This window comes from Enoplosus armatus, chromosome 10 (genome assembly GCF_043641665.1).
Source record: "Enoplosus armatus isolate fEnoArm2 chromosome 10, fEnoArm2.hap1, whole genome shotgun sequence".
Taxonomy (NCBI): domain Eukaryota; kingdom Metazoa; phylum Chordata; class Actinopteri; order Centrarchiformes; family Enoplosidae; genus Enoplosus; species Enoplosus armatus.
Window position 1 is genome coordinate 15049701 of NC_092189.1, and position 144179 is coordinate 15193879.

The window sequence follows — 144179 nt, forward strand, 5'->3', positions numbered from 1 at the left end:
CACTAATCTTGGGGACAGATATCGTAAAGCCTGGGCAAATAAAACCAAACATTTGTGCATGTCTAGACAGGCAAGGGGTGAATAAGGAAATATGATTTTTGTAAGTTGGGTAAAGAGTGGGCTGATGACAAAACAAGATACCTGCTTGTTGCAGGAGGATCTGACGTGCTGCTTGAGCCTCTCTTAATGTTATGGAACAAATACTTCTGTTCTTTTTGTCATAAATGAAATGACAGAAAATGCTGGGAGAACCTACACGTCTCACTGCAGTTTGTACTGTGGCATTTTTTATTAGGCTTAGACAAGTGTCAACTTTCTGAAACAGGCATAAGATCTCCACGTTCTCTGCTACATCAATGCACATTGATGAAAGGAAACACTCCCACCATGAATCCTGTTATGTTGCCTACAAAAATAAAATCACGGCCTGCTCTACTGTGACAAAGGAGAGGAGCTGGGAGATCTTTGACTGTAAGCGTCGCTCACTCACCATTTGGGACCGGACGGTTTAATACGAGTCGAGGGGACGGATGAGGTGTGACTTTTAGGCTTCATCTTTACAGGTTTTATCAAGGTAAGGACCCGACATACTTCAAGCTTTCAAACTCAAATACACTTCTGAACACCAACATGCTGAAGAGAATAACTTTCATTATTAGTAAACAAAGATGTCAGTCAGATGTTGATATACATTGAAAACAAGCTAAATGTCACTGTCATACAGTTATTTAGATTTATTTTAGATTCATTTTTAGAGAAAATGGGCTCAAATATTATGTTTACATGATGAAGAGGCTTTTGTGAAGGTGGATATTTCAGTCTAAACTGTCTGCTGTCCCACATTGTCATCAGAAAACTTTTAAGCATCTGTAAAGTGTGCAGAAGACGGAAATGTTACACCTGATGGATATCCAATGTAGAACCAAGCTGTCATTTACACAATGATGAAGTTTTTATCTTGTTGCAGTGATCTAAGTGATCTTGTTTTATGCAACAGTAGTATTAGTCTATGCAACAGATAGTTTACCTTATAAACTTACAGGGCAGCACATTGTTACAGGCTGGTCTTTTGGAGATTAAAGCCTAATCTGCTGAAATATTTCGTTTTTAATGAAATGTTGGCAAGTTTTCCCGTTTAAACTGTCAAACAAACCTATATTATGAACCGCGACGTGGATTAGTCTGCCATTTACATTTTACACTTTTATCCTGCAGCCAGCTGATTGTAGCAAATGACATCTCGTGCATTTGATAAAGTCACAGGGAACACTTGAGATCATACAAGAAGAAAATGCGCAGGCTGCATGTGAATGGGATGACGCATAGCTCCGCAAAGACAACTGAATGAGAGCAACAGCAAGATGGTGAGCGCCATGCGGCACAGCCTCCCGCTGTAAGTCCTCACCGCGGCGGCAGCGCGGCTCACAGTACACAGACTTGCATGTGCGGACGGGAGCTCGTCTTCGTCTCGGCGGCGACACCGAAGTCAAACAAACAAATGTCCACGGTGCGACGGGGGCGCGCGCTCCCTCACGTTGTGTACCCTGTTGATTCTGCATGAAGAGCGTTCAGAGGAGCTCAGCTCGTCAGCGGGAAACAGCCTCAGACAAGAAGCCCTGCGCTGCACTGCATGGCATTTCTCCCGGGTGTTGTGTGTACATAGGACGGTTCACAGTGTTCTGACCTCTATTTTTCTTTTCTTTTCAACGCTGATTGAAGACCTCTGAGGGGGAAAAAACCTGCGCTCCATTTCGCAGCTTTTTGCTCCTCTCCTTTGTCACAGTAGAGCAGGTCGTGATTTTTTTTTTTGTATGCAACATAACGGGATTCATGGTGGGAGCGTTTCCTTTCATCAATGTGCATTGATGTAGCAGAAAACGTGGAGGAGATAAGGTAGGTTACAGCGTGGTTTTAAAGGCTGAGACAGGCACACTGTGGCTGATTCTTGCTGTTTATTGAAATCGTGGCGTGTGTGTGTGTGTGTGTGTGTGTGTGTTCAGAGAGCATCAATAGTTGGATGCTTTCATTGATGTCCAATTGATAAACACCTTGCCTCCAGAGTAGCTCCCACGGTCCATTGTCTCCTCATATGGCCCGAACGCTGCTCTGGTGTTATGAAAGGAACCTCCTGATGAATCTCTCTCTCTCTCCACAGAACCCTTATCTCAGCACCTGGAACCTTTGCTAAGGATTGCACTGAGGACGGCCAGCAATTAAAAGGACTGCGATTCTTGTCTAAATCGGGAATTACACATCCAAACTGGGATCTATGAGCGGAAAAGTGGCGAAGCCTAAAGAAGACAAGGATGCTTCCAAGGGTAAGAGGCGAGCCTTGCACAGACTGCTTTAACCCTAAAATCACAGTTTTCTTTTAACGCGACATGGCACCCATTCATCCCCTATACATGGCGCTCGAATCACCCTTTCAGGCTGAAACCAGTATCAGCCACAGGATGGTGAGCCGTTCCCAGCACGGTGCATGTGGATGTTGCTGTTTGAGATGGAAGCAGTTGCTACTGTAGGCCTGTACGCTGCACGATGTGTTGGTTTGAGATCACATGCTTCACTTGCATTGACTTGGTGATCGTCAAAGACAGAGAGACAGACAGGCAAAGCGAGCAGACAGTGTCACAGATTGTGAATACAGATGTTTTTCTTTTACATTAAAAGTAAACATCATGCCGTTGAAATGGTGACAGTGATATCCTTTTGTGTCACTGGCATCCTGTTGAAACGTCCCTTTGTGTTTCTCGCTCGCACCTTATCCGCATACTGATTCGCACATTCTCATCACATCTGGTCGACCATGACGCGCGCAGCCTTTTCGGTGTCGTAGCCTGATCTTATGATCTTATGACCCATGGCTTCAAAATCTGGTTACCTCTCAGTAAATAGGAAGTAAACTGACTACACAGGGTTGCCAGAGAAACCTGGCGGGACGAATCATTGCAACCGCTCCATCTACACCGGAGGATGTGCACGACACTTTACGCGCCGGCACACACGTTACTGCACCTTTGTCCTGGTGCTGGTTTTTCTATTAAACAATTAGAAAAAAATAATAAACTAATCATGTGCTGGTTAACAATGACGCAGTTTTATTGCGTCAGTAAATCTGTTTCCAGGCGTATGCAACGATTTTCACCCTCAAACATCAGACTGGAGTCCATTGTCTTTTTAGCCTTTATTGGAATCAGGATTCATGGCTTTCCATTGCCAACACGGTTCACCTGAGTGTAGTATAATATAACAGCAGCCTGTGTTGACACTGTGGCAGCTTGCCCATTGCATCCTGTTTATTTACAGTAAAGCAATTCAAGGATCTCCTTGTTGTCAGGTTCCAGCTCTGTTTAAGGTGCTCACAGCAAATTAATACACCTAATTGGCTTATTTTGGCAGCACTGCTACAAGTGATGATGTGGCCTGTTGATGCTACTATAAGCACTATATGATGGCACTATAGAGACACTAAGTAGAGCCTGTGGGCAGGAGCGTTTCTTCAGTTGGTCCATGCCATTTATTATCATCCAGAACTACTAGCAGCTTAGAGGCCCATTATTAATAGACGATGAACTACTGAGATTAGAATATTTACCTTATCGTGGGCTACTACACTGCAGACTGCACTCACACTCACTCACAGTAGGAATATATATGATCACAAATTATCATCTTCCACTAACTACTGTCATTCATTTGTTAATGAATTATGACAAAAACACACATACATAGCTAAAAAATATTATTTTGCTATATATATCAGTGTTTGTCATGTTTGTTTTAGTCACTTTTTACCAACTTAATTTGGAATATATAACAATTTGTGTGTGATTAATGTTTTTTATTCGTGGTGTCTGAGAAATAAACCTAACAAAATGAACTTGTGAAGCTCAGACAAAACAGCACACCAGCTATAAGACAGAGATAGCCTGGCATGTGTTGCCGACAATACAGTGAGCAAAATATGCTCAAAAGAATTGATTTCAAGATTGACCTCCGCAGCAACTTTCCCTCTCATCTCCTGTTGGAAATCAATGGCATGTGTGAATGGCTGACTCATTTAAGCCCTAGGGCAGCGGCATCTCCAAAACTCTCACATGAAATAAATACATCTTCACCTCAACCAAGAATGCTCAACAAAGTGTGGTCTAGTTTTATAGATGCATAGCCGCTGGGGCGGCTCTACTGCCTTCCCAGTTTAGGGAAAACAAACAAAACTGCAGTTCACTATCTGCATCACTGAGAGGGTCAGTTGGTGCCAGCTGCCCTCCATCAGAGACTTGAATGGCACAAGAGCAGAAACTGCACGGGGGAAAATCAGCGCTGACCCTGCCAACGTTGGCAATTTTCAGGGAAACAGTGCATTAAAGCCGGAACCACCTGCCATCTCCACAGCTTTTTTTCTGCAAGCTGTTGGCCCACTGAAGCTTCTGACTGCCCTGCTTTTACAGGAGAGAAGTGATTCCTCTTATCTCATTTTGAAAATACTTTTATGGAGTCTCGAACTGGAGTGTCTCAGCTATGTCTGCTAAAATGACACATGAATGTATGTAATCATTATTATATTAGTTGTGTGTCTTCTTGTTAATTAGGCGTTCAGTTACCTCATATCATATCAAGTTCTCTTAACATGTACACCCAACTAAAGCAGATTACTGATTCAAGATAATCCATAACTACAGCATATCATGGAAAATGAATGACAAGCTTAAAAACCCCAAAATGTTCTTTATTGTTCGTTAGAAAAGGTTGATGGGGACAAGCAGAATATAAATTGGATAGAGGGGAAGAAAACTCAAGTGATATTGATTTAATATATTTTCTCTATGGTGGTCCCAGCAGTAATCATATCAGAAACTGACATGCCATTAAAACTGTGCAACTCAAGACAAAATCACAGCGACAGGGTTTTTCTTTTGCTTGGCGAGTATGAGTTTCATGACAGTAATCTGTTTTCTCCTCTGTGGCTCAGTCAGAAAGGACACAGTTCATCCTGTAGCAGTACATGTGAGAACAGAAAGTATGCAAAGACACACAAGAGACAGAGAGAGAGAGACATGGTGGGGTAGGAGGAGGCGGTGTGTGGCGTGGAGCTCCAATATCAACACCAGTGAATCAGGTTGTGTTAGTTTCCCCCTGTCCTTGTGAAGCTAAGTTGTGCAGACAAAGTGTCAAAGCATGACGTACGCACTCTCTCAGCTTTACGACTTTCCAGAGCCTGAAAACTCAGCTACATGAACTCTTGTTTGGGCCCATTAACAGTGCTGTATTGATGCACTGTGCATCAATTATGCAGACATTTCCACCCTAACTGTTTGTCATGACATTAATACAATCTAATCTAATAGTCTCCATCACATTTTACATTATCAGTTTACAGAAGCCAACGTGGATAGTTTCATGATCACTTTCCCCGTGTGTTTTTCTTGCAGATAGTTCATAAATGCCACAATTATGTGAGCAAAGAACTCTGACTGCACTTCTGTCACTCTCCTCGCACTTCATCTCAGCGCAGTGTATTGATAGACTCCCCTCTCGGGTGAGAGTGTCAGCCAGTGGATTCATGTCCGCCTCCGATTGCAGGTCCGCGCGGAGCAGAAGGCATAAGTCTTGCATATTTGCAGGCAGATTAATTCGGCGCGCTGCCAGCCACAGAGCTGAATCAATAGATGCCCAGAGATGAGTTTGGAGCTGCTTCATTAATCACAATGCAGGCAGCTCTGTCCTCCACAACACTGCTCCTGCTCTAATCTCATCGGCTAAAATCCACACGCTGTCTACGGTGTCATTAAAACCTTTCGATCTAATGGCTGGATCTCACAGAAGCCCCTTTGATTAGCATGCGGTCAAGGGAGGATTAGGCCATTGTTTCATTATTATGACATCATTTCATATGTAGTCAATATCTGCACTGTCAGCTAACTGAATGTGTGAAAGATATCTGCAGTGGTAGAAAGAGGACATGCACAAATACATATATTTTGCAGGAATTTAAGCAGAAGTAAAGTTACTCGTATGAAAAGGTGTCTGTATAATATTAAAATCTCTATTTTTAGCTGTGAGCAGCAGTCAACGTATGCATCTCACACTGCATATTTGACAGGTTACAGCGTCACACACTACAGTTTGTAGTGCAGTCACATTGGTGTGTGTGAGTTCAACTGGTAGTGCAAGAGATTTTCATGTGGGGGTCCTCATGTTATAATCCCAGGGTTTGGATTCCAAATAAATCTTGAACCCAGCAAGCTTCACAGGATTTTCTGCTATTTCACAGGGTCAGCTTAAAAATATTATTTCTCTCTAAAATACTATTACAAAAATTCAGTTCAGGCTTTTTTCATTTATATCCTTCTTAGTGCACTTCATAATCTAAACAGTGAACATTTTGGACTACCACATGTCACAATGACTGACTTACCAAACACAGTAAATCATGAGCACAAATTACCATGTGGCATGGTGTAGATTTAAATCCATAAAAATCTTAAGTAACAACATGCAATTCAGAAAAATACTTAAAAATTAAAGTAGATGAAAGTTACAGTACTCAATTACAGTTCAAGTATCTATATTCTCAGTGATACATTCAACACAACAAAAACAGTTTGCCACATGTAAACACTGGGGTTTGTGAGGACACGTTCTTCTGGAAGTATTTGTGGTGTCAGGGTGGTGGAGTTGTTCGCTGTCAGATGCTTTCCCGGTACTGACGCAGATCCGGCCACACTGCCTGGAGGAAACTGGCTCGCTTCGCATCAGAGATCTGCCACTCTCCATCGCTGACTTGCACGCTGATCGCTGTTTGGGAATGTTGAGAGCCCCTCTCTTTCAATTCCTCCGTCAGCCTAGGTTTCTGAGTGACACGGGGTGCCCTGTGACGGCTGCTGCACTGGCTTCTGGTTCCCGGTCTGTCGTGTTCTCTGGGGGATTTTTGTACAATTTGTTTCTTTGAGAAGAAAATTGTGTTCTTTTTTTAAGCATGCCAACCACATCGCTGGAGTTGGTTGTGCCAAAGTTTAAAGGGGTTAATTATTGATCAGTTAGTGGTGAAATATATCTGCCAACATGTCCAGGCATCCTAGTAATTTCTCTTGACTCTGAAATGTTATCACGCACGTCTTACGTCATCACTGCCAGAAGTGTTCTGTCCCTAAAATCTCTAAATACCTGACTGCTCTGGTGCATTAGTCAGCTTCCTGCTGGTAATCCACAGAGCTGCATGTCTTCTGGGGTGAATGGCTTTATGAGCTGTCCCCATGTAGTGCCTACATGCCTGCCTGCCTCTGGTTGTAATTTGCCAGGCCACAGAACCAGTGAAAACATGTCACTGGTGTTACTGGTTCCCTGCATAGCTTGTTTCTCTTCCTCAGTGAGGTTCTCTGCCATCTTTTTTCTTACTCGTCTTTTCTTGATGTGGTAATACTCCTCTAAGTCGGTCATGTCATTTGGCTTCCTCACTAAATATTGTCACTCAGAGGGATTGAAGGGTTTTAATCCTCGTTAACAAAATGGCCATGAATGTTAAAACATCTGGCTCTCTGCTGAATCTCGCTGCTGTGTCCGCAAACATTGGAACACGCAGACACGGCAGCAGACGTGGCTGTGTGTTAATGTAATCTCACAAAGCAGCCATCTAAAAATGTTAGTGTAGCTGTGAGGGACAAGAAAGAGTATTTTGATTTTCACGTTTAATGAAATTATCGTATGCAAAATATGTTTTCTTTCAATAATAAATTGCATAGATTTTGTGTTAAGAGCAGCCAAATTATCTTCTCTCTATCGCCTGCTTCAGATGTATCTGTGGCCCACTGATGTTGAACATTGCACATGATAATAATTTAATTTCTACGACTGAATTCTTTAATCAAAATAGTGGCACAGATCTGAACTCTGACAAATAGGTGTTGGATTATCTGACCTGTGGATTTTGGATTACTGCACTTTTACTTTCAGAAATGCACTCCATGCTACAGTAGTTAATCCCATCTAAAGATAATCCCCTGTAATTGTGGTTATGTGTGTCAAACTGCCTTGATAACAATAAGTGATGTCTCTCCACAGGGCCAGAACACTGAAATATGGCACACAATTTTTCACTGTATATTCAAAACTACAGTACGTCACATAAGGCTTTACACTGACATCAGTTATATGGGACATACTAACCCTTTCCTATTAATTCCAATAGAAGCAGAGTTGTTAGCAGTCTTCATCTGCTGCAGGGACGAGGAAGCGGAGGACATGACAGTTTTGCCAATGGCTTATTATCTGCTAAATTGGACAAAGATGACATCAGTAGAAAATGGTCCTAAAGTGTGTCTTTATCTGGTCTGCTTTCCTCTGCTGCTCTAAAGAGAGAGGACACTGTAATGACTTTGTCTAGTTTTACACTCATGTTATAGAAGAAATGGCAGAATCAGTTTGTCCCCATATAATACCTTTGCCAGCCGTGTGACAATCCAAGTGCTAATGGGCTCACCGCAGATCAAATGCTGTTAGCCCATCTGAGATGAAGGAAAGAGCTCATCTGCTCAGCTGAGCATGTAGCCGCACTGACTCATTTGCCTGTAAGCCTTCACACACCACCCTGATCCCGCTTTCAGATCGCGTACAGTATGTGCCACATGCACTTCTACAGGAGCTGAATGCCACAGATGTCTTCTTCACTTATCTCCAAACACAATAAGGCACCACGGAAGGTCTGAAACACTTCAAGTGGTTATTTTTGTAAAGGCACGAGTTGTTGTACTGTAGATGCAAGAAATTTCATCATGTTTGCCTCAGGCTAGAATAATATTTTTTTGCAAAACATATTGCAAAAACCCTAATTTATACTTCAGGTAAGTTTTTCATGCACTCCAATGGTATAAATACAACTACAACAGACCATGTGTGGCACTGCGGAGAGCTGTTGGAGGTTTGACGGCACAAAGAGGTCACAGAAGCAATTACAGTATTCCAAGGTCACTGTATAAAAGACTTGCAGTCGTCATCCAAGACAACCTGCACAGAGCCTGGTGGGACTGAAGAACCCTATTGTAGAATCATTGTGAGTTAAAGACTGAAGAGAGGGGCGTTTTCTGCTTAGAGCATCACCGGTGAAATACTTCTGAGCCAAGTCAAGGTCTCAAAATCGTGTAGTGTACAAAGGTTTTATGGCCTGCTGGATTCTTTATTTTAAATCATGCCCGGGATTAATAATTGCTCTGGACATGGACTAATTAAAGTTGGTGAAAATTATAAAGGGGATTAATGCGAGGTACGAAAGGGAGGTGATAAGGCTGGACCAGTGGTAATAAACAGGAGCTACAGGCTGGAGCTGAGCAGGCGTGGGAGACAGAGGCTATCTGGCCAGCAGGCCTCTGTAGTGCTGATGGTAAGGGCAAATGATTGCCTCTGCTTTGAGCAGAATGCAGATTAGTGATTGGCAGTTTCTTGACTTTGAGCAAGGCTGAAGTCTGTGTAGCGATGATTCACCAGGAAGACATCAGAACAGCAAACCACCATCTCCTCTGCACACATGCAGAGAATAGTTAACAGGATTACCCGCTTCTTGCTCTTCCCCAATCCTGCAGCTCATTTCACAAGCAAGTTACAAACAGGGCCTCACATCAGCTTGCATCAGTGTTCCACCTCAGCAGCTCTCACTGCTTATGAGAAGAAACATCAGTGTGGAAAGCAGAAGGGAGGTCCTGAGCTGACCTGATGGACTGGTAGATAGAAGAAGATAAAGGCTGGTAATGGCTTCATGAAGCCTGATCCATTGTTTGTTGTAAACTATGGTGCTCTGGGTACGCCAAATGTCAAAAACGGCCAACTGGGCTTCTTAAAAACCTTGGAAACCGTTTCTTAAAACACAGCATTGAGTGTAAGTTAAGTGTGTGGCAGCACCAACAAAATAGCAGCCAGCAGTTTCAGTTAATGATATCCACACTGACAGTGAGGAGGGGGAAGAGCAGGTTCAGGTTTAAAGATATAGTTGTTCTGCATTTATTTTAATGACATTGTGTTGGTGCACCATGTCGCAGATAAAAAGATAAACTGTCCAAATCCTGTCTCCATGGATATTATACAAAACACAATGGGACACTGTGCAAGACATTACAGGAAAGCGTTAAAGAAAAGCTGTTACGCAAGCTAGATTTTCTTAAAGCAGAGCTACTCAGCTGTCAGACACATCTTATATAAAGAATGGCTTGGACTCATGATCAGACACCTGCATTTTGACAATTGGAGACACCTAATTTTTCATTGCACCCCCACCTGTGAACATTCATATGCAACTATGGCATACGGTAACTACAAATTACAAATCAGGTTCGGCGGGTCATAGTTTTTAGTATTTTGAGCAGGACCACAATCCTTTTCCGACCGAAAAAACAACTGAAAAACTAAAATTAAGTTTTACATAAAACGTGGTTGTTAATGCCTCATAGTAGCATATGAAAGTCATTCGTATAAGAGAAAAGGTTAAGCGTTGCTATGTAACCAGCTGGTGAGTTGGGTGGACAAGAGGATGGAGTTGCAGTATGGTAGGTGTTGGAAGCGTGAAGAAGACAAAGCAATTTCTGCCATTGCTCATTAACTAAGGTCTTGACAGACCCCCCCTACCTTCATCAAGCTGCGTGCGCTCTGGAGGTTAATACTATTGACCATATTGATCGCTGGGTCACGCACTCGAAATAGCCGTTTCATTAGAATGAAGATACGGACACAGTCTCTAGAGTGAAGGCTGAGGATGCAGGAAACAGAGTGTGTTTGTTCGAACTTCCAGGTGTCTTGACTGACGGGTGGGAGAGGTCAACACAAACTATAAGATGGACATAATCACTAACAGCTGAAAGACCATTCTGAATATTACGCTGCACCTAATTTAAAGTCATATATACGCACTGTATAGATTCACAGCTTTTGGCCACGTTTAATGTCTGGAATGACCGAAGCACTTAAGTATTTGGCTTCTCTTGAGCTGGAATATGAAAGATGATATATAGCAGAAAGCCATTAGGACCATTCCTTTGAGGAAAGCTCATTCATTCAGCATTGATGAGGACGGAGAATGGAAGGGTAATACATTCGGAACAAAATATTTAACAGGGAGAAGAAGATAAAAGAAATTCAGATAAAATGGCGGCCGGTTAAAATCACAGTATATGAAACCCTGAAGTAGTAGGCTAAATGTCAACCTCTCAAATGAAATGTGGGTGTGTGCCTTTTATACGCATCGGTGTGTTAATTTCAGTAATATTTTAGTACTCACTGTGTGACAATGATGAAGCAAGTGTTAAATGTGAGTGGGCCTTCTGTTTCGAGGATGTGAGAAAGAATGGGGAAGAAAGACATTGTTAAGATGACTGCTAAATATAGCAACCGATCCTTCACTGGTCCCTGAAGCCAATTTTACACAGTCTGGAGCAGTGAACATCATGGCTGCGCCTGCCTCCTTCTCATCAGGGAGACATCATTTACATAATAAGACGCTGCCACGGCAACAAAGCCCCAGTAAGCACGGGAGTCGTCAGCCATGGGGGGTGGATACCGAGGTGCCTTCCTAACATGTGCTCATGATGCGCTGGCGGCCGCAGAGTTGTGAACGCTGTCACACATGCACACACAAACACACGCTCTGAGCCCGAGAGAGAGAGTCCGCATGGAGAGACACACTTGATTAGAAAATAAAGGGTGGGAAGGCAACGGTAAATGGGCGGTCCTCAGGGGTGGTGTTGGCTGAGGGTTTGGAGGTGTGTGTTTGTGTGTGTGGCACTGGAAACATGAACAAAGACATTACACTGAGTTTATCTGTGGCTTGGTGTTTTGGTGCATGAACATGCTGGTGTGTTTGTGATAGCTGATGAGTATGAGGTGTATGACGGCACTCAGTCGCTCGTATTAAAATGTTTTTATTATATATTATTATATTATTATTAAATATAATTAAATATCGACTGCTATTCAATGGGTTCGACGTGATTTAGGCTACTGTATATACAATACATATATAATATGTGTGTTGAGAAAGCAATAGCAATAGTGATAGTGACGGCATTGTGAAAGCAAAAGGAAGAGTTTAGTCAAAACGAGCTCAGAGCTCTGCATTCTGATCTACTGATGCGGCTGTCAGCGTGAAATTAGTATTTCTGCCAACCAAGACCGAAACCTTAATATTCATCCTTTATGTTTGAGGTTGATACAAAGCAATGACATGTTCATCTACTTGCAACCGAATAGCATTGATACAGTTCTAGATATAGTGTTTCCATTTGATGCCATGTCTTGTTTAGCCAGTTTTCTTTGTGATTAAAAAACAGAAACTGGGCCTTCACATTATGAAAGTCTTTTGGATGGATCTTTTCCAATGAATGTTCTGCAATCTTTTTAGCTCTGTAGCAGGGTAAGCTAACATACTGTAGCTCATGTGGGCACAAACGACTGCTATGACTCTGGTTTGACTGAGACTGCAATGGATTTATACTGACAAAGGTGTTATGGGTAACCGTGAGTTACACCTCTCAAATCTCAACAACGTTGATTGGTTGATCCATATCCTGTCAGGAGGTGGGTTCAAAACGGAGAAGAGAAAACATGTTAACATTATACAAAAATGCGTATGAATATAAAATCCACAGTGATGCAAAACAACATGCCTGGAGAAGCACGTTTCAGCCTTCGACACAGAGTCGGAACAGTTAACATCCTTGTGTTAGCTCTGTTATCTGTTAGCATAAGTATTTGTTGTCACACATCTGATACAAACTATGGAATTAAAAATATTAGCCTCTCAGAATCACATTTTTACTCGCTGTTTGCAATCAATATTTGATATTGTAGGAATGGTTGAAAACACACACTGGTGCTGTAGTTCCACAGACCTTAATTTAACCTCGCAGTCGGTAGACCTCTGGCTAGACTGCAGTGTGATTCAGTTTCCTACCTGACAAACTTTTCTTTTCGTTTTGTCAGATGTCATCAGAGATTCTCTGTGGTGAATGATCACATCATTTTCAATGTAATTAGAAGAGACAAGTCTCTGCCTACACTGCAGTACAGAGAGAGAGAGAGAAAGATAACGAGATGGAGAGAGAAGCAAAGGGACAAAGAGAGGGAGTGAGAGGGAGAGAGATGGCAGCCAGTGATCTAACAGTAATCCATAACAGCAGAACTGGCTACCATAAAGAAGATGAACAGTGCTGTAGGCGAGATGAAAAGGTTACACGCAATAATGACAAAACGCTTCAGCTTTGCTTAAAGGTTACAGTGGAAAATTTAGACAGGGACAATGTTAAATTGCTTTGATTCCTTCACTTACTGTGCTTCCTTGACTAATACCTTCTATAATAATCCTAGCAGTTTCAGTTTGATTCTAGTCCACTCTTCAGCAAGTCGTCATTTCAGAAGAGTAGACAAGCTTCAGTACACCAGGTCTAAATAAAGAACTGTTTAATATTCAATAGTTGCGAGTTGCCAATATGTGCATTTCTGACCTTTACGCCATGTCCCTGTGTTTGGTGTGCTGGACATTGAAGTGGTTCTCCCCCTGCGTCACACAACAGACACATCCTTTACATTTACATCTCTTTTTTTGAACATTTGTTGTACTATTCACAGCAACCTTCAGAACATGTCTCACAGTGAAGGGAATATACTGCAACCCCCAACCGGCAGAGTCTGAGATGGCTCTTGTTTTCACATGATGGCATGTGCATAGATGTCTGTGTATGTGTGTTCATGTGTTTTTGTCAGGTCTGCCAGTGTATTCTTAGGATTTTGCAGGGCTCTCTTTGTATTTGGCTGTACTCTGTAGATCAGAATGGAAAGGCATCTGGTGTTTGTTTATAGCCCAGATTAGATTTTTTTCCTCTCGTGTTTGTGTTGTGATAGTCGTCAGCGTGCTGCACTGTGCATATATGGATCTATATACATCTTGTAGGTATGATTGTGAGTGTGTATGTGTGTGGTACAAAAAGAAAAATTAGTCCCTAGTTTTTTGATATTATTGTACATTTAATATCTTGTTTAAGTTTGGACAAAATAAGAAACCTTGTACTCTGGGAAATTGTCTTTTTCCCTATTTTCTGACATTTTTCAGACTGATTCATGAATTAATTCGAAAAGAATTGTTAGATTTGTGTCTTTGCAAAAGACTGAGCCATTGTAGAAACAACTCGTCCTCACAACACGTGTTCCTCCGCAGGTGCCCACTTTCTTCTCCCCGGCTCCTTCTTACTTTCCCGTCCCATCTGTCAGAGTTGAACCTGCACTGACCAAAGAGAGTATCAATCTACAAAATGATATGGCGTAATCTTACCTACATCCGGTTTCATGCACTTAGAATGTAACACATCCACACTGGAGCATGAATAATTAAGCAAATGTGAATCTGTAGACACTCACATGCACTCACAAATTTCCACATAATTATAGTACATGCCTTCATGCTCATGTCACCAGCGGAAACATGCACATCCTCGTGAAAGCTAGACATTTGATATTTCCGTAAGATTCTTGATACCAAGTGTCGAGTTGAGCAATAATATCAATATCAGTCCAGTGGACATCATTACGGCTATACATCCATACTGCTGCAACACTTTTTTAAGGGAGGATTTTGCGTATTGTGATAGTTAGCGTGTCTGCTAAGAAACTGTATTTGGACCCCGTGGGCATTTTTGGTAGGATGAACAGAATGTGTTGTTAACACTGTGTGGAGGCAGTCCTCACACTTGCACTAAAATCAGTCATCACACCCATTAAAAAAAGCACTTGCATGGCTCCTTAGCTGTGAGACACAGGAAAGTGAAAAAGAATGAAAGAAATCATATTTTTGTCTGTTGGGTCGTTGAACTTTATTCATTGTGTATTTTCTTTGAACCATCTGCGGTTTGAGACCTTTCCATAACAAGCTCACGGTGCACAATTCCATCCTCCACCCATCCCCCGACAATCCCTCTCCGGTGCAGATGAAAATGGTTGTAATGCATCAACAAAGCAGATGCTTTGGTAGTAGAGAGTTGTTCACCCAAACAAAACATGGATTTTTACATTCATTCCTTCATTCATTCATGGATTCTGAGGGATGCTCATGTTCGGAGTAGGACTCAGTGCAGTGACCAGATCTGGAGATTCAGGAATTGTTAAGGCGTGATGCTTACATCATGCTTCTCTACAAATGTGCGGTCTCCATCAGCTAAACGCGTTGGGGGATTGTGCATGGTTCGCATGTGTGTGTGCAGGGTTCGTGTGTGTGTTTGTGTGGGTGGGTGGTTGCTCAATGTTCCACGCTGCAAAGCTCTGAGGGACAGATGGCGGCTCAGTCTCATTGCAAGTTTCTCTACCGGTCTCTTGTCTTTGGCTCTGGGTCTCTATCCTGTCTTGGCTGTGGCATCACAGTCGTACCCACCCACCCATGCAGTTGACACACACACACACACACACACACACACACACACACACGGACGTATTTGAGTTCCTTTTACCCTGCAGGCTAACCAAGCTGCCTACTCTGTGATAACCACTAACCCTGCTGCTGCAAGTGACCTGACCCACGCTGGAATCCAAACCAACACGTTAATCGCTGCGACAGGCTACTGGCTCAGCAGGTTTTTTCATTGAACTTAATGACACCACATTACTTTAAAAGCATATGGAAGCCTATGGAATTTACATTAACATGAATTTCATTTTAAAACCTCCACATTATGAGTTGCTCTTCACTACTATACATGGATTTTCTGAATTATTATACCAGTGCCAATCTTAGATCATGGGGTTTCAAAGTCAATGTGCCTACATTTTTCTTTTTTACATTTTGGCAAACTGGCACCATTAAAAGTATGCCGAACCTAAAGACATGTGCATCATGTCTGCGTGTTCAGATTTGACTTTGAGTTACGACTCCATGAAGGAATGTTATTTTTGATGGAAATTGCGGCAGACGGTACACGAGGAGTTTTAAAATACTTTAATTGTCTCCATGAGTTGTGTGTCACAGCCACTACTGCTGCTTATACCTGCTGACTGTGTTTATGAATGAGCCAAATCAGCAGGGTTAACGTCAATAACTAATTTAATCTCTTGCGTCTGTCCCTTTCACCTGATGCAGTATATTTGCCTCATGTCTCTTCCTTTGCGTTTCAGCTCTCGTGCACTTCACAGTTTGAAAACCTCTGTCTTAGATGTTTATGTCTTGGCTCCTATTGCATTAATTTCACTATAATTCTATGAGTAATAAATGCCCAAATATTATTTTCTCACGTGCAGCTGAACTGTGGCCTTTGTAAATGTTTTGAAATCTTGATTAGTGTCTTTATGCAGCATCATTACTTTATGAGTTTGCTGTTCTCAAACAAATTAACTCCAGTAAACTGCACGTTAGAAGGCAGTCCCAGTCCCTGATAGCGTAATTAGCCACTACCTTAATAATTAGGCACTAATTACCAGCAGATTGCAAGCGCAAATTGAATGAAAAACGCAGTGCGTATTTGTCCTGCGTAAATCTGGTGATCTGCATCCTAGTGATCTGCAATTTACCACGTAGAGACAGTGGAATGGTTAGAAAAGGTCAATGTATCCCCACCTCGTGGTAGATTTGATTTGCTGCTCCAGCTCTGCTCATCCTGCTCTAAATAAAACTGAAAACCTTGGCGGGCTGGGTATATATTTGCATGTGTGTGCAGGTGTGTAAGGGTGCAGAAGTGTTTTTATTCAATCATCTCTCTGTTTGCTCTCCTTTGTAGCAGATTTTTGAGACAGATAAAAAAGCTGGGAGTGCACAGGAGGCACAACGCTTTTCCCTGTTTGCTCCTAACAGTCTGAGCATGAGCGCTCACACAAAAGTCAGCGGAGGATATGGGTTGTCATTGCAGGTGCATACATCTTCTGACTCCCTCAGATTTACACATAAGGGTTGTCTGTGAGTACACGTAGTCAGTATAGACGAATGCCATAGTATTGCTCATGAACATCACGTTATTACAGTATAAACAGTTGCATCACTAGTTGGCTTGTTGACACCACATCCAGGAGAATACCAACAATATAGTAAAAGCCACAATCACGGTGCCCTCCCCTTTTAAATGTGGAATCCAAATCTAGCCCAGACATAATTACACTGCTGGTGATGTTATGTTTCTCACCCGCTTTTCCAAACTATTTTGAGCTGAACTTATTAAAGCTGTGCTGCCACTAATTAAGTTGTTTGTCTTTGCAAAGCGATCCCCGCCTGCCCACTGCTGCTCACTAATGAGTAGTTGTGTCACGGCACCCTGCCTGCTGATTGAAGGGGAGATGAAAGCAGAAAAATGGAAGAAAAATGACCCAATGGTGGCAGATTTTCTAACAGGCAGTACTGAGGCTGTCGTACACGTCGCTGAATCTTGCCAGTTTGGGCTTGTTAACAGGCAGTTGTGTGGGTGCTCTGAAGGTTCCTGTGGAGGTTATAGACGATGCAGGTTTCTTTCAATCGAGAAGCACTGATGTTTAAGGAGAATTTGAGCTATGCTGTTGCGCATTGGAAGTTTATTCATTGGAGTTATACAGTTAGAAGAAAGAAAAAGTATGCTGTTATATATATATATATATAATAATGTGATACTCAAGATCTTTTTTTACTGCAGAACACTCATGCCCTTGAAGCTTGAATCGTGCCTTTAAAAACTTAAGTTTACTTCTTTAAGAACAGATTGAATTCATGTCTGTTCGAATTCCCATGGCAGCAAGTTTTCAGTGTGGAAACATAATAATCAAAACATAATAAAATGTTCATAAAACCTCTCATAACACTCCTGCAGCATAATCCACTTCTTCACTGTCCATCTGTATGCTCCGTATGTTGCAAAGAATCCTAGTTTTGCCAAAAAATAGCGAAATACTGGTGTGGCTTGAGGAGGCCAATAAAGAGACACAAAAGCAGTGCATTTACTCACATTTTGGCAAAACAATGACCGGAACAGACTGAGCACACAGATGGACAAGGAATTAAGTTGCAGAAGTGGTTTTAGGATTTTCTATGGACACTTTTCTGCCCTAAATCTTGTCATCTTTGTAATCTAATCAACTGAATTCAAGCTGACCACACCTGCCGCTGTTTATGATGGATCAAACTACATAAAGCCATGTTTATGGATTCAACTCATCTGTAAAGTCTACCAGGAGCCAGTGTTTGATACTCAGATCTATCAAGGTTTTGGGTGAAGAAAGCACCTACAGACTACATTCTGCGGGGTCAGAACTTCCTGAACAAAACAGTCATCAAATGTGATAGGAGTACTTTGCACATGCCCAGTTACCTGCCATTTTTGTAGCATATAACTTTTGCTTGTTTCCCACAGATGGGGATGTTAATAATGGCATGGAGTGGAAGGAAGTTTGGCATAGTCAGCTAATAGGTACTTTATCCCTGCTGACCACATGTGTTGAGTCGGACTATAATAGCAGTGGAGAGTGAAGTCCTCCTTTTTATTTTGAAGGATCCGTGTTTGCACCCTTACTTCAGACTGTGTAAAAACAAACCCTCAGAGGCAGGGGTCGTGTGAGCTAGTATAGACCTAATGGCTTTCCCATCTGCTGTGTCTGGGTAATCTTGAGGGGCCCCATGCTCCTTCATGTCATCTAATACACAACATGGAGGGAGAGAGAGAGAGCAGTCAGGTAATTTTAGTTTAGCTCTGAAGACATTACTGGGAACAAAGTGTGAGTGTGCGTATGTCTGATCAAGTCCATGATTATAGAATGTAAAAACTGTGTGTGTGTGTGTCTCTGTATGTACTGTGTGCAGATATTTGTGAATATATAAATGAACATTTACATGCAGATGAATTTATGTGTTGTAGCATGAATGTTGTAGCGTGAATTAATTCACAGCATGTGGTAACGCGCAGAATAATCTACACATGCTCGTTCTCATTCAAGGCACAGCATCGCCCTGCAGATTACTACAAGTGAAAAGTAACTCCCATCCAAACAGGACAATAGGATTTAAAATAATCATCATCTCAGTGATTTCTGAGATTCCATATTCTAAAGGGATAAAGCTAAAGCCAGGTAGTGTTTATTCCACAAGATAAAATGCAGAAATGTTCACATGTGAGCAGCACCCTCTCACTGTACACAGCTGTATGGCAGAGGCCCATGCATGTGGTCTTGCAAGGTTACTTCATGTGACTGTTCTGGCTGGAGGGTTTCTCTCAGCCTCTCTCTCTCTCTCTCTCTCTCTCTCTCTCTCTCTCTCTCTCTCTCTCTGTCTCTACCACTTTGAAGCGTGCTGTGCTGTAGGATGCTGTCTGAGCCAGCAGCAGTCTGAATGCTGATGAATGTCTGCACAGATAACCTGCGACTGATCTCACTGTCTGTCTCCCCTCAAATTTAACCCTTGTGTAGCCAGGCGCAAGTTTAAAAAAAGGGAATGCATCCTGATTTGCAGCATTAGCAGAGTCATTGATGGTCACACGTATTTACATAGCAAAGATCTTTGGAGCTGTGGAGAACTACAACAAGTGAGTTGTGCAAATGAGTAGCTGCAGTTGGGGGTTAATGCCTTATCATACAAATGTATTCCAATGATAGTCTATTCACAGAGAAATGTATGTTACCATGTCAAGATTTTTCTATTAATGTAAGTAACAAGCCCACTTCTCTAACCCTCAGAAAACTCACCTTTCCTTTCTCCTCACACCACTTACTTCTTTTTCATCACTCCAAACTACTTCCAGCAGCACATTAGTACTCCATTTTTAGAAAGGGATTTTATCTTTCTGCCTGTCTACTTTCCATTCTATCACTTCCACTTCATCTTACTCTCTTAACACGCCTCACAACTCCTCCTCTTCCTCCCTCAGCGACACTTAGATTTCATGTTGTCAAATTTTATGTCACTCTGCTGGCCAACGAGCTTGTAATATCCAGGGCCAGACGTTTTACAGCGGAGTGTCTGGGCTGTTTGCATTAGGGGCTGGTTGTATGAGTGCAGGGTGAGCAGTAGTAACTGCAGAGGGCTGCAGTAAAAGGAAACTGCAGTAAAAGTTCAACATCGAAATAATGCATGACGAGAAAACACAAAAAGCTATGTGCTTTTTGTTTAACCAATAATATAAAAACTTTCTGTCATTCTATGTAAATACTGGATATCTGCTCCCTGCCTGTGGACTCTGCAGCACAGATAAATTGGGCTATCATTCATCAGAGACCTGTGTCTGTTGCCTGTAATCCCCCCTACACACACACACACACACACACACACACACACACACACACACACATCCCTCCATCACCCCCTCTATAGTCTTCTGGGATTGTCTCATCTTCACGCTTCACTGACTTGTTCTGGTGTTTTGCATTCTGCTTGATCTGCACACATTCATCAGGTAGTCACATGCTTCCCCGTGACATCACTCCAATCATGACTGTTGCCCAAAACCGGAAATGTTTTTCTAATTATGCTCTGCGTGTGCACGTGCAACACAATGCCTCTTAACAGGCAATCAGTGCATGTGGAGCAACAGTGACAGCAGCAACACGAGGGTGTAGATCCCAGGGTGCACTGGGAGTGCTTGAGGAAATGTAAGCAGCTTAAGCAGTCCATGATGTTGTCATCTCTTCTCAGCTGAGCTCCCAAAATAACGGGCCTCTGGGTACAGACTGGCAGCGCTGAGCAGGGGACAGTCAACAGACGGACCCAGAACAACCCGGCCCAGATTAGACCAGATCAGACTAGCCCAGTTACTCAGTCTAGTTAAGATCAAACTGGTCAATTTCACCTTGCAAAGTAGAAGTTATTCCAGAGGACTGTTCTTTTGCATGACAATTCTCATCCTTTCTACCCAGAAATCTGCACCGCTCAGCCCATTTGATAAAGGCCTGATTAGAGCAGGCAGTTTCCGATGAAGCCTTGCCTTTTGGCAAATCACAGGCTCACATGTTGGGCAATTGACTCTAATGAGCATGCACTCTGCCTGAGCCCAGTGTGGCTGGTGGTGGTCGTCATGCTGGTGGCAGGGGAGGTAGGATTAACGTGTCTTTCTCTCACACACACAAACACACCGACTAGGCCCCATTAAGTGGCTAAGTGTGTCGGAGAAGGAGGGCCTTACACTTCCACCGAGACAGCAGACAGAGAAAAGTGTTTAAGTCTCCTCTCTGCCCCCCTTTCTCCCATCTAGGTCATAATGTAGGCTATAGGCTAGCCCATGTATATTCTAAGTATGGTAACACACAGCATGCGTCTGTAAATGGGGGTCCGGCATGAAGTGGCCGACTCTCTCTGTGTCACCAGCATATGTGATGTAGAGTATTTGAGTGTTTGTGCATGATGTCCATGTATGTTGTGTTATTTTTTCAGCATCTTTGTCGCATCTGATGCAGCACTGTAGGAGTATGTGGATGAGCTCATTCTCACCTGTAAATTTGTTGTTGAATTATTCATGAGTGAGAGCTAAACTGGATGCAGCTGACAATAAGCTATTTCTAGAAAGTCACATTTGAATATTTCAAAGAAAAAAATCCCTCTCAAATGTATTTCCATGTTTTTTGTGTGTCTTTTGTTCTTCATTTGACAAATTTAAAACATATTGCAGCATGTGAACAGGAAGGCAAGACATTTCAAGGGTCCTTGGTGTTGAGAGCTGACCTGCACATGTCTCTCTCATCTGTGCAGTAGACAGTGAAAAATACATGCTGAATGTGCGATCATGGATTCAGATGAGGACTGGAGGCCTGGTAAAAAAGTAAAATGAAATAAATAAATAAAATGAAAAATCACAATGAATTAAAAAAAAAAAGCAGTGTAACCTCTATTCCCCCCTGTTAGAGGTTCAATTCACAGCATAGTAGTTTCTAGTTCGGCCAGGCACCCTATCAAACGCAACTGGCAGTGAGGGATCAAATGTGTGTCCATATGTTTCAGAGGAGACACTTGGCAGTCTACACCTTGCCTGGGACTACAGTGGGACAAGGACTGCAGTCCAGGGGGATTTAGTTATTTCAGATTGGGACAATACGGGAAAAACAAGGGAAGGAAAATATATACAAGATAAAGAAAATACTGTTCACTGCATAAAGCTGTGATTTTCCTATTTTGAACATCAGCAACACATACAGTATGTCTTTTCTTGTCTATATACATTAACACTTTCCCAAGGTCAGAAGCCTAATTGCAGCCATCTCATCAGCTCACAGTCCCTCTGGCCTGTTGTAAAACTCTCTCTTGGTGCCACCAGTCCACCATCCATTTTAGTTGTCAAACCCAAGGTTGTGGCCAGTGGTTGTGCTGCAGAACCACATTTATTTAAGGCATTGATTGGTCGCTAAGCTGTCATCATGCTCTCAGCCTTGCAGTGCCATGTTCACAGTTTTGCTCCTTCAGGGTACCGTTACACCTGTTTATGGCACAGGTCAGGGGGCAGGGCACCGAGGAGGCTGGAAGGCATGCTGAGGATAAGGAGAATGATGATGGATGGAGTGATTTGGTGTTGATTGCTCCTGTAGTATCTGCCTTATCTTGTGGTTATGGTGCTTTTCTTCCAGGGTGACCCCTGAGGTGCCGGGGTGTGACAGGTGGAGGCATGACGAAGTGGGTTCTACGACTTGTCAGAAAAGGAAAAAGGCCATCAGGGTTACATAGCCTCACTGTGCTATATTTAGACCTCCTTTAATGCCAAAGGTCACTTGTTTATAAGAAATATGACCCTTTTAAATCGTTTTGAATAATAGGCTCTTCAAATCGGAATCTGGTCTTGGTGGATTAGATAGACCGATGATACTTTTAGATGATTATATATATATATTCAGTGTAATCTGCTTTTCCCATTAGACAGCAATCTCAGTCTATTTGTCTGTCTCCCTCAGCGCAATAACTTCACACTATAGGTCTCCTCGTCTTTGTTTCTGTCTATATCTGTGTGCCCCTTCCCTCTCAGAGTGGTGCTATCCTGAAAGACACCTCCCATCATCTCTAGCTGCTTTACCCACAATCCCCTGTGGATCGTGAAACTGCAGGCCAGCAGCAGCAAAGGTCATGGAAAAGCACTGCTGCTCCCTTTGTTGATTAGTTTTTCTAACCCACGTTATTAAACCTTGCTGTTAAGCTTACCCTGCTATGTGGTACATGTTATATCATAGAGTAACACAATCCACTTTACCTCCATTTTCCCTTCTCTCACTTCCAGGTTTTTCCAATGAAAGCCTCGTGATTGACATTGCAAACTTGACAGAATGAGAAGCACACAAAAAGCTCACTGCGTAGAATGGCTACTTGACCCTAATGGCTTTTTGACATACCCTGGTTATCAGAGTTACACTGGAAAAGTTCAGTTAAGGGAATAGCGCTGGACCTGAGGTGCTTTATGTGCTGAACTATGATCCCCCTGGGTTTTATGGCCTCAAGACATAATGGAGTGCTGGTGGTTAGGTCATATGAAGGACAAGGGCTAATCCAGTCGGCATTAGATTTAAACTTGATAGACTGTGGAGAAAGCACCAGATGTAAGTCTGTGAGCATAATGTGTACAGTTGTAAGCTCCTCCATATATGTCGCCAGTGGTAGCCTGTTCATGTTTGCTGGCTGTGGTCTACTGCTCTGACATTAATAAGGGCTGTGATGTAAAGCCTCTATATACTGTAGGGAACAGCAGAAAAACAACAACCTCCAACCAAAACAATTTAATGGATCCATGGATTGCTGGCAGACACCTGTGATGTGAAAGTGGCACACCTGGCCTTTTCTCTCACCTTTCTAATTTAATTTAAATCATTTACTTCTAGAATAAAAAACAACAACTGCAATGTCATTTGCAATGCTGGTGAGCTGTGACCAAAACGTTGATTGCAAAACCATTATGATGTAAGTATGTGATTAGTGATGAGGACTTCCTTTCTGTAAAAACTCAGAAATCCACAAAAGACAAATTTTAGCTTTGAGGTTCCAAATGTTTCATCTTATTTCATTAGTAAAAATATATTAAAGAAGCACTGCACCGATTTTACACATGAAGTTCAGTTTACTCGTTACGAGGAGTAATACTCTGCTTGTGAAAACAGTCGTATAATTTCTTTCTGTGGCTCTGGAGCCAAAGTTTGAAAAAAACAACCCTGATGACATCATCATCTCAGCTTGGGTGTTTTTGGAGCTCGACTCATACTAGGGTTTAAAAGTCATTATTTATAAATATCTTTCTCTTGTGAGTCTCCTTACTTTATGGAAATTAGGGCTGTAACTAATGATTATTTTCATTATCTATGTATCAATTAAATGTTTGGTCTATGAAACATCAGAAATGTTGAAAAATGCTCATAATATCCTAGAACACAAGATGACATCATCAAATGGCTTGTTTTGTCGGAGCAACATTATTAATAGATCATAAAAATAGTTGCTGATTCATATTCTTTAGATCGACTAATTGTTGCAGCTCTAGAGGAAATACAATATCGCTGGAGTTTAGAAAATGTTGCAACTGGCAATGTTTTCAAAATACAACTAAAACATGTTCATGTTCAAAAACTGTATTTGTACTTTAATTTCTCATAATATAGAAAACCTCTTGGTTGTATGTCATTGATTTTGTATACTGGACCTTCCCAGCTACAGTCCTATAGCATAAAAATAAATATTTCATTTTGTAAGTCCATTTTATGAGACCATGAAGGTTGTTCTCGAGGCCTATATAAAAAAAGAGGCATAGCCTGAACATGATGGACCTGGAGGTCATATTGACTTCCACTGATCTGCATATTGTGTTATGGATGAGGTCATATTCTGACTGTGAATCAATCAAAAACTGCTGATACTGATCACCACATGTGACGTGAACCATGCTGCATGATTTCAAATGCTGCACTGTAATATTATGAAGCACTAAAGATATTGGGTTTATTCTTAGTATCTCTTCATCTCCACTGAAAAGGACATCTGGCGCTGTAGCAATACAACCATAATAACATGAGGAAATGGATGCTGTATCAAGAATCTCTCTCTCAGAGCCATTTTCACTGGTCTGGTGCAGCGGTGTGGCAGAGTGTGCCGCTTGGTTTTGTGTTAAAACAAAAGGGCAGGGCTGTTAGTACAAACTGAGCTATGAAACTGACGAGCAAGCTCATCATCTCCACCAAATGGCTGCCCAGATACATTAGATCAGTGCCATCAGTTTATAATAAAGTACATTGCTTTCAGAATGGGCTGCAATTCTCAGTGTATATTAAAAAGCGAGGAAGCAGGAGGACTTTTTGGTTCTAGCAGGGTCACAGGAACGCAGGGGATGGGACCCAAATGCAGCCGTCTGAGTCAGAGCTGATGCAGTTCAGCGATTTTATTAACACAAAGAGCTACAAAGGCTTACGGGAAGGTGAGGCAGGCAAAGGTCCAAACCAGTGAAGGCAGTCCAAACAGGCAAAGAGCAAGACATGAAGCGCACGGCAACTTGGTGTAATGACCAAACGTAACAGCGCAACGTGACAAATGAAAGGTGATTAGGGAATGAGGTTTAGGTGGGGAGATGGGTGGGGAAGCTCAGGTGACTGCAGGGCTTATGAGAAATGGGAACAGGTATGTGGATGGGTGGGGCAGTCAGGTGATGAGAAAAGGAGGGAAAGTCTAAGGACATCTGGTGGAGCAAGAGGAAGGCAGGTCTGTGGAGTTGAAGGGAAGAACATGGCCTGGGAAAAGTGAGCAGGGGCTGAAGACTGGGGCCTGACAGATTGTGACATGCATGACCTGTATTTTTAAGAAAAGCATTAATACAATTTCTGCTCTAAATCTATCAAAAACAACATAAAGCACAAATGCACTTTGCAGTGATTGAGTCAAAGACAGCCTTGCTTGCTGCACATATATGATCCATCAAATATTTAACATATTATAGTGTAGTTGACAAGGATTTCTACTGCAGCGGAGCAGTACACAAACACGTCTTTTATTTCAGGAGTGTGTGCTGAAGTGACGTCTGCGATTTGTTTTGCTCTGAACAACAAAAATTCAGGTAAGCAGGATGGACAGGAACATGCACACTTTTCTCATGTTGACAGCATATGAATCCTGACATGCATACTAATTCACCACCGCTTGCTTTGAATGATGGGTGCCTGCGTTGAGAGAATTAACTCTGACACTAATCGGCAGGTGAAGCCCACTCAACAATGTAGGCATCAGGGCAGATAACTATGATGTAGCAATTAATGCTTAATTGTTACAATTGTTCCTCATTAAACAGGTATCGACCACACTAATAGCCCACATCCCATGGGAGAAACTGCCTCATTTGATACGTTTCTGTAACATTGCAGTGTTTCTACTCCAGCCATTCTGTCTGGTTTCTCCTTTCAGGCCGTGGATGTTGTCATGGTAATTATCTGCCACATTGTGAAGCAGTTTAGTGTTTTGTGGCCTTGGCTCCTGCTCATCAGTGTTGGCTGTTCAAATGCACACAAACACCCAAACAGCTGTGGGACCATTAATTAGGTAAGAACACAGTAATCTCTCTGTGCAGGTGGAAGAGAGTGCAAGTACTGGTGACGTATTTGATTCGCTTCAGCCATTCGTTCATCCATCAGCTATCAGCTAATGAAAGAAATCAATGAAGTCATATAAAAAATGAAACTGGAGCTAAACCTGAGACGGAGCACTTCGGTCTGGTTCATCAGCTGCTCTCCTGGCCTCGCAGTGTAGACTGTTCTGGAATAGTGCAGCATGGTAACGAGCGGTTTTCAGTTACAGAACCATTTTCACACGGGGATCATCAACAACTGGCCCTTTCCTTCACCTCACACTCTCCCTCCCTGTAGCTGCCGTTCACTCTCACATGATATCAATAAATGTGTTGGCGGCTCTTGTCTCATTCCAGGTGTTAAGGATTAAGTTTGTGTTGTGTTAAAGATAGTTGCTGGGACAACCTGAACCCCCACCAATGTAGTTTTATTCTGCCGTGCCTCCATTATACTGCCAGCTTTTCTCCAGTGGTCTGGGCTCTGGTTTAAGCAATTTTATTTCTCATCTTGAGCCAGAACTAAAGTGGTATTCACTTGACAGTTGCAGAGCTGACTGCAAGTCCGAAAGTCTGTCGAGAGCAAATCAGTCCTTCACTGGGTTTAGATTGAATTGGTGCGTTTTGGCAATCTTAAATCAATTTTAAAAGAGGGCTGTTTAATAACACAGACTTCAGCCAATTAATCAGGCAATACTGCCAAAGAATGGCTGCACACTTTTTGGAAACCAAGTGCACCGTCATTCTTTCATTGAAACATAAATATGCATGTTTTAGCCTTAGCACATAGCTGCCATAGCTACGCCGTAGGTAATGTGCGCCTCCTCAAAAATGTAAATACACGTTGGGGCTACAGCGCAAGAACTGTGACGAATCAGCTTGAGCTTCTGTTTTGTCCTTTCTTATGCCAGTAGAGGTTGTTGACTATGAAGGCACCATTAAAGAAGCAGCTTTTCAGTAACACACATCTAGCGAAGCCATTTCCACTGCAAAACCTTGTGCTTACCATGATCAAAGCTCTCCATCACAGTGAATGAAAGAACGTGAACACGGTAGTCGTCTTCAGTAATAAGACGAAGCAAAACAGAGTTTATGCGCATAGACAAACGTCACTTTATATCACGAAGTACGAAGAACTGTAAACGCACTTACTGTCGGCGGAGATATAATTAACACACAATACAGCGTGATTGTGTGTGTTGCAGTGGCTGAAATCAGATGCTGAATCAAATCCTACACCATACGTTTCTACGGCGGGAGTCCTGTTAACCTCTTTTGTCATTATAAATCAAGCTTCATATATCTAATTGATGGGTAGTCATCCAGACTACTATTAGTACCTGAAGCCTGAACTGTAATACGGCACTGTATAAACTGTTCTTTTGACACATCATGCAGACTGAAAAGTAATGTTATTTTCAGACACTCTTTGACTCGCCTGTTGTTAGAAATGTCTGGATGCCAGTAATCCCTGGAGAAATGTTGTCAATAAATCTACCAGCACCCTGGATAGTCACCTGTTGTTTGTGCAAGTGCTCGTAAATACCAGGAAGGGTGTAGATTTCCATTTACCACTTGTGTGTGTGCTGTCGAATGTCAGCGTATGGCGAGCGTGGGTGGTTTGATAACGCTGAGTAAAGCAGCTGTCTTAAGCAGTTCCTGTGTAATTGTAATCCCTCTGATCAGGCTCTCTGTAAACACCAGATAGTAAACCTAGCCTGGAGCTCGACTCAGCGTTGGACACACACGTGCGCACTGTTTCTCTTCTTTTCCCCCTTCCTCTCTATTTTACATACACTTAGTTGCATGCCAGCACAAAGACACCCGGACTGCTAGATGCGTGCACACTAGGGCTGTTGCTTTTTATTTGAAATCCAAACATTTGTTCGAACATGGGGGGAAAAAGATAATATTCGAACTGTAATAACATCAAATTCAAAATTTACAGTCTATAAGCGCAATGGATCGTTTAAAGTACTTTGCTTAGTGATCCTGCACAGGGCGCTCTAAAAATCTGCTTATTGCATGCCCCATTGACCCATCAGTGAACTTAGCTAGTAATGTTATATCGTTCGCGATGAAAATGGAGGACACTAGCGACCAAAGCCATCCTGAGTGGACAATCATGACACCAAAGCATCTGAGAAGCAGCGTGTGGAAGTACTTTGGGTTTTACACTGTAGACGGCAAAGTAACTAGCAAAGATAAGGCTGTTTGTCGACTTTGTACAAAGCAGCTGTTTTACTTTACAATGACAACAAATCTGAGGCAGCGGTGGCAACGTCACGCGTACAACTTCGTCTGACTACCTACTATTCGGCACGCTCACCTTCAGCAGGGCCCTTGTGAAAAGTGGGGTACAAATTAAATGTAGTATTATTAATTAATTAAGTTAATGGAGCTGTTAGAAAAAGTTAACATTTGATTGAGTGTAATATAAACAAATATTTGTTTGGGGGGGCATTTCATCAATTTCATCAATCACTTCATCGTGTCATTTCAAATTAGTTGGAACTTGATTTTTGGACAACGTGACAGCCTTAGTGCGCACGCACACACACACACACACACACACACACACACACACACACACACACACACACACACAGCCTCCTGGTCCTTTGTGGAGCTCTTATATGTGAACTGTGGCCACTTACAGCACTTGTGTTTTTGATTGGTCACCATCTGCAGGGCTTAACACGATGACTCCTCATCCATCCCAAACTCGCGCAGATGGTGCCCCTCGCCCTATTTATGCTTATGACCGAGCACGATTCTCGTAAAAGCCTCACTCGGGATCAAAGTGAGAGGGAGGGAGAACTACTCCATGTATCATTTCTAAATCGTTCAAGTGCAGTGGCCACGTAAGACAGATGGAGTGAACTTCCATCTGTCTTGTGCTGCAGGTGTTAGTTTTTATCACAGGGATGCCAGAAGCTTCTGCTGAGATACCCTCCCTCCCTTTCTCTTCTCTCTCTCTCACTCACTCTCTCGGTGTGTAGCACTGAGTGGCGGGAGGAAATGTTAGCTAAACTTGCTTTGCCTGTGTAAGGCATTTATAAAAGATACACAGCTACATGTCTGGATGGCCCGACTGCATAATTCATGTCTTGGTGTAGAGCTAAATCCTAAACTCCCTCCTCTCTCTGCTGTACTCCTCAACTGTGTAATGGGTTCCGTGTAGTCATAAAACGCTGGTAGCACCAACTAATGCCCACCCCACCCCCTCCTCCACACACACACACACAAACACACACACACACACACACAAACACACACACACACACACACACACACACACAGACATGCAAGCAACCTGATACAGAACCAGAACTGCGCTCAACACAGAATTTCAGCTCTTTGTTGCCATACTTTATTCATCACACTGTCCTTCAGTCCAAACATTTGTTTGCTTTTAAGGTTTTAAGTGAAACATTCTGCTTATAACACACTGTATTCAATATATTAGAGGGACATTGCATTTTATATTTTGAGCATGCTCTAATCCCATTCAGTTTTTATATATTTCTTTTCAAATTACACTTCCTTATTTTTTCTTTTCCCTGGTTGTATTTGTAGTTGTTGTACAGTCATGCCTGCTTGGAAGCAGCTGGTGACACAATCTTTAGGTATATCCTCAAAAATGTTTATTGAGGGCTACAGAATGCGCTATTTTCTCTGTTCCCTTTAAGAGGATTGTTTAATTTATTCGCATGCTTATTTATACCCATAATTCTGGGGGACACATAATCAATTAACATCTTGAGCTAATATCTCAAGCCAGAAACAAGTAAAGAAGTGAGATTTGTGCCCTGAAGTTGGTGGTGTGCAGGCTTACGTCTGCAATCTGTTTGGACAGAGTTTGCTGTAGTGAATTAGTGTTAAGATGGGGAGAGTGCCACTTGGGATAAAACCAGTGCAGTCTACATGTCTCACGGGGGGTTCATGGGGAAAGGCAGGTTAAACACACACACACACACACACACACACACACACACACACACACACACACACACACACACACATTGTGGTTTTTATAACATAAAATCATTGAGTTTTAAATGGAATGACCTCTTTGAAGATTTGGTATTATTCTGCTTTTATTGTAAAGACACGTGAGCAAACAGCAGCAGAGAGTAAAGGCGATACCACAGCATTACTAATCGTGTGCATACAGTGAAGCAACATCAAACATTGGTCTGGTGGGTTGGCTTGTTATCCTGTAGTTTTTTGATCGGTTTTATTTAATCTCTCCTTCTTCCGTATCACAAATGACATCAGTGACATGCAATAATGATTTCAAGCTACAGATCACAGCATTGTACAACCTGTATTTGTGTACACTGTATATGTGAATATACATGTGCACACACACATACTGTACATGCACTGTCTCCAGATGCCCTGAGGCCCCTTGGGCAGATGGACTCCCCAGACAAGCCCGCCTACACACATTGCAGTATGCACTATGATATGTGTTATACAAGCACATTAGACACACTGCAAGATGACCAGAGACCACGACCTCACCATAAAACAGCAGGGCATATTGTAGTCATTGCTGTCGTGCTGTGACGTGGGTGTTACGTGCTGCAGCTCTGGTTTGATTTCCTCAAAGTGACAGAGCTCAAAGTTATTTTCACGGCAGACTCAGTCTTCAGAGGTTGCATAGTATTTGGAGGGGATGACAAAATGAGACAGTCATCTTTTTTATGGACATCTTCTATCGGGCACTGAAGGATTCCTGCGTACAAAACTCAAAAAAGTCATTTGAGTTTGATAGAAACCACCACAAAGATAAAAATCTGACTACCTGACGTTTCAATACAGAACAGTAGTTTGTCTGAATCTGTGTGTAACTCTATAGATCTACCACAAACACCTCTGTGGGGATCCTGCTACAGTAGTACGAGTTGTAGCAAACAAACAGAAAAGAGTGAGATTTTTTTGTGTAGCTGTGCAGCTCCATGGTGGCTGACATGGCGACTATATGGCATTAGTATCACTGATGACAGCCACCAGCACCACCCTTCATTGTCCCCGTGAACCCGCTTCCTTCTGGTTTACCATTTGAGTATGTAGGTAGGTGTGTGTGTGTGTGTGTGTGTGTGTTTAGGAGAGTGTGTCGAGCACATGATAGGTTAACAGCTGGGATGACTTGGCAGATGTAGTAGGAAATGTTCAGGCTAGGGAACAGCTGCGAGTGAACAGGATCCGTCTGGTGACCACAAGACTTGGAAAAAATGTTTCAATTCATATTCTAAATAGTGGGCTACAATGACGATGATGCATCCACTGTACTTTGGTTTGTTCTATGAGACAGGAAGGGAATTCTATCAAACATTTAACCTGTGTTAGCTGCATAACTCGCTGCAGATAGGGTCATTCTATAAATCTTCAAAAACAAATATCACTAATCTCAATCTATTTCTAGTTTAGCCAAACTCTCCAAAGTACAGCATGGATCTATTTATACAGCTTTCTGGGTCAGATTAACCGCATTTCTGGGTTGTTTTCAAGTCTTTATTTGAAATCAGCCAATTTTCCATGTTATAGTGAATGTCATTTTAAATACAGAAAATATATGAAGGATTAGTATCTTCATTTATAAAACAGTTATGTGAAAGACCTGTATGGTTAGTGAAATTTAGATAGAACTAGTGAAAACCATTAAATGACTGCACATGTTAAGTTACTGCACATGCAAGGAGCACATGAGGATGGGATAAGAAAAGGTTTGTCTGATTGGTTAGCGCTCCTGTCTCTTAAGTTTAGAAGAACCACCATTGCCGACAATGACTATTGCTCTGGAATAACCTTATTTGTTCCAGTTCAGCTGGCCTCAGAGCCGAGACTGGAACACAGAACTTGGTCCTCTCATTTTGTTTTTGCTTTTTTTAAGGTTTCTTGCCGTGGTTCCCATCACAAAGCGTAACAAATGCCTGGATGTTTTCCCAACTTGACACGAGCAAAACAACTAAGGGATGTGTGTGAGTGTGTATGTGTGTGTGGATTTTGTCCCTCTTAAAATGCATCATCAGGAAACTGAGCCATCAAACACTAATCCCATATTTTTGATGATTCAGATAGCGTTGGCATTAGCTGTTCCTAAATCTCCTCTCTCAGAATGCCTGGATTTGAATCCTTTATGTAATCCTGCATCAAGGCCGAGCTAGTTGGGTCAATTGGAATTGACAGTGTGTTCATCACTTGTTAATATAGCAGAAGGGTTAGTCATAATACCACCGTAATCCTTTTCTCTGATAGTGTATTTTTTATTGTATTCACTTAAGCAGTAATGTAAGGAGCTATTGTTCAATCCTGTCACTCTTGTTCTCATTTTATGTGGGCCAGTCCTCTTTGTTCATGTCTTCTCCTCTGACTACCTGACTTTGTTTAACCTCTACATCAGTGAGACACAGACAGGAAGATGTTTACTTGTATAGACAAAGTAATTGATATGATGAGGACAAAGGCTAATTAATACTTTCACAAAGCAGCATGTAAAACTCACATATAAAAGTTGTGGGCTGCATGTAACTCTCCATTTCCAAAACCAACCCTACTTTCTATTCGCTGTGAGCTGATTTCATCGTAAACAAACTCCCTTTCAAAAACTGCAAATGAGTAACATGGGCGACATCATTTTAACACTACGTGCTAATCCAAGAGGACTTATGGAGCTCTGTTTACTGTAACTAGTAGCAACACAGCCTCAACTAAATAATGAAAACAAATGAACTATTTAACATTTTAATTGGGTAGTGTTCTACCGCTTGCCAAGCTTCATAAAGTCAGTATCTATTAAATGCTATAGAGTTTATCAAGAGTTTTATTGGTGGTTATTAGTGGTTCATCAAGGGTTTTATTGTTCATTGGAATTTATGTTCATCTGGCAGCAAAGATAAATTACAATCTTCAAGCCAATAAGCCATGAAATTATACAAATTTTGGAGAAGGTCTTTATGCAAGCGCACACAAACAGAAACCAATCCACACAAAGACTCACAACTAATGTGATAAGTTCTTAATAAGTACTACAAGTTTAAAGTTTCCATAAGGAACTTGCAGAAGAATTATAACCTAATTAATAATTTAAGTGTATAGGAACCACAATTATGATGATTAAAGAGCTCAATACTCAAAATCAACATTAAAGCTACAGTAGGCAAAATTATTGAATTATAATTTTGGTTGAAATAACAAATTTTGACCATTGCATGCCACTAACAATATCTGTGTGTGTGTCTGTGAGCACCCGCCCCTTTGTATTTAGACTTTAAAAAAACTGGACCAGGTCTAAATGTGATCTGCGTGGCAACATGGCTGTTTTTATTGTCCACTTCAACTTCAAATCCATCCGTGTCTCATTTCCCTCCTTCCTGCTGTTTCTCTATAAAATATTGATTTGTAATTAATGACAGATTTTAAGACTCTGCAGCGCTTGCGTTCTCTGCAAACATTCAGTAAAATCTCTGCTGTGCCGAGACTCTCACTAACGGCGTTTTTAAGGTCACCCTCCTTTTTTCTGCTCCGCCTCATACTGCTGTTCTTTAAAACAGTACACATGCCGTCACTCCTCTTTCCTTCTCCACCCCCTCTCCCTCTGCTACCTTTCCTCCTCTAAACAAACAGGAAAGGCTGTAAATGTGCATTATTAAACTGCGAGTGAATGTGGTTTCGATGCCCATCTGGGATCTGATCTGGTTGGCAGAGGGCAGAGGAAGACGCTGCCCTCCATATCTGCTCTGCCAGGGACTGAGTTCTTGGCAGAGACGCTTGGATCAAGAAGGTTTTTTTTGGTAAAGTAATTAATAAAGAGGCTTGTCACAACTTGTGAAGGCTTAGTGGTGATATGATCATTTGGTGCTCGCAACCATTATGTAACTTCTAAGATCTGGAAGCAGAAGATGCCGAGAAAGAGAGAAGGATGCTGTTGTACGTTTTAAAAAAGTAAAAGGTAGATCGTTCAAGTTTTTATTGTCTGACAGAGCTGAGCTGTTTTATCGAGCACTGAGCCAGGACCTGTCGACCCCACATTAACTTATAGCGATGGATGGAAGTGGAATGGGCCGATGCACTTAGTCAGCCGTGCATTGAGACATCAGTAAGTGCACTGAGGGTTGTGACGGAACAGAGGGTTGGGGACGGTCACTGCAGCGCCTGCTAAACAGCCAGCAGAAAGCGAGTGTACCGTTCCTTATATAATGCTGTTTATTCTGACGCAACAAAGTACACATTAAACGTAGCATTCAGCGGGTTCAAATAATTGATTTGACAGCATTTGATGTCAAATATTGAAAATTAAATAAATATATTGCCAACAGATTGGTTTCTGATCACATCTCCGTGTTTTGATTGACAATTTATGTCTGATATGTTGCAGACAGTTACGCTGGGCTCCATGGTCCAGCAGCTCGGACTCTCTCGCCTGTCTTGCTCTGAGCTGCAGGTCTCACACTGAGATTGCCTCCTGTTATGCAACTCGCCAGACGACAGCGTTCTGTTGGCACAGGACATTTTCTGGGTTCTGTTTTTTTTGTGTTGCATTTATGACCACTCCCACCACTGGGCCAATGAAGGACACATTTGTGACTTTTGCAAACTTTTAAGTGGTTTATACATTACTGCAGTTCCAGGAAACTGGAAAGGTCTTTCATAGGTCGCATAATGTAAGCCTGTTTATTTGTATGCCATGTGGTTAAGTGTGCTTTCATAAGGTTTGATTCAATAAATAGATCAACATCTTTCTAGTCTACTGCTGTATCCCTGTAGGGATTCATAGTGTATATGTCAGCATTTAATTTAAGTTTATATAGCTGTGTTGATGGCATATGCTTTTTTTCCAGTATGAGGCAACAAATGTGCTGCTTGGAGCCAAGGACTCAGTCACTCTGCCGCTACTGACTGTGATCAAAGCAAATGTTTGGCTTTCCCTCTTGTCGGGTTGCGGTAACGTCTTCATAATTTTTATACATTTACAGAAAATGAAACATCAATTTTATTGTTCACAGGCTGCTAATTACAGAATTTCTGTCTTTAAAAGTCTAAAAACAAGATTAATATTATTGTTAATTGATAACCACTAAATATTTGCAAATTCAAGGTTGCAATCAATGTTTGATACCAGTTGTCACAACAAAAACGTAATAGGTAATATTCAACGTAATGTACTTGGTAATATATAAGCATACTGTGTCTACTGAGTATTTTTTATACACGGTATGTACACACATGTGGGTGGGTCATGTTGCTTGTTTTAAACTGTTGACTGAACCCACACTGTGAAGCACACCTGTGAAGTAAGCGCTGGTGCATTTAGTTCACTAGTTCATGATCACTCTGTGGAGGAGGTGGTCGACACTGTGCTAATCGTCTTATACATAAAAGAAGACAGATGTTTCCTATTAAAATCCTTGACTGGAGATGAACCGAACCTCATAAAACACATTGTCAGCTAATAACGTCCTTGTGACCTTATTGTGTGACGTTTGACGGCAGGCACAGTGTCAAAGTGAACAGAGCACATACGAATCATATGTGACTTTGGAGCGGATTTGACACATGATATATCATAAGCTACTTGGTGTCACTTACTGCTGAGGATATGTTGATCCTATTACACTTGAACCTCCTCCCACAATGTTTCAGTCTTCCTGATCTCAAAGGCCTAATGATCGGCAGGCAGAGGTATATGCTTTACAATCCCATTTGCTCTTGTCAGCTGTTAATTGCCGTGAAAGGAATCCTTAGCATTAATCCGCTTTAGCAGGAGTATGTGTTTGATCCCTGTCTGTTGACACGATATCCATGAAACATTTGAATCCATGATAGGATGGAGCCTGCGTGCGTGACAATATTGTATGAGGTCATTTGTGTCTCTGTGTGTGTGCACATGGTCCTTTGCTCTCTAGCAAGAGTCGTTGTCCTTTATGAGCAGGACATACAGTGCAGTACATAGTCTCACACAATTTCTGTATACTTTTTAAAGAAGAGCAAGACAAAACATTTAATTCTCCTGCATGCATGAACAAAAAAATAACCAAGGTGTGTCTCAGAGAACCTGACTTAAGTTTATAATGTGCCAGAAATGAGTTGTGCTTGTTACTGTTTTTATGTTCATGAGTTTCTTTGTGTCTGCATATGTGTGTGTGCTGTACTGCATCGGCTGTCGCTCTGCCGTCCAAAGCAGCATATTGTAGTAATACAAAAAAAATGTGTGCGTATTACAGAGAGACAGGGAGAGTGAGTAAGTTTGGACCCAAATAGTCTCTTTATATTGATTTTCTCAACTTGGCATATTTTCAAGGCAACTGATGCATTTCATGAATTTAAATCTCCATTACAAAACGATTGGGTGCCAGAAATAGTTTTCAGGGTGAAGAGATGAAACAAGAATATTTTTTATATATTTGTGTTCAGTCATTAGTCTCTACAATGGGACAAAGGAGGTATAAAACCCAGAACAAAACCCAAGTCAAAAGTGCAGTTTCTTTTTACTTGATTTTAAATCACAACGGGGAGGTGCACAATGTTAAAGATGAAACTTTGACTATCCAAAAGGGCTACATCTAGAATGCTATTTCTGTATAGCACCACCATTGCTTGTGTTGTTTCTCAAAATGGAAAAAAGGCTTCATGGCAGATTTTGATATGGTGCTCTACTCTCCAACCGGTTTGGATCCCTCAGTAAGATAAATCTGAGGGGCTGTAAGATTATATAAAAAAAAAAGAATAGATCTGTTTTTTCAATTATTATATCTGACTTTTCTCCTATATTTGCTGGTTGAAATCACCTCACTTTGTTCTGTTCTAGTACAGTGAGAGGACGTAGCCGAGATGTTAACTGGCCATAGTCATTAGATATTATAACACTATTTTGAGTGCTTAATGTGTGCCCATGCGGTGTTTTTGACAGCTGAGAGTGGCCCTTTAGTCTTACTTCCTGAAAACATGGATTAAACTGGAAGCCAATTAAGAGATGTTTTCCTTTGGCGTTTAAAGTATTATCAGCTCACTCTAAAATACTTTTTTTAAATCAGTGTGACGTTCCACATTTCTACCCACCCACCAGCACCACACACAAACATGCCCATATACACATGGCATGCGACATGTCTGACTCATCAAGTGGGAGTCGCATGAGTGTGTGCATGGACTACTAACCCTGAGGCTAAGGAAGCTGTCAGAATGAGGTAAAATGGGCTCTCTGCAGGGCCCCTCTTTGATGCCGGATCATACTGTATGAGTTTGTCACTGGGCCTCCACCAACAGTTTCATCACATTCATCTCTGCAGACATGCAGTATTGGCAGGCAGTAGTATTACATTTGCTCTCCCCCACCTGCTCATCCCCCTCTTCGGCAGGCACACCACACAGACACACTTACTCACAAACACCACACCAACCAACCAATCCTCTGATGATGGGGCTTAAACTGTACTGTATGTGACAGCCTGTCAAAGTAGAAGTGGCTCTACTCAATATGGCTCTGTGCTTCATGCCCATAATTTCCTCTCATCATACAGCCTGCAGGTGCCTCAAAGGTCAGCTCCATGCATCTGGATATAACCCAGGGTCTGAAAAACACGTCAAATCTGACCATAGACTCAGGTTTAGTCCTCATTTAAGTTAGTTACACTTCTTTTGCAATCATGTCTTAGTTCACTTGTGTATGTGGTTCACAGTGTCATGATGCACATTGGGTGGGAGTTGAGAGGAAGAGGAAACCACTCCGCACTGCTTTTTTTCTAGATGAATGAATAGATAAAGATGGCAAAGTACCCTCTGAGGCAGATTCATAGCTTCTTTACATACTGCGTATTGGCGTAAATGAATTGCTTTTGTGCAGAGAGCATGGCCAGATCCATGACCGTATTTTATTGCATTTGAGTAATTGCCAGCATTAATGGAGATTGTTTCCCTTTGCTCTTTTATGCATCATGCCTTGTTTATACTAATGGAATTAGACTCCGACATAAGTTTTAATATATTACCAATGGAGCATCCACAAATTTGAAAACATGGATATTTTATATTTTGCTAAACTTTAATGGCACTATGTTATATAGTGTCATACAGCTAAACATTCATTATAAACAATAATAAAAATGTAGGTGTACTAAAGCCTTAACTAAAATGTCGTCATGGATACAGTGAGACCTAAAATCAAGGCTGCTGATTTCTTCTTTGTAGTTTCATATTCATTTTAGTTGTCATCACTCTAGCGATTAATGTGTTGATAACAAAAGGCTACAATATTTGTCCCAAGCTATCATGTCACACTACAGAGCCTCTGTATATAACAAGAAGGCAAAGGAACAAAGAACAAGAGGGAGACAGAGAGAGACAGAGAGAGAGAGAGAGAGAGAGAGAGAGAGAGACAAACAATGAGCTCAGAGGGATGAAAGAGCATGAATAAAAACGCAAGCTCATTCTGCGTTTCAAAGAAAACCTCAAGTTCAACTCGACTCCCTTTTTTTCCCTGCTGCCTGCAAGGTGACTTACAACCAAAATAAAACTATTCTTTCTTGAGATGGAGCCACATTGAACTGAAGGCATCCCAGAAGACAATGTGCTAGATTCTGCTCCTTGTAAAACCACATTGAGGCCAGGCTATTTTTGAAACACACACCTCAGGCTACAGACCTGTTTCTGTGCTTAATTCTGATTCTAATTTAGTGAGTATGCTATTCGTCAAGTCATGATGAATGTGTTCCACCTTCTGGATGGATATAAGCCATGGCTTGAGTAAATTGCGCAGATTGCACCTCACCTATGGAAGTGTAGTGCATTTCTCTGGACCTGACAGCGCTTCAGTTGATTACACATGTCCTTGAACCCCATTTGAACATGAGGCAGGTGGCATTTATGAGCTTGGGTGTCACTGATGATGCTTTGTCACATTAAGCCTGCTCTTCCGTCCTATAGACGCATCCACGCTTGAACATAAGCACAGCACAGGTAGTACATCTACCAGACTGTTGCCATAAAACCTGAACATGCCCTGTCATTCATAAGGGGCCTTAAATAGATGAGCAACTAACCGAAGCAAGATGCATCCCACCCCCCTCCTTCTATTTGGACCCATTTCTCCTTACTATGAGATTTATTTCTGTCAGAGGGGCAAGGACATCTATTGCAGTCTGCTGAAGGTCCAGCGTGGCAACACTGGTGCCTGTAGATCACTGACTATCATGGACCTGGATGACAGCTCACTCTTGAGTGGCTGGTCCCCGGCTGTGTCATTCATCATGCATCCTTCAATCCCAATATACGCTCTTCATCAAGCCTGAGGCAAGGATGAAGGAGACAGGCTGTAAAAGATTGGAGCCCACCCCCACCTCTGTTAGTCCTCTTAGCCCTGCTGCCACTCACTTTTATTACTTTAGATGAGCCAGCAGTTAGCGGGCTCATTAATAAACACCGGCTGGAATTAGACATTTGTTGAAGTTCTCGAGAGTCTATTCTCCACATTTTCAACCTCAGCTCAATCTAAATTAGGAATACTTAAACATGCGTAGACAAAACAACTGCAGAGTGCATTAATGTTCATTCTTTGTTTAGTTTGGGAAGAGAAGAATATATCAGTAAGTGTAAAGGGACAGTTTGTAACTTATAACTTTTTTACGACTCATTACTGTTGTTTTCTATCTCTCTCTCAGTTTAAATGTATTATAAGAGGGCAGATTATCTCAGTTTAGCTCAATTTCTACTGCATCAAGTACAGTAGCAGCACCTCTGGGCCTCAGGAGCAGAGAATGGGGTCATATTCCTGGAAGGAAACTTAGACCTCCTCTCTGTCATTCCAAAGCACCATTAAAATTTCAGTAGTGCTGTGGTTTTCTTGGCGAGGGGCTGCGATGGATAGTATCTGTGGGGTTTTTGGGACCTTCTGCTGGTGCCGAGGTGTTAGTGTAGCAGTGTATCCTGGAGCCTGAAGGAGGCACAGAGATACTGATGAGTCCAGCAGGAGAAACGGCATGTGGTGATTCATTGTACTGGGTGTGGAACTCTGATAACCTTCTGCCTGTTGGTGTGTGTGTGTGTGTTTTATGGGATTGACACAGTAGGGACGCTTGTGTCAGGCAATGGCTGGCCTACTGGATAGTGGACCTGCTCTTGTTGGCAAATGAGCATTCATTGTGGGATCTGTCTTCAGGACTTGTGGCCCAGTTTATGGGCCCTGCTAAAGGGGTGTTTTTGAAAGATATATGCAGCTCAGAAACGTAGGTCTCCCATTCAAGGCCTATCAGTTTTATCAGCTGATCAATCAGTCTCATCTGCAGTTCTCTATAGTAAGTTCGTTTTTTTTTGGTGGACAGTTTTGGAGGAATTTGTCAGTCAGTTTCAGTTTGAAAATCACATGTAGAGACCAGTTCAGGGAGTCCAATTTGTCAATTTGTGGTGTGGTGGAGTTTATTTTGTTCCTGTGTAAGAGACAACTCTCATCTTTATCAATGGCCACCTTTCTTAAGTTGATTTATCCACGGCTCTGCCAGACTAGTGTGAAATTACTCCTGTATGCATATTGAATACTTACAATTAAACGCTTTAAATCCTAAAGTTAGTACAAATGGGGTCACTCCCCTTCTTCAACCAATTTATTTCTGTTTTTGTTTTTTTTTGGCATGCTGCACTCCCCTGTTGATTGTGCCACTTTACTTATTGAGACCAATTTGGCATACTGGGAACAGTTCACTGAAATTAAAGACACTTAATGTTTATGTGTGTAAAATGGTTTTATGAATGAAAGTAAACCTATAGCCAATTATCAGCAGTGAATTGTTTTGGCTCTTAATTCCTAGTTGGCTGAGTGTGTCGGGTTTATGAATACAGAACAGAAATTTACTGTAGTTTGCTGCTGGTAACATTACACCCACACAGGTCTGAGCAGTATAGTCAAATAGTTTCGGGATTCATTCATAAAACTACGTTTACATACAGCACATAAACCTTAATTTTACATTCTCATTAGGCGTTGGATGGAAGTTGTTTTCAATCACTGTGCCCTTAAATTCTAATTAGCATTTTTCACCACACAGTTTTTTCTGTACATTTGTTCAGTATCTTCAGATTCTGCCTGTCTTTTTAAGGACTATTTAAAACAATATTATTGGACCCATATGCCTCTAATACATGTGGTCTTGTTTTTATAATTTCTTATGTGTTTTTGTTTGTGTCTGAGACACAAAGGGAAAAGAAATAGGTCTTTGTGCGCTTCTTGATCTTATTTTTGTGAAGAAGACACTCTGTGTGAAAACACAGTACATGGAAGTCAGTGTGTCTAGTTTTATTTAGTAGTTTAGTGTATTCTTACTGGGTACTGTAATATATTCATGTTTCAGCTTTCTGAGTAAAGCTGACTGAGGTTTACATGCAGTACGAGATTGAGATAGTATTACAGTACGAGAGGAGAGGATATCAGGTCATCAAGAACAACTTACTGTGTGAAAATGGGTCATGAGTTACATGGGTACATTTTTAACACTATTTGTGGTGCCATTTTTCTGTTGAGTTTAGTTAAACTGGAAATTGAAAATAATTATGTTAGTCACACATGTCATAAATGCAGGAGGGATTAAGCATTGTGCTGGTTCGATAGTGGCTACAGATTAATAGCCTTCTCTATAGTCATTTTCATTAAGTAGTAAATGTGTCAGTGAGAGGCATGGCACTCAAATCCATTAGGAAAAGAAGATACAATTTATTTGGGCTGATTTGCTTGTAGCTAATCCATCAACACAGAAAAAATAGGTCAATGATCGAAGCCAAGCAGGGACTGTGCCCAGAAGAGGACAGATGCAATAGACCCAATACATGCAGACAGAAACACAGGCCTTAGAAACACAGGGCTTTTCACAGGATCCCAGTCCAGAATTCCTATAGACACATATGCAGAGTGATGCTATAGAAGCTCTCCTTAACGTCACTTACAGCAAGCATGACTTCATGAAAGCAAATCTGGCCTCTCCAGTGTGACCTGGGGGGCTCTGTGCATGCCTTTGCATCTGCTTGCCTACTCATATAGTAAGTGAGGTGGATATGTGGTGAACAGGGGGGCCATAATCACCCACCAGTGATGCTGACTTGGTATATACAGTAGTAGACTGCACGCTTGCCTTGCAATCCCACAGCCCCCTACTCCTCCGACAGCCCTACAATCACCTCATTCAAGTACAGCAGTGCATGGTGTCATCTGTGCCTGCAAAAAGCCTGCCATAACAATGATGTTGAACATTGAACTGCTGTTCCTTTTACCTTCTCTTTGTGTTATTTTACCACCTTTCCTTTTCAGTGACCAAGGATATATTTAACAGAACCCCCACTGTTGTTAGTTGTCTTTAATTTGAGTTGTTTTGTGAGCTTGATGTTCTTGATCTAAGCCTGTCTATTTCTTTCTTATTCTCTTCTGTCCCGCTCTCTTCCTTCCCTATTTTCACTAGAGTACTATTATTTAAAGATATTGCTGTTGCTAATGTGCGATGTCTTTTTATTTGCCTGTCGTTGTTGTTGTTTTCTTTTGTTTCTGTGTATTGTGAGCCTTCTAACCCCAGTTCATTCTGTTATGGCACCACCGCAGTCCAGGATGACGCTGCCCCAGGTACCCAGGAGTACATTATGTTACGGCAGGACTCCATCCATTCTGCGGATATAAGGAGTAAAGGGTCCCCCTTTCGTGCTAAGTGTCACGAAATCTTCTGCTGCCCGCTGAAGCAAGCCGTCCACAAAGAGAGCACAGAGCCAGAAGGTTTGTTCGCACCCCCTCCTTGTTTTGATTTGCTGATGCTCCTCGTATCCCCTGCCCACTCCCGTCTTGTTTTCCCCTCTCTCTCATATTCTGTGTGAACTGATAGTTCTCCGCCCCTCCAAACTAAGTTCTCTTTCATTCCTGTCCCATTTTTAGAGAGCATCTGGTGTGTTTCTGCCCCTTTCTAGCATGTGTGTGTCTGTGCACAAACGTGTGTGTGCGTGCACGCAAGTGTGAGTGCTTGTGTGTGTGTGTGTGTGTGTGTGTGTGTGTTTGAGTGTAGCATAAGACTGAATGCTGAGGGCATGTTTGCCTATAGAGAACCTGTAGGAGGGCATCTCTCCCTGGGCCCCTCTGCTCCTGTCCACTGTGGTGTGTTTGTATGAGTGTGTACGTGTGTCTGCCTGCACACCCCTTAAGTTGGACTGAGGAGCATAGCATCTGTAGCTCCTGCCTACCCCTCCCTTCCCCAAACCATTAACTCGGTCATTGCCACCCTGAGGCACATGCACAGACCAAAACAAAGTGCAAAAAGAAAAGGGGTTATAGATGGAAGCAGCTGCTGCCCTAATGAGTTCAATGACGAGGCAATTTCGGTGTGTGCTTCCACTTCAACTGGCCTCACAGAGAAAATAAGGTGAAACTCTTCCCGTCCTGAAGACTATGTGAGATTCAAATGTTTCATATTCATGACTAAGTAGTGATCGACTCAGCTACAGAGCCCCCACTTACCCACCCCCACCCTCCCTTCTTGTTCCCTGTGCTTCCTATGCCTGTGGCTCTATGATCTTGGTGGCTGCAGCCTACCCTGTCAAACCTTCCTTCCTTTCTTCCTTCCCTCCCTCCCTCCCTCCCTTCCTAACCTTACCCCCCTCCCTTCTGCAACCCTGTCCACCTTTTCGCCCTGCCTCTATCCCCGTTTCCTTCTATAGTGCTTGCAGCAGCATGAGGGTATGACTGCGCACTGTATCTGTTATCAGCCTTTGTACAGTTAGGACATGCAGTGTAAGTAAAAAATTTAAAATCCTTTTGTGCTCCAAGCATGCTACCATACCCTGCACTGTCTGGCACTCAGGTTCTTTGACTGCCTCATTTATCATCTATCCCTCAATAGAGTGCTACGATTGTAGAAATTGCTTTCTTTTGCAGACTTCCTGATAGGTAAGATATGAATTAACTCACTATTTGATTGATATGTTTTCTGCAGTGTGTTGCTCTGTCTTCTGTTATATCTAAAAGGAGGGCCATGTTTGGTGCAGTATCCCTACACTTAAGTATCAGTTAACCTGTTGATGGGTGTCTGTGTAACCGCTGAAGGACTCAAGCACATGCACTTATCCTTGTGAGAAAGAGAGAGATGAAGAAGTGGAATACTAGCGGAGGTCTGGCTAGAAAAGTACAGATGTATTATTCAGTTTGGCTGCAGCTCCAGTTGGACGTGACTGAATTTACAAAGGAAGGAGGGGAGACTACAGCTGTTACGTAAGCTGTTCATGAGGACGTCATTAATGTTGATGCATGATGCGGATGGAAACTATGTTTAACCATCTGTGGAGCAGGCTGTACAGACACACAGTAACACGCAACCTACAATACAGAGCTGTGTGCTGATATTCTTACCAAAAAAGGTATAAATAACACGTAAACACCAAAAGTAGATGTTGATATATTATATGAACCTACCTTTGTTGGAAAGAATGGTATTTGTTTTGAAAAGAAAAACAAGGAGCTTGTATGTTTTGAGAGATCTGAGCAGGAAAGACAGCCTTGTCATATTGTTACCATGGCAACAACATTCCAACGGCTTTGTGTTGCACTTATTAATTATTTTCATGGATTCAATATTGTAGACATACTTAGCTACATGTTAGAGTTTGTAAGTCACAGTGGATTGCAGCTTCACTGTTTAGTCAGGGACTCTGGGTGGTCGTCTCTTTTCCCCAACATGGTTAGATTATATTAATGACCGTTAATGACAGCTATTATACTGTAAGTAGTAAAAGCAGATGAAAAAGGCAGTGTCTAAGATCTTTTTGATGTTTGTTCAGTTGAGATGCTGGAGTGTGTCTGCTGGATGTGAGTTGCTGACAGTGGCAAGTGCTCTGAAAGGTACAAACATTAAGGTAAGCTCTAACGAGGCTTTGACTGAGTCAGTCATCTGCAGTATCATTTCCTCCGAGTCTCATTCTTCTGATGCATATCCCAGCGCTACGTGGAGGTGGCTGATACAGAGACCAAGATATCTACTTCACAAGCCACTGGAGACATGCTTGACAGAGCAACACGTCAGCGGCACATGGGCTTGGACTGTAGCTCCCCAGAGGAGGAGTTCAAATCATATCAGTTCATCTCTGTAGAGCTGCAGGTAGCATAAGAACACAGACAGAGAGCACTGGACTCGCTTCCTCCATCCTCAGGCCTATATGTGCCGCCTGCTGTCAATCAGACAGTTTGCTGTCTAGCTTACTCTCTTCAGATCAATCTGTGTCACCACCTCTCGATTCCTCTTCATTCCCAAACCATTCTCTTCTGTGTCCTCTGCTTCTGTTTCTCTGTTTGGCTCTGTTCTGTTTCTCCACAGCAAAAAATGAAAGATGGTGCCCGGGGGGACCGATCTGTGTAAATATCCCATCCATAATTCAGACGACTGCAACACTTTGTGTTTATCGTTCCAGGCTATGCAATACACACACAGACAGGCAGATATCCATATAGAGATGTAAACACAGAAGTATAAGGCATGCGAAGAATGTGTATGTTTTCATTTGTGTGAGATAAACTCAAGGAAGGAGTGCTTTTCTGGTTGAATTATGCAGTGGTGTGCATTTGTATTCCCAAATTTGAATACTCACAGTTAATTAGAAATATTTTCACTTCCTCCGCACTGAACTGAGAGGCTGTCCTGGCCGTGACTGACACAAGAGGAATTTTGCCTCACGTCGGCGGGGTTTGGATTAGAAGAAGTTTTAAAATGCTAAACGACTTAGGAATATGACGGCATCACAGAAAAAAAAATCCACAGACTGTTTCCTCTTGAACTGCATAAATGCTCATATTAACAAAATGATCAGAAGTTACGTACCCCCTTCAGCTTCTCTCTCTCTGTCTCTCAGCAGTATAAGAATCACACCAATGGTTCACATACTGTATATTTCACATTACTGCTGACCTTTTGGTGAAGCATACAATTAACTGTTAGGTTGACTTCCACCCCTCTAGGCAGCCTTTGGTTTCTGTTCATTTTACTATAGCTTGCAGATATTTTAATCTTGATTGAGACTGGTAATCCATCATAATGAACACTGAGCTATTATTACTTTATGATGTTTATGTTTTTGTATGTTAATGCAGTTATGAGCAGGGGCTGTTTTGGAAACCCTGCGGCAGGTGCAGTGGTCCAGCTAACAAAGTCTAAGCAGGCAAATATAAAGCTTTGTTTAAAAAGCTACATCAACTTGAGGTAATCACAGCCACCAGTGAACCTATTACAGTGTTAACGCACTGTGAGCTCTGGGTTGCCCTATCTAAAGCAATGTAATGAAATCAGTAATGTGATACGTCTCTTACAGACAGAATGAGGTCCAGCACCTGTGTTGCTCAACATTCAGGCCACTATCTAATCTGTTTCAACCTTATTGACAAAATAACTCATCTGCTGCCCACGCAGCCAAGAAAACATAAGCAGAAGTTCAAGAGGAATGAATAGAAGTCCTGTCCATTTCCCACACCCAATGCAAAATGCATGGCAGTGATTCACCACAAAGTTGACACAGCGCAATTACATTGCAGGGGGCCAGCGTCGCTCCTTGTAACAGAGTATCTCATTGCAGTGTCTCACAGAGTCCTGAACACTACTGCAATGTTGACAAGAGACAAACATGCAGCCTAAGGATGCACTCCTGCTCCAATAAACTCTGTTTGTCTAAGACAATACATAAATAGACTATGCATGAATAAATAATGTGTATGATAATGTGATTTAGTGCCTGGAGAGAGTAGGCCGGCAGGAGAGTGTCAATGTCACATCAGCACTGTAAGTTCTGCTGTGCTTACCTGACCTCTCTGGTTGCCTGGAAGATAAATGAGAATTATGCATCATATCAAAGTTTCAGCACGTGCCTCCACTCTTAATTCAGGTGGACAGTGAGCTTTAATTCCCTTTAAACAGCTGATAAGAAGAAGAGCAAGAATTAAAGCCACAGTGAGACAATGCCTATGTCAAATAATCCCACATGTAAGAAGGAGTAGTGCTTTATTAGCCTAGTTAACATTGCAAATTAAACTTAAACCTTTCTAAAGCAGAACTTGACTGTTACAAAAAGGGAAATAGAAGAGGGTAGAGTGCATCTTCCCTTAGCGTGATATAATCACCACCATCGCATGTATTTTCATCTGTAAGAGCAAAATAGTTGACATCTACCTGCACAAGTAAACATGCTCTTCTAACATCATACATACTGTACAAACACAAGCACACAATTTTTTCACACCTATTGCCTCAGATTTAGGCAGAAATGCTGACACAGTATAAATTTCTGGCTTCTCTGGGGCTCAAACTAAAGGCATAAACAAACAGCAGGAGTGGGTGTGTGTGACAACATTAACGAGAAACTACTCTGGGGACAGAGAAGTGAAGCAGAGTAAAGTTGCCAGGCCTATTACAATCATCGTCTATTTAATTAGCACTTCTCTCTTATTCGCCTCCACATCCCGGGTCCTCTCCTCATGGCAGACTCAGCAACAGCCACACAGAATGAAAGAAAGGAGCAAACGGCCGGGACTATTCTGTCCAGACATACAGCGAGGTTTCTTATGAATGAATTTGCACTGTGCCAGCCACTGCATGTCATTTTAACATATTTGAAAACCAATCAGGAACATGAACAGTGCTCCTGATAAATGTAGTACATGTGGCTTTTTTTAAACTTCTTTTTAAACTTTTGCATCATTAGCATGTAGCTTGTTAACTGCTTGTCGTTGTTCATCCCTGAAAATTGCAACAGAGACTGAAAGAAAGCAGAATGTTGAATCAGACTTTACTATATGTAGTATTTTTATATTGCATGCTTTGAGGCTAACTAAATAAATTCCATTTGTCTTATATAAATGGACAGTGAAAGAATTATTAGTTACTGCATACCAGGGGAGATAAAAAGATGCAGGTACAGTACAGTAGTAATATGCTGTTTCATATTCATCATAGCCAAAGGCAGCATGTGTATTTATCCTCCATGTCCACATCATCAGCTTTACTCTGGATACAGATAGTCCCCATCACTCCCACCGCCTGAGTCAGACCTTCACACAGCTTGACACCAAAATCCCAGCTTATGTCACTAATGGATATGCCGTATTATTGTTTTATTCAGTAGAAGTCCTGTTTAACTACAGGCCGTCTCTAAATCTGAGCTAAACGGGAACAATCAGTAGAGTAGTCAGGTTATAGTAACTGTGACACAAGCAGCGTGTAAGTTCTCCCCAGAGTAAACAAGCGTTGAGCTATTTAATTGGGGCAATGAGGCAAACTGCTGAGTCGGTACCACATTAATGGGAGGCTAGCAAAGTGGCTCCTGACAGCTGCCAGGATAGAGATTACAGATACACACAAATTAGTGTAACTTATTGGGGGGAAGAAGAAGTTCAGTCGATGTGATGTATTAACAGTGAACAAATACTGAACCTTCTTTTTAAGTAGCATAATATGTTGTATCTTAGCTTTTTATACTCTATATAACTCACCCTATAACTACAGCATCCTCCCTTCACTCAGCAGAGACGGCAGCGACACAGACCCTCATGCTCTTTCTCCAAGTGCTTGTCTAAATAATCCTCATACTTTGATGAATGAACAGACCGGACCTTTGCTTGTCCAATTTAATGTCACACTATCAATCATTTCTTTGACTGCTCCCAAATAGTAGGTCATGATCCCAAAGTGTTCATGAGTGTGTGGTCAACTTTGCCAAAAAAGGTGTAGTGAATAACACTTTTTTTTTGTTCTCCTGTATTGCATGTGGAGCTTATTGGAGGACCATCCTGTAAAGCTCCTATGTGTAGATTTTTTTATGTCATTATGGCATCTGTGAAATTTTTCAAATACTGCATACAGTATAGGAGCTTCACCAACAGAAATGTAGATCCAGAACATAGACCAGTTGGAAACCACTGCTCTATGTAAAGCTTAATGTTTCTAGTTTTTATTGATATTCACTGAAAAAGACAAAAATACGATTAAACTCACAGAATTCATGATGAAACAAGATACTGTCGTGGACAATACAGTTATTGTACCTTATAAAAAGTGGATATATGAAAATGAGATTTGACATTTGTGGTTTTACACGCATACATTTATTTCTACACGACAACTAGAGTCGGACAATATGAGAATATATACTTTTAGACATTAGAAATGTACCAACTGGGAGAGATTTTGCTGTTTCTACCGTGGTTTGTTTTATGGCAAAACAAAGCGAAGAACGAGCTCTACTCACACCAGAACTGCACCACATTAGCGGGGGCCGAGAGAACAACAGACCAGTTTGGCTCTGACACATGCACGGAGTTGGAGGGTCATCTTCAGTGCTGGCGGGGTTATGTAAAGACCGTGCATGCTTCATCTCAGGGGGCACCAAATAATGTGCCAGCCAGCCAAGGCTGACGTTGGCTAGGATTCACAGAGACACCCAATTTCTCCCATCATGTCGCCTGCCAGCCGCAGAGAAGGCTTGACTCTTCTAGGGAGCCTCATGAAACCCAGATAAAGGACCAGAAAAGTAGTGCTGTCCTCCACATACAGAGGATATACTGTGTAGTGATATTGCCAGATGTCGGAGAAAAGTTGGTTAGCTTACATTCAAGAACCTTAAGTCAAGAACGGGAGCAGAATTATAACGCCAGTCGTGTTAAATGCTGTGCCAGCCAGTGTTTTTGTCTTCTTCCCCCGTCTCACTTTCTTGGTTGTATTTTTGTGCACTGCACTAGAGGCAGATTGTTTGTTTACTTCCTTTTCAGTGGTGGTTAAACGTCTGGAAAGTGTCCAGGGTATTCCTCTGTTGCCTTAGCCAATTTAATGCCGACTCAGTGATCTGTGTGCGGTGCAATGTCCTCCCCAACGTTGGAACAGCAGCTACTGTAAAACAAAACAAACAGCTAAAGCGTCCAAGTTACATATTTAATCATTATGATTATACATTATAATGGCTGTTTACATTGGTATTCTGCGCTTACAGAGACTAATGTTTCACCTCACCTTAACTCTTTACCCCGCCACAGCTTTGCACATCTGAGTGACAGTACAAGTGTATTATATTGTAACATGACTTAGGGTTTGCACAAGTATCATCACATGGATCCACCGCAGTTATTTTATTTAAATGAATAAGTGAAAACTGTCAGAAAAGATATATATCAAACAAAACAAGGAAAAGCTGATACTTACTTGAGCATGATAATACACTTCTCAAACATTATATCATATTCTCTCCATCGATCGTTAGTGGCCCAGTGTGATCCCTCAAGGTCATTGTAAATGTATGTGCCAGGACAATAGATGGGTTAGACATAAATTATGCATACTGTCAATGAAATGGAAATTATTCAACTGCCAAAGAGGGCTCACTCTTGCTTCCCAAGTTGGCAGTCCTCTCCCCTTCATCACCTCCCTCCAGCATGCGTTACTGTTCACAGTGCGCCTCCATTACCCTCTGCGAGTGTTTGTCAAATGAGCCCTGATGTAAGTAACTCAATTGGCCTGTATGACGTGCCTTTTACCTCCAACAAGCTCCAGCAGAGTGTAGCGCTCCTGTGTCGTACAGCGCTGTTCCTCCTCCTCATCAAAACAACACACACTCTCAGTGAGGTGTCTTGCATCAGTATGCCGTGAACATGATGCCCGTGAGTCATTATCCTAGACCCAAATCTAATTTTACAGCACGCATACGAGCGACCAAGCGGGACAAGTCGGCGCACTGGACTGAATAAACAACATAGAGGTGTTGTATGTGTGTGGCTGTGCTGAACCTCGGCTGTCAGGTCCCGGTGAGACACTTCAGGATGCATGCTCACATATTAACACAGATGCACACAACTGCAGCAATGGACCACTACTCAACCAACCATGCATTGTCCAACCTAGGAAACCCCACAGACCCCTCAGCCAAATGTCCTCCCAAAAGCTTGCCTCATTGACCTGTCAGAGTCCTTTTTTTCTCTGAAAACAACATCATATAGCAACTAGCAACTTCATTTTAACAACACATCTATGCTCTTTGTATTGTGTGTGTGTGGTGTGTGTGGTGTGTGTGCGTGCGTATGTTCTCCGGGACCTACGGCCTTATGGCAGCCATTAGTGTTGGCTCGCTAATCCACTGGCTGGAGAGATAATTAGATATCGCACATCTCATCAGGCTCTGCCAGCATACATTGACAGCTGTCTCTCTTTTCCCCTCTCTCTCTCATTCTCTCAAACACACACACACACAGACACACACACGCACACACACGCGCACACACACACACACACACACACACACACACACACACACACACACACACACACACAGCCCCAAGTGTGGAACGAAAATACCTGAAGAATCTACAGTGCATCACACAGAGACATTTAATTTTCATGCTGTTCGTCTGACGCCTTACATATTTATTCAGTACTTTCTCATCACTCCACACACCCACACACACACACACAGAAGGAAAGAAAGACAAAAATGAAAGACAGAGTGCTAAAACCAAAAGAGGCAACTGCATGTTACTTGCGTGTTGTGATAAAATGAGTGCCTCTTCAATGTGATGATGAATATACTAAGAATGGCTCTTGGCTCTGGTCTGTTGGTGTGTCATAGGCCTCAGATGCATGTTCAGTATGATGTAATGGGCAGCAATCAGGCAGACAGGGAGGCAGTCCTTCAGCAGTAATGATGATCACACATAAACCATCATCACAGCAGGCCAGTGTCACGCAGCCTCGCATCTCTAATCTGTGCTCCTGACTGCCAAAGCATCGGTTAATGTGTCCTAATCTCCTCATGTTATCTCCTCAATTGCAAACACACACAATGACCCTGGATGATGGTGCGTATCACAGGTCATGCCTAGACATTCAAGAATGGTTACTTTCCTACAGCCTGTGGTACAAATCTGATCCAGCAGCACTGAGACAAACTTGTTCTGACTTGTTGAATATGAGTGCATGTTTGTGGCAGCTACTTTTGTAAAGTGACAGGGCTTCAGACACAAAATACCACAGCAGCTGTGCCGCTTGGGGAACTGAGCCTTAGTAATATGATATGGGCTCCAGTTATTTGCACTGATCCTTCAATCGGTAGCAGAGGGCTCTGTGCAATCATTCAATCATGTTAAAGCATAACCTCTGACTTGCTGCATGCCACAGGGGCCAGTCTGGCTGTAGGGCCTGACAGGAGGAGGAGCCCGGAGGGAATAAGGGACATTGCGTTCTTATTCCCCCATTGGCCATTCAAAGAACACACTAAACCTCCGTCAGATAAGGAGTCCCACTCTTTCACCTCTGCATTCTACAGAGGTAAATTCATGCAATCGTTTTTCTCTACCATCTTTAAAATCACTGCAAAATGTGTCTGTTTTTGTGCCATGCTGAAGGTCTTAATATTTAAGGTGCCCATAATGATTATTGAAAATTGCCACTAAGCATACAACATATAAATATTGTATATCTCCATATATTGTCCACCTGTTGTGTTCTGACAGAAGATTAAGGCAGAAACTATGAGTGCATGAAAAGGTACTGAGCAGAAGGATCGACAGAGGAGAGGTGGATGCTGCAGGAGTAACCTAACCCTATGGATGTATCAAAAGCTAGACTGGCACCAGAGGGGGTCTGCTTTTTCTCCACTGCAGACAAGACACACATCCACACACATCTATACTTGTGAGGACCCTCATTGACATAATGCATTCCATAGCCTATAACGTTAACCATCACAACTAAATGCATAACCCCAACCCTACCCCCACCCCTCTCAATGAAGAAATGTCCTCACTAAGATAGTTTAAAACTCACAAAGATAACAATACAAGCCCACACACACACAACCTTTCTTCTGTTCAGCCCATAAACAGGTGGGACTCGTGAGTCAGGCAATAAATTGTTACAGAGATAAAGGTAGATCAAAATTCCCCAGATCCCTTCTCTCACCAGGGTTGCACAACTCTCTCTCACACACACACACACACACACACACACACACACACACACACACACACACACACACACACACACACACACACACACACACACACACACACACACACTCATCCTTTTTGATGGGTTCATAAAGACAGCAGGATTGAAGAATGCATGAATATTGCACACGGTTCATTCCTATTTAACTGTTCGCAGCCCAAATCAGAGAGGAGAAGAAATGTAAGAGGCTGCAATGCTTCAGAGAATAATCAGATTTCAGATTTGAGGAATCAGCTGGCCACAGTGGGAGGTGGATACTTAAAACATAACAGTCTGGCATCGTTGCTCTTGCTGTGGACAACATTTGTAGCTCTAGTTTTTCATTTTGATCTACATTGGCCATGTTTATACACCTGGTTTGATTTGCAACAACATACTGTAGCTCACGAATGCAATACTGCTCAGCGGCTGACATGATATGTTCTCAATTGCATGACCATACAATGATAACATAACTAACAAAAAGGCAAAATGTTCACTTAATTGGCTTCACTGCAGTGTTTTGTGGCAAAACTGATTATGCTGAAGTCCTTAATAGGTATTAATGAGTGCACATGAAATCATGTTTGCCTCCTCTGACAGTTTTTTTTTTTTTGGTTCATGCTCATTTACACATAGAAAGGGTATGAATTTAAGGGTGTATACTGACTCAAAGGGATGGTATGACAATAATTTAGTAGTCTTAGCTTGACATTAGCACCAACGTTTAGATGTTTTGCTCTACTGTCTTTGAATATGTGTTAATATCTGTGAAGCCTTTCAAAGTTAGAGTAAGGAGCTGCAATTTCACGACAAGGGTTAGGGTTAGAGAAAAAAAGAGTTAAGTTTATTTAGTAGTTTTATTTTAGTTAAAAAGTCACTACAAACACTGTTACCAGATACAGTACCGTGGACACCAGGTGCCCGTATAGTTACCAAGCATTTGGCTGGAGGCCTGTGTTCATTTCTTAGCATGATGTAATGTAGGAAAAGGGATTAGATAACATTGTGTTATGACCACAGGCTTCATTATGATTTTAGTCCAATGCTTTTCTGCAATAGTGTTGTATTTCATATTATATGATATATATATATACACTGTATATATAATATTATATAATACAGATCACAGAGAGCTTGCTGCTTTACTGCTGTGTTTTGGCCTACTTTTTCATACCTCTGTAGGGTTCAGTCAGCTCTGCACAGCTCCTCCCACCTGTTATGGTCCAAACGCTGGTCCACTACCATCCATTGTCATTATGTTTCCATTGATTTTTCTGTGTGCTGACTTCACTAACAAGCACAGCGACTGAAAGTGAAAAGCGGGATCCGCTGTGTTGGGTAGGGAACATGACCTATTTACCCACCCACTCCAATAAGTTGAGTCATGTCTCCTGTCGTGTCATTCCCAGCTTAGTCGATCTGTTCCAACTAACACGTTTGGGGCTTTTAAGTATACTGAAATAATCCATGCCAATTTGAACCATGCAATCACACTGGTATGTTTACACACATTCTGATCTTTTTGTAAATATGCACAATCATTTTCACCTCAAATGTACTGCAAGAGATGTAGAACCCATGTACAACCATTCATCGCTTACATTCTCCTCCATGCAGCTTCCCCTTGCTCTCAGATCTGCAGTCAGGCGTCATGAGACATCACTGCGTCATACTCCCCCACCAGGGGAATGAAACCCCCAACACCTACACCTTCCTCCAGGAAATGCATCAGTGGCAAGGGAAATCCAGAGTGTGTGTGTGGCCGGACTAAAATGAGCTTCATTAATGTTCACACCCAGTTCGCTGCACTGCACATTTGACCTCGTTGCATAATATTCACAGTTATTCTTGAGGCCAGACAAGGGATGTGATGGGGTTATTCTGAGGACAGAGACCTGGTTAATGGCCAAGATTAGAGTCTATTACAAATACTTGGATGAAAGAGACGACAAACACCTTGACAGAAGTCAGTGTCTCTTCTCACCAAGTGAGCATAAGAGAGGAGAAATGTTTTAATCTTTTTTTAAATTTCTAAATCAAGACACAACTCTGGCTGTAGTTTTAGTTTCAAGAATAGCATAGTTTGCGCTTTCATCATCCTCGTTAGGACGTGTCCATCACCTAAGACGACAATGTGTCCTAAATTAGCAACTCTTAAAAAAGAAGCAAGCGTGACCTTGCGCTCTCGTGCCTGTCTCAGAGCTTTCCTTTGTGTCTCCATCAGTGAGTAGACAGTTTAAGCCAGCTGGTGTCTGAGATGATGCCTTTAATCTCCCTCCATTCCCTTCCTTGATGTGTCATGCTGGAAGGGATATGTAGGACAACATCACTTCGCTTACTGTATTCTGGGACTAAGACTGCTCTTGCTAGACGGGGTATAATTAGCATGGAGTTATTAATACAAACTTTCACAAAGTCTGAGCTTCTCTATTTTGGCTGCAGCACACTTCCTTGATTTCTCTTTGATACCAGATGTCCCTCTTCACTGTGACGAGAGCCCATTTCCTGGGCGTGTTCTGGTTAATGGAGGAGGGATAACTTGAAAGAGAATAAAAGTGATTTTGTTATTTATGGTCTTTCAACCCCTAAATGCTGTCTCTTTGCAGCTTTCTCATCGTGATAGATATTGCCAAAGGGCTTCCATTGACTCACCATCTATGATTCACATTCATATGTGACTGTTCAGTCATCCATTTTGGCAACGGAGCATTCTCCAGCACTTGATTTCCTCCTCCGGCTACCTCCTGTTGTGATGCTGGCATTGATAACATACTGGATGTTGTTCTGATAACAGGCATTTAGAGACTCCTATTGCATTTGCCAGGCTGGCTGCCTGTGTGTGCAAGTGTGTGTCTATTATGTGTGCTTGTTGAATTATCTATATACACGCAAGTACATGCATGTATACATCAGGCTGTATGATCTTATCTTCTTCTCTCTCTGCCTCAGCTAGCTGATGGAAAAGTAATGTGGCATTCAAGACTGTGTGCTGTAGCTAACCTAGAAACAGGCATCATGTGCACCGAGCTGATTGTGTACAGTGCATTATGTACAAAATGGCATTGTTGTAAAGCCTGGAAGTTGCTTTGAACTTGGTCCTGCAGCTAAACTGCTTCCCATATAATCTGAACTGAGTCCTGTTTATTGAATCAACCTGACAATGTGGCTTTACTTCTGTAAGACCTGCTGTTGTTTAAAGTATTTACACTGTCTGCGACTCCCTACACAGCAATCAGTCACAGGGCTTTTAGCCACCTTCCCCCGGCTTACGACAACATTGGCTATGATTCACCTACAATCCCCCAGGGGACCTGAGAACTGCAGGGTCATGTAATTGGTAGACACATCCACGAAAATGTGTACACACGCACAGATATTACATTTCAATTTCCATTAGTGGCCCAAACAAAACCATAACTGATCCAGAGTGTTAAATAAACCCTGCCTCTCTGTCATATTCCTACTCAGGGCACCTGAGGGACAAAGAGGACATGCCAGACATTGTTATTAACAGAGAGAATCAGCTTCAGGGTCTTTAAGGTTAGAGGACAAGAGAAACAGGGAGCCTCTGTGTCCGGTATTTTACACTCTCGTATGTGTCGGGGTAATGAGAGCACATCGCTGGTACAGCATTAGTCATTCCGAGCAGGCTGCTGTCTGAACTCTGGCCATTTCACACACCGTTTGGTGCCTCTGATTGAGATTTCTCCACGTCATTACAGCCTTACACAAACACACACATACTCACACTGACACACACACATGCATATACAGACACAAAGAGCGCAGAGGCCGTGGCATGGTAAAGCTCACAGTGTGCTTCCCAGCGAAAGTATGTACTTTACATGCATTAAAATGAAGAAGTGACAGCTACATGTGATGTGTTATTTTGTAATTGATAGTACGGGTTGAAGAAGAACATATAAAAACTCTGTAAAATCAGTCTTTGGTAATGTGTTAAATTAATTAAAGTATGAAGCCCCCCCTAATTTGAATGTCACATCTCTGCTTGTGAAAAATAGATAATCAAATATTTTTTGACCACAAATAAAACAGTATAGCACTCAGTGAAAAGCAGAAAGATTAAACAATATACTCTCATTATGTCCTTATGTTTACAATGTCCTCAATTTCAGTGACCTATTACAATCACAACAGCCGCAATTCTTGTAGTTATTGGTTAAAATGTCAAACTATTTACCTCGTATATCGTGGCAACGGGTTGAGGCACACATGAATGAAGATTAATTGAAATGTCATAACCTTTCTGCCACTTTCTGACTCATAAAGCTGCGAAGGTTCAGATTTCAAATACACATCTTCTGGATGAACACTTTTCAGCAGTGCTCCTCCTCTTCTGTTTGTATCATTATCAAGCAAACAGTCACAAAGTGTTTGGCAGATGCTCAACTCCTGAAACTGTTTCAGTTCTATGTTTCAGTGCCATATTTATCTTTTATTGATGTATAAAATAGAATTGTGTCCCTTTAGCTCGGGTAACCAAAAAGATCTGCAGTTACTCTCTCCGCGCGAGAGAAAATATGGCAGTGCTGATCAGTAGACTTTGACTTTGAAGCCAGTTGTTATACAAAAGGTGAGAGGTTACATGACAGTCTGTTCCTAATTAGTTTTAGTTTTTTAAAGTGCAATGGAGATTGAACTGGTGGTGGTTTAATGAGGAGCAGGCTGGCACACAGCTCATCTTATTAATACCGTATTAAAAATATATGAGTTGAATGTTGTTTTCACTACGATTAAATAAAAGGCAAACTTACACTGTTGTGATGACAATTACTTAAAAAGAACTGGCACTTTAAACACAGGATTAAACACAAAATAATAAGGCACAGTTGATATCTAAGCATATAAAAAGTTGTTTTATGTTAGCTCCCACGGTGGAGTTGTGGCCACTTTCTCTACACTCCTGCATGCTTGTTTGTCCCCAAGGTGAAGATCATCCTGGTTTACCCGCTGGGAGAAATAATGGAACTCATGTCCTCCAGTTTCAGTCTACTGATTCCTTGCGTTCATGTCCTGAACACAGCCCTCTTGTTCCAAAGGGGTGGGATGGATCACACAATCATTGCCGTGAGTCTGCCAGTCAGCCATGACTGTGTTCTAGCCCCCTCCTCTACCGAGAACCTTGAGTGACTGATGGTTTCTTGCTCTGTAATATCCAACCCCCATTCTCAGCGCACATATTCTCTCTCTCCATCTTTCACACACACACACACACACACACACACACACACACACACACACACCCTCTTACGTATGTGCAGTCTCCATGGTAACGTGTGGTATCACTATGGCACTGGTGGCCTAGCATGCTGCAAGCTGCTGTTGTAGTGGATTTACTGCACCAGCGCACGCACAAAGAGCAGACAGCCAGCAGAATGCTGCCAAAGGGCTGAACGGTTTGAGTAGCAACCCTTTGAGCTTATCAGAGATCATTCCTTTTTCCCCTGATAACATTTCACTTTATCCCCCTCACTCTGTACCAAGAGGTTCATCTAAAAGTGAGATCATTTACCATTTAAAAATCCTGCTATTGCAGTTTCCAATGGTATGTGAAGATATTCATTTAGTTGGACATTAAATCTTGATATAATCAGTGGCACAATCCTAGTATGCAACTTTGCCCTCTATTACAGGCCACAGGCAAGGTTAACCTCCCCATTTATTCAGTGTTTGCCCTTGGAGGCCACTTTTCTCTATGAATTTAAAAATTCATTAAACCCTTAGTGTTATCATGACAGCCTCGGGTTATTAATGAGAAGAGATAGCTTTAATTGTTTGGTTATATTTAATAATACAAAGGTCAACACAGTCCTCAACCTTGGCAGCACGCAGGCATATCTCCCACTTTTACTCTGGAGTTCTGCTCTCTAGTGGCCAGAGAGGGCAAGAGCAGCAGGGTGCTGGGACCTTTTGGGTCTGTGTGAAGTCATGCGGTCCTTGCACAGTTAGTTGTGTATGCAGGCTGAACGGTGCTTTCGCTAGGACTATGTACTATATACTAAGAGTAAATGCTGCCTCTGAGCCTTTTCTATGACAGCAGTTTCTGAGGTACACGTGTTCACACTTAAACACATCTTTTAGCGGTAAAGTCTGTCGTGTTTAAAGTCTGAACCTAATCTTGGGCTTTTAACTCATACATTTTAGCATATTGCAAACCAAAATGATTTAGCATGTGTGTTGTACATTTGGACATAATTCTTGTGATACAGAGTTGTTTGTACACATTACACATACTATGATTGCATTATGATGGGAGCTGACAGAGCTGTATGCTTTTAGCTATTCTCAATTATTTTCTGACTCTCTGTATGTGTGTGAGTGCAGTACAGTGAAGGTGCCCCCGGGAGGCCACAGTAGACTGGCATTCTGGGGCACTACAGTAATTAATGTACCCAGGGCACAGTGCTACACAAGTAACCAACAACAGAGACGCAGAGGCACTTTCTCTGTGTGTGTGAATGTCCTTGTGTCTTTTTTGCTTATATTCTTTACTAGCTTGTCTATTAGTGTAGGTTACAGAGGTCACTTGTGTCTGTGTTTGTTGAGACAAACATTTTTTGCATTTTGATAAAACCAGAGGCTGGTGTGTTTATCTCTTATCTGCTGGGTTTGATTTTCTGACAGCACAGTTCATGAATGCTCGTCAGCGGCCAACTTTCACTTGCAAATGAGCACCCTTTAAGTCTGTGGTAGACTTCAAATGAGTCAAATATATCCTTAGTCTGAATACAAAATAATAATAGAAATTGGGATAAAACAAATGTTTTTATAGTTGTAACACCTTCTTGTCTATCTAAAATATAGCTCTCTCCTTTACTTATCTCACCAGTTCCACTTGTACCATCGTATGCTATTTCGTATTTTTCCGTCTCCATCGTAGCTCAGCTGCTGCTAAGAAAAGCACTAACAGCAGGATGGACATTATCAGGCCTATACACATTTGCACCTTCTTTAGTATCATCTTAGGTGTTTGATTAGTGTCGCTGTTGTACCATGCAGCCTGACTCTCATCAGCTCTCTCTGTCCTGTCAGTGATAAACCCAGCCATCCTTCTGAAGGGCCACACTGTGTGCTTGAGTGATGGCCCGCGTTTATCAGTAGTCGGACGCCTGAAGCAAAACCTGGAATCTGCTTCTGGTAGTGTTGAGATCTTTCTGTCATGGCAGAATTAGAGGTATTGGATAGTACCAGACAGGGATGTGGTATGCTGCAGTGTAAATCAGGTTGTTTAGAGGTTCATTATGCGCCTTTTCCAGAGTGCAACATATATCAGAGGGCAGGACCACAGTATGCCTACAGCAACATCCTCACCTATTGCTATGCTGCTGTAGGTCACTTTTTACCAGGTGCTACATTAAGAAATGTGCATTTAGAGTTCTTACAGTATATGGCACATATGATATACTCTAAAAAGTATGGTTGTAGTAATTTCTTTACTCACGTTTCTAACACAAGCTACCCATACTTGCCCTGCAAGAATTTCTTCAGACAGCTAAATTACAGTCACAGATTATGCACAAGTGTTATAACTTATTCTGTTACTAAAGTGAGTTCTAAGACCAGTGAGGAATAGTTATTATTATTTACATTTATAACAATAAAATATCAATATTTTGCCTTTTATTTTATTTAAAACATTTCTCAGAAGTAAAATATCTTATTTTTTATTTCCAACACTTCAATTTAGTGGCTGTATCACAACTGCCCTTTAGCAGCCATTTCATAGCTACATTAACTTGTTGTAGCTGTTGGGGAATCTGGCAGAAAGAGTTCACTAACTTGATCAGAAACAATTTCTTAACTCAATCATTTTTGTGTGTAAAAATGACGTTTCCTGTGAGCTCAAGTAGGAGATGGAAGGAAATGAGGAAATTTGCGCAGTATTTATTACAACAGAATTACAACATTCTTGGCTGAAGCAACTAGCCGTGTTACAGAAAGTAAGTTTAGGTTATCACGGGCTAAAGGAAAGGAAAGAGGATCATTAATGTTTTGTCTAATCTTAGACTGCTTTCTTGTCAGTGAAAATGTTTTATTGTGTATTGCTGGAGATGATAATGATGATTCTACAAAAGCCCAGTTTAACTTTGAAACAACTTTGGCGAACATCTTTTCTTAGACTGTGTGGGTTAAAGGTTAGACTGTGACAGTGAAAGGGAATACGAATGCTTTCATCTATATATAATGCATTATGCCTTATGTTATTTAAACCACATCCCTTGTAAATCAATATATTGGTATCCGGCTTCTGCATGGCTGACTGGTCAGCATCTTTCTTTATCACTCAATCTCTGAATGATTTTTTTTTTTTTTATTACAGTGGTGACTTTATTGATTTATTGTTTTACTCCGATGTGGCTAGGCATTTGTAAATGTATAGTAGTCTATAAAAATACCATAATCATAACTTCGACTCTGCTTTAAATTCCACCCTTACATATTATCTGTGTGTGCCGTTTGTACAGTAATTTAGAGACAAATTCTGTAACTATTCTATGGATAGTGAATAATGTTAAGTGATTTAGCTGGGATATTAGGACGTTTCCTGAACTATAAACTCTACAACAAATGAAACTCATTTGATGTTCGTCGAGCTAGAAGAGTCAGCCGCTGATTTAACGTGAATAGATCAACTGATTAAATCATTAATTCCAGTTCTGGTGCTCAGCGCGGAGAGGAACGTGTCTGACATAATGTATGTTGACTTCTAAAATGACTTGAGTTGTGTTTGTAGGTGGGTTCTCCTCTTCCTCTAGGGTGAATAATGCTGCTTTTGATGGCCAGTCCACTTGCGCCATCTAGTGTGCAGAGCTGTGCACAGCCACTGAGCACCAGAGTACACTAACCCTCAGAGGGACCTACTGTAAGGCTCATTATATCTCAGAGCTCATTGTTTAGTCTATCATTACATACAGTGCATCAATAAATCTTCAGTAATCACGTCTATAAAGACACCATACTTCACATTTACTTATAAGCTTCACATAATTGGACTAATGTGAAATAGAGCTGTACAAGCAAACCAAGAGGCCACGTTTCATGCATTGTATTGACAGTAATTTATGCAATAATCCGGATAAATAATCTCATGTCATATTTGGTCAATCTCAGTATCAACTGGGTGATTTTTCCAAACTGCCTCTACAGTTTCACAGAACAGAGAATTGTCTTTGTGAAAAACACTTTGCCTAATGCATGTGGCATCGATGTTTTTTCAGTCGAAAGTGGACAGGCCTGTATAACCGGTTTAGTCAACGCATTATCGGATCATTTTACATCATATTTTTTTGTAATATGAGAGCAAAGTCTTCCCTGCCCCAAGAAGGAAGTACGCATCCCAGCCCACATTTTCGATCACTTTACGCCAAATCCGGCCCCGCCGAGCAATACAGCGAAACACACGCCCGTGTTTGCCGGATCAACAAGACCTCTAAATGAATGTTTAATGAGCATTTTAGAAGTCATAATGGCATGTCGCTAATGTCCTGTAATGATCTTCCTGTTGATGGCCACGCCTGCGGTGCTTTCTCTCCCGCTACGCCTCTTGACAGTTGTCTGACAATGGTTTGAACTTTGCTGAATGTAGACAACTCGCCTTCACTCCACCACCCGACGACTGCAAGTGTCCGAGTCTCTGCTTTGGCTTCGCCGGAGAGAATCATGACTTTTCCTTTGAGGAAATCGGTTTCAGGTAGGCTGCTGCTGCTGCTGCTGCTGCTGCTGCTGCTGGATTTACGCTGCACTTGTTTTGTTTTATTACTTCAAATGATGCTTGTTAAGACAAAGCGTCCAAAGTTATCTTCAGTAAAATGGTTTATGGCTTTTAGTAATGCCAGTGGTAATGTTCAGTAGAGTTTGGTTCTCTTGTTAAGTGGTGCTTCTCATGATACTCTGAAGTAGTGAACCGCCTTGGAGCTGTCCGTGGTGCTGAAGTGGAGGTGCCTTCAGCCATAAACACTCATTTCTGCAGTTCTGCTCTGAAGTTCTGACGCTGTTTGAGCTTTTCTTTATTCAGAACACAAGTGGGAGGTTTATATTTTAGTTGTAGTGATTCGTTTCAGAGAGTTGTTTATTGTACTTCTATTTGGCGAGATTTCAGACTCAACTATGCGACGCCTCATCTTTAAATCAACGCAAAATACATGATGTCGAGGTGTGTTACTAGCGCCGATTATTCAGTCAGAGGAAATGAATGAAACGTCTGCGGCAGTTTTGGTTGAGGACTGTAGATGGCACCATTGGTTAGGCTGTTAGCTGAGCTCAAGCCAGCACTGAGGAAAAGAGCGAGGCAGTGATGAGGCTGGCTGTGTCAGAACACAACCTTTGGTCTGGAGTTTAGAGTTCATCAAATGGCGTTGGCCTCACTTTTTCCAATTGGCATTTTCATGATGTAAATCCACAATTTACCTGAAGTCGCCTATTCTAAAAGTTATGTGAGGGTCTTAAATGTGGAATAGAAGTTAATATTGATTATATGGGAATCTATGATGTCGGATCTTATTTCATCCCGCATTTTAACTTCTTATTCCACTGTACTCATTTTGCATTAACATCACTGCTGACTGGTGATGGCTACCTGCTGTTTTATCCCTCACAGTCATTGCTCGCTTTAGCAATGGCTCCTTCATCACCCCCTTGCTCTTTTCCTCAGTCCTGGATCAGTCGATAGATATTCCTTTTAAATATTAATATCATCATTAATAATATAAGTTGATATTTAGTTAATCATATTTTGCGGCAGGAGTCTGACTCACGCTCAAGATGGGATTTATTTTTTCGAGCAATTTTAAACTCTTTTTTCGTGACTCTTGTCTAATAAAATATCGAAAATGTGTTGTATTCCCTCCTCCTCCTCTTTGCCACCTCTACGCCCCTTTCTCTTGATATGTAACATGAATTGTCCCGCATGACGGCCTGTGTGGACCTGCTCATTTTGTGTGCACATTGACTGGGTTTGTGATTCACTAGTTAAACTCCCCGTCCTCCCCGTCCTCCCCCTCCTCCCCACTGCTCACTCTCCAGGTTGTCGGTGGGATGCTCTCAGCAGCTCAGCTGAGTCTGTGCTCTGCGCTGGGCTCGGATACTGCATCCACAATGAGGCGGCTCCTGCTTTTGCCGTGCGTTGCCTCGTTTCAACAAAAGAGAGAGAAACAAATGGAATCTCCTCAGTGATTCGTTCACATCCTCTGCGTTGCCTTTCTAAGACGCGGTGTGAGTCTCCATCTGACAGCAGCAGCCTCAGTAAGGGATCAGGGGAACCAGATAAAGAGCATTGCAAACACTCTCCCTGCGTCTGCAAACAGGTGTTTCCATCCTTTAGCTGCGCAGTGAGGTTCATTCACGACTCTCTGCCTACCCGAGCACCATGTGCGCGGCCATGTAGTTTAGTGGGATGATGCAAAACCGCTTACAGAGACTGGGTTTGTGCGTATGTGTTGTGATGCCGACAAAATGATTCAGTTGGAGGGACATGCAACGTGCTGTGGTGAAAGTATTTGTACAGATTCACGGTGGAACGTGTGGTTTTTATTTTTTATTAAGTTTCACTTTTTTTCTCGGATGTACAACGGACAATTCCTGCAAAACGCCCAAATTCATGAAAAATGATTCATTTGGACATTATCTAACCGGCTTCACCGCACCACTGGGAGTCTTTTATTGTCTACTCTTCATAGTGCATTCTTTATTGAACAAATCGGGCTAGTTGCCGCAGATAGTTACCGCTGCGCCTGGACGTTTTCCTTCGAAATCCAGATTTCTGTATTCAAAGGGGGAGATTATTCTCACGCTTCTCCGGAAGTTTTTTTTCCAGCGCGCTGCCAAACTGGCCATGGCTGCAGCGATTGCCAGCTCCCTCATAAGGCAGAAAAGGCAGGCGAGGGAGCGGGAGAAGACTAATGCCTGCCGCTGCGTTAGCAGCCCCAGTAAAACCAAAGGAAGCTGTGAAAAACCCAGTCGACTTAACGTTTTCTCCCGGGTCAAACTCTTTGGCTCCAAGAAGAGGCGAAGGAGACGACCAGGTCTGTTGTGCAATTTCATCTATTGTAGGCTGCCATCATATTTCAAATATCATCTAAACAAGAGAGAATATACTAATACTGCTCCATTTCTATGTAAGATTCAAAAGATTAATGACTCTGCCAAAGTTAGTGGGAGGATGAGGGGGCTCCCTTATGAAGTTTGTCCACAGAGAGGTCACCTTTGGCTCAGACTGTGCTGAGGGATATATTAAACTGATAACTCATCCTTCACTGTCTACTTATTCAGTCCACACTGGACTAGATATTCAAAAGAGCTTATTAAGTCAATTTTGGAAATCAGCAAAGACTTCACTGTCACTTAGGAATCGTTGCTCACTGTTCAAATTAAATTGGATAATCAGTTCATCATAGGTAATTTAAAAGTTCTGTATTATCAGTTTCCAAACTATTCATTAATGGCACCCTTGGGTAGATTATAACTTGAATATAGTTTCATAATGAATCTCAAATAAGAGAAACATAAATTGACATACAGATTTAAATATGCAGGTCCTAACTTTTATTTACAATTTTAAGCAGACCTCACAATTCACTCAAAAAAAAAAGTTCTTTGCTGCTGAAATTTATCCAACTGAAAAAATACTTGGCAGATAAGCAGAAAAAAAAATAAAATGACATGTATTAGAAGTATATACTTATACACTTGTAATAAGTATTATAAGCGTTGCAGTTTCCGCGGACATGTGAGCCAAGGTCCAGAGTGGCTCTTAAAGCACTCTTATTATTGCAGTTACAGAAGTGTGTCTTTGTGGCCTAAAGTACCCACTCCCCTATAAATCCAGTGCAAAGTGACCACGGCTGCAGATCTGATCTGATCACGTCTTACTCAGGCCTGAAGCTCACCTTTTGTCCGCTGTGTCACGTTTCTTGATGTGCGTGAACATGACAATTGCACAGCCTTACCAGATTCAGCTCTGTGTTTTCTCCCAACGTTTATTCAATCTCATCCACTTCATTCATTTCCAAGCAGTTTTATAACTCTGTATATGATGCACCTGGAGGTTAGGGCGCATGTTTATGCAACAGCATAAGTATCCTACAGTTTCTGCACCCCTCTCACTTACCATTTTCATTTCTATTCTGTGGAGGAAGCAATTGAGTGCCAAAGAAGAAGGCATTATCTGTTGTGACTTACACATGGTGCCTCACCAAACACAAAGAACAGGCATCTTTTGGAAATACAGTGTGGACTGTATGTAGTTTGGTGTATTGTCTGGTAATGTAGTGTGAACATGGTCATGTTCTGCTGTGTTTACAGTACATGTTGATGTATGTACATTTCTCAATATATGTCCGTATGTGAATATCATCCAACTATAGATCTGATGCATGTCTTAAGGCTACAGGCAGGGGTTAGTAACTTGATAATGAAATGTACAATGTTTTACAACAAAATCATTACAATATTTCCGGTGTATAGACTGAATAAACCTTCTCTGCGGCAAAAGTAACCTTAGTAAGGTTAGAAATGGCAGTATTGAAAGGTAAGTGAGATGAAAGGATAGATGAAAGGTGTGGTAAACCACAGTAAAGGACACTCCACTAGGGACGGTAACCAGGGAATGGAGAGCACTTAGCTCTTATCAGACATTACACTGATGTAACACAGACAGGCTACCCAGCCACTTCAAAAGTAAATGCTCTGCCCCTTCAAACTATTGTCTTTTAGACTTATTGGGGCTCGTTTTATACATTGCTACACATAGTAGTGTAGCTTTTGTAGCCATTTGTTTTAGTAAAACTATTGCTATTTTCCTAACTCTATATTCTGCTTTGTCCTTACTAATCTTCTAACATAGCTCCTTCTTGAATGTCAACAATATGGTGAAATATTGAGCACCATATTTACCAAAAGTGCTATAATTTGCACCAAAATTTCGATGTACTTTACTTTTAAGTTTAATTTACTCAAATTCTAGATTTTAGTGAATTGTAAATTTTTATTTAGATTTTATTACTACTAACTACACATATCCCAAATACGTTATTATGATTTTTTGTGAATCAAGACAGTGCAACAAAACATTATTTTTTCAGACATTCAACCTGTATTGGACAATTCACACGCAGTACAGAGTGACGGAAAGCATGGGGAGAGAAAGAGGGGGTGACATGCAAGAACTGTCCTCAGCCATCTTAGACCACTGATCCACAACACGTCCCTGAAGCCATTTGACTTGATTCTATTTGCTTTTGTCCATCTGTGGTCTTATTTCTCTGTTGTCAAGCCATCGGGGCTGCCACTTTAGTCACCTCTGTTCCACTCTGGAGAAAAGACAGAAACAATTTGTCAGACACAGCCACATTGATCAAAATGTAGTTCTTATCTTTATTTGTTTATAGACCCTCTGGACAATAGAAGTGAAATGGCCGAGTGGTCGAGCCAATGTGAAAGTATCTTAAACTGCAGCTCCTCTAATGGCTGCCAGATTCTGGCTCCAAAAAGAGGAAACAACACAGAACCTCCTTTCTTTTGCACAGGAAGGTCAGATCTCAATTCTGGCATGTTTTTGGTAGTGATTTCGGATCGTGTTTGCTTAATTGACAGTTGTCTCAGCCTATCACAATCAGCCGCCGTAATTGCTACTATTTGTCCCACCTCAGCTCCACTTAGTCTCACTCCCCTTTGACTAAATTGAATTTTGTGAGCAGTACACTGAAACTGAACTTTCAAAATGTCCCTGTAGAAGGCTACGAGTGGCATCATGTTGCTACATTCATGTTTACCTGGAGTCTGTGGTTTCATTCTTGCGTCTTCCTGTCTCTGTGTCTCTCTGCTTCCACAGAGCCCCAGCTGAAGGGGATTGTGACGAAGCTGTACAGTCGACAAGGTTTCCACCTGCAGCTGCAGGCAGATGGAACCATTGATGGAACGAAGGAGGAGGACAATGGTTACAGTAAGTTTCACTGCAATATTGTGTTCCCCTCATTTTTATCATACACCCATTGCCATGCCGGGGGAACCTTTTACCTTGCTCTGTCAATTCCAAGCTACGTGCCATTTAAGTATCAACATTATGGCAACTTGAGCATCAAATTGATGCCCCTTGCATGAGTTTAAGAGAGACAGTGTAGCTTTGTGTTTATTAGGTTTGATTATAAATGCTGAATTGCTCAACTGTAGTTTTGAACAGCATTCAAATTGTTCAAAGCTGTACTTGTTTTTATTTTCACTCCTGTGGATAAACAGTATTGGTTCATAGGACAGAGAAAAAAAGTTCTTTTTAAAAAAAAAGTGTTTTTACCCTAATTAAAGCCATCCTATGGCAGCCTGAACACAGATGATGATTGGCTTTTCACTCTCCTACACACTGCGTCTGTAGTGAGAGCCAGTTTTGTCTTATACTATGTATTGATGCATCCCTATCATTGCCATTACACCCACCAGCTCTTTGTTTTCCAATAGACAGATTAAAGAGGAGATCAATGGAAGAGTAACAGCACAGCCACTTGTCTGGTAACAATACAGCAGAAATAGACCACCTAATAATTAGACAGTGCAGTGAACACTACATGCTTTTAAAGATTAGAACAGTACAGCGGTTAGTGACCTATGTGGAATCCACTTTGTCCCCATATCAAAACAATATTGTTGAGAAAAAGGTCTGCATGGCACAGTGAAACAGCTTTGATGTAATACTTACTCTGTAATCCCGACACTAAGCGGATGTAAACACTTCTGGAGCGTCTGAATTAGTACCTCTGTATTCAATTAGTCCCATGGTGGAGATGGCGTGTGTATCTTACATACAAATAGCAGCTCTGTGCAAGTGGGATGTTGTTTAAGCAGAACAACCCCTTGTAATTTCCTAAATAAAATGATAGCAAAGTTAGATACTACACAGAGCAGACTATGTGCAGGAGTAGGAACAAAGATAATGAAATGACAGCATCTTATACACACACACTATATTATACTTCACACACCGACCACCCCACCCATCACGTCTGCATGGACTCACTTTTCTGTTGACTTACATAACAACTGGCCCGCATTGGCACCAAAATAGTTTTTGAAGAGAAAATTAAAGAGTGCTGCTGAATAGGAAAAAGGAGAAAGAGTGAAGCTCTTTGCACTGCTCCAAAAATAGCGTTGTTAGGCACTGGGTGCGCTTGTCTCCATGGTGACAGAGAGCGCAGTCCTCTTGGAGCTACTGGTGTCTTGTGATGGTGGGAGAGGACCTACTCAAATGCGCATACACACATATACACACACACATACAAAAAAAGAAGGATTTGATCTTTGCTACTGTAACTTGCTGAGAAGACAGACTTGGGCGTTTGGCTGTTGTAATAAAGAAGTTTGATATTTCTGTGAAATTTTCATCAGGAAGGCAAACAATGTCAGAAATATCAAATCCAAGTCTCATAAATCACAGTGATTTCTCTTCCATTTTATACAGTATCAACCATTATTTTGTGTTGCATCACAACTGAGCAAACCCACAGGGTATGTAGAGAAAAAAAAAGAGACAGAACTGCATGGGACTCTAAATCCTTTTCTTTGAAAGAAGGGGGGTACTGTACTGAGTGTTCAAAATGCCGTCCATTCTCAGTCTTGTCCTAGATGTTATGCTTTCAACCCTCATATAGACTGAAAAGTTCAAATTTGAAAGTTTATTAAAATGTCCAATTTTCCACCTTACTGTCAGCAGGATTGGAGATACTCTGGATCCCAGAATTAGGCAAAGACACTGGCAAGTCTTCTGACGTGTAATTCTCATCAGATACAGTACATGCCAATTTATTTGCTCCAGATTGTTTCTGAGGTTAACTCCTTCTGTCATTAAATTTGCCTGAATCTTTAATGTTCTTTTCCTAACTGTGAACACATTTCTGTGTTCTTACTTAAATCCTTAGAGAAGTTGTCATGTCTCTCACTAATGAACAACTAATGTCTCTAATGAGCTTCCTCAGCATACAGTAGTCGAAGAACAGTGCCATCCTTCATGCAACGGCACTATACTCACGAATGCAATAACATCAAATGATATGTTTTTGTTGCTCTATACAAGAGTCTTACATTATTTGCCTAATTGAGCCCGACATTTTTCTTAACGAAACCCAGTTTACCTCAACCAGGAGCCTCAGCAGTTGAACAGTAATCAGACCACAGAGGTACTGTGTATTGTGGTCATGACAGCTTAAGTTTTAGCTCCAATATGATGTTGTGCTGTCACATTTAGGCTGCTCCAATTTCAGGCATGCTGCTCCCAGAATGAGTAACAGATAGGATAGATGTTGAAAATGTGACTATCGATTGCTGGGAAACTTCAGGTTTATTGTCACACTGAATTGGTCGTGACTCCTAAGCTGTTGGTGGGTGCAACTTGGACACGGAGACACCCTGCAAGCAATCGTGAAAACTGTCCCTCAGGCCACCTCACCCTTCTTGTTCCATGAGCCTCTCTGCACTAGGAAAGGTCTGTGAGTGGGTGGCGGCCCTGTCATCCTCTTCAGTGTGCTCAGGTGTTTCAAGGAGCCAGGAAGTAATTGTGTTTCCCCTCTTGAAAATCTCCATCAGTACACCGGGCTGGTAATCCTTCTGAAATGAAGTGGACTGCAGATGTGTACGTATGCGTCATGGTGGGAGTATGAAAGTAGAAAACCTGGTGAGCGACGCAGAGAGACAGAGAGAGAAAGAGAGAGAGAGAGAGAAGGGTGCAATTATAAAGACAAGAACTGCTCATGTGGCAAGATGTTTCAGGAGAGGAAGAAATCAAGCCATTAAATCTAAAACTTTGCTGCATACAAGAAAAAAAGGACGCAAAAAGTATTTACACAGATCCAAATGTGTTTCATTTCTACCAGAATAAATCTTAAAATCTTGTCAGTTTGACATAGCAGTGAGGAGAGATTTGTTATGAAAACACTACCCTCGCATCCCCTCCAGCTCTGTATACAGCAAAACAAGGACAGATATATCTGAACAATGGTTCAGGAGAAAGTTTGCTGATAGTGCCATCTGTAACCTGTAACCATGAATTTCTGGCAAGAAAGTGTTGAGCCTCCGCACTGCAGTATTGAAGAGTGCTCCAACAAGTAGCAAATCTTGGGAAGACATTTGTTAAAATACATTTTAAAAAAGTATTGCATGTTCTTTCCTAGTTCATCCTCTCTGGGAAAAGTAGTACTAAAATGACCTGGTGTAGTCCATGATAACCTGCTTTCTCTGGGTCTCCCATGTGTGTGGTATGAGACCCTCCAACTGTTCGTTTAGAAAATGTTTGAAGTGATTTATTGTGAACTAGTTAAGTAATTACGTACCTACACCGAGTATAGTTAATGATAAGGTTGAGAGAAGATGTTGTTCTTGTGCATCTCAGTGCAGCTCAGGTGCGACCCATAATTGCAGTCCTATACAAATTTGGCAAGCGGATCTGTCATTGGTTTGTCAGCTAAATAAATGCACAAGATTACTGTGCAGTGCACCTAAAATACTGCAGATATCGAGGTTGTAAATAGTAGGTCCTATCTGTTTGAGATACACATTTTACTGGCAGCATCTGCTGTACAGTACATAGCTGCCAAAAAGACACACCAATCTGAAGCATAAGATAGAGAGGGGTGCAGCTTTCCCTGGGGAGCCATCTTATGATTGCTGTACTACTACAGGACTGTCGCTAACAAGGTGTTTGAAAACTGGTGCAATTTTAGTGTGAGCTAAGGTTAGTTAACAAAGTAACTGCACCATACTGTACCTGAGAATATAACTGAGAATTTCTGATCATATAATGAATACATGAAAAAAACAAAAGAGAAAATGCTCAACATTAAGAAATCTTGCTATTGAGATTATACTACAGACTAGACTAAAGCATTATATGTTTGTAAGCGGTCTTGGAAATATTGCTTCTGATCAGCCTAATCATCATCCAATGTATCAGTCATTGAATGATCTTGTTGTTATTGGGGATATACTCTGACCATTAAATCATTTAAAACAAGAGAGCATGTTGAGAACAGCCTTTCACGTGGCATTTGAGGAAACAAACAACAACAGAGGTAAAGATAGAAAAGGAGAGGCAGAGAGAAAGGGGAGACAGAGAACCACAGAGCAAATGGTTCTGGGATTTTAATGCCCTGCTGGCGATGCCCGTTTACTCTACCAAGTAAATACATTATGCATTCCTATTGCTGCTGTTTACAATGAAAGCCCAGAGAGGAGCAGGTCTGCAGTGTTAAAGCGATAAGGGCAGATGAAATAGCCCATCAAAAAGCCTCTATAGTGCACTTCGCTCAAAGGAGTCTGCAGATAGGGATCTACTAAGTGGTTGACAAGAGGACCTATAGTATGGGAACACTCTGACTCACAGCCTAACTGATGAGAGAATGATGTTTCATTTCTTTTCTCACACGTGTCTGAACCCGGTATCCTAATGTGACGATGTACAGTGTTAACTTTTCTCCTGTGGACATTATTTACTGTATTTGTTACTATCAAAACGATAAAACAAAAACTCCCCAGCAGTGGTGATGGCATCACTGTTTGGGATTATGTCCAACAATAGTCAGAACAAAAAGGCCAGAAGTTGCCTTTTTGGGGATAGAAGCACGACTACAGACTTTGAGGTGGATGCTTAGGTGCTTTCCTCTATTCAGCCTGTAGGTTCCCTGCCAGCATCTTATGAAACACACAGACACACTCGTACACAGTGCAGGCTGACATTAATTAGATAGAGGTGCACCTCATTGACCGGCTGGGCTGCTGCCGGCTCTCTCAGCCTCACGACTCAAACTCAGCCCCGCTTGTCACAGACAGGTTTATGTGTGTGTGTGTTTGAGCATGAAGTCTATGTACAGAGGTGTGTAAAGTGTTTTCTCCTCCCGCACTCATATGTAATGCTGCATCGTAACTGGCCCATAGTGACCGCTGGTAGATGATGTGAGGGAGAGAGCAGCATTGTCAAAGAATTTTACATATTGTGTTTGCAAGACTTAGGCTTAACTTTACACAGTCGATGATTTCAGTTCCTGCGTGTGAATACACAACACTGTGAGCTGCTTTGTCATTTCAACCATTTCTCTGTTTCTGTCTTTTGTTTCTGATATTGTTCATTTGCTTTATGAAACACTCTTGGGAGAGAGTGGCTGAGTCCCTGAGCTTATGTCGCACCTCTATTTGTGGTTTGGTTTTGACAACTCACTCTTACATCCAGACAGAGATGGGGAGCACTAATAACAACTACTTTAACCCCTTAATGATGAATGCTACATAGTTAACCTGGCGGAGCTCACTAAGCTTTGAGCTTGCTCTAAAATTTGGATTTCTTTCAGTAACATTTGTCCACTTTCTGGCTTGTACTGTGACAGTGGTAAAGAGTTAAACGGCGGTGTTCATTTTGCCTCAGTCTGTCTTCTTTTCTGGCTCGCAGGGTACTACTCAAGCACTGTATATGTTCATTTATTTAGTATGTATATGTGTATTAAATGGAGATAAATGTGTATGCTTTGTTTATCCTTTCTTTCTTCTCTTTCCAGCCATGTTCAACCTTATTCCAGTGGGGCTGCGAGTGGTGGCCATCCAGGGGGTTCAGACCAAACTCTATCTGGCTATGAACAGTGAGGGCTTCCTGTATACATCAGTAAGTGTCTCACTTAATGTATGTGTGAGTGTCTGTGTATCTCTATCCTAGTGGCTGACCTTCTCGTCAGGCTGTAAGCAGTGAGAAATGTTAGGTCTCTGGCAGAAATCTGAGTTACTATGGTGACATGAGAGATTGGAAGAAATGCAACAAAAACATGTGTGAGAGAGAAGATAGATAATTTTTGCTTAAAATGTTATTTGTGGAAATGGGTAACTCGCTCTAGACAACATTATCCTAAGCCTGATGAAAGAGCAGCATCATTTTTCTGATATAATTCAGAATAAAAAGTTCAAGGATTGTGTAAGCAGGCGGAGCAGCGACATATCCGATCGTGGCAGCTGGCTCTTCATCTTTGATTAAATGTGCAAGGTTATGAATAATTCAGTTGCAGGCCGAACAATGTCCCTGTTAGTCTTCCTCCCAAATGCCACCATCGCATTGTGCAGCAGGCGTCACCGAGAAGACTGACAGGCTGGTTGGATGTGCACCCGGAGGGCGTGCAGGCACACACAGTCACTGTTAACAGACAATCCTCATAGTCAAATTAGTAAAGATTGTTCTGTATGGTAAAGGTCTCAGTAGGCAGACACAAGACGGAAAAAAACAAGCTCAGAAACAGCAAAGAAAACCTAATGATCTTGTAGCGTTTTATTCTGCAGCTGCTGTTGACAAATTATCTATTACATACTTAGGAGGTAATGTGATGAAGGAAGAAGGAAAACAGGCCTCTCTCTCCCCCAATTTCACTCTCTCATACACACAAACACAAATGCATTAATAAACAGGGTTAATGTGAGAGGTCTCACCAAGCATTAGTTCAGTCAGAGACACTTACGTCAAGGAATTGCAAATGGCTTTACAGTTAGAGTCGGTGAAAGAGGATCTGCTCTTTTAGGGAGCTCAAGGGTGCTGCTGAAAGGACTAAAAAATCCCCTAAATAAAAAGCACATCCATGAACATTTGATCTTAGCAAAGACAAGGATACCAAAAGGTTCAAAACATACTAAATAGGAGACTGAGGAGCTGGTGCTCAGCTGCAACAGTAAGCAGCATAAAGATATGAGCAGAAGTAAGAAGATGTAAAGGCTGACCTGTACACCTGGATCGCACCAGAAAGCTGGTAGCTGATTAGCTGACGTCACTGATAGTGAAGCCTACATGAAGCTGCTGTCCACAGAAATGTAATGTTCTTACTAAATCTACTTTAAATTCACTTGAAGATAAATATCTAATTTCTACTTAACAGTTATATTAGAAACAAAGATCTCCAAAAGATTGACAACATAATCACTGTAGCGAGTGTGGCAAGTGATTGCGTGGTCTGCCTATAATTACATTTTAATGAGCGCTAGCATTTGTTTGACAACATATCCATGGGGGTTGCCCCAACTAAGCATGCCTGAGGGGAATATTGAGGAATAATTGAAATAAAACATACTCCCTCAACCCCTTCCCACACACACACACATCAATGCACTGTATTTAACATGGCTCCCCAGCAGTCCACAGCTCCCGGTGTGTGATTTTAATGATATGAGCTTGGCTGTCAGTAATTAAATATATGCAGCAAGCTGTAGGATTCATTTAATAAAGATGGACCCTGCTTGCAAAGGCTCTACAGAAGCAGCAGTAGAAGTATTGGCCTATTTCTAAACTGCCTTTTATTGCTAAAGTTTTAGGGAAAAAGTGGATGCCTAGGAGCTACCTTAGATTAGCAAACTTCAGTCTTGGTTCTGCCACTGAAACAGCTAAAGTATTAGAAAGTATCCTAAATTGAGACACTCGTAGAGTTTGGGTATCTCTGGACAAAATAAGTGCTTCTCGTTTTACCTCTCTGACAGTTTTTCCAGTTGCTGTTGTTAACAATGCATCCTCATGTGCAACTCTGTCTTGAGGTGTGCCTGAAGGTTCTGTCCTGGATCCTGTTTTGTTTGACCAGGTCCTTTAAAAAAGGTCTAATCTGACACCTATCTTGATTTCTTTAAACTGTATACTCAAATTCAGTCCATATGATCACATTTAGAGCTTTCTATTGGCTAGACACCCTCCTACAATAGTGAGCTATTACAGCACTATATCACTAGATGGTCTCTGAGGTTCTGATCGGAGTTGGTTTGTTTTACTTTGATGCTCTTTCTGACATCTGCTCCAGGTGCTATATAGCAGTATATAGTATATACACTTTACTTCATTGCTACTTACTCATTTGTGAAAATAAAAGGTAAAACATATTTTTGCTTATAAAACATTTTGGTTTCTTAACTTGGATTCAAAAGGAACTAGAATCAATAAGCAGAATCAGAATTTGAAACATGATCAAGGAAATCTAAACAATTCATGTGATCAACTGGTAAAGAGCCTAAAAGCTACAGTCTAAAAGGAATACTGCTGGCTGCACACAGTATATCATCTCTGCTGTTTTAAATACCAGCCCTCATGTGAAATACAGTACATCTTGTAGGTGTGTTAAATTGGAAGAATGCAGTTGGGGGATGGGTTGTAGAGCTTTCGGTTTCAGCTGAATTAGAGAGGAGAATTGAATTGAATATGTAGCTGGCTGCCTAATAGTGCCTGTCGAGCTGGGATTGCTGCTGTGGTAAAGTGCTGCCTTGAAGCCTCGCATTAAACCAGCCAATAGCAGGTCAGCATTGGAGGGAGATTCCCAATCAACTGTGGAGAGACAACAGATGACGTGTTCTGGGTAGGGGGATGAAGAGCTGCTGCTGGGATCTGGTTACTTCCCATTATTCTACATGTGTGTGCATTAGTGCATGCATGAATGGAAATGTGAGTGAATGTTTGTAATATAATAAATAGGACTCATATGATTTACATGTATAGTCCATTTAAAGTTTTGACAGATTGTAATGCATACATAATTATAAATGTATATGTACTGTATGTTTAAGTTTAACCTGATGTTGTACATTTCCTTTGACAGCATTAATTCCAGTGTCTTTTAAAGCATAGACTGAGTTGCCTCACATATGCATCTGGTGTATGTGCATCTGTTAATACATAACTGTGTGTTCTGTACGTTTAAGAGCTTACACGAAGAAAAAAAGAAGGAGAGAGTGAGAGGAACGAGTAGTGAGAAAAAGAGTGCACATGTGTGGGTGAGGCAGAATGCACCAGTTAAAATATATTCATCCATCAGCGTCAATGTGTGGGAGAGGAAAAACCAATTAATATGTATTTTACTTTACTATCCTCTCTTTTCCTGTTTTTCCAATCAGCACGTTGAAGCAGAACTTCAGAAGTATTGTCAAAATAATCTAAAATAATCTGCGAAAACATACAGTTACCAACCCAATGCCCTCTCATGTATCTTTAGCGATGCAGTGAACATTTCTACTGGATCTGAGAAAAAAAAAAAAAAAAAAAGCATTTGAGCTTTCTTGATATGTTTTCAGATGTGTGGGTATATTTTTAGATCCTGAGCTAAGTGGTGTCCACATATCTCACGAGGTGCCTTTGAAGTGGTGTTATTAATTTCCTGGCGGGTCACATTTGAATTAGTGTGAGTCACTGAGGCTCCAGTTGAGTCTCGTCTAGACCGCTCTGTGTGAATGTGTGTAAAATGGAGAGTTCAGGGCTCTTGGGGTGGAGATATTTATCAGGTTAGCAATGAGGTTTATAGGCTCTTTTTTTTTTTACCTAAATCGCTGGGCCAGTTAAATCTCTGAGATGATCATGCATCCTGGGAAAGGGTTCCTGCATAACACATGAAACTCATCACATTGTCATTCATTTGTAAAGGCACCCTGGATATGTATTAAGTGTCAGCTACACGTCTAAAATGAGAAGAAAGGTAATCTGAATGATGCAGAGGAGAAGACTAAAGAACGGCGATGAGATAAAAAGAAAAAAGGCTGCTAGATGAATGTGGCACCAACACTAATGGATGTTTTCCTCCCATTTTTAGTCTAGGTTTAGGTATAAACTCTAAGAATGCTTCATGGGGTCACTGAAGAATAAAATATGCTCATACACAACCTTTGCATCCCGTATACAAGGTTTATAACAATAAAACCATATACGTATGTATGTAGGATATGTAGGATATGTAGGATATAATAAAAATGGCAAAGAAGTCTGTATATCATTGTGCTTGCACACCATGTATTTGTATTTTAGTACACTCCTGTTAGATATGTAGTTGGCTCACACCCATGCCTTTTCAACCATTTAGCAAGCACAATGCCTTTGGTAAATAACCATTGCTGTAAGGTTTCACTCCATTGAGCTGTGTCATTAACTAGTTTGTGTTGTGTGTGTAATCTGTATGTGCTACTGGCTTGAATGTGTACCCTGTGTGGGTGTGTCTATTTGTGCTTGGTATTTGCAAGGGTCTTTTCCACCAGCTTAAAGCTCTCCAATTTATTCCCAAACAAATAAACACTATGAGTGTACTTTATCTTCAGCTAAAGAAAAAGGTGCTTTTTAATCCACTTCCACTCTACTCAAAAGACTGGGACGTTGAAAAGCCGGATTTAGGAAGATTTGTCTTTGCTGCCCAGCTATAGCATTAGCTTTGTTGAGTCTCACAAACATTGATGTGGCAGCAAAGAAACTAGAACAGCACTCAGCCCTGATTCCATTGGCATAATTGGTGTCATCTTAGTTTTGATATGGCAGCTGAATACACATGGGTCAGTGCGCAGCATTGATTTGGCTTATCTTGTGAAAAATCCGGCTAACATCTTTACAGAGGAGATCAGTTCCATTATGCTAGAATTTCTCCTCCCGCTGATTGGATCTGGAAAACACTACCGGGCTGTAATTACTCCCCTGAAGCCAACAGAATGCTGTTTGAGAGTGCATCATAATTGATCTTGTTTTCTTGACATGACCGCCTTGCTAATGGCATATTCATTTCACAGTTACCCTTACCACTGCTGAATTGTGTAATTGTATGATAGAGCACAAGAGGTTTCCCAGATGGGCAGTGTGAGTCTGTGCATGTGTGTCCCTGTATTTTATCTTCATGAATGGTAAAAATTGGCAGGGAAACTTCCTTCAGTTACGCTCAACACTTGCATCAGCCTTTAAATGTCTCCTTCCTAGAGGCAGTTATTAGATCATAAAGAACGCTGCAATAACTTAAACCAGGATTCCCCTTTGCTGTAAAGAAATATGACCGTTCTCGGCCTGCCACTGCCAGTGAGATCAAATTCACTTAATTTCAAATCACAAATGAATTTGTGTGTACAGTAAGACATTTCTACATGCATGTTATTGATCAAGTTGATATATAAATGATGGGCCGAAGGAGGTGAAACTAGATGTCACCATTGACACACACTGCTCATCCCCCACACAGATGCTTTGGAAAAGAGGAATGAATAGGGATGGACTGAATTTAGCCTATTCCACTCCTATAAAAACAAAATTAGGAGAGAGGGCAAGGAGCAGCTGACAGACTTTCAGCAGTACGTATGCTTTATATGAAAGGGGCATATCCTTTGGATTTATGGATTTTTTTTTCCTATGTCTGACAATCCACAAATAAAATCAATCAATCAATCAATCAAAAGCATTACGTACACAAGACAATGTTGCAATATTTTTTTCCCAAAAACGCTTGCCTGTGAGGTTGCCTGCTGTGCAAGGACTCGTCATAGTTGCATATTTAAAGGAAAAGTCCATGTAGTCTAATGGGATCATTAAAAGTCAATTCAGCCAAAACACCATAGAGACATGGGGGGAGGAAGATGACACGACTGATTTTATTTCTATGCAGATAGTGTCCTGCTTTCTGTTCCTAAAGTGATTTCCCTTTGCTCCATCTGGCACTGGAGTCATGATTAAAGTGATGTGAGATTTTTTCACTGGGAGATTGGTTTCAGGGAACAATAGATATGCTATGGACTGAAAGGGACGCTACTGGAGCCCATTCAAAAGAATCTAAATGTTTCTGTCTATCACAGTCCTGTTAGAAAAGAAATGGGGATCCCCTGCCATTTTGGCTCCTCCTTGTGTCAGTCTGAGCAAGCCTGTTGTCCATAGACCCACTCCAATACAGCAGTACTAGCCAGCAGCCTCTCCTCCATCTTGGCTCTAAATGTGCCTGTATCAATCTGCATGTGTGTGTTTATCAATAGACTCTTATTCTTCTCCAGGGCGAGCATAACCAGCCAAATCCACATAAGCTCATTATTAGAGTAGAACAGAACTCCTGGCTCGAGAGCTGAGCAGCCGGCTGTTTAACTTTCAATTGCTGCTCGTGCATAACTGAGATGGATGCTGCCCAGCTTTTCTAAGACTACTGCTGCTAATCAGAGTCAGACAGCAAGACCGAAAGAAGACATTGAGCTATTGAGGGTGGTGAACAGTCAAGAAATTAACAATGTGCAAAAAGGATGAAGAAAGCAATGGAAGACAAAATATCTGGATTATATAATAAAAGTAGAGAGGATAGGAGGGAGAAAATCTAAGATAACTTTAACGGTTCACACAAAAGCCTCGACTGAGTTCAATGTGTGGCCAAAAAAGTAAAGCACAGCTGGCGACACTGGCAACATGAAAATACTGTTTACCCTCCTTGTTCCTGCTTACACTTTGTAGTCTTTGTCTTTGTGAATGCTGCAATACAGTAGCTTAACACTAAAGAACTCACAGACCACGGTTAATCTCTCAACTGACTTTCTTTCAATAATGTCATGATTTGAGGGATACAAATATCTTAGAAGTCTACCTTTACAACACACTGGACTATGGGAAGGGCCAAGGCAGTCTTTATTTTTGAAGGAAGCTTCGTTCCTTTAATATGTGCAGCACGAGCAGATCTTACAGACTAAGACTAAGGACTGTGGATTTTGTTCTCCATCACTTACACTGGAGGCAGTTTTGGAAGGGATCTCTCTGCAGCCTGCATGGATAGGAGGAACAATTGTAGCTACCGATAGACTAAAAATGTGAAACTATCTTTTAAGGCATCAAGCAGCAAACGGAAGACACACAAGCAATCCACTGTAGATCCCTACCTTGTCTAGGACTGAAGCTGGGATCAGAGGCAAAACTAAGTGCAGACATGGCCTCTAACAGATATTGATTTCTATGGCATCAGCTCAGGACCTTAACTACTGAAAACCAAGTACACGGTTAGTGACTACAGATGTGGGGTCTGAGTCAAACTAGAACTGATGGGTTTTTTTTTATTTCTTCATATGTTATTGATGTAGACAATACATGCATTGGTATATTTTTGTTAAAACATTTGTATAGTTCACTCTTCTGTGTAATAATAATATTACTAAACTTTATTTATACAACAGGAGCAGGAACAAAATCATGTGGGCTTTCACTGAATAATCTCTTGGTGAATCAGATATATTATGCTGTATACAGTGATATGTCAAATATGTTATGCATCATTTTCCAACTGGCATGAAATTATACTCCATGACATGAAATGTTATTCTGAAGCACATTTCTATTTACACTACATCCTCTATCCACAGTGGGGGGCAACAGCTGGCCGCCAACCCGACCTCAGCTGAGCTGTACTTCATGGTTAACGTGTGTGGTCATGAACACAATTAGAGACAAACACTCTATGTTTAGCTTTCAGTATTTTTGTAACTTTGGAGTTGCGTTGGTTGGAGTTTTGTTTCATTCCTACATTCATTCACTTCCAGGTTCCATCTTGGCTTTGAGTGGGAAGCCATTTAGGAACCATTTTATTGTCACTGCATTGCCGATTACTACTGTTTGGCATCTATGGGACAGTGGGGGGATATGGGGGAGATGTTCAAGTGCATAAGAATATGTATATGTGCGGAAGCCCAGAAAGGAAAAACAATGTCTTTGTGACAAAGAGCGATCATTATCTATACCTTAACCCTGAATGTAAACCTTCATCTGTCTGCATAAACAGAGGTGAAGAGTGCATGTTGTCATTTTACTTGACTAGTCCCTCGGCTTCTTCTTGTCTTTAGGGTTTAAACACTCTCTTGTCCGAAATAAGAACCGGAAACTAATTTCTTACTGAACCGTAACACTGTAAGCTCCCAGCTGGTTCTGCAGCCCTCCTGGTGGGCTTAGCCTTCATTCAAATGGAGTGTTTGGTACCCCTGTGATGTTGCAGCTTAACTGAGAACCAGGGCTGAGCCAACAGGATGTATCCCATTGAGGTGATATGTCACAAGCTTCCTGTGACTTCAACTTTGTTTCTGTGAAGGCTAGATCAGTGAGAGGGGATGATGAATGAGTGTGGTTGTCAGTTACTGTAGGTGGATCTGAGTATCGTTTCTCGAATGGGCTCTGTGGCAGGGTGTGACAAAAGGCACAATACAATATGGTAGTACTACTAGGTTGCTCTTTTAACAAGTTGAACAAGAGCATTTTTCGACCCATTACAGTTCACTGCTTTTACGTTACAGCTTTTGTATGTTTTAGCTGCATTGTATACAAAAGCTTCAATAGCAGAGCAAAACACATCACCAGACGTGAACCTCATTCAGTCTTTTGAAGTCCTATTGTAGCTGCACATGAAGAGTGACGCTGTTGAACTGTTAAAAAAACAGAGAGGCTGTTATAGATAACTCCCTGTCTGGTAGTGACATGTTTGTCATGATCTTACAGTGGGTCCTTGTCCCTGGGGACACATCATCACTCTCACCATTGACACACATCAAAGTGATTTTTTCTTAACTGGGATAGGACTGATCCTGGGTAGCCCTGCTTTGGTCTGAAAGAGGCTTCCATCCTTCTCTTTCTAAGAAAGCTCACTTTGTGACACCCATTATGAGTCTAACCCGTTGGCCATTTCAACTGTGTGTAACTGTGTAATGGTGGTGTTTCCATTTACTGTATGTATTTTGCAGACGTGTCCGAGAAGAAACTTTAAAAGCATGACAAGAACTATTCACTGCTGACTTGCTTCACTTGTCTTTAGTTGCCTTTCCCTCATGCGCTGTCCCTTGATCTCTCTCAGGGGGAATTGTCTTCTAACTGATTAGACTCTGTTTTGTAGACTCACTGTTAAAGCAGCTCTACAAATTGGACAAACACACACACACACACACACACACACACACACACACTCATAAAACACACATATACACTTGTGCCAGCACACACACTCACAAAATCTTGCCTCGGAGGACACAAACCTCAGCCACACTGTGGGAGCCTTAATGGCCAAATCCTATATAGGCACTGGATTCTAAACCAAACAGAAAGGCAAAGTAAAGTCTTGAACCGCATGGAGGCTGGAAGATGAGCAGCAAAATTGCATGCCTCTAAGGAGTCTCCCCACAGCCAGTTCATTAGTGAAAGTGATAAGGAAGAACCTGGGTAACATAAAAAGATAGATGGCGAACACACACACCTTGCATGCACTACCCAAGTGCACACAGATTGCATATAAACCTATTGAAGCCACCGTGAAAAAGCCTTCAAATGATTATTTGTAGTTCAGCACTTAAATAAACAATATAATAAGTCAAATGGCAGTAATAAATTATCATGTCCAACAAAATCTTAAATACAGTGGACAAAACTTTAAAAGATAATGAACTGCCTGCCCATACATAATTAACAGCTTGAAGAAAGATGAGAATATACTCTTCATCTTGCCTGTATGTTTTATTAATGCTCCTCTGTATCTGTCATATCACTGTTTTTCATGCTATAAAGTGCTACATTATTCACTACAGTAAATGGTATGAATAGATTTACAAGATTCTCAGGAGACAAACATTTTAATGCAGGGGCTTGAGCCTTGACATAGCTTCCTCCCTCTTTTCGTGTGTGCAGCGCAATGTACCATTACTAAGTTGCACTCTCAAGTAATGAACTATTGCATTTCAGCTGCTTCTGTACATACCAGGATGTCAAAGACTCTTGAGACCTTGTGAATTACTGTCCAACAACTACTATACACTGTATCTGCTTCTCCTTTTTCCCCTTAGGAACACTTTACACCGGAGTGCAAATTCAAGGAGTCGGTGTTTGAGAACTATTATGTGACATACTCCTCCATGATATACCGGCAGCAGCAGTCGGGCAGGGGCTGGTACCTCGGTCTGAACAAGGAAGGAGAAATTATGAAGGGGAACCATGTCAAGAAGAACAAGCCAGCAGCCCACTTCCTTCCCAAACCTCTAAAAGGTAAGACTGCCCAGATCCTCTTTCACATTTTACTGTTCAACATTAAGGGTCGACTTGTGCTCCATCAGAACTATAATATTGTTTAAATATGGGAATAGCTGTGTACACTTTCAGACAGTATCCTGGAAAGAAAAAAGGAGCGCAAGAGAGAGAAGTTCAAATACTGGCTCCTTTCTCACCTCCGCACAGCTAGCCAATTACTGCATGAAGCTGATGGGGGTGGGGGTTCCCGAAGCTATTCAACTGACCAACAAGCAGCTCCGACCAAGTATACGGGCAGCTTAAGTGCAAGGCTTGGCATCAGGGATACATTTGTTGTAACTCTATTGGGAAAGTTTCTTGATTATTCAGCAATGTCACTTTTCTAGTTGGCAAAGGGGTTGGGTTTTTTTTACAATAAGAGACCTTCCCTGAGAACCATTAGCTTTTCTCTGATTAAATGTCCCTGTTTTCTTTATACTTTTAGTCTATGTGGACTCTATTAGACTTTTTCTAATAGAGCTGCTTTCTGCATGACCCTCTGCCATTTAGCATCCTCCTTAGAGATGCTGGCATGGACCTGTTCAGCTTCTTCTAGCTGGTCACACTCCACTGCAGACACAGTGCAGAAGGAGGCTGAGCCATTGTCTGTGACCAGAGGCAGCAGGAACAATATGTTTAAATGCTTTGAATAGTAGCACCCAGGACTTAATTTTCAGTACAGTAAAGTCACAGACAACCCCATCTATTCCAGGCTGTGTGTGGTGGTGTGGCAGTGGAGAGAAGAGGAGGAGAGCGGGAGAAAGGGTTTTGTTCTCTCTGTTGAAAAGGCCACAGTCCTTTCATCTTCAATAAGACACAGATTTACCTGTCACCAGAGAGAGAATGAGTCTGTTTTCACTTCAGTGAGATAAAAGAAGAGCACCTTTTTTCACTCAGTAAGAAATAAAAGGCTTGCAGCGCAAAAGACTCCAACAATGACGAAGTTTGCAGTTTGGATCTATCACACATGACTCTTTCACTATGTTTCACTACGTTCTTGTGTGTGTGCACACATTAACACGCCTACTAGCTGGTGTCTAACTGGAAAGATAATCAACTAGATGATCAAGTTTTAAGTATAGGTACTTTGATATCACTATATATTTTGCTTACTTCAAGTGAGTTGCTGCATTGTTACTTTAATTTACTGTACATTATGCTGGAGTTTCATAGTACTTTATGAAAAAACAGAATAAACACCAAATTGTGACTTGATTTTCTTATTTCAAATTATATGATTCTTCTATTTGAGAATACCTATAATCATCAGTACAATACAGTATCATACAATTTTGTGTTCAGGCTGAATTAAGGCATACATGCTCCTTCGCAGAAAGGGTCAATATTAGATCACTGCCATCTTTTTTCATTTCAAATGCAAATAAAGCCAGATACTTCCTCTTCACACCAAAGACAGTAAAAGTTGTAGATGTTTTACATTTGTGTTTGAACTGTCTTGGTAATATGGGGTTTCATGCAGACATCCAGCAGTGATTGCAGTTGTGGATATTCCAGTTTTGAGTTAAATTCTTAATTTTCTTGTATTTGCCAGTGTGATGCGGCCCCTCTTCCGTCTTTGGTGGAGCTCCTCCAGCATCTTATTAAGAATCTATGTCTGGCCTCTGAGATCGCTGTAATAGCTTTTCATTTTCATTTAACGGGCCATCCAGGGGGTCTCAAATACACTGAAGAGCAAAAGCCAGAGAATGATTGCCTTGCTTTATGCTGAGAGAAAAATACTGAGAAAGAGAAAAGGAGAGTAACAAGGACAGATATAGGCTGAATGAGGCAGTAATTCTAAAAACCATTGCCATCAGCAGCCTTTTGTGCGTCTTATCTACGAGGTCTAACAACAAATCCAAAATGAGAAAAATAAACCGAATAAATATGTTTGTTGTAAGACATTCTCCTTCTTTGCACAAACTTTAAATTTATCCAGCAATGCACAATATGTACTAAATCTTTTACATAATTTCAGATGTAGCAAGTGGTTTGGAAAGAGCTTTGCAAAGAGAGAAAGAAAGAGAAATAAAGGAGAATTTGTTCCAGCAGCTCATAAAGATTCAGAGCCAGTGGTGTTACAGGGCACCAATTAAGAAGCTGTCTCTGCTTTGGCAATGGCATCTCTTCCAGCCATTACTCACTTCTCTTCTTGTTCCAGTCTGTGAGTCTCGGCCCACAGCCTCTCATTCTGCCTTCCTCTGGATGAAGCGAGTTCAGCTCACGTCATTCATTCAAACCCAAACAGGAAAATCCTCTTACTATCCTTCCAGAAAGTATCGATGCAAGACACAAAAAGCTGCCTTTTTATTGGGAAAGTGTGTAGTCTGTCAAGTGGTGTCTGTCTCCAAAACACAGGGAGGAATGTGACAAATGTCAAGACGGATGGTTTCTATGTTTGAAAATTAAAAGTAGCAGTGGTGTTGAGGCGATACACTAATCCCGAGGTCAGTCGCCCACCATTATAATCATACAATACTGTCACTAACAAGGCAATAATGGAACCAATAATCAGCAGTTTCCTAGTGAACCCCTGCCATTGATCGCTGTGTATAAGGATGGTCTCTGGATTGCTGCTGTAACAAAAAAATGCTGGGCTAAGTGAAGTGTCTGAAGGACTGGGTTTGCTGTTTCAGCCACAGACTCCCTTAGGAATGAACATCAAATGGCATTCTAGGCAGAAGGATGTTGACAACATCCTGAAACCAAAGACTGTGAACATCAGATTACTGATATTTCTTCTGAAAAGCAGCTGCTGAGATGCAGATTGGGCCAATGCTGCATACACAGCAAAGTTAAAGCACTAGCAACTCCTGAATTTATAATGCCATGCTGTGAATATAGGATTTTCTTGTACTTCAGCACCAACCTGGTCTGCTGTGATCTTAGCAGTTTGCAGGGAAATCTTATGTTATACCATCATACCATGCAGTCCCACTGAACTGGTTTTTTTATTGCTATGCGTATACTATAAATCACAGGTCTTGTTTTCTGTTGTTGCTCGTCTAATGTATACAAAATGTCAGATTGTCTGATTCTCACTTATTTTCTGTCTCCATAGTGGCAATGTACAGAGAGCCATCCCTCCATGACTTGACAGAGTTCTCCCGCTCCGGCAGCGGCACACCCACCAAGAGTCGGAGTGCCTCGGCTGTGCTCAACGGAGGCAAAGCCGTGAGCCAGAATGAGTCAACGTAGCCCGGTAGCCGAACCCAGGCCTGGGGCCGAACCACGAAACCTTACCTCCAGCAGAGCGTGAATCCAAGCAGACTTCTCTCACCGATCAGCGGTTCAGGATTAGCTACGACAACAAACCACACAGACATCATCATAAAAAAACAGCTAGGTATCATCCTGGTCAATCATCATCAAAACAGTATCATTAGTAAGACACTTAATGGCACATTAATCATTCTGGACTTAATAAGCAAATTAAAAGTTTTGTTTTGGGCTTGACATTTATCTATTACCTTAATCACTATCTTTTGGTGATGATCACACACCAGTTAGCTCATCTTTATCTTATTTTATTTTTCTTTATTTCCTGTGGACAATAACAGCAACAACACCAAGCACTCGTCCATCTGTCAGACAGGGACAGGAAGTTAGACATGTAGGCATTCAGGGCAGCCAGTAATGGTGCTGGTCTACAAGGCTGCAGTGGTACAGTACAAGCCCTGATCTCTGTCTCATCCATGCTTCTGTGAATACAAAGCCTATAAACTCCCTGGCGTGGCACAGCCTAGTGCTGCTGGGACTGTGGCCAGCCAGACGGTAGCTCTCCTGCATCCTAGTGCACACGCTCAGAGACTGAGCTCTCTAGCATGGGAAAATGAAGCCTATGTTCAGCTGACCTGAAATATAAGGGACAGTGTGGCTCTCTTGCAGTTTTTGTTTCCTTTCAGAAATGCCACAGCTGCACCTTGGTTTTTGCTAATTTTCTGAATTAGCCGAGAGCTTTTTATTTGATAACTGGTTTTGTTTTTGTCCCCTCTTGTTCTCTCTTCCCTTACCATTGTTCAGTATTTGTATTTTTGTTGCTGTTTCACCATTGAAAGGGGTTCCAGCAAACCAAAGACCGAGCGAAAGAGTGTCCCTTTAAGCCGCTGAAAACCAAGCCAGTATATAAAGGCAAAGCTGGAATTTTTTTTTTCATTGTACATTTTTGATGAAAGAAAGCAAAGATTTTGTGGGGGGAAAAAAGGAAAAAACGGACAAAGGAAGTGATTTTAAACACTCTTGGCAGCGTACTTGATGTTGTGCTTTTTACTGATATGCTCGACGGCTGAGGTATGAAACGACTAGTGTGTCCCCATTCCCTTCTGTTACCACTGTGTCACAATGTCTCCGTCTCTTGTCCTCGTGATCCGTTTCCTCTCTCTGTGCTTGTGTCATACTTCGACCCCATCCCCCTGCCGCCTTCATCCTTTTTTGTCAACTTCTATTGACGGATACAGTTCACCATAGGAATATGGTGCAAGCCCCTTCCCAGGATGCTTGTTATGTGTTTGAGTAACTTATTGTGGTGACAATATTTTCTATATTTAAAAAAGAATACTGTGGACTTTTAGGTGGCTTAACATTTTATAGGACACGTCATATTTGTAAAAGTGAAAAAAAAAAAAGAAAATACATACAAAAATGAACATCTTCCCTTTCTTGCACAGGGCATGTACAAACACAATTATGTACAAAAAGGACCCTTTTTGTGGGCTAGGTACTCTTCCCTTCAGCTACATAACTTCTTTCTGGTACATGCTTCTGAGAGGCTTTCTTTTCTTGGTTTCCTCCGGAGGTTGTATTAGGTGAACCTATCTGTTGCATGGGAGAAAGCAGGGAAATTCTGGTCTAGAGCTGCATGATGTAGGCTATGTGTATTAACCCATGTTGGATCATGTGTTCCAAACTACCAGGCTAAATCTGATAAAACAACATTTACAGGCAGACATTGTGGCTGCCTGATAACTTCCAGTTGTTTATTATTTGTTGTATACACAAAAATGCACTGAATAAAATGTTTATATTAAGATTTACTTTTAAAATGTGTCAGACTTTCTTCTTTGTCCTATCAATTGCCTCATTTATGCACTTAAATAATCTATGCATTCCACTCTCCAGCCATTTCAATTACAGAGAACATTGGGTTGTGGGAATTATATTTTAGTTGGCAGGATCTGTACTGATTGGTGATGTAGAATTGGGAGCTGTCTATGCTGCATTCTAGCTTGAAAAGCTTCTCACTTGAGGAACTCCTGAGCACACACACTCATACCCAGCATCTTTCTCATTTGTGGACACCAACATATCACATAGGGTGGGTGGGATATGCCTTTAATTGCCTCAGAATTGAGGTGGACAGGCTTATAGCGCTCCTTCTATCTGATATCTGTATAGTATGTGGTAGCGTGGCCGAGTGGTCTAAGGCGCTGGATTTAGGCTCCAGTCATTCCGATGGCGTGGGTTCGAATCCCACCGCTGCCAACGCTATTTGTATAATTTCCCCCTGGAGTGTATTTCTGATCCTGATACCTGGATGTTGCTCCACTGCTGTGGCATTTCCCTGTCCCTGTGAGGGCTGCCTTGGCTCAGTGGCGTTACAAAGTAAGCAAGACCAATTTTACTTTTTTCTTGAAATTGGTTTTGTTAAAAGTGACCAAATATCTTCTCTTCCTAAAAGATAAATCATGTTTGGGCCACTGCACGAGATCACACATCAAGACCCATGTGCCTCAGGGTTCCTTCTTAGAGAAGGGAACTGCAGGCTGTGCATGATCAAACAAGTCTTTACATAATTAGGCCAGTACAAAAACAAAACAAAAACAATCCCATTTGATGGGTAAAATCAGAACACTTCAGTGCTATAGAGTCTTATATATGCAGAGAAGATGTGACACGAGGTAGCAATTACCTGGCGAGTCAGTCTCTGCTAAGAAAAGCTGGGAAAGAATGATCTGAATGATGGCATGACACTGCGTTAACCTACCAGGCTTTGTTAATAAGGTCAGCCCTCTCCCACACTGTCTCTGTCATCTCGGGAAGAAGCACTTTCTTTAATGAGGGGTTTTGTCCATGATCACTCTGCTCTGATTGTCGCCCATGGTACATGTCAGGAATGATAAGGGTAAAGGGCGTCAAAATGTGACGCAAAGGATAAGCAATGTAAGAAAAAAAGTCAAATTGATAAGTATCCTGCAAGCACCATGCAGCTTACACTTGTTTATCTAATGTCATCAAAAGTGCAAAAGACTTTTTCTCAGTCTGAATTTGACAAATAGCAAACAAATTCCTAGTAGAACGAACTTAAAACATTGTTACACTGGTCTAAAGATATAAGTCCGAGTTGTGTAATTGTACAATAGTATAAGAGCAAAAGAGACTTTTGCTGGGAACTACAACGTATTGTACAACTCTACAATAAGCTCGCCCTCCATCCTTGGAGTGTGAGATAGAGTGGGCATCAATTTGGTTTTTGGAGACTGCCTCATTACGCCAATTGCCAGCAGAGACAGGAGAACTAATAGGCCTCTGTAATATAGGCCCTGATATGAGCTACTTCATCGTTCATGTAGTTTGACGTCCCCCTACTCCCTTCATTTCCTTTTGCCTATCTCTAGACTCCATTCATTAGCATGGGGCAGTCCAATTCATTAACGGAGGCTGCCTGCCTTGTTCAGAGATGGTGATGTGAGGAGCAGCCACTTTCACTCCGTGGTATCTCTTTTGCTCTCTCCTTCTCTTTCTTTCACCCACTGGCCAATCAGTTATTCTGCCCTTCACTTGGCCGGACTAATGAGTCTTCATGGAGCCCCTAAAAAGAGCAGATGCAAATCCTGAGGGTGTGTCTCATGCACATACACACACGCAGCCAAACTCATACACACACACACACACACATAAAGCAAAGCTATTGCCACTCCAGTGTGCAAGGATTTGAGATCTTGAGTGAGATCAGTCTGCAATAATCTGTCACGAATCAGACAGAGCCGATGGAGCTGTGATATATGTGAGCACTGTGTACCTGTGAACGCTATAACTCATTACCCTTTATCACTGCCAGCACGGGCTGAGTGGCTTCATTCCTCTCTCTCTCTCTCTCTCTCTCTCTCTCACCCAGTCTCCCTTTCTGTCTTTGTCATCTTCTTCACAACTGCACTTTTCAGGGCGACATTCTTTACATGTACAGAAATTACATGAATCTTTCTATAAATTGCTTTTAAGGAAAATTGGATGGCAAGGCTCACAGCGTTATCATTGACTGTATTAATGGTTACTAAATTATTCATTAAAGCTTTACAAATCAGCAATAAAATATAAATCTACGTTAGGAAAGCATTAATAAATTATTTATTAACATTGATAAAGTCACAAATAACAATTTACAACCCCTTCATGACTATGCTTTATTGTATAGGGTATGTAGAAGATGTGTGTTAATAATCAGACCTTTTCAAATTCATATACCGTTATATTCTTTAATATTCCATTGGGATTACTTATGTAATGGGACTTACAATGTTACAGATGAGTCTTGTTGCCTTTTATTATTCTTTTCTTACAGTGTTGTCACAACTGGTGTGTTTTACAGAAAACAATTTTCCACCTGCCAGTCAAGAAGTCAAAGCATGAAATGACTCCAATTATGAAACAAGCCGGACTGATTTGCTTCTCGCATTTTGCACACAGTTTAATATACAGCAAACTGAGTTAAGTGCAGCTTCCCAGAAATATTGATGCTTTAACAACCTCCGGAAGACGACAAAGACAACTGAATTTAATTGACTGGCTGACGCAGAAACCTCCCACGAGGGGCAGCTGCAGCTCTCATTTACTACTCTTCCTCTGCTCCTCCTCAATCTCTTTCTTTATCTGTTCGTTGTGGACAATTTAGGAGTAATTTACTCCATACATTGATATGCTATTTGCGAATAAAAAGAGTAAATGAAAAGTTGTGTTGTCAAGAATTTGAACATGAAGCTTTATTGTTATTTTTCACAGGTCCCAATACCTGAAAATGGACTATACCAAAGCAGAGGGGAGGAATTGAAGCTAACAGACTATAAATAATACCTAACTATATGACTCTAAACCCTGGAGACATACAAAGAGTAAACAGGCAGGAGTAAAGATACAGAACATGTGATAGAGGAGAAAGAAATAGGATAGAAAGGCTTAACAGCGAGATAAATAAAGTCACCCAGCCAGCGAGAGAAGTTGTACGTATCCCTCATGGGGAGAAAACAGCAGGAATGAGTGACACTTTAGTTATTGTGTAAAAACAGTGCACAGAGCTGGCATATATGCCTTGGCTTTCACATGAAAAACAAAACAAACCCAAAAAATAAGCAGGTGACAGCAGTCAAAAACATAAGCTGACTAACATCCTGCAGGCCTTCAGCTTATAACCAAAAAAATTGTCAGGTCGGGAAAGTGATGAAATTGAATGAAATGCACCGCTGCTAACCTCGGGAGTGCTCGGCCTCTCAGTCCCTCAACATCCTGGTGCCCTCTGAGAGCTGAGAATCCAAATAGAGTCTGCTGGTATTTGTCCCTCTAACAACCTCTCTTCCATCATCCTCCCCATGTGCCCCTGGTTGGCACCAAAAAGCCTGTAGCTCCATTCGCAACAGATTACCCTGAGCAGAGAGTGTCTCGCACCTCTGCTTATCAGAGCTAACAGCACATCAGAGCACCAGGGGCAGGCAGAAAAGATGGGTAAGACACACTGCCCAGAGAATTCACATTGATAACAACCACCACAAATAGCATAAGACATCACTGCTTCCCCCATTAGAGACGCGGTACAGATGGGGTGTCGCCTCCTGTGTATTCTTCAGGCTATAGTTGAATTTAATGTGGATTGTTTATCAGCGACGGGAGCTCGACCCACTTGTGATTACTGAGAAATAAACTAAAGGGAAATACATTGAAACAAGTTAAATGTCTTTTTTGTTGTGTTGGCTTTGCGCTCCACCACGCCACACTGAATTTGAAATGAAACAATGACTATAAGGTTAAAGTGCTGACTTTAAGCATTCATTTGAGGATATTCACATTCACATCAGATAAACAGCATATTAACTGTAGCCTTTTTCATACATATTTCCCCCATTTTAGAGAGAAAGCTATTTGGAAATCCTTCACGTCAGTAGACATTCGGGATCTTCCTTTGTGATTCTGTTTTAGGCCTGTAAAGCAGCAATTTTCACTTTGCTTGTTTCTGGACTGAAATATGGACTGAGGTCAGGTGACTCACTTGATCAGACAAGACCATTCCTGAGTTTGGAAATAATAAACTCTACATTTAGGATAATTGGCATGCTTCATATACTGTACTGTATAGTAATATATAGAAAGGGCTATAAGTTCTGCACAATTCATTGATCCAATATAGATGTGAATGCCTTAAAACTTCTTTAAACACAGCACTTCAGGTGGCCCAGGGGGTTAGGGCACTTGCTGTGTGATCGCAACATCCCTGGTTAAGGTACAGCTGGTGACCTTTGCTGCGTGTCATCCCTCAACATCTGTCCCTCCCTTCACATTTCCTGTCAGCTCCCTACTGTTGACTCTCTAATAAAAAGGCACAACATGCCATAAAAAAATACTCAAACAAGACAAGTCTACAGCCATGCTGGCCGCTCTGTGAGGCTACACTTGCACACAGAAGTGCTTTGAGCTAAATGCTAACGCCAGCATGCTAACATGTTGATGTTTAGCAGGTACAATGTTTACCATGTTAATCATCTTAATTGAGCTCATTAGCATGCTAACATTTGCTAATTAGCACAAAACACAGAATACAGCTGAGATAAAGGGAATGTCAATGTTTTGCAGATATTTGGTGGTAAAAGTATTGAACAAAATACAATTTTGACCTGATGATGGCACTAGATGAAAAGTAAGGGGATCACCAAAGTGATTACAATACCACCTGAGGGGGACATTAACGTCTGGACAAAATTTCATGGCAATCCATCCAACAGTTGTGGAGATATTTCTGTCTGGACCATCTGACCAACCAACATTGCCATCTCTAGAGACTTGCTGCTAGCAGCTCGTCACTGTTTCATTTAAATGAGTGAAAACAATGAAAATCACATCACTGTAATACCTTCTGACTACACTGTATATACTGTATGTGTCCATCCATCTCATCTACCATTACACATACAGTAGTTGCAGATAGATCCGTGTAGAGTGGGAATAGTTAATGTAATAGTTTAACGCAAATGAATGTTTGTGAATTCAGAGTACAATGCTGTGGGCGGACTGACTCTACTCAAAGGCTTATAGTAGCAATCACATTTCAGTAAGGTATCACTTCTCAAGAGAGGAAATCAAGTTGCTGATTTTTTGCTTGAAACCATTTGGACAGACAAGGACCTCTGGCTAGGCAGGGAAATTGCATCATCATGGAAAGGTTTTAGTTACAGCACAACACTGTGTTTTCTGTGTATTAGATAACAGATTTAGAGCACACAGTATAACAAATTACTCAAAAGCTGACAGAAAATCCATTATCAAAAGCCCTTTGTCTGGTTTGAGCGACGTGTGCAAAATCTAGTAATTACGTATTAACTCACACACCGGTCATATGTCATAGGTCTGCCGTACATCTGGGTGTTTTATCTGGGAGCCTATATGCAGTGATAGTTTTGCACAAGACCCATCATGTCAAAGATTACATAAATACAAGAGGAGTAATTAGACTGAATGGAGAAAAATAATTGGTTGATGCAGCACCACGAAAGCCTGAAAGGGTTCTGACCAACCGATGAGTGATCACATATCCCATCTCAGCCAGGAAAGACAGATTAACATTATTATAATCCAGACAAAGAGAACAACCCATTACTTTAATGAATAATCCCCAGTTAATAACGTGGAAGAGCAGATTTGGATGTGAATTATGGATAATGTAAGGAGGAAACAAATTAATGTTTTCTCTGTTGTGTATGGCAGCTGTTCTCATTACAATTTATATTTTGTATTCGCACCCAAAAAAACATCTAAGTGGCCCTGGGGTAAAAAAAAAGCCACCAGCTGTAGTCTTTTTGTTTTATGTAAACTCTGGAAAGCTCATGGTAAAATACTGTATATAAGCTGCACTTAGTGTAAATATGATTCTAAGATACTCATAGAGGGGTCTCTGCTAACACATGCACTTAAAAAATGGCTATACCGACACACCTGGGGCTGTCTGACCCGGGTGTGACATTGATGAGATTTGCGACTCTATGCATTGCAAGTTTTAACTTGATATCAGCAGAATCAGAATCAGAATCAGAAACTGTTTATTGCCAAGTAACATACATTACAAGGAATTTGCTGTGGTCTGAAGGTGCTATTGTTTTGATAACAAATAAGTAGAATATAAAAGCTAAAATAAGAATAAGAATAAAAATAAAAATAAAAAATAAGATAAGATAAATAACAACAGTGCAGTGACCAGAATAAAGTAAAGTGTCCAGATAAAGTGTCCAGTAGGGGGTGGGTGCGTTAATGTAACGCAGTGGGGACAGGGGTGACAGAATAACAAGCATGTCACAAGAGGGGAAGGCATGCCAGATGTGCTGTACCATAGGAACACATCTCTGTGATCTTCCCACTACTATACATGATCAATTTGTGTAAATCAGTAAATGCCAGGAGTTATTTTGAACAAAACAAACAAAATTACAATAAATTACAATATTTCCTTCTGGCTGTATTGTATTCTGGTCTACTGAGGTTAAAGTCTGGAGAGAGTTTGTATCTCTGGTTCATTAATGATGCATTTCTCCCTGAAGGATTATTAAATGTCAGTGGAAAATGTTATCTGGCAAGAGGCTCTTCCTCGTTGAATCTGAGGGACTGACACCAAAGCCTGATGTTTACTGTTGAGATGTTAGATTCACTTTTTTTGTGCAACCAATTAACATTCTAGCTCTCCTAAAATGTCTTGGTGTGACATTACATTATCTGTGACAGGCTAGTTTTACATGGGAATGATATCAAATACACAGTATATACCCCAGTGAAACAAAATTGGGCTTGCAATGAAATGGAGTGGTGCTTTTATTTATGGGTGACAATTTTCTGTAAAGATAAAACCTGTTACTTGGCACAGAAACAGCTTAGCTAGGTCAGCTGGGGATGGGCGATATAGCTGAAGAATGTATCACGATAAAATGTTTAATTCGATAATTATTGATCGTTTTTAATTACGCTTTAATAAAGAACAGGAGAAAAAAAGGTTGAATTTAACCACCTTACTCTGAATTTAACAATTTCCTCACTGGCAGCATTCATTTTCTTACTACAAGCTGTTTCTGTCGTTGTGTTACATGTCGATGGTGCAACTGAACAAAACACCTGTTTGCGTGTCACTCGTAGCACGTTCTTTTCTCAAGGGATTGGCTGTTTATGAACCAGGGCGTATTCATTATGTGCTTTCATGGCGGTACATATCGCTATTGTTTCATCGCCCAGGCCTAAGATCAGCTGACTTTTATTCCTTTCATTTCTGTTTTTTTTTGTGTTCTACAAATTCAGTATTAACTCTCATTTCACTTGGAGAAAACAAACATATACTGGTACACTGCGTTTGGGACTGTATGGCTACGAGTCTTACATAAGAGAATAGGCTCAGAAACATTTCATCTACTTTGATATTGTAGGTTCAAATAGCAACCACGGTCTGAGGTCATGCCCTCACTCTATTCTGTCTTTTCAGTCACTCTCCTCCACACCAATGAAAAGAAGAAAGATATTACATAATTGTCTTTTTTTTGTCAAAATGTGAGACCATTTCATTTATCATGGCACCTTTTGAGTCATGTTTTTGAGAGGTTTGTGTGAGCCCGATATGTAATTTTTTCAGCAGATACTATGAACTGATCCACCAACCATATTTCTATACTCTACTCTCAGTTATCATTGTGTATATTCCTTGCAGTCTCCAACAATGCAGCCACACTGCTATATAAATAAATGTCATCAATTCTTACAGACAGGGACATCACCAATTAATTTTGCTAAAACTATTTGAAATTAGATTCATTCAAGAGATGTCCAAACAACCAGCATGGTGTGTTATGCAACTGCAGTACATTTCAATGCTGCTTCCATTGTTTTGTTTCACTACTTCTTTACCTGTTCCAACTGGATTTGCTTCAGTACTTCTAACCTCAACTTTTTAAAATCTCACTCATGCAAAGCCAAGTCATTCCCTCAGGAAACACTGGTGTACTACTCATTTCCCCCTGCCTGACTAACATACTCGCTGTCAACTCCAGCACTGTGAATCACCCGTTCCTATTTACCATAATCAGCCACTCAAATAGTCAACAACAGATATCACGTTTCCACCACAAAGTGAAGAATCTGATCTTACTCATCATTTCTTGTGATTCTTGTTTTTGTTAGCATCGTATCTGTGTCATCTGAAGTCCAAATGCATTTCAGTTTGCATTCTCCTTCCATTCTCCCTGTCTCCACTCTTATCGTTAATAACCACCCATTTTCCCTCTTTGAGCTGCATGGTGTGTTCCCCCTCCCTTTTCTCCGTCTCACTCCTCCCTTCTCCTCACTGCTTGTTTCCATGTGCAGGAGGGAATCCCAACTCTTGCCTCACTGCAGTGGATGAGGTCAGGCATTACGTAACAGGGAGCGAACAAGCCAGACAACCAGCACTCACCTCTGTTAGCATGCAGTCAAGCAATATGGCAGGCAGGGAGAAGCAAGCAGGCAGGGGCCACATCCAATATTTATGAAGCCTCTGCAGCATAAATTCTTCCCCTGCCCTGCTACAGTATAGTAGACATCACTTGGTAAACGGCTGTGTGGAAAACATTTTGCCTCCAGTCCTTGAATCCTGCATCATTCACCCCTGCACCCCGCATCATCTCCAAATAAGCAGGTGTTATATATTATACTTACGGGGATACAAGAAACAAAAGAGCCTGAGGGGAACATTAATGAGAGCTCAGATCAATGCCAGTCCAACCAGGAAATGTGTGGAGAACGGAGCCGACAGATGTAAGAGTGGATATCTTCAGAATATCTGATAAAATTAGATCACATAATGAAATGTCTGTCAAAATGTTTTGATATTACATTGATTATGTATCATGGGTAAACAGCCAAGACAGAATGTGTAAAAGATGTAGTCTATGATGTCTGTCCCTGTCAAAACAAGCTCACAAGCTTTAATATCCTGCTGGATGGACTGCCACAAGCCTAGGTCTGGGAATTAATCAATACTCCTGCTCTTATCGAATTGGTGGGATGCCGTGATTTACTGATCTGATAATGAGTAAAGAAATTTACTTTGCTGAGAAAACATGATATTTGTGAAGGTGATTCCACCTTCCACGTATGCATACTGGTAATACACCCACGCAAATAAATGGCCTTGGCATTAAACATGTGACAAGAGAAAGGAGTGAGGGAACAGAGGATAAAGGAAAGGATTCGAGACGTGTGAGCCAGAGAAAACACATGAGCGTGAAGAGAGAAGATATTATGAAATGAACAGAACAGAAACACAGGGCAAAACATCAAGCTCCCTACAGGGAAGTCTCCTGTTTGATCATAGGTTGATTGCTTGCAATAACGGAACGTTTTGTAAAGAGAGCATGGATGCAGCAGGTTACTATGTAGTCTGCCAAAGCTGAAATTCTACTGTGTCTGTGCCATCTTGTTTACTATACTGGTCTGGTACTGTATGTTTTCATCCAAATGTTGAGCAAATGTGAATTCACACAAATGTCAGCAAGAGAAAATGCAAATCAGCAGCTTGTTCAATCTACATTTAATATAGGGAAGGACAAGACAGAAGGGTGTAAAAAAGCTCCAGCACTTCCTAACTCATGAAAATGATTTGCTGCTGAAAACATAACTGTGTTATTTTCATGAATTAATTAGTCAATAATGACAATAATACAATATTTTGCATATTCTTACCATTGTCAGACAATTTTGTTTGTCTCTGATAATCCTGATTCTAGTCGTAAAAATCCCAAATGAAATTATGTAATGATGTAATGATGGCGATAGACTGGATCGGCATGCAGAGAATTTCACATCTTTATCCCTCGACTGTCAATAGCAACTAGCTCAGACTAGAACGGACTCAGTCCAACCTGGTTGTGAAGCCTGGATTATCAGTCTAACCAGCCAGGCAATTATAATGTGAGTCCGTCTTTACACACCAAGCTGCGAGCTTCCTTTCAGTTCTCTCGCCCTCTCTCATCTCTATCTCTCTCTCCCCCTCTATCGCACAACTCCACACTGTCTCCTCTCCTCTTCCACACCATTACAAGTCCCTTTCTCAGTTTCTCTCATGGCTCTCTGTTCTGCTATCTCCTGGTCTTATCTGCAGTGTGCACAATCACTTTCTCTCTCCCTCCGGCTGGAGCTTTCTTGTGCTTTATGCTTGTGTGTCATATCTTCAGTCTCCATCTCTGAGTGATTGTTGTCTCTGTGCTTCACACAAGTAGCGCAGTGTTGTGGAAATTGCTTTCATGCAGTACACCTTCCCCTTCCACTTTCTGATAATTTGGTGTTGATTCCACTTGTCAATAGCGGGACTTGTGGTTAGGACGAATAATGTATATGCTTGGAGGTCTGTGGCTTAAATGCCCATTAACAGCTCAGCCTGCGAGCTCAGATGAACCAGGATGTCGATATCTTGGCCAACTGTCTATCAGCTTTCTAAGTGGAGCTGGAGCCAGCAGCCTAGGGAGACTTATAAATCTGCTGGGCATAAGGGCTGGGTATCAGTATTCAATGAAAATTCACAGAATCTCTACACTCTCTGTTGCCACTATCACCATGAAAAGTACTGCCTTCGGTTATAATTACTATGAAATATTATATCATGTCAGGGGAACAAACAATTCCACTTTGTATGCCATTTTACTACTTCTGTTTACTGTGTTTTGCAGAATAATCAGGATGTTTCTACCACCGAAGAAACTTGTTTCACGTAAAAAAGAAGTGTCTTATCAAACATAAAAAGTGAATATGTTTGTAGTCTTCTAGAGTTTTTGAATTCAGAGTTTACTTACAAACATGAATTCTTTATTATTAAAAAGACCTTCCTGACACACCCAGTTGGGTTTGTAGAATGCAAAACCAAACTGCAGTACCACTACAGGGATCGGATCTTAGGTCTGTGAGAAACTGAGTGTCTCACCCACATGTGCAGAAGTGGGTGTGCCTCATGAATGGGGTTTCTGAGGTCATGATTTCACCTTAAATGCATTCTTCCCCACCACTAAAAGCTAACCTAATAATACAGACACATTTATCTGAATATCATAATGATGACAGCGTGAAAAGAGACAGAGCAACTCATTTCAGTAACAGTTTTTATGCAAGAGACAGACAGAGAAGATGTGTTGGAGTTATCTGATGTTGTGTTAGCATAATGCCATCGAGTGTTTACATTGGGAAGCAGAGAGTTTAGCTTGTTTCACCAAGAGGCAGCACTGTCTGCCAGTCTCACTGGGTGAGCTGGCAAGAAGAAGGCATCTCCGCCGCCCACAGTTGATCAGCAACACATATGTACGTTTGCGCACAAAGATCTGCAAATACAGACCCACACAGAAATACAAGCCTGCTCAGCATCGCCAGTGATATGTCATTTAGCAAAACCCTTTCATGACATGAGTCTACAGGGCAAATACAGAAAGCACAAACACACACAAAAACTACATAGTATATACACTAGCACATATTGTGTTCAATCATGACATGTCTTTATACAGTAGCAGGTCCTGCTCATTTTTGAGTGATGACATTACATTTGTCTCTCTGGATAGATCTGATTCAGTTATTCTGCTCTGCCAAGTTGATAAAGTTTTTTTTTCTCTTGATGTGTTAAAGAAAACAATTCAACATCGAGTCACATATGGCAGACATATTCAGCTGCAGTGTGTGCTGTGGGTTTAAAATATTAAGCATATTGCAATTCTGGCTTCACCCCAATCAGTGAAGTAAGTAGCATGTTTTGCCAGTGGCAGCTGTTGGAAAATAACTCTGACATCACTGATGTCATCACTGTGTGATCAGATATTTGAATGGTAGTCAGGGTTTTCCATGAGTCCAGTTGGCTTTAGCCATGCTGTGCAGAGCCAAGACATGCGTTTCCACTACTGCCTCACAGCAGGGGATAGCAGCTCTGCTGTGGTCCTGCTTAGTAGTAGCGTCGACCACAGCCAACCCCTGACATGAAGAACTGGAGTCAGATGTCTAAATGCTGTGCAGACACAAAATACATGCATATGCCATTTCAAACACATGAACTGGTATTTATGAAAGACAAATGTTAGGTGAGAATGTGCGCACCTCACGCATAATTCAGATCAGGCACGCACAGTCATGGCATGCACAGTCTTCTAGAGGCAGATGAGGTTGAAATGATAAATTAAATTAATCTACATAATAAAACTTTGTTTCTTTAGGTTTTTGCCAATTTCCCTGATTGAGTAATTATTTTTTACAATCTTCAAAAAAAATCAAAGGCACATTAGACTTCGTTATAATTAATTACTTATGACTGATGCATATATTTTTCATTCTTTTTTTCATTTTATCCTCACTTGAGAAGCACTTTGCATGAGCGCTATAAATTAATCATTGATCATCATCCTGACGTTTAATACTGATGATTGCGATACATGCCATTTATTTGTGGTATGAGCGCTATAAATAGCCACAACTGTGCGTACTGGTTGCGCATAATGACAGCTGCTCTGGCACTGTTGGAAAACCTCGTCAATGCCACACAGTCAGTAAAATTGCTTAACGGTTCTTTTCATTGACAGGTCTCTATAGTGGTGGAGCAGGCAGATGTATTGATACATAACCGTGTAATTAGAGGCATTTCTATATCTATTTATGACAAACTGTGGGAATCAGGCTTATCATTTTCAATAGGTCTGGCTAACATGAGGCATCTCGGTCTCATGCAATAACGTAGAGCAGGTTCAGTTTCTATTAATCACCACATAATTCAAATTCAAATTAGTAAGTGTCAGGACTGTATCCAGTTTTTAAAAAACAACATATACAAATGTGCTGAGAAAGGTTAGAGATTAGCAGTATGTTAAGAGTGGGCATTGGTGGTTGCATGTGCGCATATTGTATGTCTGCTTTCACATGTCTTATGCATTGGCTGGGCTAGAGATTGCTGTGGTGGGAAAATAAGAGTGTGTGTGCGCACTGTGTTGTTGCATTTGTCATTACCTATTATAACTTATTGCATGCTAAGAGGGTGTAGGTTGAATGAACATATTGCCACAAGGCTCTGCAGCCACTTCACATGAATGATGATTAACCTGCCAAAAGGTTGCTGTAATCACTTTGATCTTGTTTTAACATACATCTTATTAAATGCATCTTAATCATGTTCATATTAGCAATGCTGACTTAATAAGCAAGAGCATTTGAATTGTGTATTTCTCGGTCATAATGTCTAAGCACTCCCATGTTCAATCTCTTTAATAACACAAACAATATCTGTAATAACTTAAATAGTTCTGTTGTTTGTAATGAGACCAGGAGCTCATTAAATACAGCTTATGAAAAGGATTCATACCAAGCTGGAAAAACAGCTGTCTCTTAAATCACTGTTAGGCTATAAGTGCCAGACACTAAATCTCAGAAATTGTTGACCATACTATGGCAGACCTTTTTCAATATATTTCTGTTCACTACTTTTTGTTGTTTCATAAAGAGCAGATATTATGGAAACAAACGTATCATAGGCTACATCTACACTATCCACATAGACATTATTTCAAATGTCTATTTCAAAATAATTTTTCATCTAAACACAGCCCTGAAAAGTTGCCAAGACTGGTAAATGGTCAGATCATCTATTAGTAGTCCACTTACTATTAATTCTGTCTACTGTTCTATCAATAACATTGGTCAATATACTGTCCATTAGCATAGTACAGCTTGTTAGTATATTTGAGGGATATAAACTCCTACTGTACATTGGTTGTGCATACATTTGCCATATCATTATATACTATTTATATATATATATATATATATATATATATATATATATATATATATATATGAATGGAGTGCGCATGCACCAACTGTGCATGCAGCCTGTTACAGTCGCTCCTGTTTGTTTTCCTATTTTTTCTTACTTTTCTCCTTTATCCTTTATCATAACTCCGTAATTTTTAACATATATTTAGTATAATTTCCCCCCGGCATCAATTAAGTATTTCTGATTCTGATTCTGAATATCAAAATACCAAAACCGTAGGCACACAATTATAGATAAAGATATAGATGTAGACATATAGATATTCATATTTATGAATACAAATCACTATTTTGTGCATCTGCTCTGAGCATATTCGGATGTTTTGAGTGTGCTTGACTGAAGTAGGGAATGTGAAGGCTCTGTTGGTGATGAGGGTTGAGATGGTGGTGGGGGGTGGGATTCCCTGAAGCTCTGAGTGCTGATAATCAATCTCTCAACAGGAGAGAAGGCCCTCACTGAATGGAAGGGATCCTCTCTGGTTGTGTTTACTTCAGGCTGAGGGAGAGATGATGACAGTTTGGGTCAAAGTTAATGTGTCTACGTGTGCATGGCTGGAATTTATGTGTCTGCAAATGAGTGAGCCGGTGAGCAAGCGGGGCACTGTGATGTGTGGGTGTGTAATGTGGGTGCGCTCGGTTAGCGCATGTTCATTCCCAGTGCCACACTGTATTGACACAGTGCATACGTTTCATGTGAATACAGTTCACTGCATAGTACAGTACTGGATTGCATTTGTCTTTGCAAAATTTGAAAAGCAGATCTTAAACAAGAGGAGTTCACAATTCATCTTAGAATTGAAAGACCCTTGACATTGTTTACAAAAAGAAGATGAAAGGAAGGGGAGGAGAAAGAAGGGGGGGGGGGGGGGAGTCAGTCATTCTGGGCACCTCACAGACGGGAGCCGGTTGCCATGGTTTCAGAGTAGTTGTGGCTGGCGTTGCAGGGCCGATGGGAGGCAGGCAGCTGGGCGCCTAACAGCAGCAGATGGAGCAACGCAGGTTTCCAAGAACACACAGGCACTGTTCCTCGCCTACATGTGTCATATCATTCCCGTCATCATTTTCCTATCCACACATAGTGCACACACACACACACACACACAGATAGACACCAGACTACTCCTTGGGGAGTCATGGCTGGGGTTTAGCAGGCTTTTAGCCTTTTATGTGGCAGCATCTTCCCCACCAGAATACGCAGAACAAAGCTCCATGACGTCAGCTGTCATTAAGTATAGACTTAGAAGTCTGCTGCTGGATTTACAAGAAATACAGTGTTTGATCTTAAGCAACATGAATTGAATGAATGGCAAACAAACAATACAGACTCGCTTAGATTAAAAAGTACACCATTCGCTCTTATCATCAAAGGGAACTTTGAAACCATTAAGTGTGAAGTTACAAATGATCTGCTGTACTTTTTTGTTTGGATGCTGCTCACAAATGGCCCTGTCTCTATCTGATCATTTTACAGCATCATAAATCATCAGTTGTATTCATTGAGCTAATTAGGGTTTCACAAAAAGCACATTTACTTAAAAAGTAACCCTTAAAGTATTCTAAAACTATATTTAACTAAATAGATTTTTGTCAGAAAAACAGACATGTACTCACGCCCACACGTATACCAAGAGATGCTTCTGCTGTGGTTAGCCAGCAGTAGTAGGTTTCTGCTTTTGCCCCCAAAATATACTTCAATGTGCATATATGCATGATTAAGTCAAGTGCATGTGTCTGTGCATGTCCATGTCCATGTGTGTTTGTGTGTGTCTTTGTGCATGGTGTTATTTTAAAGTAAAGAAAGAGAGATAAGCAGAGGAGGCAGCTGAAAACAATAACCAGAGGATCATTGAACCCACGACTGTGAACTTTAATAACTTCACAGACCTGTGCTCTCACCATGGGTAAGATACGTTTAATAATAGCTAGGCAGCATGAGATATGAAATACAGAGAAAAACTTCTATCATCCTATATCCACTGTAATTCTTTGCTATGCACCTTGGCAGGATGGCATCAAATCATTAATACAGATTGGATGTAAACTGACCAGGTATTATAGGTATGAGAGCAGGAAAAGAACAAATGAAAGCATACCATACCTTGCTCTTGATATTTTTTTCCTCAAATCTATCACAACTCTACAGAAGAAACCTTTTTTTGTGCAGTTTCTATGGAAACCATAATTAGAGTCCAGCACGATCACACTGTTTCCAATTAGAGCATGGCTCTGTACCAAATCCAGCAATGCCAACTGGTTGCTGGATTTTGTTATACATCACGGACAGCACATTTGTCAAAGTTGGGTGTAAAAGAGCAGAGCTATCCTCGACCAAAACACTGGCTGGAAAGAGCGGAGAGAGAGAGAGAGAGAGAGAGAGAGGGAGAGAGAGAGAGAGAGATGGACAAAGCGTTGAACCAAATGGAGAGTGTGATAGTGGAAATGGAGCAGTCATCACGATAAACAAACAGCTTTCTTCATGTTTGGACAGCGCTGCCTTGGCTGACCTCCCACAGATGAGTGAACAGCTGAAAGATTGTTTGGCCAGAGGGGATCCTGTTAATATCAGCTAATTAATATTCATTACATTATGACATGATTACTCATTGAAAGGCTCCCTACCCCCCCACAGTGTCTCTCATATTGCGCTTGCTTGAATGAATCCCTCTGAAGTATTTTCCCGCTCAGCACATACAGACCCTTTGGTCATGCTCACAGCTGAAGAACATTTAATCGCTGCATCCATGTCACTGTTCCACTCAATCACACATCTCATCCATCTTGCCCCACATGCTAAGCAGGGGGAATTGGAGCGACTGTGGAATTATGCCCATTAGAATAATTCATTTCCCTTGGCGGGCCAAATGAGAATGTATCAGCGTTATTAATAATGTGGTAGCCAGGTCCAAAAACAGCCCTCCACTGACAGAGATGGAGGAGGCCAGTCAAATTAAGCTGAGAAACTCACCACAGGCCTCAGGCTGCTGCTAGACTATGCTGAACTGCACTTTACGAGTGAGCAGAGTCCCACAGATATTCTATATGGAGTATATAAAAGAATTGGTAGATGCAAAACTTATTCACTTCTACTGAATATGTGCTGTGCACTATGACACCGATGTATGAACTCAATGTATTGATTCACTCCAAAGGATACAGCAGGCAATTCATCATTTCTATATAGTGCTATGCATTTCGCATACAGCTATAAATCATGGTCTGTAATTGCCCACAGCAGGATTTGATTTTTTTTACATCACATAGAATACTAGCTGACAAAATATGTTCATAAGTATTGATTCATATGTGTTTTTCTCTGTTTGTGTGACAGAGAAGAAATTCCCTTGATTTTTTTTACCACAGGTTTGTAATTACCACTCAGCATTTCAACAGACCCTTTTGTTGTTTTATATCTATCTAAAAATGACACGTCTGAATGGATAATGCGCCTTATGTGCCATGTTTCTGCTTTCACCTGAACTTGAAGAGCAGTCATCCATTGTCTATTCAGCACATACAATCAGGTAATTCGTGTAATTAAAAAGGGAAAAAATTACACAAAGACATGTCAGTTACAGGAGTCACACTTTCCACACACCCAAAGCCTGTGTCACATAAGATAATGCACAATGAAGCAATGACCCGTGTACCGTGGGCAGTTGAAACTAACCCGATGTTATGAGCTACTGTGTGACTGACCACACCCATCACATATCTGAACACACACAGTCACACATGCACGCACTTAAGGACTTACTGGCCAACAGATGTTCCTGCCTGCAGTAAATACACGACAACACAAGACTGGCCAAAATATGATGTCATCATTCATGGTTGCTCACATCTGCACAGATTTGTTACAAAACGAAAAATCTGCCATTTGAAAAAGGTCACAGCCACTCTTACTCTGACTGATCACCCCAATGTCATAAATGGAACAAATTATGTCAGTTTTTACTGCTGGAATTTTTCAATCATTCTGGTTTAGCTGCCATTTAAAGGCCAAGGACATGGATGTAACAATAATATGTGTATGGCAGCATGTTTCGAGAGATTAGTTCCTGATTTTCCTGTGGGTGTCGGAGGACTGACAGAACACAGAATAATCCATTCATTAATATAAAAACACTCAGCTCGGGCACAATAAAACATCAGTAAAACAGTGACTGTGACAAAATCGAGTAAAGACTTGTCGTGAATTTAAATGGTTTATCCAGCTTGGCCAGCTTTTACAGTTTTTCTCAGTTGTCTTGGCACTTAAATGAAAATCATTCATCTTCAAACACTGTGTGAACATCTATTCCTAATTTTCTCACAACAGCATATGTATTTCCTCATACTTTCACACAGAACTCAAATATACAAGTCCAATTATCTTCAATTATCCAAGTGATGCACTGAGCAAGGTTTGGAGATGAAAATGGATTTAAGTGCTTTTCTAATTTGTTTGTGTTACTCTAGTGTAGATGATAAAGGTCAATCTTAAAATTAAGTAATATGTTCATCCTCAAATTCTAGCGCAACTTTTCACATGTTGTCAAATAGATGACGCCTAACAGCTATCACTTCCCAAACACATCTCCACCAAAGAGGATGAAAGTGTCTCCCTCACAGAAATGTCTGCTTATGGCTAATGTAGCAAAACACTCCAATGTTGCTAAACTGCCCACAAAATGTATTAAAGTGAAAGCCAGCACGGAATAAACAGCACAGGGACAAATTTATCAAATCTCACAGTCTATGTCATCAAATAGATGGCCAACAACATGCCATGTGCCATATGAGTACCTCACCACCCTCATACAGAGTGTGCTTTAAATGCATGTTGTTCCACTCCGGTAGAATACTATGATTTCAGCCTGATACACACCAGCTTAAAAAGACAAAGATGTACCTTGAGCAACCAGCAGGGTATGTCAAGCATTTCATAATGCAGTTCTTTAAACTGCGCTGTCTTAAAGCTGTCTGTCTGACCCTCACAAACCTGGTGGTACCAGAGGGGATCTTGATAAGAGACCAAAGAGTAAAGAGTAGTGTTGTTGTCATCTCTTAGTATCTACCCGATGTGTGTGCACATTCACACATGCATGTGAATGTTAATTACTGCAAGAGCGTGTATGACTAAAAAGAGATTTCATTTTAAAGTCTCTAGCCGTGGTCCTTAAAGACTCATGCTGATGCAAGTGGCCATTCCACTTCACCTCAGCGAACCTAGCAGCACTTTTTATAATTCATGACTTCAGCAGAGCCACTTTTTGTTACCCTTTTTGTTGTTTATTCTACAACTGACAATTTTTGCTAGATGACCCAGCTCTTATCTTTCCTTACTCTTTATGTTATTCACTGCTACTCTGATGTGAAAATCAGTACACAGTATTTACTAAAAAGATACAGTAATGTATTGAAAATAATAACATGAAAGTGGGGCCCTATACAGACTGAGTGAGTGATGTTCAAAAATGCAGTGAAAGGCTTCAGAAACTTAAAGTCATAAAAGATTAATTACATTTGCAGCCTCTCACCCTTTCATTCTTATGTTGTGTGCACTTTTATTCTCAATGGGCCTCATAAACTTGAGTGACGGGAATGGATTATTGTGGAATGGCATATTTACCACCCATACATCTCATGTTCCCCCATAATACCAAGATCTGGTGGCCAGCACATAGCTCAGTCAAAGGTTTACATAATCTGCAACAAAAATACACTGGCAATGTGTGCATTACAATATTCATTTATGATAGGAAGAGTCATATCTGTGGAAAAGAATAAGCATCACTCACAGTCTTATTCAATGCCAAAGATGCCACAAATACTGCAATCTACTGGCTAAATAATGCAGGACGATGCCACTGTCCTGGGCAGTGAAACAAATGGTGTGACTAAACACCGAATGCCAACATTCAGGCCATGTTTACTTTTTATGCCACAAATCTGGCTTTCCTCTCTAATTACACAACCTTAGACGAACCTGAGTGAGTTTAACATTTAGTTTTATGAATCTTCAAGACAGACATCAAGTCACAAGTAGGGTTAATGATGGACTGGCAGCCAAATCAACCAAAATATAATGCTACTAAAAACCACGCTCCTACTGTAAAGTCCCACAGAGTATTTCATATACCAGACTCCGTTAATGAGAACGTAATCAAACAGAGATCACAGCGTCACAGAGGCCTTGTCTGGTCCACAACTGAGCAGCCACATAAAAACAAGCAGCACAGGAGCAACTTCAGCTGACGAGATCACAACACAATGAGCTAATAGCACGGCGGCCAACAAAACCCAACAATGCACACATATCAGAAAATAAAAATGACTTGCACTTACTGTTTGCAGGTCTACATGTGGAATAAATCCATGTGCCAATCTGGAGACCTTCAGGTGTAAATTCAGTCATCCTTGATAAGTCCAACTGTATGTTTCCATCGAGCTTTCCTCCACAGCTGTTGCCGACTGATGTCCGCTCAGGCACACGACCAGTCTTTCTTCCATAATCTGTCAAATAATGTTCTCAAAATCTTCTGAATCATTATTTGCTAAACATTTGTTTTCCGTTTATACAACCAGCACAAACCGTTAGCTAGCTAGCTAGTTCCAACTGGTAACTGTTACACATTCCAAAAAGAAAAACAAATTTAACTTTGAAAAACTTGACAACTCGTTGAACAAACATTCCTCCGTTTTTGAGGACGTAGGAGAATCCCAAAAGGATCTTCTACCCAGCCGGTTGCTGGCTTTTCCCCTTGAACCTTTTTACAAGGTGCGTCTTGAATGCATGAAAGAACAATTCTGGCAGCTGGACGAATTTGCGAAATTTCATTTCACTTCCGGTTTCAATATCCGCCTTTTTCAGGTAGCAAAATTGATATTTAAAAAAAGACAAACAATGCGAAAATGACACAAAAAAATAGGGTAATTATAGGTCATTTGGAAATGAAAAATAATTAAAATCATCATGATTGGATGACTTTAATTGATTGATTGGAGGGTGTGTTATGTGTGTTATGTTAAAAATAGTACAAGGATTTATTCATCACAGTTTAGCAGGTGTGTCTCCTGTGCTGTACCTACCCATTATGCTGACATCTATGGGTGTCAGCAAAACAATAATGGATAAATAAGTGAGCCAGCCGCCACCCACACTATAATGTGCACCATCTTTCCATTCTAATAGCCTATATTAAAATAGTTGTTGCTCTGGATTTCCCATTCTTGGATTAAGAGCCAACATTTTCAATACACTGTTTATCCTGACACACACTGTCAATGCCTTTAATCCTGTAATATTATTACATGGAAATGATTAAAATACTAACCTTATTTAAGCAAAACAACCGTCTATCTGTGTTCACAATAGCCATAAACAAAACGATGTCTGAGAGACCACTGTTTATTAAGACTAGGAACTAATGGTATCCAGTGGAAGATATAGTACAATTCAGTTTCCACAAAGCATGATGTTGATGAGGGTGAATGGTAGAAGCTGAGTACAATGCCAGATTGTTTATGCTGAAAGAAATATGACACCTTTAAGAACAGCATCAGTGTGCAGCACAAACGTCTGAACTATGAATTTCAAAAGGCTGTGAAAAAAACCTGAAGCTTGCTACAAAGAGAAATTAGAGACTAAGCTACAGGGCAAAGATGTCAAGAGTGTCAAGGTTTGCAGACATCACAGAGCACAATACCAAGCAGCATAGTCTAGTTTGAACGGCAACGCTTCTTTCCTCGACAGTTTTAATGGATTCTATTGCAGATCTGGAACTGGTGTAAACCACCACCCACCCCTCTCTCTTGTTATTGGCAACCTATCTTTTACTATCTCAGAAAATGAAGCCAGAATACAGCCAAATATACACCATGGCTACAGGGCTGGTGTATTACAGCCACCCTCGAACTCTGTGCTGATGAACTTACCCTAGCACTCCATACTGTTTTTAATTGGTCTTTACAACTGTCCAAGCCTCCTGCTTGCTCTAAGTACAGGTTCTTATTTGAGCGCCTGAGGAAAAATAATATGACCCAACTTAATGACTACATGTTGGTTAGTACAGTAAACACCACTCCAGTGCTGTACTCGGCCAGTTTGCATTAGGGCAACTACCCCTGTGGGTGACACATTTAGTTCTTCTACACAATGAAGTCCACAGTGGTATAATTTTCCCCCGGGGATCAATTAAGTATTTCTGATTCTGATTCTGAACACAACAACTCTACTCCAACCTGTTCCCATCAGGCAGGAGGTGCAGGAGCATGAAATGAAAGACACAGCACCCACAGAACCTTAAAGTCATCAGGCACTTAAATGTGACAGCTAAGTATTAAAAATCATTATTCTTGTATAGTCTGTTTAACATTTTATGGTCTGTTTTATTAGTGTTGCACTTTGGCACAGGCTGGAGTCCTGCTTAATGTTACTGTGATGTACAGTATGCTTGTGTTAATCAAAGAGACAAATCTCAATCAACCAGGATGACATGGCAATAAAGTATTGAACGTGAACAGTGCATGAGTGAGTCAGTGAGGGAGTGAGAGCGTCAATGAGCAATTAGCCGGCAGGCGAGTGAGTGAGCAAACAAAAATGACAGATTGTTCTGCCATTCAAGCTCTAAACAGCTGACAGCGATGTTAAGTGAACAATACTTTGCTTTTGTCATCTCAGGACATGTGTGTACTTACAGTACACGTGTAGGTTTCCAATGCTTGTGTGTATTTGTATGTCAGTGTGTGTGTGTGTGTGCGTATTTGTGTATCAGGCTGTCAGGGCTGTCCTCCACTCCTAATGGTTTAATGGGCACCCTGTGGTGCCTCTCAAACCCCCTGGAGTGGGACACACTCAGAGTATGAGGGAGCACAAAGGCGCAGCCATGTCTCCGGAGAGGAGTGTCTTTGTGACGAGGGGCCACTGCTGCGCTGACTGTTGCTGGCCTCATGGTGATTACCCTCCCCAGGGGGTCTGCATTGTGGGCCTTGAGACCCAGAACTTCACCTTTACATACCCCCCTGCCGCGCCTCAACAGGGGGCCGAAATGCACCCCTGTCGATCACCCCTCTTCGGTAGGACAGCGCGCCTGCCAAGAAATCCGTCCAGAATACTCCGCCACTTTTCCCAATCAAGCGTAGGTACATGACTGTGCTTCACAACCACAGTGATCCCTGTGCTACATACTGTATATGCAAATATATCTTATATATAAATGATATATAAAGAAATATATTTGGACATGTTACTGTAGAAAACAACATTCTGATGTAAAACCTACATACATGCATAAATATACAAATACATACATATATACATACATACATGCACCCATAGAGTACATGCATATAGTACATGCAGATTCTGCAGGCTGTAGAATCTTCTCTCATTTCATGACCTACTTATAAACAAATGCATATTTTATATGTCGAGCAATTTGAACCACATTATGCTTACACACAGAAAAGCCAAGTACAGTATGCAGATCCAATCCCACACATTCTGCCCACTGGCTCCTGCGCTCCACACCAAACACCATGCAAGAGGCTATAATTGTGTGTTGACTGTGCTCCTTAATAAAGCAACCCAAGACTTAATATGCCTTTGAGAAGGCTGTAGCCTGGAGCAGAAGAGCGGGCATCCCAGAGCCTTGCTTGAGGTCCAAGGCAACAGAGGCGAGTAGCTCAGTTCCTCTGATTCCACTGATCAGGGTCACAATGCGGGGGCCGGTCCCTGGCGAATAGTTCAACACCCACCTTCGGATCTCGCTGTCATGGAGACTGCGGTTGACTCCTCACTTTTCTTTTTTCAGTCTTGATATACTGTATCTTGAGAATAATGTGAATGTCTAATGGATATCTACGTTGATATTACAACAGATGCCTTTTACACTTTTTGTAGCATGTGACTAATGTATTAATGTATATGTTTGTTTTTATTTACCTGTGTTTAGAGTGGTTCATCCTAATTAATACACTCCCACCTCAAATTACACAAAACACGGTGTCAGCCATCCTCCCCTTCTAAAGTACATATTATGTGAGATTTATTAATATTAAGATATACAGAATTAAATCCAATTACCCTACATGGAGATAAAAAAGGATGACAGACATTGTTAAATGGATTTAGCTCCCTAAGGTATATGCTCGTCTTCATTCCCTGGAGGAGAATAACCATGTTGTGTGGGTTGTGTTTGAGATATGTGTGAAGGGCTGCAACATAATTTTATGCCATCGTAACATTGGATGCTTCAAACCATCCTAGACCATTCATTGTTTTACACAGAATTTCTGCAGTACCATATCTGCATACAGGAGTAATTTGCCACATTAGCAAAGCGAGGCCACAGGCTGTGTCTGCCTCTCTCGTCCATTTCTCTCTCTCTGTTTCTCTACTCAGTAATGCTCATCCTCCAAACTCAAACTAGAATTAGATACCCAGCTATTGTAAAGACATGTTTAATTTTGCTATTAGTGATTGAGGATGCATCTGTGGTGTCTGGCTGTCCACCACAATCAATAAGCTCTCTGAGCAGCGTCTGGGAACAATGTTAGTGTAAAGGTCTGCTTAATGTGGAAATCAATGGCCGGAGTGTTTCGGGGAAAAATGCTGACGGGTAAATGGACAATTTCGTTTGAACTTTTTCTTCTTTCATTTATCAGGCGATGTGTTCTTCTGTCTCTGTAGAAATCAGGGGCAAAGTGTTTACATTCTTAACATTTGGTATTTTGGTACATGTCTGTACTAGATTATCTTTCATTGGATATGCTGATCTTTTTTTTCATGATAGATTACTGTCATTTGTGTCTGGGTTGACGTTGCAGTGGAAAAAAGCCAAGTAGCCAAGACGTCTTTCTCCCCAGTCACTTCAATATACTGTATGTATTGTATAATTTCCCCCCGGGGATCAATAAAGTATTTCTGATTCTGATTCTGATTCAAGTAGTTCCTGGAGGATTCCAAGGAATTCCCAGGCCAGATGGGATATATAATCCCTCCAACATGTTCTGGGTTTGCCCCAGGGGCTCCTCCCAGTTGGACATGCCAAGAATACCTTCACTGGATGACATCCAGAAGGCATCCCAGTCAGATGCCCTAACCACCTCAACTGGTGCCTTTCAATGTCAAGGAGCATCCAATCTACTTGAATCGACTTGACTTCTGGATGTCTGAACTCCTTCCGGGGTCCCTTAGGATGAGCCAGACCATCTTGCAAAGGACATTTATTTTGGTCACATTCTTTTGGTCGCTATGTACAACTTGTGATCACAGGTGAGGGTTGGAACACGGATCAACTGGTAAATCAAGAGCGTTAGACTCAGCTCTTCTTCAGCTCAGTGCATCGCCTGCATCACTGCAGACACAACAAGTCAAAGATATACTAAAACACCTTTCTTCACCAATCCGCTTCCAGGCGCAAAAGGGACAATCTGCAGAGCATCATTGCTGCAGATTTAGAGGTTTTGGTCACCGTTTGAAGAAGACAGCAAGAGTATATCTGCGATTGGTCAATTTAAATCAAATTTGATTTGCCCTGACTGGACTGGTGTCATATTACTTCTCCTCTCCTCCTTTCCAGCATCTCAGCAGCATCTCAATGGCTGTTTATGGCCATTCACTGTAGGCAGCAACAACAAGAGGGGGAAGCAGTGAGTCGTGACAGAGACAATGTAGTCTATTTCCCAACAACCCTCTCCTTTTCAATTAACTTCTTTCACGCTCAGCTGTGATTCAACTCTACAATAAGCATTCAGGCAAACATTCAAAGGCACCTCCCCAAGTGATCTCTAAATAAGGGTTTGTTTAATGGAAATATTTAGACAAGGGATTTTGGGTTACATGCTCACCAGTTGTGTTCCTGCTCAGCCTCCATTTGAGCTCCCTGCTACATTCGAGGTTCGTTGTCTGCAGTATAATCAGCTTAGATTCTACAATGTCTGCCCAGCATGCAGAGAGATGAAATTTACAGTGAAGTGGGCACGTCAGCTGGGATCACATACGAATATCTGTTTCATAAATCCTGATTTATTGGATAGATAAAACCAGATAATGTTCCTTAACTGTCTCAGGCACAAACATGCACAGACATGAGTGATTTTGTACTGTGGAAAGCATGGACAGAAGGACTGACCATCAGAGGGATGGTCACATTGCTGCAAGAAAATATCCTTTACAGCTTAAATGGGCAAAAATACAAGGAATGGGAGCATTTGTAAGGCAACCGCTCTCTATATATGTATATGTTCCGTATATAAATTGTATGTGTTTGTGTATGTAAGAGCACGAGAGAGAGAGCACTCGTTTCAGGTAATGTGAGCACTGCTCACAATGTGTGCCAGCACATTGGCAAACAAAACACACTTCTGGTGCATTATATAATTCTGGAGGAGTTCCCACTGTAAAGCCAAGCAGCAATTCAGAGGCTGCAAGGTGTGCTGCTGCCTGCAGGAAAACTGCTATGAACTATTTATGACACTTCCATTACAGCCACAGTGTTCCTTCATGCTTTTTCTACTTTTTTAACAGCTGTGCAAACTTACCATCATGGGAGAGGTCAGAATCGATTAAGATCATTTTTTGGCGTGTGTGTGTGTGTGTGTGTGTGTGTGTGAGTATGTACATTAAAAGCTATGCCTTCTGGATTTAGATTACCTAGTTCACAGTGTAGAAGTGCACACTGTTAGCCCAGCCCACATTAATCAGCCCAGAAAGATTAATGTAAAAAAGAAAGAACAAAAACAAGATATTAAATATTATGTCAATACCTACTGGCAATCCACTTGGCATTTTACCCAATTCAGGTGCTGTAAGTATTGAAACAATATGCAGTACAGTAACCTGAATATTGAATTGTAATTGGCACACACCTTTTGCGTTGTATAAATTGCATTCAGTTGATTCAGCCCTTTGTCCTGAGACAATGATTCAAACAGCCTATAATTAGAGGTTTGGAGCATTTGACTGTGTGATAACTACACACAGGGACAGAGGAAATGGAATTGTTACAGCTAAGCCATTGTTAATGGCCTATCCCAGATTTTCCACAGCTTTAATGGCAGTCTTCAACGGTGAAGATGGATAGGAGAAGGAGAAGAGGGATAGAGAGAGAGACAGAGATGAAGCTAGAGGGAACAACAGTAAGACTATGTCAAGAAGACAGAAGAGAAGCAGAGAGAGACAGAGTCAGTAAGAAATCTCGCAAACAAAAAAAACAAAGACACGAGACAGAGAATATTTTGAAAAAGTAACATATGCATACTTTTTGATGGTTTTCTCTTTCATCGATCATCTGTAAGAAGTTGGGTTAGCACTGTGGTGCCAACACTGCTTCTGCTATCTGAGTCTAATGTTCACTCTCATGTAATGACACATAAAAATCAAACATTAACATGAGAAGTTTTAACAGTCTAAACACTGAAGGAAATTCTTAACATTTTGATACGTTCTACTCCTGCAGACAGTAGAGTTTTCCATTTTCCATACCAGTGCATTAACTTTGTCCAACATGTGAGGAACAAGGAAAGAGGGCAACAAAACAAAGACAGGCAGCTTGTAGGTTTGTTATTCTGCAAGGAGTTACTCAATATTTCATAAGGTTGTTGTGCAGAATGTCCAAGTGGGATGAATAGAAACAGTCCTTATGGGGAAATTTCTGTTTGTGCTTAACTAACAGCCTTGAAACAAACCATCCTTTAAACTGTTAGACCGAACGCCTCAGCAATGGCTGCCATAAAGCACACTCATCACTTCACAAACTGTATTTTTTCAAAGGGGGGATTAGTTCATCGTGTCAGATATCTTATTGAGCACACCGTGAGACGTTAAAATAAGAATTTTATTATTGAGGGTGAGCAAAGTTCTGAAGACTGTGTTCTCAGTTCATGTTGAACATCGGAGGGTGGATAATATCAAGAATTTTCCAGACGGCTTGGTCTATTAAAGGGATTTCCAACAAAAGAGCTGAGTGTCTAGTTACCATCTCCTGTGTGGCTTAGCAGAAAATGAGGTGCATCCAGGTGCAGAGGGGATCCATGGCATTCAGGCCTCCCTGGGGTGTTGAGGCAGATGAATTTCTATTAATGATCACACACAACAGCCTCCGGCTGCCTAATGGCACTAGAGAGATGACTTGCAGATTGCCACCCCTCTAATTGGTAGCAAATTTGAGCCTCACTCTCTGTAACTGCAGAATAGTATATCCCTGTCTTTGTGACTGATTGTGGAAGCTTTGCTTATTATCTTCAGGGAAAGTTGGTGTGGGAAACATCCGCCATCAAATCAGGTTATCTCTTTCTTTACTGCAGTGCTCTACTAGCCAAGTTTTGTGTTAAACAATATCACTTCCACTGCACAGGTTATGGATAAATACTTGCCATATGGCCGCATACCCACTGCACCATATGCTGTGTGCAGCGGCAAAACAGAGGAGATGAGAAAGGAGGGTAAAAAGGGTCAGCTGTGGAAGGTGCAGTACAGTACTGTGCATTAAGTGTCAAAAACTGTGTGGATCTGCAGCAGACCTGCCTGGGTTATGTAATGGATGAGCCTGGTCTGTGAAGCCTGCTGTTATCATTAATTCATGTCACCCAGGACAACATGCACAGGAGCTGAGGAGCCACCGTGGGAGACACTGAGAAGGAGGCTGCTCCTGTGGGAGGATCAGGCGACACAGAGAATGGAGTGATGGAGGGAAGAGTGGGAGATTGAGGCTTGGGTGGGGTCGGACAGAAAATGCTCTGACAGTCAAAGAGCCAGACAGATACAAAGACACGATTAACAGAACTGCAAAGTCTTGAAAGTGATAATAGCTGAACGTGACCATGGCATTACAGATGATTAGTAGTGTTCTTACAAATAATAAACTGAAAGTTTACCTAGTCTTTAGAGATTATTCACACTGTTAAAACCAGCCCATGCAACAGACTAACATGACATCATGTGGATGACCTGGAACCTTTTGTTCTTTCCTGCTGCAGTGTGCTAAATCTCTAATCACATGTCTAATGTTCTGCGACAAATTGTGGAAGCACTTTCTCTCTGTAACTGCATTTTCTCTTGTGGCCAAGAGGAAATTAGTTTTAATGGTTCAATGCGTTTCTTTCTAGATGCTTGTGGCAGAATTAGCTACGTGTTGGAAGGGACAACAATAACAAAGTGCAAAAAAATGGTTACTTTGTTCATACAGACAATATTAATATATTGATGTGGTATTACTGGATATTGTAATTATAACCAGTTACAGTGTAACAGTACAGTCTTGCTGTATGTTTGACCTGTAAGTGCATGCTCGGACACATGCAGAATTTAACAGCTAACTGTGGAAGGCAATGACTTTAAGCCACTAGATGAGAGGCAGGACGGTGTCGACATCAATAGGGTTGTATTGCACCCTGCACCAGTAATAGTCATCATGTATAGCCTTGAAATTGATCATGTTTTTGACATGTATTTATCTGATTTTATTTCCTCAAGCATTGTATCATGTTGTAAAGTGTGATGGCTTGGATTTAACCTCACACTTGTTGACTCTATACAAGAAGCAACCCTCTGTTCAAGTATCCTACTGTAGTTGCAGCTTTATGGATGGAGATTAATGGCACTGTAGCTGACTTAGAGGCCTTTTAAGTTCCACAGGGGACGCACCAGGGGTCCCTGTCAGTGCTGTCCGCTCCTCAGTGACAAATCAGAGGGCAGCCGTTCTCTTCTCTCCCTCCATCTGGCCCACTAAGCTGTTGTAGCACTGATAAGCCTTTGGTCGTAGAGTTTTACACTTAGCAGAGGGGGCATAAAATGCTCGACTTCCTTCCACACAGATTGATATTCACTTTCTTTCTGTCTAATTGCTTCCTTTGTGTGATTTACAAGCCCAGTCATGTCACCCATGGCCTTAACCCTAACCTAACCTCTGACAGCACTTAACCCCAACCTCACTGCTCCCTGGAGGACACATCATAATCAGACACAGTTAGGCCTATAAACACAACTCCTGGAGGAACAAATGTGGCATAAACTCTTCCATGTGTAAAAGTCTAAAGGCATGAAGTTTACCTTCTTTCGGCTCTAGAGCATGGAAAGAGCTTAGTTTAAGTAGCTTGTATTCACATTTGTTCACACAGAATAAACATTTGGCATTTTCACAAAAAGCAAAGCAAATTCTCTCCCACAACAGCATCACAAGCTCATTTTTACTTCCGCCAGATGGCAGGTGGCTAAGCTAGATGGGAAAGTTATTGTCATCAATCAATAGAGAGTAAACAAAAATGCACCACTGCTCCTCAAAGAAATGAGAAAACTCAGGCCAGGAAATCAATAGAGATCCTCAATTTTTTGGAGGCCTTTTAATAAACTCGTAGCTGGGCTTGATAAGTGTATGAGTCATCAAGATACTTCCTCTTAGATGTCAACGTCACAACTCAGCTTTGTCTTTGCTTTATAAGTACAACTGTGTAGATTTTAATTGACACTAAGATCTTTTGTGTGTTGCGCACAAATGAAGACTCATCTCTGCATTATAATTTGAATAATCTACCCATTGTTTTATTAACTACACATTAATTAATAAATGATAGTGCAGTCAGATTACAGAATGATCATCATTAGATTATAGACTTTTATTAAAACAAGTCATTACCAATGCTGCAGAAGCGCTACCTTACATTGACAGAAGCTCTAGTATTAGTGTCACCCTGTAAAGAGATAATATCTATCCACCTTTCAAAGAATCTAAAGAAATCTGAATTTGAAGTTCTCTGATCTATTGTACAGCCAGTATCATCAGAGACTGTTACAGTGCTGGATAATTATCATCAGTACAGTATGTCTGTTCCTTCCTGCTTCTCTCCCATATTCACATTCTAGTTATGTAATCACAGCATGCCGGGTCTGTGGAGGCTGACAGCGTTGGATGTCAGGCTGCGGATATAGATCTCTTTTATAAACCTGAAAGCTTCTGTGAGCTCTCGACAGCAGTCTACACCTTCCAAATGAGGTTGGTCGTTTGGATCAATCAGGGATATCTCTGAGGGCGCAGGTGTGAGGAGGGCGGGGGGGGGTTATTTCATGCCATGTCCTTCAAACGCTCATTTCTGACAGCTCAATAACAAGAAAACAATCTGAGTTATAACAGCAAAGATGTATAACAGACCAGGAAGAAAAGGAAGTGGGCCAAGGCCAAGGCAATAGGTCAAAACAACTTCCGCTGACAGTGAAAGAGAAGAGCAGGAAAAGTTCAGAGTCTTGTAAGGATTGTGTGGGAATATCTTTTTTAAAGCAGCGCAGTAAAGTCCCATGATTGGCCGCAGTGGGTGGGTGGCTGGAGAGGGGCAATGTGTTTGATGCTACAGTACTTTTCTTATGTTGTGCCTAACTGAAAATAAAAAGAGTTATGATACATATTGTAGCTAAAAAACATCCATCAGAGACATCAGTTGCCTGTCTCTTTCTTAAGAGTAATTTTGGGCAGAGCTATTGCGGTGCCACTAATAGATAAATTCAGTCAGCCAAGTTCTGATTAGTTGCTGTAACCTTTGTATGACTCCACGAATATAGGAGAAACAAGCCCTTCACTTCACACAGAAACACTCATTTTATTCATATTAAGCATGAACCCAGAGGAAACAGAAAGCCTCTTAGATGACCCGTGTCTGTTTAGTTGTACTTTACCTGACTATACCTTATCTTGTCTTGTGATATTCTCTGGGTTTAACTCTGGTCAATCAACTACTGATGACTCCAGTCCCCCTGTTGTCCAGCTAATCTCACTTTACACAGGTCTTTGCAGTGGGAAAATGCCCTGGGGTAATGTTTCTCTTAACTTCATATCCTCCACTGGCTCAGTGCACCAGTCCTCCTCCGCCTCCTTCTCCTCCTCCTCCTCCTCCTCCTCCTCCTCCTCCTCCTCAGCCACATCACATCATCTCATTTTTGCACCAACTTCCTGATTTTGCTTGGCCCCTATTTCCTTTTTCGTGCATTAGGCGTCCACAGACAGCCAGCCACAGCCTGTATTAGTGCTTTCACAAAGTGGCTCCAGAGGTTAGCCCTCACAAGTGGAAATGTTCCCTGTAGAGTTACGGCCTATCAGGCTGATCCATTTCACACAGAAGAGTCAATAACCAGCTCTGTGTGATAAGACGCAAGAGCAAGTAAAGGTTCTTTGGGACTATATGGCTTTAGGGCTCCATGCTGAAGTTTCAAGCCTCATCTACTACTCTGTTCAGTTCTAGTGGAGAAGATAATAAAAGACAGTACAACTAATGTACGCCAACAACAACAAATTTATTATTGTTTTCTGTGCAGCAGGGGACCTCAAACATATCTGCACTTCTTTAAAAATATCTCATATTTATATATTTATATGACACATTTTACAGAAATGTTTCAGCCTGTCTATTCACAGTCATTGCTCAGAAAGATATTAACGCAATGAGATGATGAGGGGACAGAGGTGCACTGCTGTAACAATCCCATGGGACTCATGTCAAAACATGTTCACTTGCATTCTGTAATTGTTACGTGAGCATTAAAAATTATCTGGCTGCCACAAAAGAACCTGTGCCATTTGTCATCTGGTGACAGCAAAAATGCTGCGGATATAAATACATCAAGGAGATAGATGGAATGAATTATGGCCCCTGTGACACGTTACTGATTTTTGTCCCTCTTTCTGTGGATGGCATTTTATATGCAATGCTGCCATCTGCTGAAAAAAACAAGGAAGTGATTTATGTTGAAACACCCTTTTCAATGCAAACAAACAGAGATGCGTGATGAAAAAGTGCAAACTATGTGTCTTGCTGTTAAGGTATAGAAATGTAGAAAAACAGCTTATACTAAATATAAGTTGTTAAATATAACATGAAATGTGAGGCATCTTATCTCACCTGAAGCAGATCATATTTGCAGAGTAAGACATGGGATCAACGCGGAGTTGGCATCGGAAAGACACGTCTCTACTCACACCGCACAGCTGTCACATCTCACCAGGATCAAAACAAACAGGAAGACAGGTTTGTCTTTCAACTGTTCCACTTAGGCTGGGTGAAAGCTTTCATGCTGCAGTTAAGTTTCTATTTGAGGAATGTTAAGTGCCAAGTGAATTTTGAAATGTTCAATTACAGCACCTCGCAGACTAGCTTTGAACAGCATTAGCTAAAAATATAGTGTCTAAATATGGTGTCACCTCATGACACCTTGTCTCCTCTCCTCTCTCCTTTCCTATCTCCTCTCCACTATCCACTCTCCTCTCCTCTCTAACCTCTAAAGTGTGCAGCACTAACCTCATTTCCCATGGTCCCCAGTGAGAACTAAACTCCACACTGGATAGCTTTACTCTGGGATAAGCACAAAGAAACTAAGGCTCTTTGATGTAGCAAATGCAATCCAGCAAAGGGCAGTGAGACACACCCTACTGGCCACACTGAGGGTCAGGCTATTTCCTTCCATCACTCAGACCTCGAGGCTCCACAGACCCATAAACAGGCAGTCTAATCCACCAGGTCCCAAATGGCAGTCTTTTAGGGCAAAAACAAAGGAGATCCAGACGTAACATTGCTCTTAGACATTTAACAGTTTGCAAGCAGGCTAGACTAAGAGTTTGCGCCAAGATTAGGCATGTCTTAGACAGCATCCTCTTTTCTGGCTGGGCTTTTCAATGGGATGCTGAGGAAAGGGGGGGGGGGGGGGGGGGCAAGAGAGATCAGCTTAACTGTCCTGCCTCTTATCCTCTCTTACTAACCTACATTAAATTAAATGAGCACAGGGCCAGCTCTTGATATGTGTGAAAACCCTGGGAGATTACACAGTGGTAATTAATAGGAGTAGCTGAGATTACAAAATGCTTGTATCTTTGTGTGTGTGTGTGTGCGTGTGTGTGTGTGACCCCCAAGCTCACAGGAGGCCTTCAGCTGGACATACCCCCCACTGACCGTGCGCCCCACTGGGAAATGTCTCGCCAAAGTCTCTATTTAAGAGGTTTCCTGCTATTCTGTATCTTTGCCCCTTTAACCAAATTAACACAAATGTCACTTTTGTAGATACCCTGATATGAATTGTAGGATTAAATTCTAAACCAAGGACACGTGCCACTTGGTACAATGCATGTTTATGCTTACAAAACATTTAGTTTTGTTTGAAATTAACTTTTATGAGTGACATAAAGCTACGGCAGATAAGCTTTTATTCTCTCCACGGATGTCGTCTTCTTCTTTTGCTTTCATCCTTCATTTCAGAACACATGTTGTTAGGGAGCTTTCATCAGCAGAGTAGAAGGAAGGTTTATAATTGAAACATGAGGTAAGTGGCGACAGCTTAAGATCAAATGTATTGATCCTGACAGGAAATCATTCACGCTGACTATCTCAACGCTGATACTCGCTGTAAATCACTTCCAGATGAGTAAATACAGCATTTATGATACAATGATGCAAATGGAAACACACAGACAGACTTGAAAAAGCAATTGCAAGAACACAGGAAGCCACATAATGAATATTACTCAATTCTGACTGAATCCAGATGTAATGGATAATGTGCTAACAGATCTCAGGGAAGGAAGGCAGGACGTGAACAGCGAGACGTCAAGACTTTCATGTCATCCCTTTCTCGCTGTGATCCAACATTTCATCAGCTGGGCCCTCAACACGCTGTTTTCACCTCAGATCCACTCTGCAGCTCACAGCAAGCTAGCGCCCTCTGGTGGATAAACTGCAGTCACTGCAAAGAGGCCGGTGTGATTATGAGTAATCCTACTTTGTTCTTACTGCATATGATATAAAGTGATGGATTGAATGAAGTCTAACCTCACATAAAGGCATAGCAAAGGGTCTATTTTTCTGTTTTCATTTCTCACTCTTAACAACAAAACTATTTGCAACAACACCCTGCTTCAGTAGGATCCATTATGAGGGAGGGATTAACAACAAGGTCCAGGGTTGGGAGCGTGGCAGACAGGACTCCTCTGTGTGTGTAAACATATGTCTCGTATGTGACTCGTGTCATGTATTTTTGACCAAACTGGACTCATTAGGATATTCCCTCTTTAGCCAGATGACAGGTACAGGCAAAGTGTGATGAAAAATAAAGTTTGGATTTACCTTTTGAAAAGAGCAGCAGGTTTCCTCCCCCAGTTTGTGCACTGCCTTTGCTCATGTTTTGAACACACTGCGGTGCTGTTTGATAGATAACTGGCGCCGGTTTGCTTTTTTTAGGAGATAAATCAGATGCTTAAATTCTTAGGAAGCCAAGACTGGCCCTCTCCGCTCATCAGACTCGATCCTTAATTACATAATGGGATGAATTAATTGACTCTATTAATCCAGGTGACCATCTGTTGGCCCGTCTCAGTCCAGACAGTGTCCGGTGATAGTGTAAGCCAGTCCTCACCCAGCCTTTCGTGCCAAGCATCATGGGCAATCTATTACACTGTAGTAGACACCTGTCTCATCAGAAAGTCCTTTAAATCATGGAGTGGACCATTTGACATTCCTTCATATTTCTCTCCTTAGGCTGATTTGAAGGAAACTGAAGGGGTAAAAGTGTGTTTTGCAAAGGCTTATTTTGACATGGGTGTCAGAAAGAGAGTGTCTGAGTGTACATACGTGCACTCCCATACGAATTTCTTATCACAGCTCAGCTGTCACACCGTAAGAGGCAAGGAACAAAGCAGCAGCTTTGTGTCATGTCATTTCTGAATAGACAAAGCAGCGACTTTTTTTTTCTTCTGGAAACTCTTTATTTATCTCTCTGTTCTCTCTCTCTCACTCCAGGGGCCTCAAGCTGCTATAAACTTTAATACATAGTGTTCAAATAGGTGCAGCTTTGAGAGCTCTGCGCACACACTCAGCAAGCAGGGAACAAAGACCTACCTCCACCCTCTCTCCAGCCTTTCAACTTGAAGTCAGCCACATTATCACTTACCAACAAAAGCACACAGGATTTAAATGAAGTGTCTAATTTATTCTCTTTTTTTCCCAGTGAATCTGAATGTCCAAATTATTTAAATGGCTCATACTTTTTCTGGAGCAAAGACATAGCATCGAATGCCCATTGGTGTTCGATAAAAACAAGACGCAGCCCCCTAATAGCTGTTATTTGAAGAGGCAACTTGCCAAGAACACTCTCAAGCTAGTCCCTAATGATACCAGTCCACAGAGAAGGGATTAGTGGGGTTTTGGTGTAAATATAACACACTTCCTGTTTACTCTGAGCAGAAGCTACTTGAGCCTGTCTCGAGCTTTATAACGTCTCAGTGCGGATGCAACATCCTTGACACAAAGATGCTGTTCTTTCATTTGAGACTGAGTGGCACATTGACCTGTTGGTAAATGATCCTCTTAATGACATACATTTGAATTGAAAAGTATACATCAATCAATATATATATATATATTATGGAAGAAACCTGTGATGTCTACATTAGAGTCACTCCACTGAATAACCAGAACTATCTGCTAATAAAGTGAGATCTCACATCAGTGACAAACATCATTTTGTATCTTGTCCAGCAGAGGGCGGCACGCAGCCTTTTTGAGAGAGAAACGGCCTCAGCTGGCAGACTTCTTTTCAGTTTAAGACACTTGAAAAGCTGCTTGTACTGGAATATCAGGCTATTTACCTAAGATTTGAAAAGAACCTGTAAGGACTATTTTACTCTGTAGGCCATATGTCATTTCCATTTCTGCTTGAATTACCCTTGTCCTTCTTATTTTGTGCTTACAAGCATAATAAGGAAATGGTTAAGCAAGCCATTTAAGAAAACTGGTGATTTTGTCGTTTACGTCGCTGTCATTTCTATGGCTCTATAAGCTGCAGGCAGCACTGCGTGTGAAGGTTATGGCACCAAACACAAGCTTGTATGCACGCCTATGCTGTGCTGAGTTTTTTTTTCTTTGCACTAAATAAATCCTTTTCTTTTAGGGCCATAATGAGCAGGAGGCGTATAAAACTCTAAAGAGGAGGGAGAATAGAGATGAGATGAGATGGGAGAAGCGAGGGGAGAGAAGAGAGACTCGATAGTTTGTGCCAGATCTGTGGTACAGGCAGAGGGAAAGGGAGCGAGTGCTCCTCTAGTCTTAGCCCTATTTGAAACAGATGCTGTTTATAACCCAAAACCTTAATGGGGAGCTCTCTGGTCTGGTGCTGGCCTATGATCACGTTCCAGCCTAGCTCCAGTGCCCATCTTTTTTTCTTGTATGGGGAAAAATGCCACAGGAAAAAAAAAATATATCTACTCTCCCCCTCCTGTACCAGGGGCAGCTCCTCTGTGAAGCCCTAGATTTATCCAATCAAACCAAGCTCTCTGTGCTCACTTCAAATAGCCACCCCCCTGACTTCAGCCCTGCACTAAAAGGAGCCCTCATCTTTCCTCTGACCACACAGCAATATGACCAAAGACATGCTTATTATTTTATAGACTGTGATCTCCGAGCACATGTAAAAGCATAACCTAAAAGTGTGGATTTTCAGGTTACACGTGATCCCTTAATAAAAACTGCACCCGGCCTGGCTGGCACTGCATTTCAAATGAGGACATCAGAAATATACCAGGTTATATGAGCATGAGACAGCTGTTGGTATTGCCACCGTGTACACGTGCCCCTGATGTTTTGCATAAAGCTAATTTTTTTTTTCATTGAAGCGCCCCACTAAAAACCAATTCAAGATTCATTTTGATTTCATGAACCTTTTAATCTACTTCTTCCTGGAGAGTGCACGAGATCAAAGAGGGAGCCGACCACGTCTCATCATGCAAGAAATAACACAATATCTATTCCATTACTGAAAAACATTGCCGAGATTACAACAGATGATTACTCATGTATATGCTATTTCAAGCAGAGAATTAACTGGTATTTAGTTTTTGCCCACTGGTCACAGTGACAAAGTGGAATTCAAATTGTGGAATGCACATGTGAAGCACACCAGGATGAGGGAATCAGAATAGCTCAATGAACGTATGAACACATCATCATTTGTCTTCACTATGGCAGATCTTGATAAAATAGGTAGACCTTTGTCTTGTGTTTTGTTTTGTTTCATTGCATTTTGTTTGTTTTCACTCTGTAATGTATCATTCTGTATTACATTTTGATAATTATAATCATAACCAGGCCTGGTTCTCTGTAACATGTGACACGTTACTGACATTGAAGGCTGCAGCACCACTGTGTAATTCAGAATACCCATCAATAACTGCTGAGACTGATTGATCATCGTATTGCTTTAACCAAACATTTTGTCGCTCAGTAGGATAAGATGTCTCCTCCAACATGCACATCACACTATTAATGAAGTCTTCTGTCTCATGATACCGCAGTGGAAAAGATGCCTCAGTCTGCATTAGAGGGTCAGACTATGCAGATCAAAACTGTGTAAATGCCCGCAGACATGGTTTACAGCAGATGGAGCAACATTAAGTTAATATTTGTGATTCTCAGAATATCTGCAGGGTCAGAATGAACAGACATGGGCTGAGCTGGATTTCAGCCTGGCACTCAGTGTAAATGCTCTCCACACAGCCCAAGGGCACATACACTCTAATTTATAGCAAACACGGAAAGAAAATGGGGCATTGGGGAAATTATACACTTATGCCTTGTCTTGAACATGAAAACACTTCCCATTCAAATAAAGAGTAAACTTTGCTACTATTGTTATTTTGCAGGCTGTGAAATCTTTGCTCAGAGTTGTGGAGGAGCTTGAATTCTTCTGGGGCTCTGTTAAGGGGTGGAGGGGGGGAGAATCGGTGCTACGGTGGATTACTTGACTGGAGTTGTGAAATAAAAGCTCTAAACAACATCTTACTGTTTAGTCTATTCTTTATGACAGAAAAAGAGACAGACATAGAAGTAGATTGTGGAGGCATTGATGTAAGCTTCTTTCTTTATAGTCTCTGGAAGAATTTCTATGTCATTGTAGTGTGCTGTGTGAGGTTTAGGAGGTGTTTTAAGGTCATGTCATTTTTTTTTGTTTGTCTGTTTGAGTAGAGTGGCATTTTGGGACAAAGTGATTACCTCGCTATAATTAAACAGCAGTGTTGATAAATCTGATTCCCCAAATGCTCACTGAAGCAACCTGTTTATTTTCACATTTTTTGCGTTCCGCATACTTTTTTAAATAAACAAAAACTGCGCCGTTCAAACATTTTGACGCCCCCTCCCCATAATTTACAATATAATTGACTGTTTTTGCCCATGCATTAGCCTGGGATCACAGGCCCCCGAGGTTCAGACATCTCTTTTCTCAGCACAGATCAAATGGAGCCAGCTAACCAACGCATTGAATTCCCTCGCAAGGAAAATTGGGCTGCATAAATATGGATTTTAATCACTGCCCAGTATTTATCTTTCTTCTCCACTCATCTTTTGATGTTGCCATATTTTCAGGCTAAAATATGAGTAACATCTTAATCAGGGTATGACAGGAAAAGCACTGTATTTCTACTATTTCCTTTAATTGTTGTTTCGCCGGAATAGAGATCCCCATCTTTAATTAGATACATAAACACAGAGTATTTCGGCTTTGGCTTACTACTGGAGAACTAACCGCTAGAAGGAAAGGAAAACCAAGAATCTGCAGCCAAGTGTCTGTGATTGACTTTTCTCATGGACCCAGAGCGCAGACAAAGACTCAAAAGGGGGTCCAAGTGGGAAAGGCCTAAAAAGATGTGCCCAGCAAGCTCCTTCAGTATTTTCCAGCCGCCTTTTGTGGCCACAGCCACATTTCTTGAATTGTCAGTGACTCTCCGGCACCATCTATACACATCAGTCACAGGGGCTGTCTTATTTATTTTATCTGTTGTTCCCCCTCTTTCTCTTTGTTTTTGTTTCTTTTCTTACTGTCAGGTATTTAAGCAGCCTGCCGGTTTTATAGAGCCGGCTGAATGGTCTTGATGGACCGGAGACTCAATGGACAGCATGTGACCCATCTGACCAAAGCTCTTTTATGTACCGCCTCTCTTTGTTGTTTTGTTTTTGTTTGTCTGTGAGAAAAGAGAGAAAAGACCACTTCATTGGGTAGGAGGTTACCAACTTGCTCTGTTAAGGCATTGGGGATTTCATTAGCCACAGTCAAACAAGGCAATAAATAATAACTTGTGACCTTTGAAGTCTTACAGACTGAGAAGTGGGGAGAGTGAGCTTCACTCTGGCGAGTCTAAATCAAAGCTGACAAAGACGTTCCTCTAGCCTGTTGAAACTGTCGGCCGAGCAAAGGGCAAACCTGTTATTCTTATTGTTTTATCATAATCTCGCCCTGCTCATTTTTTCCCTCAATGATTGCAGGCAATCACAGCAAAGCCGTCTCTGGTTTGGTTGTGTTGACCAGTGTTGCAGGGTGGAGCAGCGGCGTAAAACAAGGTTCATTGTGAAGTGTGCGAGAAATGGTGCCTTCACGCTCCAGTACACACGTTTGCTCAGGGGTGATTAACTGCCCCCCAAAGAGGAAATGCTGTATTACTTTAGCTACTGTGTTGCCGAGAGGGGAGTGTTATGCTGAGTAGGGTTGTAGACTAAGACGTTCGACCTGAGACCGGCGGGTTTTATTCAAAAGCCCCAGAATTGCCCCAGAATCGCCTCACTTATGCGATTGCTTACCAATAAAAGAGGACGTTGAGATGTTTTTTTGTTCTAAATCTGCTGAGGCAAAGTGTGAGGGCTGTTTAATTAAAGATTAAGAGAGCACGACCCCCCAGCAGACCTAAATTTCATTGGGTCCTAAATTTGCGTGACCTGGCCAGGATGGGGCTTTGCTGAGTTGCCCCTTACAATGGCCTCTGGGAATTCCCTGCCTCTGTGCCCAACTGAGTCCCACACACCCACCCCCAAAGTCCTGAGGTCCCCTGCAACTTTGCACCACTTCCTGTAATCATCCCCACATGTGGTGGTGGCATTTAGCCTCTTCTACCATGGCACACGTCATTAGGCCGAGCTTTAAGCAGGTCTACCTTGCTCCAGGCCAAAGGAGAAACTTTCTTTATGGAGGCGGGGGGTAGAGGGGGTGGTCGGAGGTGGGGGTTAATGAACCACCGACTGAATCATACCACCTAGAGAGGTTTTGACATGCTGAGGTAGCAGTAGCAGCCTACACATCGGCCGGCAGTAGCTCTTGTCCAGCTTTGGAGCTGGATTCACGTGAAGGGAGTGTCTGTAGGAGTGTTGGGTGGCAAAGGTCAAGCCAGTGAAAGCTGTAAATCCCAGAAGGGGACCGGCCTAAAGGTCAGCCAGTCATGGCAATTAGAGGAGCCATCTACAAGATGCGAGAGAATCGGGGGTGGCGCAGAAAAATCCTGGACCCCTGTGTTTGAGGACAGACACTATTGTTTTCCAAAAAGCCACTTTGACGACATGCGTGGTTTATATTTCAGGATAATAGCGAGAACTTCCTCAAAAGAGAAAGGAGCATTTAAGCAAACACACGAATAACATGCAACAATGTCTGTTCTGTTGACTGAAGGTCTTGAGTGTTTGGATTGTTGTTTGTGTGCGTCTGCATGTGCATGTCTGTGTTTGCACAGATAAATACATGGTAGGGGCTGAGTGTGGGTTGGTTTATTTGCTCCATGAAGTCAGTGACACTTGAACATGCCTTTCAACGTAATCTAATTCTACATTTTCCCTCTGGTTGTATGAGACCCGAGGTGCCTCGTAGTTCTGTGCTATTCCCTTCTGGGTTGATTACTACCTTAATACTGTATATTTGTTCTACACCATCAGCACAAATTGTAAGACTGCTCCTTTTGGGAATAAATGCTTCTTTAGTGGAGAATGTCTACTTCTTTATTAGCAAATAATCAAGAGTGTATAAGAAAAAGATATATGGATTCATTATTTTGTGTAATCCAGCAGCGAGAAACTGGACAAAATGTGTGTTCAAAGAAAATTTTAAGTTTGACTGCCATTGACAAGCTTACAAAAACACTTAAATTAGGAAGTTTTTATGTTTGTAAATGTCTTACATTGTGAGCCTGTAGTTATTGTTTGGAGAAACAAACCATACACAGCTTTCATACTGCTGATTGTATTTCTTCGCTGGTGCATTCACAGCTGGCCAGTGAGACAGACTTTTGTCTCTCAGCAAACACTTAAAAACTCATCTCCCTCATTTATGCCGAACTGTATTTCAGGGATTTCTATGCGCACCAGAGACTCACTGGTGTGGTGCTGCTCACAATATCTATCAAACTGAGTTTTAGTTCCCTGCCATTGTTGGCTTATTCAGCATCTATCAATGCTCAGGAGAGACACAAAATTAAAAGACAGGTCTGGTTATTTTGAGCCTTGTTTTCCTCATTTTTGTCATTATCCCGATCAATCCGATGAAGATTTTATCAATACATTTACAAAAGAGGGACAATTTGGATTGTGCACTGTTCTCTGAATACAATTCAACATTCTAGTTTGTAATTGAATCCAAATGCAAGACCCACACTTACCTTATCAATAACCCTAATCCAAGCAATGTCCATTTTAACAGAGTGCTTCTCACACTGCAGTTATATTGATTCACTGTGATATTGAATATGTTAGTTTGACCCTAATGTTCTGTTTGGGGTCCCAGAGACCCCGAGCCCTCTGTCATACCTCAAAAAACATAATTACTCTATCATCTTAATACTTTGTGACATTTCCTAATTTTATAAGAATTGCTTATTAATGAATGACGCCCATTACTTCTGTTTGGGTTCTCAGAGTCCTCAACTGCAAAACATCGTTAAATACGATGGCTTTTCATCTGCTCCGTATCTGTAATTGGCGCTTACAGAACTTTTTAAGCAGCACTACTGCTCCCAAATCCCAAATAAGTCTATTTGGATTTCTGTTATTCAAGCTTTTTAGTTTGTTTAGTCTGACCTAATATAAGTAACATCTTATATATCAAACATTAAATATTTTATTATTTGGTGTGCTTTATGGTCATTTCTGTGTTTTGTCTGTGTGTGACAAAGGGAAGGGTTACCACTTCAATACTTTCCCACATATTGGGTTTTAATAAGGTCAGAAAAAAAGAAAAAAAAAAACATTTGGCAGAAACATTTGGAAAAAAATGTAGTAAGTTATTGTTATTATTTTCACACATACAGCAATGGAATCTGTGGGACCACAAACAGTGAGGATGTAAAGACAACGGAGACAAAACATTCAGGGTCATCTACCTTGTTAGCTCTTTTAAACTTCATGATGCTCTTACATAATATCAGAATTCGGTAGATAATCAATGTCCCCTGGAAAAAGACTTTAATTATGAGTAGGGAACTTGTGATTTTATCTCTGGTGTATTAACATACTGTGGAAAATAAACATAACAGTTCTCCAGTACAGTGAACCCTTTTATAAGAAGGAAGAGGTGTCTGGCACAGTATAGTACATTTTAACCCAATCATTTTGGATGCAAACATTTCACTGAATGAAACACAAACACTTTGAGGCGATTCAGTTAAGTCTTTTCCTTTGTCCACACAGTAGCTGTGAATTATTCTTCATCCCCTATCTAAGCCCGTGCTCCTCTTCACACTCACACTGTGACCTCATTCACCTCCAGACAAGTTAACTATGTTCCCCCACTCACCCTTGGTCCAAACAGAGGGAGGATGAGTGGCGCGCCACTTAAAACGAGCCGGCCGAAATAGAGGCGTAGCCACCACCTCCCCACATTCACAAATACCCCCTTAAATGAGGAGAAGTCAAAGATAGAAATTCTAATCACTTGCCTTCCCCTCCTTTTTTGTTGAAGGAGATAAATAAAGAATAGAATACAATTTGAACTGAGGCCAATGGCAGGGGAGGCACTCAAAGTATTGTTGGATGATCTCCACTTAGTGGAGGCAGGGGCTGAAAAGAGCGCTGTCTTGTTAGTTAGTGTGTAATGAACAACTTTCACAAGCCAGTTGGTCAATGGGAATCACAATGTTCCATTCTTGTGCTCTTAGAAATTCACATTGAAGATGGCTGGCACGTAACCGGCTCGCCTTTAAACAAATAATGAATGAATTAATACTAATATCATGATAAACAATTCATTTTTATCTGGTATGTTTGTCTCATATTGGTCACCAGAGACCTGGGCTCCATCTTTCATGTAGCTGGTTAAAAGGAACGAGAGTGGAGGCGTACAGAGGCTAAAAAGGACCGCCTCTGTTTGGTAATCGTTCTCTCTCTCTGTCTTTTCATATGACCAGACCTTTCATTCCATCCTTTTCACCACAAAAGAAAAAGAAAAAAGTTTGTCAGTCCCCTGTTCCTTTTGTTGTGTGCTTTCTTCTCCATGCTCTTTCTACTTTTATCCTAATCCCAGCCATGCATGAGCGATCAGTTGTGTCCTGTTGTTTCACTGTTCTGCTAGTTTTCAATCAGTAGGGTTCCTCCTTTGTTCCTTTTCTTTGCCAAACACAGAAAAGGTAAGGAGAGGAACGAGTAATGAAATCTCTTCTGTAGACTTAGGCCTTTGTATCCCTCATCAGGATTTTTAGATATAGCTCTGACTGTAATTAAGGGGGATTGTTGCTGTGATGCTGCTCTCTGCTGCCTTTCCTGTTGGTCTTTGGAGAATTAGAGGAAGACTGCATCAAAGCTTATATCTGGAGTCCAGCAATCACGGAAACTGCACTGTTTTGATGTATGAATCCAATAAAAAAAGATCAGCGAACCTCAGAACCTGTCAAAGACCAGTACCTGACAGGCCGAGACATGGCTGTTTTCGTCTTCAAGACACAAACAGACGGCTGAGCATCTCAAAATCTACCTGAAACCAAAAACTAAATTATGAACAGACTCCTGCAGGACACTCTGGGTTGTTCTTAAAACACCTATAAAGAAGCTTTGATCCTCCTTTGAAAATTTCAATAAAAAAATAATAAATTAAATGATTTTCTTTTATACCTTTACCCAAATTAAAGTTTAGTTGAGTAAGATTGAGTCTGACTGCCAGCATCACTATATTTTTCAATATTCACATTTGCATACAGAGAGACATCCAGATCTACAGAACATGTGGTCCAGTGTGGAGACTACTGCTGTGTGCTATTGCTGAGGTGATTGTTATTAGCGTGATCATGGCACCATGCTCTCCATATGGGCTCGGTGGGGACAGAGGCTGAGGCCCGTTCAAAGGGACAGTCATTGTTACAGGCTGATCTCTAATCTCTGTGGTTGTCTGCCCTAATTAAAAGTCTTGTGGGTGTGTAGGGTGCCTGGGCCTCTGCTCTGCAGGAAATTATGATCGCAAACGTCTTCCTGTCGAGTCCTGCACTTGGCACTACAAAGTGATGCGGACCGCCATTACCTGAATGGGCTGGAATCAGAGCAGACAGCCGCATCATCCCAGCTCTTAGTCTATCAGGCCGTGCACAAGTGGCCATTGTTGACGCCAAAAACGGGATTAAGGAGGGTCTTCAAGGGAATTGATTTTCATGTGAGAACAATAGTGGGGCGCAGAACACTGGGGCCTGGGTCTGAATCACACGGCCAAAGAGCTTTATGAAAAGGGGTGCGCCGCGAGCACTGAGATTAAAGCAATCAGGTTCTTTACCCCCACTCTTTTTGGATAACCCTCCTCCTCCCTCCTCCCTCCCTTTCTCTGTCCTCGTCCGCTCGGCACAGTAATTTCAGCCCACATAATGACCACAGAGGAAAGCCTGTTCAAAAAGTGTGGAGGGAAAAAAAAGACACAAGTTGTTTACTTTTCCCCACATTTCCTTTTTCACTTTGGTCTAACAAAGGTTCAAGAGCCATCGACAGGGCGGAGGTATGCGAATCACGATGCAGAATGTCTGAGCAGATTCTGGACACTCTGTCCAACGCTCCTAAGAGCCAGGCCAAAGGCTCATCTGTGTGTATAGAGAAAAGCTGTAGGGAGTGGGTATCTGGGCTGGGAGGCGACATGGTTCTTTGGCGGGGACCAGTGTTGGGGTGAACATGACGTGTCACTGAGAGGGGATCAGGGGTTACGGATGAAAGGGACGGCCGCCTTGTCCTCTGTCTTTGGCCGACTGCGTGCAGCTGTGGGCACCATTGTGGACATGCTCATTTGCATACGTTTGGCAGGAGCTCCGGGAGGCAGCACAGGCCAAGAGGAGCGGCCCTGTTTAAAATGGAGGCGAAAGGGCGGGCAAGTAGACACCCAGTGTATGCAGATACATACCCATACATTATCTGCACTACAGTACACACAACAGCAGTGGCCAAGAGAGAAAAAAGGCTTGTTATTCCAGTATCAACATGTAAATATAAACAGTAGTGAGAGAGCGTGTACGTTGTGTTTCAGTGGGTGATGGGCCATGTCACCCTGATGTCATAATGACAGAGTTAGCGACTGAAGGAGTGTGCTGTGTGGGGCTCTTGGCTGGCGGCGGAGGGGTGTGTCCTACCCTGACTAGAGACAGGTTTATTGGGCCTGATGAGTGCTAAGCTCCTGTGCCTAGCCACAATGGAGCCTGTGATCTCCCTTTGTGGCTCATTGGGAAGCACTGGTGCGCTCGGCAGCCCCCGCTCTGTCATTAGACAGATTGTGAACAGGCTGCACAAGGCCCGGCCAGGGATGACGGAGCCACCAGCCACTTCATTAGGGGCATTATGAAGAGGACTGAAGCTTTCTTCTCTCTGCCTGTGTCCAGAATTCACAGGTCTGTTTAATCACATAATTCTCCTCAAGTGCCCCAAGGAGGCTGCAGCACAGCAAGAGCCCTTTAGACCCATGACAACTTGGAGAGATTAATTATATTCATCTTTTGGAATATCTGCAGAATAAGAGGGAATTTGATATTGGCTCGCTTTTATTTTTTTTTCTCTCTCGTCTTTTTCCAACCAACTCTTTGATGTCCTCCTGTTATTGTTGGGGGACGTCTGTGCAACCCTCTGCTGCCGGAGCTTTGATATGCTCCAGCAGGGGTTAAGGGTTAGCGTCCAGAGGTCCGGGGCCAGGACGTCCTAACTTCTGTCTTGGAGAGGGCTGACCTCTGGACCCGAGGGTTGGTCAGAGAGACTCCAAATTCCGCCTCCCTTTGATGCACGCTCTTTCACAGCAGTTAATTAGCCAGGGTGGCTAAACGTTTAGCCTGGGCGTGAAAGAGTCTGGGATAGCATGTGTGTCCAAGACATTGCCCGCTTTTTTGTGTGTCACAAGGTCTTTTGAAACAATGTGGTTCTTGGACAACTTGTTTGCATAGGATAGTGGGTGAGTGCTGCAGTCTTTTCACAAGAGCTCATTCACCAGGAAGAGTTTTGAGAAGGCCTTTCTGGTAATGAAGAGGAGTCCTTGACATTTCACTCATTTCCTCTAATCAAATACATGATTTCCCTCTTTTTCTGTGTCTTTGTTTGCTGTATGTTACAGGAATCTATCCTAAGGAGAAGTAAAACAGAACAACCATTTATCTGGCAAGTGGCAGTTGCAGCCTGTGAATCATGTCAAGCCTCTGCTACATATCTTCCTCTAATCTTCATGCAGTCTTTGGGGGGCATTAATACACATTTCTGAGGATATGGCTTTCATCAAGTATCTATGTGAGCAGTCAGGGTTTCGAGCAGGATCCAATTTTCTCTTCCCTTCTATTCCAACAACTGCTATAAGCAGCAGTCATGAGCCAGACTGGTAGCCTCAGCTGTAACATATTGGATTCATCACCGCTTAAATATCAGTTCTTTAGTGCTGCACGTTAGGGATAATAATTTCCCTGTGTGTCAGTAGGAAAGGGCAAATGTAGCGTGTTTGTTCGATTTTGGAGAGGCAGTAAAACTTGCCTCCTGGCCCTGAGCACACAGGCCTATAATAACAAGGTAATATATCGTGTTGAGCCTGAACAGCAATAGACGTGAATAAAGATACGGCACAACTTGCGATAAACGCATCTGTGCTTTTCACTGCAGTATCTGTAAATACTGGTGGTCATTAAGCACCGGTGACGTATTTAATTTTTCTTTTCCGACCAAATCCTCTTTAGCCTAAGGCAACCTTCAATCATTTGCCCACAGAGCAACATCAAATAAAATTTCATTTCATGTTGTTTGTGCTTCGGATAGTGGGAGGAGGGAGCCAGGTTGGGTCTGGTTGATATTGTAGAGATATTGATCTGCTATTGAGTGCACACTGTGTCCAGACAGTTTCCATCCCCAGGGACCCAAACACTAAATCATTCTCTCATTTTAAACTAACTTGTATGTCTGCAGAGTTGCCAGAGCTCTCAGGGTAGACAAACTTTAAAGTAAAATACTCTCATTCTTCCTGTCTGACTTTGTCTCCTGTGTTCTGTCTTCAGCTTTGCATCCGTCTCTTACACCATTGCACCTTATATTGATTCAAACGTAGCGCCTGCCACTACAAACTGTGATCTTAAAGACATGTTCCCAAACAAGAACCTTTTGTCTTAACAAGCATGGAAGGATTTTAGGAGATTTACACTCTGTCTGCTATTTAAACATCAAGGCTTAACCTATTTCTTTATGAATAAGGAGTTGCAGGGGATGGGGCTGCTCTCACCGTATAACTTGATGATTCATTCATTTGTGGATACGTGGAGAGAAACAGCTTCAGATGTTTTATTACTTCAATATGTATCTTATGTGTATGATGTTTCTTGTGTATGATGATGCTGTAGATTCGCCTGTGAATGAGGAAGTTCAATCTGTTCATCCATTATGAGAAAAGGGGCGTTTTCTGAGCTTTCAATCACACAGTGACAAATAGAATAGAGCTTTATTGTACATCATAAATCACAGGCTAAGCCAAAGACCATAATTTACTTGACTCATCCGGAAATCATATTTTATTTCAAACTTTGACTCCTGCTGTAGCTCTGTTATCATGTATGAAGTCATCAAATTATGAAGCAGCCTGTATGAGCATCATAATGAACTGCTGAATGAAACAACTCTCACGCTCTAAACTATTTTCTGAAGTCAGTACATCTGTCTGATTGGTTGGGATTGCTGGAGCGTATAGTCCCTCCATATGTGCTGTTTGTGTGTATGTGTCTGTGTATGCAGTTTGCTTGGTAGTCAAGACATGTTTCGGAGTGTGCTCGGCGCTGTTCTCCAGCTCGGCCACCTGCAGCTGGGGATCGATCAGCTCTAACCCTCCACCCCCCCACCCCAACCAATCGGCCCCCACCCCATCCAGAATCCCATCCCATCCCATCCCTGGCTGTATCAACCAGACCAACAGGGGCTGCCTGTTTCTTCCCTTCTCTGGTGGGAGTGAAGTTCACGTCCGTAAGATGTCATGGCGGCGCAAAGGACACTAATACCAACATGAGTTGACACAAAACTCACAAACCATAAACTACTGTCGCTCCAAAGCTACTGAACGTACAGATGCAATATGTCATGCAGAACAATTTGTGAATTGTATAATTTAGACATTTTCAGCCTTATCTTATGATAAATTATTGTTATTTTGTTTGCTATCATTCATCACAAAGAAATTAGTGTTTCAGACAAAAAATATTTTGTGCTTCCCTGCATTTAAACCATATATGGTTCAGTTATTAACACTTTACATCACCCCCCCCCCCCCCTTTGCATTTATGAGCTGTAAATAAATATTTGATAAATGATTTATAACACATGGTGTATTTGTCAGCAGATATATTAAGATATATTAATCATATATATATGAATGTATTTGTCAACAACTATAACTGGTGTATAAAGAAATAATGAATGACAATATATTAATAACTATACAAAACATGTCTTCATGTGAGACGTTATAATTATTTACCAATATTGTACATTAATACACTTTAACACACACACACAAAATTAAAAAAAACATGTTTGTGCACATACTTATGGGCATTAAATTGCTCACACATACAATAAACAATAGACACTCATGACTCCATTGCAACAGAATGAAGGTAAAACTCATTGCCCATGTTTCTCTCCAAACATGGAAACCAAGGAAGAGATTTGGAAGGCTGCTGACTAAAATCCCTCTTACTTTAAAACTCCTGCACCTCGTCAGCCTCGTCGTGGCACATGGGTTTTGACAAGAACAAACTGGTCCTGCTGGAGAAGGGGAGGTTGTGCCAGACCCTTACAAGGGACTCCCTGCTGCAGATCCAGAGGAGAGAAGTTTTCTATTATCAAGGACTCTCCCTTAATGATGAAAGTAAACAACATGAACAAGAGTGTTTAATATTTCATGGCCACCCACAGGTGTAGCGGTGTGCGGGGGAATAACACATACATCCACACATACCAATGTGGGTCTGATTAAGATGAAGGTACTGTCCCTGCTGCAATTGGCAAGATCTCCTGTGTGTGTGTGTGTGTGCGCGCGTGTGTGTGTGTGTGTAGGGTCTTGTGCATATTTGCTGCCTCAGTCTTTTTTTCTCTCTCTTCCCTCTCCCTCTCTCCTCCGCCCTCTCTCTGTGGTGATATATGGAACATATGGGAAATTATTGTGGGGTTATAAAGGGCTGTTGACTTCAGCAGACATGCAATAAATTAAGCTGTTTGTGCAGGGGAGGAAAAACACGAGCTCTTTAGGAACACTTAGTGCAGATTTCCTGTACAGACTTACCTCTCCTTCTTCTTTCTCTCCTTTTCTCCCTCTCTTCCTTTCTAACTCCTCCTCTTACCCTCCAGCCCATTCCCTCCGTCTCTTCCTGACTCCCTCTCACTATTGTAACACAGGCCACAGCACAATCTCATTCTGTTCTCCTAGTTGGTGGTAACACAGTGGGATATATCCACACAAATTACACACATAAAACTCGTAAAGCCTGGAAAATATTTTAATAGTTTCCGCACCCCCTTAGCGGCAACAAGCTGCATGTGCAGAGCTGGTGAGCACCACCAACATTATTGGTGCAATTAAATGTGAAACACAAGAGAGGAACATGGGGGAGTGGGAGCCCAAAATGGCTGTAAACAAGGAAAATGACACTTGACAAGTTGTAATTTATGGACGTCGTTTCAAAGGCAAGAGACTCACCGTTGCTGCTACACTGGCAGAGAAGGAAGAACGAGGCACAAGGATCCAGGCATTAGAGGAACTATGCACAGAATGTTAGTGCATCAAAACCACACAGAGACAAAAAAGGGAAAGGGAAAGCTGTGACTTCAAAGTGGAAGCATGATGAGCAATGCACAGAAACCAAGAGAGAGACAGGAAGTGTGTGTGTGTGTGTGTGTGTGAGAGAGAGAGAGAGAGAGAGAGAGAGAGAAAGCTTTGCAGGATGATAGTACCCAAAGTAAGCATGGTATGGGGTGTGAGGTGGGGGGAGGCCCCTGGATACAGGCATACTCTCCTCATCTCAAAGAATGCTAAATCACACCCACACACACACACACACACACACACACACACACACACACACACACACACACACACACAGGCAGTCTGGGGAAGAGACGCCATTAAACAGAATAGAATAGGACTTGAGCTCTCTACCCCAAATCCATCTAGAAACAAATCAGCATCACCATTTACGTGTTTACTCTCTTTCCAAAATGAGGACAAAACAGTCACTGAAAGTAAGCATGCTAAGAAATCTGAAGACGTTGTCATGCTTGATAACAGCCTCCAATGTATCCTTCAACAACAGCAGCCGCGGCCAGATGTTTGCTGTGATAGTTACACTTTGTGTTTTCATTGCAAATACTCTTGCTTAACTATCTCAGCATACAATATACCAACACAGTTATTCGAAATGGTATTTTTATATAAACAGTGTTATAAGAAAGTTCCTAGATAAGTGGCGTGTTCTTCGAAAGTGTTGTATCTGAATCAATTTGCACCACTTTCAAACTTTTCACAATACAAAAAGGGTTTCTCAAAACTCATCTTCAAGTAAATTGTCATTTTTAGTCACTTCATCATGACTGAGGCTCCTTTTTTCACAAAGCACCCAACCCCACTGTTTAACAGCTCTCCAGTTTCTTATCTGCTTTTCAAGAATTAAATTTAAAACCGAATGAATGAAAGGATCTAATGCATGTGGAGCACTTATTCTTCAAAGTTGTTGGACCTGCTAAAGGCATTGAATAGGGAAGATTGTGTAATTTGAGCAAACTGCAATCACTTCACTTGAAAGTGCTGCTTCTCTCTTATGTGATCCATTTGTTTGCATTAAATTCCACAGTGGACTTAAGGAAGTAATGAAGATTAACCAAAATTTGAAAGTCTTCACAGCAGATATGGAAGCCCCTTTGCCACATAAATACACAAGTTAAATTTGCAGTGTAGATATCCTGTAATTTGCAAAATGACAAGATGCTTGTCTGATGCACCAAGCACCTCCAATTGCTGCTCATTAACTCAGTCAGGGGGAAGCGTTCTACAAGCACGGAGAGAAACTATTAAAATACTTCCATTAACTGGAAGAATAAATATCCCGGTTGCAGCCCAAAGTGTCTTCATTTGGGCTCAAATGTGAGATATGCCGTTGCTATGGTAATATGGCAATGGCTGTAGCCCTCCTCCCAGCTGTTGATGGGTTTTGTGTGAGAGAGAGAGAGAGAGAAAAAGAAAGACAGAGAGACTGTGTGACTGTGTGTTTGTGTGCGTGCACGCATGCATTGATGCTGCCTCCGTGCTGTGTTCCCCCTTTCAGTCTTCAGAATAGTGTCTCTACTAATCCGTGAAAGTTGCGGCGCTCTGAACCAGTGGCCAAGCCTTTTCCCACTGAACCAAGGCCCAGGGTCTGCGCTCTGCTTTACACTTGATTGGTCCCTCCCGTGGCAGGACTCCCCTCCCTGCTGGGCGTGGGCCCGTCCCCCTCGCTGGGCTGCTCAGCACTGCCTAATCGCCTTCTCCCCACCATAATTACCAGCGCTGAGCCCAGGACTCACCAACACACCATTAAAGTCTGGCCAGCCAGTCCTCACCAGCCCTCACACGTCCAGCACTTAGCACAGGCCCAGAGACAGGCCTAAGACCAGGCCCAACTCCACCAACACAGCACCTGTTCATGCTTGGGATGCCCCGCAGCACTGTGGATTTGGCTGGTGCTGCTGCTGGGTAGGAAAAAGAGAGGGGGTTGGCAGCTGTGCTGTTGTCCTCCTCCCCCTGCAGTGGAGGTGATGTGTTTATTTGGGCTGGGATGCTGCAGTGAGAAGCTGTGAGAGGTAACTATCTCCTTGTTGTGCTGTACAGAGTACCAGAGAATCCACCCTGCAGAGACAGAGCCCTTTGATATGTGACCACTTCAAACCCACACATACAATGGAAGCAGTCAGTTGTGGAAATAGCCCAAGTTGATGTTGTGTGGGCAAGGTGAGACAAATTTACTTTGCTCAAAACCAACCCTGCACTTTATTTTTCCACCCCTATATATTTTCAGCAAAGCAAATACAAAACATATTGTACATTCTGAACATTGACAGTCCTGCAATGGGTGTAAAATCAGAAATAGAAATACTCCCACTTTCAATTTTGTTGTGCCCAGAAGGTTTTTTAAATTTCAGACTATTGCACCATTGGTGAGAGCATATGGGACAGGCCAGGTGAAACGCAGTGACCTGGCAAACAGTCCAAAGACTGATGAGAGTCGGGTACACGTCAGAAGGCACTGGGTGTGCTGGCACAAACAGTACCCAGAATGTGGATCAGACAGACACCCAGCACTCCTTAGCTTATTACTCTCTTATTAGGAACATTTTTGCCTTGCATGGATTGGCAGAGTCCCGCTAGCCACCCTCTTCACATGGCCCAGGCTCTGTCAGAGCTGATCAAAAGACATTTCTTCACATCTCCAGACGCCAGGGAAAAAAGGAGAAGAAAAGAGGGAGAGAAGAAAAGAGCCAGAAGGGGGCATACTGCTCTCTCTTTACTCTGGTCTTTTGGTGAATGAGGACTTTTCACAATGCCCTCTCCTTTTTCTTTATTTTTTCATTCTTCCATTGGCAAAAAAAAAAGAAAGAAAAAAGAAAAAACAGTATTTCCCATCGCGTTTCGCCAAATTGTTTTTGCCATATCAAAAACAATTGTCCTCAGGTGAAGAATGCGCCTGCAGAATTACAACCATTCCAGGGGGAGAAAGAGGTCTTCACAAATCTGACTGGCTTCCAGGCAGCCAAGACCCCCTCGAAGTGGTAATGAAAAGTGTAACTTTAGCCTCCCAGCTGTACGTCTCAATCCATAATCCTTCCCCAAAAACCTCACCGTAGAGCCGCCTACCACTCCCATGGCGTTCCCAGCCTGTGCCGGGCTGGGCCTGCACTGATTTATGTGGCAGTCCCGTGTCATACTCTCAACCTGAAAAGGATTTGCTCTCCTGTATTTACCAGGGTGGTCAGGGCAGCTCTCTGGAAACACAGAAAGCCCAGTCTCCGGCCCTCACTCCCAGACAGTCTTTTTTACCCCTCTGTGCCAATAACGAGGACATTTTGGACCTTACCAGAATCAGACGAGGCTCCAGTGTTTCCATAGGGGTGTGTTTCAGCAGTGCAGAGGTGAGTGCCTGTGTGGACGTGTGCGTGTGTGTTTGTGTGTGCGTGCAGAGCTGTCTGCGACAACATACAGTAGCTGGTCTAGTACCTGGTACGTATAAGCCTGTCATAGTGTTCAGGATTGGTGGCTCGGCCTGTGAAGTGGGGCCCATAAACCTCTGAAATGCAGAGACAGTTTAACACTTCAGCGTGTTGTTAAAACTGCATTTATTTCCTTGATCTTTGTGCGCTTGCACGGCCATTTTCAGCAGCTGTTTCATAAAGATGCAGTGATTTAGAGAAGATCTTGCGCATGAAATTTTCCATCTCCATGATACACTTCATGGTCATTTCTGTCTCTGGCTCTGCAATGTGTTGGAGGAAAGTGTTTTACAGTAGTCTCCTGGTAGCCCAAGCCAACTACTACTGTGAAACACTAGATTAAAAATGTATTGATTTCCAGTGAATTATTCTGGCAAAGTTGAAAAGGAAGATGCTAATTGGTAGAACTATAACTAATTGAAGACATAAGACAGCGCTGTCTTCAGC

General features: G+C 41.6%; 1 protein-coding gene and 1 non-coding gene across 4 annotated transcripts; both read left to right on the plus strand.

The window, feature by feature from the left end:
- The first annotated feature begins 2269 nt into the window (after positions 1-2269).
- fgf13a (fibroblast growth factor 13a) lies at positions 2270-87419 on the plus strand. Of its 3 annotated transcripts, XM_070912821.1 has the most exons (6): positions 2270-2318; positions 43048-43215; positions 68283-68393; positions 73978-74081; positions 84002-84200; positions 87283-87419. In XM_070912821.1, the coding sequence occupies exons 1-6, from the start codon at positions 2270-2272 to the stop codon at positions 87417-87419; spliced, it is 768 nt and encodes a 255-aa protein (XP_070768922.1). The 3 variants fall into 3 exon arrangements, with proteins under 3 accessions (XP_070768922.1, XP_070768924.1, XP_070768923.1); XM_070912823.1 differs by lacking the exons at positions 2270-2318; positions 43048-43215 and adding an exon at positions 63116-63146; XM_070912822.1 differs by lacking the exons at positions 2270-2318; positions 43048-43215 and adding an exon at positions 65286-65475.
- A 2201-nt stretch (positions 87420-89620) lies between these two features.
- trnal-uag (transfer RNA leucine (anticodon UAG)) lies at positions 89621-89702 on the plus strand. Its single transcript has one exon. It is a non-coding gene; the product is annotated as a tRNA-Leu (tRNA).
- The last annotated feature ends 54477 nt before the right edge of the window (positions 89703-144179 follow it).

Coding starts and splice junctions, on each gene's coding strand:
- fgf13a (XM_070912821.1), top strand. CDS start 2,270: ATGAGCGGAAAAGTGGCGAAGCCTAAAGAAGACAAGGATGCTTCCAAG. Junction 2,319..43,047: donor AGACAAGGATGCTTCCAAGG/GTAAGAGGCGAG, acceptor GCACCACCGCAG/TCCAGGATGACGCTGCCCCA. Junction 68,394..73,977: donor GGAGGAGGACAATGGTTACA/GTAAGTTTCACT, acceptor TTCTCTTTCCAG/CCATGTTCAACCTTATTCCA.